Source organism: Mauremys reevesii, linkage group 5 (assembly GCF_016161935.1).
Source record: "Mauremys reevesii isolate NIE-2019 linkage group 5, ASM1616193v1, whole genome shotgun sequence".
Taxonomy (NCBI): domain Eukaryota; kingdom Metazoa; phylum Chordata; order Testudines; family Geoemydidae; genus Mauremys; species Mauremys reevesii.
In genome coordinates this window covers 29,464,185-29,608,363 of record NC_052627.1, presented here as the reverse complement: position 1 = coordinate 29,608,363, position 144,179 = coordinate 29,464,185, and the positions used below count along the sequence as shown (strand labels likewise).

General features: G+C 41.6%; 1 protein-coding gene, 1 long non-coding RNA gene and 1 other non-coding gene across 7 annotated transcripts; 2 read left to right on the top strand and 1 right to left on the bottom strand.

Annotated features, from left to right (window-relative positions):
• Window positions 1–24,359: 24,359 nt before the first annotated feature.
• On the top strand, window positions 24,360–24,458 carry LOC120407224. Its single transcript, XR_005599854.1, has one exon. It is a non-coding gene; the product is annotated as a U6atac minor spliceosomal RNA (small nuclear RNA).
• Window positions 24,459–66,141: 41,683 nt separating this feature from the next.
• Window positions 66,142–116,951, top strand: LOC120405578 (glutamyl aminopeptidase). The gene is made up of 20 exons (XM_039539216.1): window positions 66,142–66,896; window positions 75,553–75,694; window positions 78,453–78,584; window positions 83,845–83,965; window positions 86,449–86,603; window positions 87,250–87,363; window positions 89,757–89,891; window positions 96,067–96,132; window positions 98,979–99,044; window positions 101,199–101,350; window positions 105,158–105,237; window positions 106,964–107,094; window positions 107,221–107,276; window positions 111,426–111,576; window positions 112,352–112,431; window positions 112,529–112,630; window positions 112,736–112,906; window positions 114,411–114,551; window positions 116,457–116,535; window positions 116,814–116,951. The coding sequence occupies exons 1-20, from the start codon at window positions 66,280–66,282 to the stop codon at window positions 116,949–116,951; spliced, it is 2,829 nt and encodes a 942-aa protein (XP_039395150.1). The 5' UTR covers window positions 66,142–66,279.
• On the bottom strand, window positions 72,429–139,148 carry LOC120405580. 5 transcript variants are annotated; one of them, XR_005598695.1, is made up of 6 exons: window positions 138,798–138,911; window positions 135,521–135,612; window positions 129,564–129,741; window positions 126,458–126,640; window positions 103,604–103,690; window positions 72,429–74,144 (listed from the first exon to the last, which is right to left on the bottom strand). It is a non-coding gene; the product is annotated as an uncharacterized LOC120405580 (long non-coding RNA). The 5 variants fall into 5 exon arrangements; XR_005598698.1 differs by lacking the exons at window positions 135,521–135,612; window positions 138,798–138,911 and adding an exon at window positions 139,113–139,148; XR_005598697.1 differs by lacking the exon at window positions 135,521–135,612 and having other exon boundaries at window positions 138,798–138,927.
• Between the last annotated feature and the right edge of the window lie 5,031 nt (window positions 139,149–144,179).

The following is a 144,179-nucleotide window of genomic DNA, read 5'->3' as shown; positions in this document are numbered from 1 at the left end:
TGGTCAAAGAAGCAGTTATTAATGGCGTCTAGAAATTGTATCTCTGTATCCAGTCCTGTGGTGACATATGCTCAGTCAATATGGGGATTGTTGAAATCCCCTATTATTACTGGGTTTTCTTTTAGCCTCTCTAACCTCCCTGAGCATTTCAGTCACCATCCTGGTTGGGCGTCAGTAGTGTATCCCTACTGCTATATTCTTGTTATTCATTCATGGAATTTCTATCCATAGAGATTCTTTAGTACAATTTGATTCATTAAAGATTATTACTATATTTAACTACCATTCTTTCACAAAAAGTACCACTCCCTCACCAGTGCAACCTAGTCTGTCATTCCTATATATTTTGTACACTGGTATTACTGTATCCCATTGATGATCATCTTTCCATTACGTTTCTTTGATGCCTATCACATAAATATCCTCATTTAATACCAAGTACTCAGGTTCACCCATTTTAGTGGTTAAGCTTCTAGCGCTTGTATACAAGCACTTACAACATTTGTAAATATTTGGCTGTCTGCCTTCATGGACAATGACATTGACAATAATCAGTCATTGCATATTAGCCATTTCAAGCAACTGAAACATTCAGACCAAAGCAGAATCTGCTGGACAAATGAGCTGGTTTTAAATCCTGTCCTAGCACTGAGAGTGTAAAATGACATATGGCAGTGTGATAGTGGTAAGATGGAGGCTACTATATAGCTAGAAGGGTTTTTGGGGGGTAAACCACATAGTATCATTCAAAGAGGAAGAACTACACCAAAGTATATAATTAATATAACAACAGTGGAAGTAGTAGTTCAGAATACAAGCCTATTGCCTTCTTTACTGTAAACACAATTATATAATCCAATTATGCAGAAGTATTTTTCACAGCCTGCTTCTGTATCTGCCAACCTGGTATACAGATATCTAGCCCAGGATAAATAATCTGCAGGTGTTCTTCCTGATAGATTTGATTGCCTGGGGTTACTCATGTACCAGAAACTCAATGTTCAGGAAACTTTTAATAAATGGTCCAAGAAAAGGAAAGAAAAAATTATGCAGAGAGTTTTAAAGCAATAGAAGGTTGTTTCCCCCCAGCCCAGCCCCGTTACCACTGTGCAGGAGTTATGCATCAGTTGCAAACAGGAGTAAAATAAACTGGAAGTTTCCAGACTAAGGGGTGCTGATTACAGATGTAAATAGGGATAGATTAAGGCTACCTGGGAACTAGATACACTATTATGTGTCTCCCATCTGCTGCTCTTCTCCGCCACCAAGCAAACCCAGTGGCTGCCCTCCTCAGTTCCCCCAGCCCTATAATCTTTAATTCTTTACTTGGGACACTTAAAGGCATGAATTCCAACATTTGGACAATGAACAACAGGGACAATTTTGATGCATAATAAGTCTCTTTCCCAACAACCAGCCAGGGTTACTCCTGGCATTTGGTGGGCAGGGCAGGAGGGTTGAGTGACATAGAAGGATTTTGAGGGGTCCCACTGCCATTAGCCAAGCAGCAGGACTCTTCCCAGCAATGAATACTGGCCCAAGGATTCCAAGGAACCACTGATATGTCTGTCCCTGCGTAAATCACAGCAATTGCTGGATAACTATTGATACATGTCCCCGGCTTGGATACCTGTTTCATCTACCATAGGTAAAACCAGACAAAGGAGGGTCCACTCAAGCCCAGAAAAAGAATTTAGAGTCAGTTGGCCTGTTCTGTACCTTTAAATGCAGAAAATAATAGTAAATCAAGAGACGTGTAGATCCTCACACAATCTGAGATAAAGGCTCCAGGGCTGAGATTCTAGAAGTGTTCCCATCTAAGTGGACAATTGTAATCAGACTATTATGGAGATCATTGAGGGCTTATTTTCTAAAAGCCTTAAATAAATGACACAATTAAGTTTAGGTCCTGTGACTTTTGTGTGTCTATGGTGAGACGTCAAGCTTGTGTTATGGAAACTTGCCCTCAGTAAATGGATTCTGAGTGCCTGCACAAGCTCTGTAGTATTTGAAGGAGGAAGTATTGTGAACCAAGCTACAATGATTTCTCTAACAAAAAGCATTCAGTGCAGCACATGCGTAAGACAACGTTGTTAACATAAAGTCCTCCTCATTGAAGAGGTTAAAGAAGACTGAGAACAGGAAAGGAAGTGCTTCCCCAAAGGTGAGCTCCATGAAAATTGTGCTTGAAAAACAAATATCCAAGTTTTATCCAAAACTAGACCTTACTACCAAATCAAATGAGAGTTTCTAAAGCAAATGTATGAACAAGTCAGTAATCACCAACCTGCACCTGGTATTGAAGATTTCCCATAACAGAACTGGTGCCATCCTTATCAACAGCCCATGAACCAGATGATCATCTTCAGTATTATGGCTGAGCCTGATGCAGACCAAGCTACATCCTTGTCTAGGTGGAAAATACGAAATGTGGATCATGAAGTCAGTAAAAATAGTAAACAGAAATGGGAGGGATAACATATTCTTAAGAATAGCACTGCTCTACTGAGAGTACCGATCCAAGACATTAGTACATACAATGGTGATATTGTAGTCTTTAAGGGCATTGTTATAGTGGCTGTACTATTATTTGGGATATTTTAAATATCGTACAGTAGGCATTTCAAAGAATTGTATGGAGTAATAAAAAAGGAAGCAATGTATCCACTCTTCATCTTGTGGCATAATATATTTGAGATCATCAAATTTTTCCCCAAGAAGGGATTTTCAGCTTTCCAAAAAATTGTTTCTATTTATGAGCTATGTTTGGGAACCCTGGGCTATATTTATGCCTGGTATAACTTCACTGAAATTAGGACTAATAATATAGGCACAAATTGTGGCATTATTTTTACAAGAGCCCTTATTAAGTCCAGCTGTTGTAACTTTAATTAGACCAGTATTCTAATCCTGGACCTAATGCTCCCAAACACTTATGCAGTGAGTAGAATTAAGTATGTGTGTAAGTGATTGCAGGAGCAAGTCCTACCCAGTCTGTTAACAGTGTCATTGCAGGGCACCGAATAAAAGAGGAGCACAAAATTAAAACAAGGATAAAAGATGTTAGGCTTACGGAAATCAGAGGAGCAATGTAAACACTTCAAAACTATTGCTTGGAGTACTGGACACCAATTAATATTTTATGAGAGTAGAACATATTTACCTACAATTCTCTTGGCAGTTTTCAAGAAAGACTCCTCATCCCCTTGTCAAAGCTGCAGCATTAGAGAAGGATCACTGCACTGTGCCATGTGTACTTGGCTTGCCCTCAATTGATATACGTCGTAGGAAAATATATGCAAAAACCTCTGTGATATAAAACAAAAGAAAGGTCAGTGGTAAATGTGTCTCTCTTTCTCATATTTTTGATGTCCTGGTGTTGCCAAATACAAAGATACATTAGAACTCATTGCCAAAAGCCATGTAACTTTGAAGTGGAAATCCAAATCAACAACCATAAAAACCTGACCGCAGAAAATCTACAGACTTATTCTCCCACCCCACACCCACTCATTCACAAAACACACACCAAAGCCCCCTGCCTCCCACAATAAACACACAGAAGAATGTAAATCATGTAGACAATCCCCAAGCTTTGAACTCATATGGACATTTTTATATTATTTTATGGAAGAAAGGTAGGACTTCTGCACATAATCATCTTTGGGATCAGCACCAACACATAGAAGCACATTGTATATACAGCACAAATGTACATGTTATTTACAAAATAGTAAGAAAAAAGGCAAATTGAAATGACAACCAATTGTTTTCTATTTTTATTTGCACATTCAGTTTGGTTTCTCTTGTATTAGGACCTACTGAGTACATCTATTCTTAGGTTAATTAGACTTTAGATTATATTAATTGCGTGAGCCATATTGCCCATATACATCTTCTAAGGGGAGACAAACAGGTTATAAAAAAGATCTTTTTGGAAATAAGGAGAGATTAAAAAAAAACAGATACACCCATCTGATCTTAATGAGTCTTTCTGCTCTGTGAGTAGATAATACTCCTCTGGCTTTGAAATTCATTCCCCACCCAAAATCTATTATTTATATTTCTGTGCTTGTGAAAAGAAATATTTAACGTGATGGAAAATAAAAGGTTCAGCGGGCATCCAGGTAATCCTTCCTATTTCTTACTACTGCTAAATAGAGAAATCCAAACACTGATGATTACCCTATGAGTTTAAAAAGAACATATTGTTGGATCAAATACTGATTTCAGCACTTGATTCCATAGAGCCTTACCCTATCTTTAAAAGTCCCTTTTACGTTCTATAGTGATACTTCAGTCATTTATATTCGGTGAATTATTGAAATGCGTTCTATGTAAAAATTGCACTTGGCCCTTTGTACAGAGTTATAATTGTGGATGTACGTTCAAGAAGGTTCTAAATAGCCATTGCCCTCTAATTGAATACAGCCTTGATGTAATGAGCTAAAAGATGAGAATGAAACTATATAGTGGTATTTAAGCTTCTGATTTTAAAACTAAATTAATGCATTTTCCTTTAAAAAGAGATGTGGTCAGACAAAAAATTCTCATGAAACGATTCTTACAAATTGAAACGGAAAAGAACACTGTTGCACAGACCAAACAAATAGGGCTTTACAATAATGGCAGGAATCCAGTAAACATGGGAGAGTGTTACTGGGCCGATTAGATCAGCCAATACTGTAAAAATACGAAGATCAAGCCAATTATAGTGGCTGGTAGACCTGGGAGAATTAATTCTACCCTAAAAATGATTTTTCTGAAGAAGAAATAAAAAGGAAGAGAGAGAGGAAAACATTAAACCCAATAGACAAATTCAAATAAAGTGTTAAGGGGTCAGAAAAACAACAAATTAACACAGGCACGCAAATTAAATACAACACAGGAAGCATTTTTAGCAGTAGCCCTTGTAATGCACATTCAGCTTACAACAGAGAGAGTCACAATTTACTGCTGTGACTGATCAGTCTCATGCTTCCTGAGGATGTCGTCAAGCGTGTGAAGTACCGGTAAATCTTACACTAGGTGAAAACCTGGTTGTGTCAAAGCTGAGTGTGCTTGCTGGGTGAGCATTACAGCAGAGTTCCTTACCCCAAACAGAGTTTAGACCTTTAAAAAGAGAAAAGTACTAGACTCCATGAAGTCCATTATATGAAGGACTTTGCTATTTCTATTGATATTGCATGGAAATAGGATGACCAGATATCTCAATTTTATAAGGACAGTCCTGATATTCAGGGCTTTGTGTTATATTGGCACCTATTATCTCCCACCCCATCCCAACTTTTCACACTTGCTATCTGGTCACCCTATATGGAAGGCACTCAGAGACTACAGTAACAGATGGCAGAATAAAGTCCTAAAATAGACAGATAGGCTCTTATTTGCAATAAGCCTGACTTTTAGTTCTGAGTTGTTTTCAAAGTTCAGTATTAGGTTGATTAATTCTCTGTATTTATCTTTTTTAAATAAAATAGTAATGGGTTTTAATGTCACAGGTAATAATTAAAACCCTCTCTCATCCACTTGTACTTTTGAAGAAGGCAAAAAAATGCAGGGTAACATTTTCAAATGAGCCTAAGTGACTTAGGGTCATATGTCCCATTTTCAAAAGTCACTAAGAAGTTCCATGGGGTCTTAGGCTTCTAAGTGCTAAAATGACTTCTGAAAATGGGACTCAGGTGCTTCTGAAAAGTTTGCCCAGTGTCTTAAGATGTTAAGCTACTGGTTTTTGGAGCAGTTCGAGATGATAGGCCAAATTTTCTGCTGGCAAAATGACCCTGAAATCAACAGCATTATGCTTGCAGAGAATTTGACTCAATATTAGGAGGGATAAAAAAAATAGCAAGAAAGAAGAGGACAGAAAAGCAGAGCAGTCATAAAGGTCCTGATCTAACTCCCACTGACTTCAGTGGACATTGGATCAGGATCAAAACTTACTGGGAGAAGAGCACTAGGAGACAGGATCTGGAGTGAGGCAGGGAAGTAGGAGATTGAGTGTTATATTAAGAACTACTACTAATTATTAAACATAATTCTTAAACTTCCTAAGGATCTATTCAGAAGAAAATCTATTTATTGTTTATGTAACTGTAGACAAACTAGGTGTTCTATGCTGTCATACACTTGTAAGTTAGTCAAGCCCAAAATGGAACTCATAATGTTAATCAAAGAACTGAGTGATGCTATGGTTTTAAAGGTAAAGTAATTTTAGACTCCTGATGTATCATAAAAAACAGTTTTAAGGATTCCTAAACTAAAAGTATTTATTTGTTAGGTAGCATTATCTCTTAGCTTTACCATTAATGAAACCTCTTGAAAATAATAAAATAATAAATAACAACAACAATCACGTGAAATGGCAGTAGCCAGCTAGAAGAGCAGAAGAGTTCACTAGCAGAATATGCATCTCAGGTGCTGTCTCTAGCCTAGCTAATGCATGGTGTCCTTTTGCAAGCAAGCAATGGTGAACATAGATGCCAGAGGACAGCACTTCCTTTAGACAGTACATTTGCAGACAGTGATTGGCTACTGCACTATAATGTATTTGCTGGGAGCAAGATAGACTCACTTTCCTTTAACATGACCTACCATCTTGAGTTGTCAGGTCTCCATCTTCAACTACTAAGGCGCAGACCTGGTGGTGCCTATTTTTGAGTTCTTTACTATGTTAGGTGAAGGAAAACATGCTAATTTCTTATAGCAAAATGGCCAATTTTAAAGGACTCTATCAATTAGCAAGAGGAAAAACTTTCTGCTTGTACATTTCCAATTCTTCAGGCCACACTCTCCCACATCCTGGTTCCCCTTTCCTTCAAGTACCCATCCGAAAACCAAAGACATGAATTCACTAAATGTAATCCTCATTTTATCACTGGACACTACAGTCAGCCCTGGCATATATCCAGCACTGGTTGGTGATTAGCACATTATTGTTCTTTACCTTCTTGGCTTTCCCAAAAGAGAAGCTATAGATACTGCAGAAACTTGCCACACACAGAAGCTCATAAATATAAAAATATTCCCTGCAGTGATTCTGAAGGTTAGATATGAACATGTGAAATTTTAATTCTAACCATTCCACTTTGATCTAAACACATTTCTCACAATACATATCACTGTTATACAAAGAGACTTGTCATTACACATACAAATGATTAATGTTCAAAGTGTTCTCAACTTTCAAGGAATTTAAGAGTTGATTATCATTCTAAAAGTGTCCAAAAGAATTTATTTTGTACCCAGTTTATTCTTTATTCAATTCCAAATAATTATTAAGTTTCTGAATGTGTGAAAACAGATTTTTGCTCCAATAGGCTTTCCCTCCATAAAAGATGTTTAATCAAGCTGCCAAGTTTCTCTTTTTTTCCCCCTTTGATCAAGTGTTTATTCTCTATGTGTACAAAAAACATTCAGCTGAATTTAGAGCTATGGGACAACAAGAAAGCGAAAACATTTTAGCTTTTGAGAATGTAGACCACAGCTGCTTTCAGTGTGACATATAAACATGTATATTACTCTGGCATATCCTTCCATAAAATGGAATCATGTTGTATTTTATGAAGGTCACTTTAAATCTAAACTAATTCTTTGCATCTCCAAGAATCTAACATGTAGTCTTCCAAAACAACTGCATCATAAACTGTGGGCTCTCCAAATTGAAACGTATCTGTGGTTCTTGTTTCACTCTTGAAAGATAAGCTACAGAGATCCTTAACTTGTATTATTTGTAAGTGCTGGGAAATCCAGGTCGCTATTCATCTGGGAAAACTGACACAACCAGGGGCGGCTCTAGGAATTGTGCCGCCCCAAGCAGGGCGGCACGCCGCGGGGGGCGCTCTGGTGGTCGCTGGTTCCGCAGCTTTGGTGGACCTCCTGTAGACGTGCCTGCGGAGGGTCCGCTGATCCCGCGGCTCCGGTGGACTTTCTGCAGGCACGCCTGCGGATGCTCCACCGAAGCCGCGGGACCAGCGGACCCTCCACAGGCATGTCTGCGGGAGGTCCACTGGAGCCGCCTGCCGCCCTCCCGCGGCACGCCGCCCCAAGCCTTGGCGCGCTGGGGTCTGGAGCCGGCCCTGGACACAACTGTCAATAAGGTTGTTCCATGGTAGATTTATTCTAAAGAATGTACCGCCTATACAAATTTAGACAAAGATAATTTTTCATGTCAGTGTCCTTTTCAGTGTTGGGCAGATCAAAAATGAATCCACAACTATACTAAAACGTAGTCCTCCTGTACTTGCAAGGCCAGTACAGTACAGACTGTAATGCAGAAGCTAGAGCTACAGAAAAGAAAAAATTATTTCCCGCCATTCACAAGCCATCACTGCTGAGTCTATAGGCCCATGTGTGATTGAAGCTACTTTTGGAGCCAAGATCTTGTACATTTTATACATGATATGTAACCAAAATTCATGTCACAAATTGATTTGGAATTGGGCAGATAAAGCTTCGAGTCTATTTTCACAATAAGAAGACATGAAAGACAGTGGGACAAATAGTGTTTTCAATTATCCCTTTATATATCCAGAGTAATTCCATTTAAATCATTGAAGTTACTCTAGATTTGCATCAGAGGATGATAAATTAATTTATCACATAGTGCTGCTACTTATCAGAGGGATGTCACCTCCACATGTGTGGGGTGAAAGCTTGGCTCCATTTAGGTTAATGGTAGTTTTACTATGGACTTCAAAGGGGCCTGAAATTTCAATTTTGGGGTGTATGTACATACATTTATCCAGACAGAGAGAGACTTCAGTGGAAACTGAGTGCTCTGCACTCTTGAAAATCAGACTGCAGTGTTGGGTGCCTAAATATGGATTTAGGAGTCTAATTTTAGACACCTCTATTTTTTTTAAAATCTTGCCATAATGCCTAATCAGCATTTTGCAGCTGTAGTTGAGGACAGTATTTCTCTCCAAGTTAGGAGCAGCTTCTGGGGTTGCTGAAACTCATGAAAAGCGTGGACTTTCCAAGGCCTACCTGCCATGAAACTGCATTTGGGCTGGAGAGAGCTCTTAATAAATTAGCAGATTCATCAACACTCACTATCAAAAACAGTAAATGAAGAAATAGTCAGTAGTGACCGAACATCATTGCCATCTGTTGACTGCTTGGTAACGTAAGTGACATGAGATTGTTTAGTCCAGTTCCAAGTGGACAGATGCCCACATCACAAAACCTACCACAATTGGCACCACTGGCACCATTGTTGGCTGGCAATCTCTGCACAGAGTCAGAGAACTGAATCAAGCAAGAAGAAGAACTGTTGCCTTTCCCCTAGAAGTAGTCCCTTCAGGCCAGGTTGTATAGGAAAGCTACAGTGAGTGAGCTTGCAATGCTGCTGCTTGTATTATACTTACTATGTGAATAAACAGAAGACTCCAGTCTTCAGGGCTCACAATCTGACACCTTTCACTAGCACAAACACAGACAAAGAGAAAGATGTGGGACTAATATCACCTTTTCATACAATTAACATTCTGTAAGTGGCAGATCTCTACATGGTGACATTTATGAATTGCTGGAACTGACAAATCTTGTATTATCCAAAACATTTCCATGAGAAGTCAGTAATGGCAAATGAACCACTGAAGGGTTTTGTCCAAACTTGTACATTCACCCCCCACCCCCACCCCATCTGACTGGAGTGTAGAACTGTGCAAATAACTGGATTTGTGTCTCACTATCCATAACAAAAAGATAAAAAACAATTTGCTTCAGGTCAAAAGAAACATTTTGTTTGACTCATTCAGTTTGAGTTTTTGAATGTTTATTTTAATAAAATTTAATAAAACCACATTTTGATTAGAAAAATCCAAACTTGTGTTTCAAAAATGTCAAAATGAAACTTTTTTTTTTAAGGATTTTTTCCCACACCTGAAACAGTTCAGCAAATTCATCATGAATTTGCATAATGGTTTCGGTTGCCCTGAATTTGCACTTTTCAGTGAAAAAAAGTTTTGGTTATGGCTATGGCTACTGGCATGTCCCTCACATACACAGGACCTTACCACCATAAGAGCAGGAGTAATAGCCTAATAAGATCTCTACCAGCACCACTTACAATCAGTAGTGCCTTACTCTGTGAGTAGCTCCACTGGAATCAGTTAGGCTAACTGTAGAGTTAAGCACAACTCAAGAGAAGTAAGAGAGACAGACTCTGGCCTTAAATGTTGAAATGGCTTAGCTGCCAAACTCTATTTTTCTTTTATTTCATATTTTGAAGTGCTGTTTCAAATAAACAATAATATCTGTTCAGCAAATGCAAACAAAATCCTACACATCTGATATGATCACTGGTTGGTGATTAGCACATTATTGTTCTTTACCTTCCTGGCTTTCCCAAAAGAGAAGCTATAGATACTGCAGAAACTTGCCACACACAGAAGCTCATAAATATAAAAATATTCCCTGCAGTGATTCTGAAGGTTAGATATGAACATGTGAAATTTTAATTCTAACCATTCCACTTTGATCTAAACACATTTCTCACAATACATATCACTGTTATACAAAGAGACTTGTCATTACACATACAAATGATTAATGTTCAAAGTGTTCTCAACTTTCAAGGAATTTAAGAGTTGATTATCATTCTAAAAGTGTCCAAAAGAATTTATTTTGTACCCAGTTTATTCTTTATTCAATTCCAAATAATTACTAAGTTTCTGAATGTGTGAAAACAGATTTTTGCTCCAATAGGCTTTCCCTCCATAAAAGATGTTTAATCAAGCTGCCAAGCTTCTCTTTTTTTCCCCCTTTGATAAAATGTTTATTCTCTATGTGTACAAAAAACATTCAGCTGAATTTAGAGCTATGGGACAACAAGAAAGCGAAAACATTTTAGCTTTTGAGAATGTAGACCACAGCTGCTTTCAGTGTGACATATAAACATGTATATTACTCTGGCATATCCTTCCATAAAATGGAATCATGTTGTATTTTATGAAGGTCACTTTAAATCTAAACTAATTCTTTGCATCTCCAAGAATCTAACATGTAGTCTTCCAAAACAACTGCATCATAAACTGTGGGCTCTCCAAATTGAAACGTATCTGTGGTTCTTGTTTCACTCTTGAAAGATAAGCTACAGAGAGATCCTTAACTTGTATTATTTGTAACTGCTGGGAAATCCAGGTCGCTATTCATCTGGGAAAACTGACACAACCAGGGGCGGCTCTAGGAATTGTGCTGCCCCAAGCAGGGCGGCACGCCGTGGGGGGCGCTCTGGCAGTCGCTGGTCCCGCGGCTCAGGTGGACCTCCTGTAGACGTGCCTGCGGAGGGTCCGCTGGTCCCGCGGCTCCGGTGGACTTTCCGCAGGCACGCCTGCGGATGCTCCACCGAAGCCGCGGGACCAGCGGACCCTCCACAGGCATGTCTGCAGGAGGTCCACTGGAGCCGCCTGCCGCCCTCCCGCGACACGCCGCCCCAAGCCTTGGCGCGCTGGGGTCTGGAGCCGGCCCTGGACACAACAGTCAATAAGGTTGTTCCATGGTAGATTTATTCTAAAGAATGTACCGCCTATACAAATTTAGACAAAGATAATTTTTCATGTCAGTGTCCTTTTCAGTGTTGGGCAGATCAAAAATGAATCCACAATTATACTAAAACGTAGTCCTCCTGTACTTGCAAGGCCAGTACAGTACAGACTGTAATGCAGAAGCTAGAGCTACAGAAAAGAAAAAATCATTTCCCGCCATTCACAAGCCATCACTGCTGAGTCTATAGGCCCATGTGTGATTGAAGCTACTTTTGGAGCCAAGATCTTGTACATTTTATACATGATATGTAACCAAAATTCATGTCACAAATTGATTTGGAATTGGGCAGATAAAACTTCGAGTCTATTTTCACAATAAGAAGACATGAAAGACAGTGGGCCAAATAGTGTTTTCAATTATCCCTTTATATATCCAGAGTAATTCCATTTAAATCATTGAAGTTACTCTAGATTTGCATCAGAGGATGATAAATTAATTTATCACATAGTGCTGCTACTTATCAGAGGGATGTCACCTCCACATGTGTGGGGTGAAAGCTTGGCTCCATTTAGGTTAATGGTAGTTTTACTATGGACTTCAAAGGGGCCTGAAATTTCAATTTTGGGGTGTATGTACATACATTTATCCAGACAGAGAGAGACTTCAGTGGAAACTGAGTGCTCTGCACTCTTGAAAATCAGACTGCAGTGTTGGGTGCCTAAATATGGATTTAGGAGTCTAATTTTAGACACCTCTATTTTTTTTTAAATCTTGCCATAATGCCTAATCAGCATTTTGCAGCTGTAGTTGAGGACAGTATTTTTCTCCGAGTTAGGAGCAGCTTCTGGGGTTGCTGAAGCTCATGAAAAGCGTGGACTTTCCAAGGCCTACCTGCCATGAAACTGCATTTGGGCTGGAGAGAGCTCTTAATAAATTAGCAGATTCATCAACACTCACTATCAAAAACAGTAAATGAAGAAATAGTCAGTAGTGACTGAACATCATTGCCATCTGTTGGCTGCTTGGTAACGTAAGTGACATGAGATTGTTTAGTCCAGTTCCAAGTGGACAGATGCCCACATCACAAAACCTACCACAATTGGCACCACTGGCACCATTGTTGGCTGGCAATCTCTGCACAGAGTCAGAGAACTGAATCAAGCAAGAAGAAGAACTGTTGCCTTTCCCCTAGAAGTAGTCCCTTCAGGCCAGGTTCTATAGGAAAGCTACAGTGAGTGAGCTTGCAATGCTGCTGCTTGTATTATACTTACTATGTGAATAAACAGAAGACTCCAGTCTTCAGGGCTCACAATCTGACACCTTTCACTAGCACAAACACAGACAAAGAGAAAGATGTGGGACTAATCATATCACCTTTTCATACAATTAACATTCTGTAAGTGGCAGATCTGTACATGGTGACATTTATGAATTGCTGGAACTGACAAATCTTGTATTATCCAAAACATTTTCCATGAGAAGTCAGTAATGGCAAATGAACCACTGAAGGGTTTTGTCCAAACTTGTACATTCACCCCCCACCCCCACCCCCAACCCATCTGACTGGAGTGTAGAACTGTGCAAATAACTGGATTTGTGTCTCACTATCCATAACAAAAAGATAAAAAACAATTTGCTTCAGGTCAAAAGAAACATTTTGTTTGACTCATTCAGTTTGAGTTTTTGAATGTTTATTTTAATAAAATTTAATAAAACCACATTTTGATTAGAAAAATCCAAACTTGTGTTTCAAAAATGTCAAAATGAAACTTTTTTTTTTAAGGATTTTTTCCCACACCTGAAACAGTTCAGCAAATTCATCATGAATTTGCATAATGGTTTCGGTTGCCCTGAATTTGCACTTTTCAGTGAAAAAAAGTTTTGGTTATGGCTATGGCTACTGGCATGTCCCTCACATACACAGGACCTTACCACCATAAGAGCAGGAGTAATAGCCTAATAAGATCTCTACCAGCACCACTTACAATCAGTAGTGCCTTACTCTGTGAGTAGCTCCACTGGAATCAGTTAGGCTAACTGTAGAGTTAAGCACAACTCAAGAGAAGTAAGAGAGACAGACTCTGGCCTTAAATGTTGAAATGGCTTAGCTGCCAAACTCTATTTTTCTTTTATTTCATATTTTGAAGTGCTGTTTCAAATAAACAATAATATCTGTTCAGCAAATGCAAACAAAATCCTACACATCTGATATTCATAAATGTTATTGGGGCAGATCCTTGGTAGAAATTGTCATACTGCCACTGAAGTCAACTAAATAAGAATTAGAAACTTTTCAAGAAGTCCCCTTGCAATTTGAAGTCAATGGAGCTATGGCACTTTACACCAGCTGAGGACAGCGAATTTAACAGTGGTAAGGAAATATAAATGGATCCTTGATTTTGGAACTTGCTGCCCCTTCTTGGTCTGCCAGAGCCCAAAATATGTTCACATTCTAAGGACGATAGAGAACCCATCTTTTCTTTTTTCTCTTTGTTCAAAGCTGCACAAGATGGTATGGGTTGAAATGGATATATTTATGGGCAATCCTTTCTCTAAGTTTAAATTGTAATTTTTAAATATGTGGGATAGATGCCCAGAGCACTGGATGGGAATCTATAGAATATATTTTTAAAACTGGAGGGGAAAATAAATGAAATGTTAATATACATAAAATCAATACCCATCACACAAGTGCTGTACAGTGAGATCAGACTTCTTGGAATTCTCATTTAGTTACAAATGTATTTTTGTTATAGTTACCAGGTCTATTCAACTTGCAGTATTAAAAAGGGCTCCATTACATCACCTACTAACTTTGTTTGTTTCAATTGTCCCTCCATATATAAGACAAATAAGCTTTGCATTGTTCTGAAATGTGAGGTGCAACAATGGGAAATTCCCAGCTCCTCAGCTGAGTAACTCAGCCATGGGAGCTCAGAAGGCTGCAGATGAGAGTCCATCTTATGCATCCTTCTATTCTATCTGCTAGATCTGTTCTGCATAGGTGCTGGAACTGCGGGTGCTGCCACACCTTGAATTGGTCTCCATGATATACAGGGATTACAGTTTGGTTCAATGGCTCTCAGCACCCCCACTATACAGATCGTTCCAGCAGCCCTGCTGTTCTGGTGAGCTGGCAGGATTGGAAAGGATCCTACACTCTGGTCACTTTAGAGAGCAACGTGCTCTTCTTAGTTTCAATGCCTGTTAACAAGAAAAGGAATTGGCAGGGATGTCACTGTACACACGCAAGGGCCTGTGATCACAATAAACCCAGTGTGTGGGGTTCACCCTTTGCCCAGTTCAGAGGTTGAGATTTAGTAATAATAATACTTACTATTTACTGTGTGCTGTACGTTATGTCTTGAAAGTTCTGTGCAGACATTAACTAATGCTAATGTCCCAGCAGCACTATCAGACTGGCCAATACTTTTGGAGTTATTTTTTATTAGGTGGGCACCAGCCCTCTTGTTTCAGGCTCAGCCAGTGGTGCAAATAGAATTGATTTCTTACCAGCACGTTGCACCAGCCAAAGGGCGGGGGGCGGGAGGACGTGACCTCCCCATGTGACCATCCCCCCATCTGACTCCTCATGTGATCCTGCCCTGTCCCCAGCTTGGGGCCCTGCGCTCTCCACCTCCTCGCCCCATGATCCATCCCACATTACCTGGGTGGGGGGAGCGCTCCCAGTGGGTGGACACGGCACAGCTGCTGTGTGGCCTGCTAAGAAAAGAGGAGGGTTTGCTCTCCAGAACAATAGCCAGTCCACAGTCACACCTGCTTTGGGAATTGCCAGCCAAGTAGCTTCAAACCAGTGCCTTCTGACAGCAGAATTTTTTTTTTCAGACACGTTGGTAACCGTGCTCCATGCTGGGAGCTCCTCTGGCACAGCTGTACCGCCCCTAGCCCTGCGCCCTGCCCTTCCATGCAGCTGTGTCTCCTGAGTCCTGTCCAGGGTCTGTACAGTACTGCTGGGGGCGGTACAGCCAGGCTGGAGGAGCTGCCGGTGTGAGGCCGCCCGGCGGCTCCATGTTCTGCTCTTCCTATGTCTTTCCAGAACGCCATACCTGCTATAAATAGCGTACTGGTACGGCATACCGTACCATACTGTACCACCTACATGCACCACTGGGCTCAGCTTCCCATAACCAGGCTGGTTCTTCCCCTTCTTCCTAGACTGAGGTTACCCAGCTCTGGCCCAACCTCACTATCAAGTTTTTTTCATCTTTTGTTCTTCTCAATGGCTCCCTGAAAGAGCTCTCCTCTGCTGCTCCTGTTTCTCCCCAGGTCTCTCCTTTCTTCCTGAGGCAGTTCTCATCTTACCTCACCTGCACCTTTTCCTGATTGATTCCCCCAGCCTCCTTCCTTCTAGGGCCCCGGTGGCCTCTCTTAAGCCTAACTGGGGCCGGGGGGGGGGCACCCTGTGATAATTTCCTTCATTTAAAAAAATCTTTCTGTGTTTGGCTTCTGAATGAAAGTGCTATACCAAAATTCTAAAGCACCGAATTCTGGAAGTTCTAACAATGTTTAACTATTCCTAACAACAAAATAAAATGTTCCAGCTATAAAATTGCCAGGAACAGGGAACAACTAGCCTTAGTTTATTCACCTTCTGGAGGGCTGGGGAAAGAGTGCTTAGAACAACTGAGTCTTCTAAGATAGGAGTATCAGAAAATCCAAAAAGTCCTTATGACAGAAGTGGATGGGCCTGCTTGCCTTTCCAAGTTAGACATCCCAGGGCATTTCATCATTAACCCATAAACTTGCAAGCATAGCATACTAATAAATAATGCAGGTACGGGCAGTCTATTCTACTATATACACCAGCAGGCTGAACAGAATTCAAATATAAAAAAGGAAACCACCAAAGAAATGTAGAAATGTCTTTATAATGAATCTCTTTCTGGCCTTCACATTTTCTATTCTTTCTTTTCCTTTAAGTTTCTTCACTGTTTCCCTTTCCTTCTGTCTGCTTGTCTTTTCCCCTTGGGTTGTTAGTTTCCCTTGTGATTGCCTCTGTCATTTCTTCCATCATCTAAATCTCTCTCCTGTCCTCTCTACATTTCCCCCTTCTATCCCTTTCCATTCTCCTCTTTTCATCCTTTCCCCTCATTCCCATTTGGATCTGTATTCTCCCCCCTGCCTCTCTTAAATTTACTCTCCCTCTCCCAGCTACGGAGTTCCCAAAAGGGAGAGGGCACTGACGTTTTGTTGCCCCTGAGTCTTGTCTCCCTAGGAGTGGGGAGGTTCTCCTCTTCTATCCTCCTCCCCACATGGAGCTGACAGCAATGGGTCTCCTTATTCTCCTGTCCCCTTGGAAGGAAGGCAGAGCTGGTTAGATGGATTGGGGACATACTACTACTCCCATCAGGTATTGCTGCTTCTCCTACCACTGGTAGGAAGGCTGGAAACTCCCCAGCCACCAAATCCTCCTGCTGCTCCCACCATGGACTCCCCTGGCTCGTGAATCCTCACTTAATTACAGCAGTGAGGAGCAAAATTCTTCTGTTCACAGGGGCCAAAAAAAGAGGGATTAGAACTTTTGCTTCTGACACAGATCTGAAGAGTTGGTGCTGTAAGGAATCATGCACATAACCTCACAGCCACTGCTTTCCACTTTCACTTTCTACCTAGGCGCTGAGAACACCTGTAACTACTAAGAGCAGGGTTCCAGGTGGTTAATTCTCAAAGGAGAAGCAATCCTTTTATATACACACCTTCTGCCTCCTACACTGCAGGATAAGGCATATCATAAAACTAGATACATAGAGAAGCCAAACAGCCATCAAGTAGCTTTACTTATTTAATCCATTGCTAGTGAGAAGCAATATCAAAGTGCCTTCTGGCATTCCAACCTCCTTCTCTCTCTCTTTGCTACTAGAAAATATATGAAGGCCAACAACACTATTAGCAAAACAAATCAAATGTATGATAATGCAGATAATGTCGGACTAAACATGAAACACAACACCACATGCATGCCGGAGAGAAGAAGGGCTTGTGAAACCCACTGAAGGCCATCTACAGGAAGGGGTGTGAAGGAGCCATTTGGGGCCAAGGAGGAGTGCCTGTTGGAGGGCAGAGAAATGGAAATAAAAGGTTATAAGTGAGAGGAAGTTTCAGGGAATGGGCTGAAAATCACATTGATTCGTATTTTAGCCGAGCTATTTTGCCCATTCCCAGCATATGCATACAAGCACATATCACACATCATACGCTATCATGTGGCTACATTCTGATGTAGCTAAATTAATGATATATACCCACCGGCTTTCCCAGCCTATGTTATAATAATGTGAAAACAAGGTGATTATGCACACTCAGAGATAGCCAGATGTTATGGGACTACTAGCACTGTGGTATAGTAAATTGGGCACTAAACTAACCCTCAGAAAATCTGGGTTCTGTTCCTGCCTTTACCCCAATACCCTATGTGGCCTCAAGCAAATTATTGCACCGCTCTGGGTTTCTACTTCTTCTCCAACCCTTTGTCTATTTACACTGTAAACTTCTCGGGGCTGGGACTGTCTCTTACTATGTTTGTATAGCAGCTAGCACAAAGGGCCTTGATCTCACCTGGGACCTCTAGATATTACTGTAATAAAATTATTAAATAAACATAATAAACATTTGTAAATATAAAAACACAATGCACCCGGTTTGCCTGACCTTTGTTTCAGTTTATCACACCAAGAGTCAGCTAGACTTATAATGCACAAATGGAATCATCCGCATATTGATTGAAAAATGGCTCTTACATTGGCTCAGAAGCACAGGATGATAAAAATGACAGCAGATAGAGACCTAGGTTGTTAAAACAGGCTACACATGGATAGTGTGAAGTCCAGAGGTACTGACCAGTAACATAACAAAGCTTAAAAAAAATAAAGATTACTATTGCTCTCTGAATCTGTACTTCATATGGACTTCATGTAATTTATTTTTTAAATGTTTGTACCTCGTGAACATAACTGAATCCAAAGGTCACAGGTATGCTCAGAAACATAGCCATCATCTAAGTGATCTTGAATTGTCCAGTGAATTCCTGGTGGCGTGTTTGATATTTGCTGCTTTGGCTCATTTAATATAGCTATTTTTATTTTACGGAAAGTGTGGCTATTGTTCTTGAGGATTCTTTCCATGATAGATGCTAGGAATTATCTTGGAAAAGAGAATGGTCTTGTGATTCAAACAGTGGTCTAGGTCTCAGGAGAACAGCATTCTATTCCTGGCTCCACTACAGGTGACCTTGGGCAAATCACTTGATCTCCCTCTGACCTTTTTCTTGTCTCTAAAACAGGAAATAATATTTTCCTACTTCACTGAGGAGCGGTGAAGAAACATTAATTCATATTTATAAGGCACTTCAGTGATTGTGATGAGCACCATAGAAAAGCTGACATACATAAAAATCATGCTGTGTTCTGGTATTCAAGTACAGATGTTTTCTCTTTTTCTTAAAGCAAGGACTTTTTCTTGGGAGTAGTATTTTTTATCTGTGACATTTCTTGCTTTTACCTCTGGACAATATGTACATGTACATTGTAATTGCAGTGATTATATTTATGAACTGCATGCTATAAAATCTTCAATGCCCTCTATAGCATACTGAAAAATAGAACCAAATATTTTCTATTAAGATTTATTTTTTCAAACCCTTTAAAGGTACCAGACTTGGAGAGCACAAGGGCAGGGCCGGCTCCAGGCACCAGCTTAGCAAGCAGGTGCTTGGGGCGGCCACTCTGGAGTGGGGCGGCACATTCAGGTATTCGGCGGCAATTTGGCGGAAGGTCCCTCACTTCCGCTCAGAGAGAAGGACTTGCCACAGATAGCAATCGCGGCTTTTTTTTTTTTTTTTGGCTGCTTGGGGCGGTGAAGGGTGTCACTTTCTTACACAAAATCAGAGAAAGGACAGGAAGCCACAACGAAAGAGAAAGTCCCAACTCCACGTTCCTTCAGTCCCAGGAAGGATGTGGTTAAGATACTGGACTTAGACTTAGGAAATCTGGGTTTAATTCCATGCCTTGCTACATATTTCCTGTGTGACACTGGGCAAGTTGCTTAGAACCATATTTTCCAGAGAGCTCAGTGCCCATTTAGACATGTTAATATGAGCTAGATTTTTCAAAAGTCCACCCAGCAGCTCCCATTGTGACAATCTCTCTGTGCCTCATTTCCCCACCTGTAATATGGAGATACTTCCTGTTTTGTCTGTTTAGATTGTAGGTTCTTTGGAACAGGAACTGTCTCTTACCATTGCCTACAATGCCTAGCACAAGTTGGGGCCTCGAGGTGCTGCCATGGTAATGATAGTGTAACTCTTCTGCCAGGTGGTTAAAAGCAGCAAAAACTACTGGGTGAAATATATTTAGGGCCCATCTTGCCAAATAACTAAAATGGCTCCAGTCCCCACCCTCTTTGTGTGCCCTTAAGAGGGAGGACTCCCCCCACTTGCAAGCATTTGGAGACTATGCTCAAACAAGGAAATCTTTGGTAAGGGAACATGGTCATAAACTTGGGAAAACTCAGCAACAGAATATATGCAAATAAAGAGTAACATACTCCCACCTTCCAGTAACTTTGGCAGTAGTCCCTCTAACTCCCTTCCCACTCAACGATGAGAATGTCCCATAGATAAAATCCCCTGGACTGAATCACCTCAGCCACCCACAAAACTCCACTAATGGTTGAGCTCAGTCCAAGTGTCTGTCTCCAGTCCCAAGGGAACTGCTTCCCTGGTCCCTTCTGGAGGCACCCCCACCTAACCTAGCTTACCGATTCATCTTTATTAAAGTGCTGGGCAGGCAACGCCTCACTAGAGTCTACTTAAGCTCTGCTGCTATCTTCTGTGGTGGCTCTCACAGCAAAGTCCTCAATCTGCATAGTCTGTGGCTGGCCAGCCCTCTGCACTATTTTCAGGGAAGTCCTTTCTTTGTGCTGTCTCTTGTAGCAGAAACCCCACAGGAGCACTTAAGATCTCTGAGCAGCAGGCTAGCTGCTTGGAAATGAGCTCTTTGCTAGAGATAAGAGATCTTTCCCCTCCCGGGGAGCCCAAGTTAATATATAGGGATAGCTCAGTGGTTTGAGCTTTAGCCTGCTAAACCCAGGGTTGTGAGCTCAATCCTTGAGGGAGCCACTTAGGGATCTGGGGCAAAATCAGTACTTGGTCCTGCTCGTGAAGACAGGAGGCTGGACTCAATGACCTTTGAGGGTCCCTTCCAGTTCTATGAAAGAGGTATATCTCCATATATAAGAGTTATGATGACTCCCCAAGAGTCACAAAAGGAATTGTAGGTTCATAGCCTATGCAAATAAATCTCTCTTTGGCTGCTCTTTCTGCTTTTCACCAATAGAGCAGAGAATTCTTACCCCTCTAGAGCATCTGCCAATAGCGCTTACAATCATAACCGCCATCATCTCTGCTAACAAGATTAATATGATGTAAGATACAACATTGTTATTGTTAGACACACCAGCCAGATTAAAATGATAGAAAGAGAGGGATAACAATGGGTGCTGAAGTTTGAAGGAATCACTTGTATTGTGGGATAAATATTATGGTAATTGCTGCTGATTTAATCATTGTGGGGGTAAACTCTGGACATGATTAACAGTGTTTCAGGGTTTGCACTAGCTAATTCTCCAAATGGTGGTAGTGCAAAATATAATCTGAATATTTATAGTGTGCTCATCACTACAGCATCTGGGAACTTAACAAAATTATCACCACCACAGAGGTAGTTACTGCTGTTGCTATAATATTTACCGAGTATATTCCACTCTGAAAATACCAGAATCTTTTTACCACCAACTTTACAACATCAGAATGACATGCATAAGTTAAGTTTCTTCTATTGCTGTTGAACAATTCTTTTCCTAAATATATAGGAGAGTTGGATAACGTCTGAGAATAATATAGAAATTAGTCAAGCAATGTTATTTCAGAATGCCAGTCAGTAAACGAAAGACTCCAAAATATGCTGAGAGTGCATTAAATACAGCACTGGTTCTCAACCCGGGGTCTGGGGCCCCCCGGGGGGCCAAGAGCAGGTTTCAGGGGGTCCGCCACGCAGGGCTAGCATTAGACTTGTTGAGACCAAAGGCAGAAAGCTGAAGCCCCGCCACCAGGGGCTGAAGTAGGGTGACCAGATTACATGAACAAAATATCGGGACGCATGGGGGGGCAGGTCCGGAGTGCCACCGAAGCAAAAAAAAAAAAAAAAAGTACAGCCAGAGCACCGCCAAAGCAAAAAAAGCCCCGTCGGGATGCAGGACAAACGACTGAATATTGGGATGGTCCCGATTTTATCGGGATGTCTGGTCACCCGGGGCTGAAGCCAAAGCCTGAGCAACTTAGCTTTGCAGGGTCCCCTGTGACGTGGGGCCCTGGGCAACTGCCCTGCTTGCTACCCCCTAATGCCAGCCCTGGCTCTTATATGCAGAAAACCAGCAGCTGTGGGCCATGGAGTTTTTATAGCATGTTGGGGGGCCTCAGAAAGAAAACGGTTGAGAACCCCTGATATACAGCATCTTAAAAACAACTTGATAAAAGGTCATCTAAACAAAGAGATTCTAGATGTTTGGCTATATTTTCATATGCTTGACTAGTGTAAGGAACAGCAGGAAGGTCTGTCAGACTGTGCAAACAAATAGAAGATTATCTAGACAAGGTTCTATTCAATGGAATTCAGTAACCCCTGTGATTATCGTTTCCAGCTAATGTGATGGAGTTGGTTGAGAAACCACCACTGGAGAAGCATTTTTAAGCCATATACTGCCACTTGCAGGTCAAAGTAAATCTGCATTTGTTACATTAGGATACATGAAAACAAATGTATTTGTGCAGATGCTGGGCATGGCTTCAATAAGATATAGAGATAACACATTGGAAACATCAGAGCTGTAGACTATTACTCTAGCAGGAAAGGGTGTTAAATATGATCCCAATCTGAATACAACTTGCTTTACTGTCAGTGAGCAAATGTTGACTGGATGAGATTGTTACTCACGAAAGAATCCTGTTTAGGGAAACAATTTTAATGCCCAGGATTTTACTGAAGATGCCATTGGAACACTCCTCCTTGACAAATCAGTAATATGAGCATGCTCATTAGAATAGGCCCTTCCTTTAAAATTTGAATTATTCATTGCAAGTTCACCATAAGCATGTGAAGAACTAGGAAATTAACACTGAACACACAATCATAGTTGATTATATAGCTTAGGCTCAGCTGTGCCAAATTCAGACTTGGTGCAACTGAGCTGCGGGGAGGCATAACTGGATTTATATCTTTGACCCTCAAGCTGGCTTGGGGCCTAACTGGCGCCTAATGCAAATTAGAGCAGCCACAGGGCTGCTCTAAATTGTGCTGGTTGGAATAATTCACTAGTGGGCTGTTTTGCTGGCCCAGGATCATCTCTATCCATTCCCTACCTATTTTGAGGGTAAGTAGGAACACAGGGCTGGCTATGCCAGCTTTTCATTGCTGATGGATTCACCAAAATCATGGCAGCTGTTAGGGCAGCTTTAGGTTTCCTTTGTGCCAGTGTATCCTTGGCTGACAACCAGACTCCTTGTCCACAAGGAAAGGAAACACTCCAGTCCATTATAATAACCTTAATAGAATATTGTAGCGGGATCGCAACTGAGGACCATAAGGAAGAGAACAAGAAAGAGGAGAGCAAATAGAAAAAAGAAGATGAAGGCATGAAGATGAAGATGAAACATGCTGCTTTGGCAACACTTGTGATTTAGAAAATTTGACCTACCTGCTTAATCCTTTATTTTACATAGGGAAACAGAGGCCTGGAGAGCTTGTGATCTGCCCTAAAAGCCTTGAATGAGAGTTTGTGTGGCCTAGTGGATTAGACATGAGACTGCATCAGAAGACCTGCTTTCTTACCCTGAACTGACTCTTTATTTGTTGTGGTGCATAGGCAAGTCACTGGGGCTTGATTCTCGAATATGCAGATTTCTCTTAGGAGGTGCTGAGCTCTTTCAATCTAGTTGACTGCAATGGAAGTTGAGGGTACTTTTAACGCTCTGTACCTTTTTCTGAGCCTCATTTTTCCCATCTGGGGAAAAAAATGTGTTTTGCAAAGGAGACATTTTCCCATCTGGGAAAAATAGGTATAATGCCGCCTACACTCTGCACCTCACAGAGGCATAATTCGTGTTTGAAAAGTACTTTGAGACCTTTGACAGACATGAATAAGTTAAACTTCCAAGCTGAAAGACAAAAGGAAAAAAATCTTCTCTCTCATTTCAGCAAATACCCTCAGTACCTCCACAGCAAATGAGGAACTACTCTGGGTTTGCAGTGGAAGTGCTATATTACTGCATGATTTTATCACAATAACTCATGTTAATTTTTTGAGGAGCACAAACTATTCTTAAAACTTGCCTTCTTCCTCTTTTTGGGTACCACAGATTCACTCTAGCCATCTCCAGCTCTCCTTGAGACCCCAGAATGCACCTAACTGGCTGGCTCTGACACCAAAGGTACCCGAAAGCTGTAGTTGAGTTGTAGACAAGACATATTTAAAGCATGAGCCATTAGATTGTAACTTTGTTGTAACTTTCTCCTCTGTGGGTGGGTGAGCAATTTCAGTTTCCTAGAGCCTAGAATCACCAACACTGGTCAGCCAACCCAACTCAACCCTTAAGTTTCTCTTTCACCCAGCCTGGCCATAGCCTTCCTTATTTGTGGCTAAACTTTATATAAATAAATAATAAAATCTAATAAAAATAAATAAATAGTATTCATGTTCCATTCCCATATGAAAGGGAGCTGATGAGCATACTGAATGGCAAGAAGAAACCTCAGCGCCCTAGTTTTAAGCTGCAAGGCAAACTTAACTGCCTCATAGTGTTGTATGAAAGGAGAGAAGGCTAGCACTCCCCTTGAGCTTTACAACATGCATATGGTGAAGGCATTGCCACTTACTTTGTGGCATCTATCCGAGGTGGGGGGGGTTTTAAGAGCGAAAACACATCTCTACCATTTTCTAGTAAATGATTTTGCATAGCTAAGATGCTAGGAAGCATAAATAAGGGCAGTCACTGAATTAACAAGGGATGAAAAAACTGTTATGGAATTACACAGTAATGGTAACTAACTGCATTTGCTCCTTGATGTAGAACTTAATTGCTCTATTTTTATTAGTAGAAACTATATGCATTTCACCCATGGATGGTATAATTAAGTTAATGATTAGTGAGTGTAATGAATTTGTGATTAAGCCCAATTTTCTGAACCTTTCATTCTTGCACTTTCTGTAATTAGGCATCTTAAGTACCTTAAATGAATTGGAAAAATGTTTACTTTTCTTTAAAAACCTTCCTGGCAAAGAGAAAAAGAAATACAGAAAAAACTTGCTCATTTGTACTAATGACCAAGAGCCCCACTGAGAATTACTCAGCTTGGTGAGTTATCAAACGAACAAAAACAATTTTTAAAAAGTAAGGATAACACATCACCAAGCATTTATGTTGAGAATCATAGTTTAGTTTTAATTATCTATTAAACTACTTCACAGAGAATATATACTAGTTAAAATAGTGAAGTCTTAGTTATCCGAAACCTTCTCTTTGTGCCCTGCTCTTAACTCTTATGAAAAAGTGTATACTCAGTACCCAACTACCTTCAGTTTATTAGTTCACCTTGTCTCTCTAATATCCTGGGACCAACATGGCTACAACATAGTTGCATAGTTCAAATGGTGTCATTCTAAACTTATCATCGGATTCAGAATATTTATTCAAAAAAAATTAAAAACTGAACAGAATACTGCACATTTTAATTAAAAAAGCGTATGTAGTTGCAACACTATGCCACAGCTCTGTTTCTATGACCACTGCACTGCAAAGGTCTGAGTGATTCTGCACACGTTTTCAAATTTGTGTAACCAGTGAAAATTTAATAGTGATTTACAATTCTTCTTGGGCGAGGGAATGACTTAACCATACAATTGTGTGCAGAATACAACAAGTAGCAAAGCTAAGAAGAGCACAAACTATTCTGAAAACATCATCATCGACTAATTTCTTCATATCAGCCCAAGAAAGAAAGGAACATATTCTGGCAATGTTCCGCAGATAATAGAAAGAACATCCAAAAACAAGTTTAATCGGTTCCTGTATAGAGAACTCACAAACAAAGATGAAACCCAGACTATTAATGGTTTAAATGAAGTAATGCTGTAGTTATTAAGGGGAAGAGTCATGGAAAGAAAAGAACTCAGTAAGTGTTCGCAGTCAAAATGCAATTTCAGGCTTATTTGAATTTAACTTTTAAAAACAATTCTTGTTCATCCAGTTATTTGCTCAGATTCTTTGAATTCCTTTGTGGAGAATTGGGGCTGCGCCATTAGGAATGGGAGAAAAATAACGAAGAATAGTCAGCATGACAATGGTAAAGTAAAGTGAAAAGAGGGGGCTCACTGAGATCATGGTGATTGGTATGATGTGAGAACCTACACAGACAGCTAGAGGAAGCACATCGATGTTTAAAGTAGCTTTATACCAAAAAGGGAGCCAGTGAGAATGCCCTATTGAACCTCCACTGTTAGTAGGGCAGTTAGTTTGAGGTAGCTGTGACAAAACCTGTGACTTACTCATGTAAAACTCCTATAGGTAGATTGAAAGCAATGGGAGCTTTGTCAGAGCAAGGACTTCAGGACTGGGACCTCTGTGATTGAACAGGATATTCAGGAGGTCTTCAGAAGGCTGATGGGGTTCTTTCCTGGGACCTCACTGTCGCCACTCATGATTTTATTTCAAGTCTCATGACATTTGATATTTTACTTAACGCCTCAACTCCTGGAGACAAGAATCTCACCTTTCATTTTAAAAAAAGGTACGTTTCTAACCTGCGTGGTTGCAGAGAAAAGTTTGAAAATATGACCCACGTGCACCTTAAATACTCAGAACTCAAAAGCAAATAAAAAGAACCCAGTGTTTATTGTTTTGAAAACTTGCATGATTTTTAAGCCAATCATAATTTTGGGGAGGCCTGACTCATGATCTTTCAGCATTTGGGGTCGGCAGTACTGCTGCTTCTTATTACAAGTCACAAAACTAGGACAGGATGTGCCTTCTTAACCCTGCAGTCTGTTAATAAAAGAGGACCCATTTATTTTACTGCCAGCTCTTGCAAGGTGCTGAGTCCCTTCAGTCCCTTCATCACTCATAGATTTCATTGGGAAGCTGAGGATACTCGTACCTCCCAGGAAGCTCAAGCATTTGATCCTTTAAAGAACGCGGGGGGTGGGGGGGAATGTTTCATTTGTTTTGTTGTTTTAATCTTAAGCCTTAGGCCACTGCCATGTTTGTTACTTTGTCAACCAAATGACTCTGTAACTATGGTAAGTGGATGGCTCAGCGGCCTAGGGTTTTCTTTAATAATTCATATAAATTCTGGCATTTCTCAACAATTTCCTAGACAACAAGATCTTACACTTGACTGAAATTCCTGGGGGAAAACAAGTGTGTCCCTATATTATATACTAATAGGACGTGGGAAGGCCAATTCTGACATTTTCATAACCAGACGTATAATTTTTATCATTAGCAAACTGAAGCAACATACATTTTCTTGTTACAGATGCAAATGTAACATTTGTATGGCTCAATAAATACTTTTCCACTGCAGTGTAAACAGACTTGACAGTTTAAATCTGTCAAAAATTGCAGTGATAATTATGCAAATCCCATACAATACCAAAGGAGGCTGATTTCTTAAGTATTCTCACATGAATATTTATGTTGTAATTATAATAGCAAGGTACATAAGATTAGAGATGCGCTGACCATAAAATATCCACAATGACCTTATTCTGCCTGAGTAGTGAGGAAAAAAATGAGACCCTTCAATGGTAATTGTGACTGCTGGTACAGTAGGCAAGAAACTTTGTCATTTTAAAGATTATCTGCTTCCTGGGCCATGGCTGCACAGCCACTGCCTCACAGAGTACCAATATATGCCTGTGCCAGGATCAGGGGCGGCTCCAGACCCCAGCACGCCAAGCGCGTGCTTGGGGTGGTATGCCACGGGGGGCGCTCTGCCGGTCACTGGGAGGGCGGCAAGCGGCTCCGGTGGACCTTCCGCAGGTGTCCCTGCAGAGGATCCACTGGTCCCACGCCTGCGGGAGGTCCACCGGAGCCGCGGGACCAGCGACTGGCAGAGCGCCCCCCGCGGCATGCCGCCCTGCTTGGGGCGGCGAAATGTCTAGAGCTGCCCCTGGCCCAGGATATACTACATAGAGCACCAGTTTATGCCAGTGCTAGTATATGCTATGTTGAATGCCTTTTTAGAATATACATGCAATTTGCAATTTCTTGGGGACATTTCTAATAGTACTAGCAGGCTCTGCAAGTGCACGTACTGTGTTAGTAATCACATTCAGACAGATTCTGATCCATCTTACACTGATGTAAATTAAGAGTCTTTCCATTAACTTCAAGAGATTTACTTTCATATGTAACGGTGAGTCTTCAGTGAAAGGTTATGGGTATACTGCAGCCTGAGCGTGGGAGGGATGCAACAGATTTATTAGTGCGTATACCAATTTGAGATGGTTAGCTCTTCTGAACTATTTAGGACTTGATACTCTGTCGTCTGTAGATTTATTGTGATTGTAGCAGCAGTCACATCATTAATGACTAATATGTCATAATTATTGGGAAAGCTGCCCCTCCATCCAGACTTACATCAGATTAGTGACTGGTGAACCAGTTTGACGGACATAAAAACTGAGCAGAAACATTGCTCAACCCCTCAACCAAACTGAATATTAGACAAGTGAAGTGCTGCCAAAATTTTAACAAAGGGCTCTCTCAAAAATTTGCCATCTCAACTGTTGACATTTTCATTTTTTCAGGCAACTTTTTGCCCTTCTCCTATTACCCACCTATGTTTTGAGGCAATGTCCCAAGTACATGTAGTTTACAGGGTCTACAGGGTACATCACCTAGAAGCATGTGTGGTTGTAGACAGCAGTTGCCATAGCCACAGCATCAGTGGGGGCACTCAAAGAGCGGAACAATTACATAAGCACTGTCATCTTCTGTATTTTGGGGTGTGTTACAAGACAATTTTTGGAACCTTTCCCACAATTATAACCAATTTCTGGCCAGGTTTATCACTCACAGTATACAGAGTCAGACTAAAGGTTTAGGGAAAGGTCAGGGAGATGATTTTGAGAGACACTGCAAGGTTGACTAATATCAAGAGCTGGTGAGAAATTTTTCATCAAAACATTTTTTGTTGGAAAATGCTGATTCATTGTAACCGAAACTGGTCTGGGAAATGGTTGGTTTTGATTAATTTCCTATTTTGAAAAATGCTGAGACAGAGGTTCAAAATTGTTGAAACATCCCATTTTGAAATTTTTAAAAGACAAAGTTCCAGATTTTGGGTCAAACAACTTTTCATTTAGAAATTAAAGTTAATTTATAGTAAAATGTGTAAAAATGTAACAAGGAAAGAGTCAAAAAAATCAAAATTATTGAAACGAAACGTTTAGATTGACGTGATCTGAATTTTGGGGGGAATTTTTTTGCTTGCAAAACTTTTAGACAAGAAAAATTTTTGGACTCTTGAAAATTCATGTGGGAGGGACCATTGGTTCCCACCCAACTCTACTTATGTCACATAAAGAGTGTAGTGAGGAATGTGTATAGGTGGGATGAAATTTAGTTTCCCCCACATGCTTCCTGCTGCAGATGTGGAGCCCAGAGGAGTATGACTTTCAGTCTTAGTAATAGATTTATATAAGTTTGCATTTTTAAGGCAATTACCATGACAGCAAAGGCTAACGACTCTGTTTTTAAAATGAAAGCTGAGATTCTCCCCCTCACAGGGTTGCTGGCCCCTTTAAGGGGAGTCTAGGCCCAGACTACCTGTGATAAGCTAATTTAAGGGGAATGAGTCTGTCTAGGCAGTTAATTGGATAACAACCACCTACATTTGATAAAAGGCCCTCAGGGCTCCTAACTGAGAGGGACTTTGGAGACCACAGGCCTCAAGGAGGAGGCTGTACAACCCCTGTAAGCCAAGGGGAGACTTTAGTTCTAGATTGTTTTGGGAACCCTAGCAGAGGAATTTTGTCTTCCATTCTTTTGAGCTGTGTAGAGTTCTTCAGGGGCTCTGAGAGAAGGGAAACTGAGGATGGGAGTGCCTGCAGCACTAGGTCAGCAGGGGGCACTACAGGCCAGGCACTCCTTTATAGGACCCAAAGCCCAGACTTGGAAACAAGGGGCTCATGTGAGCCTCCTCCAGATAAAATACCTTAATTATTTTTCAAGTTGGACCTCTTTGAACAAGGACTCCTTTCTCTCACATGAGACCAACATGGTTGTGGCGCCATCCCTCTCCCATGATTGCCCAGTTGCCGGTCTCTCAGTGATAGTAGGCTATTAGTCCCTAGTTCCTCAACACTTCAGAGGGCTCATCTGTCTCCTTCAGAGGGCTCAAGTACCCACCACAACACTGATGACCCCACTGTGAGGCCCACAAGACTGTTCACTGGGTCCCAATTCACTCTGTGGGGACACAGTCCACAAAGCACCTGAAACTGGAGATGACTGAAAGCAAAAGCCCGGAAGCAGAAAGGCTGCTAGAGTTAGTAACCTCCGTGCTGAGATCTTTAAAGGTGAAGAGGAGGCCCAGCCTGAAAGATACGAATTTGGGAAGGTGTCACAGCCTTCTGCAAGACACCACTGGAAATGTAGACAACAGCGTCTGTTAAAGGGCCCCAAGAACGCAAAACATATTCTCAGACCCTTTAACACACCTGAGGCCAGTTCTGAGAGGCCAAAGAGAGAGCAGGAAGAGGAAGTGGGTTAAACAATAAAGGAAGAAGATTACAGAGAAAATGTTCTTAGGCAAGGTTCTATTCAACTGTGAACTATCTTTCACCATGGAAAATTGGTTAAAGATCCTCTTATTAGAGGGGAGAAGAGCTATATCAAGAAGATAGGATAATCTTTACAGCAGTGCTCCTGTTAATTATTATTTCCATGCCAGCTGACTTCATCACTCCTATAATTTGCTGCTGACATTTCAAATCTCTATCTCATCCTGCCCTATCATTCTCTATATAGTGTCACTGTTGCAGCTAGGGATGTAATGACCAATTCTTTTTTGAATTGTCTGGAACACTAAACAGCCATTAAAAATGGCTACCAATTTTCAGATGCTTATATAAGAAAATAACTTGCACTGTCAGCAATTCTGTTGATCTTTAGTACAAATGTAGCAATTAAAATGGTCAGACAGTTTATTAAGACACACAATTTGAACAGGATAATGACATTCTTTTTTCTGAAGCACTAATATGAAAGCTATCCCTGCACAAGAGAAGTGTGAGAAATATTGCACACATTACAATTTTCCAATGTAAATTGCACTATAAAATACTAATTAGTTTTATGAGTGGAAGCAATTCATTTAAAATAGCAATAGGTAATATTTAATATGCAAGATGTACATAAAGTCTTTCTATATGGTTGCTATTTGTATTGCAATAGCAACCAAAGAACCTAATCAAGATCAGGGACCCATTTCACTAGGTGCTGTACAAACACATAACAAAAGACAGTCCCAACCTGCAAGGGTTTACTATGGAATTAAGAGACAAGAGGGTTTAAAAAACAATGGGATGCAATGTAGGAGGGAGGGCAATGTTTAATAGGGACATATAGTTACAGACACTAGTGCAGGGGGACTCCCTTCTTGTGTAGCATGTTCCAAGGTTCCTTGCCTTGGGGTGGAGGCTCCTCCTGCAGCCTTTTAGGGAGGCAGGGATTCACCAGAAATCATTGCAAGACCATTATTAGTAACAATCAATCAGTTTTATCAGAAGCAGTCACTTTCATCAGTGAAAAAAAGCCCAGGCGCCCCCCAACATCAGTCACTGATCATAGTATCAGAGGGGTAGCCGTGTTAGTCTGGATCTGTAAAAAGCAACAAAGAGTCCTGTGACACCTTAAAGACTTATTGGAGCATAAATCGAAGTGGGTATTCACCCACGAAAGCTAATGGTCCAATACATCTGTTAGTCTTTAAGGTGCCACAGGACTCTCTGTTGCTTTTCACTGATCATAGTATCGTCTTCCTTTTGGGTTCTGGCAGATTCTTGCATGCCATTTGATGTAAGCCTTCTACTGGCCATGCAGAAAGGCCCCGGCCTGTCCCCCAGCCCTGAGCTCAAAAAACTCTCAGCCTGCTCTAGCCTTGCAGCCTCTATGTAGTCCCTTCTTAAACCAAGTCCTCCTCCTCCAATCAGAAGACAGATGGCAGCAGGGGTGGGATTTCCTGCCAGCTAGGGTTCTGGGGCCAGAGCAGAACGCTGGCCCTTTCACCCTGTCGATAGTAGATTTGGTGATCCACACTAGCTATGTGCACAATGAAATGATTTTTCTAAATAATAAAATATAAAAATGTAAGTAAAACAGAACTTAAAAATCACTGTCTGTGGAGCACCGCAGTATCTTTGAGGCCAACTAAAGTTCAGGAGTTACATAAATATAGGGGAATTATGTTCAGAGTCTGAATCAGTAAAACATCATTGTGCTAGCATTCACATTCATTTGGATGCATTTGGGCCATCCCCTTTAAAATCCTCTTTCCTCAGCATAGTTCTGATAATATGGATAGTTGGTTTTGGTGACTCATTTATAACCTTTTACATTAAGTGCATCATGAAGAGAGGGAGCTAGCAAGTAAATTAGCCCAGCAGCTTAAGAAAACATAAATGGTCTTTGCACACAAAGGCTAACAAGTGCCTAAGTGAAACAAAAATATTTTTTACTGCCCATGAGAGCTTGCATATATCACGTGTTTGGCTGCATGCATTTGTTACAAAAAGTGGCACGAGTTACATGATCATGAGCCAGTGACCATATCAATTTGGCAAACAAGCTGTAACATGGCAAAGCATCAAATTACCCATTCACACGTGTATGAGGCCCAATCTAACTCATAATAAAGTCAATGGACAGACTCTCATGGGAATTGGATGAAGCCACAATACCTTCTCTCTGAGATTTTTCACAGCACTGAGCAGAATTATGAGATTGAGGCAAAGAGAAGTTAAATTATTTATCAAAGATCACGCAGGAAATCTCTGGCAGAGTTGAGACTAGAATTCAGACCTGCCAAATTTCAGCCCATTGCTTTAGCCACAAGATTGGACAGTACTTTGCAACTGCATAGTTTTCCCAAATTCAACTGTAAATAATATCTGTAAAGGATCAAGTGCAAATGACTTTATAGTCTTGCCGTTGAGGTCATTAAGACAGAACTTTGCCAATAGTTAGTATGTGAGTTAGCATAGCTATTTCCCTATACTTGAATAGAGAATTAACTGTGATATCTCAGACATACTACTGTGCAGTATATGTGGCAAATATAGACTATTTAAAATGGTCCCCACTGAATATGGAGACTTATATCTTAAAATAAACATTTAGCTAGAAATCAGGGTGGCTACCATTACAAACAGGCTTTCAAACACAAAGGGCCAGATCCTCAGGTTTATCTGAGCAGCTCTCGCTAAATCAAAGGAGGGGAGATTACATAGGGGGTTTCCTGTGATTTCCCCCAACCCCCATCCTGGAAGTAGCAGGAGGCCACTTTGGACCCTACCACAAGTGAGCCTAGCCACAGGGCACAGTTATTTCTGGACACACCCTCTGATTGCCCCCTGCATTAGCCAGGCTGGAAGCAGGTGGCAAAGAGCTGATTATGCTGGCTTTACACCACCCCGTGATTCCCCTCTGCATACAGAACCTCAGACTGGCCGTTTCACCCTGTCTGCCATTCCTTTTGTGCCGCTGGAGTGTCATAAAGAAGACGGGGCAGGGAGCAGGGTCTGCCCCACTGTATTTACTACAAAGGTAAAACTATCCAGCCATTTGCATCTGAGCATTTCCAGATGCCGGCGCTGGAGTCAAACGTTTGGTTTTTAACCATAATCAAATCGATGCAATGTAGGTGCCTATTTGATCAAATCAGGGCTCTGTTGGGTTTTTTTATGGCCATTGTGATTTACATAGATTGGAAGTGCAAAAATAGCTTACGCTGCTTTGGAGGATGGCAGTTAATCCTGGGAAAGGGAGTTAACACCTCATAATTAAAAAGCTGGCAGCTGGGGGAAATTCCATTTAAAAATAAAAATGAACAGTGTATGTGTAAAGAGTCGGTGCCCTCTACTTCCCAACAGAAAAGCATTAAAAACTACCAGCACAATTGGCACTAACTGGCAATCTGGTAGGCAGTTTCAGCACAGATGCCAAGTATTAAGGGTTAAATCCACTCTGTGTAGAATATCAACACATGGCCCACAGCACAACAGAAGCCCAAGACATTGATGGTACCAGAGACCTTAGGTGGGCTTTTGCAATGGGACAGATTTCACACTTTGGGCCAGATTGGGCCAACAAGTCACAGATTTGAGTGGAGCCAGGATGATCCAATGGGTATTGTAGGCAATGCCTTCTGGGACTTCGAGAGTGCAGCTCCTGAGCTCCCCTTTGTGGTTATCCTGTTCCACTGATGGTCCTTCCCACCCTTCCTCTTTCTTCTGGAGAGGCTAGCAAATGTGAGGAAATGAGCCCTGAATAACCTTTGTTCTCAGAAAGACGTGAGGACTGCAATTTTGTCTGGCTCCTACTGAGGGAATATAAAAAGGGTAAGGCCTATTTTTGCACTTTCCACTCTTGTGTACTGAAGCCAACCACAATCTCACCTTAAGTGAGCAGGGAAACTAAACTACTCTCTCTCACCCCTAGACATGCCCTCTAGGTCAGGGATGAGACATACTGGTGTAAAAGCAGGGAGGAGCTTTTAATATCATTGCTTAGACTGTACCTCATAGAGAGAAACAGAGCACTTTGTCCTTGTAGCGGGCCGGTGTGGCTCCCCTCCTCCCCGGAGAGGGTTGAGCCCCGGACACAGGAAGAGGCGGGGTTACAGAGTGGTAAGGCCGCCCCTCAAAGGGTCAGGCAGCGACCCAGAAGGATAAAAGCCAGCCCATCCAGCTCAGTCAGGCCCCAGCCACCACGGGGAGCAGACCTGCCTGAGGGAGCTCCTAATGGGGGAGCCGCTGGAGCCCAGAGCCCTTGCCCGGACTGGCCGGAGATACCCCTGACCCGCTACTGGGAAGACCTGCCGGAGCTTAACAGGGTAACAGCCACCTATGACGAGGAGCCGCTAGGAACCTCCCCACCCCCGTGCTGTTACCCTGAGGAACCCCTGGAGCAGAGTTGGCCGGACTTCCCCGAGGACCTACCAGACCTACCCCCCAGTCCGGGGGTTGAGGAACCCATGCAGTGGGACTTCCCGGGACCAGACGCCGTGGACCAGGTAGGACCAGAGGGGGATATTGGAAGTGGCCCGGGGGCAGCCGACCTCAGTCAGGCTGCTGACCAGACCGAGCCCATGTCAGTGTGTTGCGGTCAGGATCCCCACTGACCGTCAGTGGTAACGACCGCTGCCTAGGGCCCCGGGATGGGACACAGTGGAGTGGGTGGGCCTGTGTCCCCCCTGCCACCCCACTCACGGGTGGCAGTTATCCCTCTCTCATTATTGCTCAGCCCTGCTACAAAAGGCCTGAGCTTCTCCCTTAGACTGTTTACTGCTCAGCCCTGCTACAAGAGGCCTGAGCCTTCCTTATCCTGTTTATTGCTCAGCCCTGCCACCAGGGCTTGAGCCCTCCTTCTGCGGCTTACGGCCCCGCCTTGTGGCCCAAGGCCGGAGCCCCGGAGACTCTAACTCTGTTCCCTAGCCTTACAGGGACAGGACAGAACACCCGTGAGACCAGCGGGCCAGTGTGGCTCCCCTCCTCCCCTCAGAGGGTTGAGCCCCGGACCCACCTGTTACAGTCCTCTAGGGCTGTAAAGCAGGCACCTTTGCCAAATCCTTGCTCAGGCAAAAGCTCCCATTGGTGTTACTGTGACCAAGTAACATCCTGAACCAAAGTCTCCCAAAGTCAATGGAAAATCTCCCAGTGACTTCAATAGGCTTTGCATCAGGCGCAAACTAAGGGCTTCAGAATTTAGCCTCCAATACTTTTTCCTTTAGTTATAGAAGTGTACAGATATTGAAATTTAAATGACTAATAAGTTGTTTGACAATTTCCATAGGACATTCCAGAAAGTGATTATTCCAGTTATATATATAAAAAAAAAAAAGGTCGGCCAAGAAAAGAAGCAGCATCAGAAGAGAGAAGCGTAAACAACTTTAATGGAAAGGTTTGTGTAAACCTTGGCCACACAGACTCAAGGCGTAACCCAAAACACAAAGGAAGTGGAAAGCCTGAAATAGGGAGAAAGGGAGATTTAACTATTCATTTGGATTGCTGAAATGGGAAGCGGGAGAGTCTGGAGAATTAAGGACGTCTAAAGTTGCTGGAAATGTTACATTTTATTTAGGGGATCTCCAATGGTAAGAGAAACAAATAATCTGAGAAATTAAGACCTTTTGTAGGAGCTATACTGCAGTGGCAAACACATTCATTCTTTTCATTATACATGAATGAAACTGGCTATTAACTTGTTTTCCCACTTACAATGGTGACTAATTACAGCTCTGCTTTACACAAAATAAATACCAGATAATTTAATTAATCAAAGGCCAGATTCTATTCAGCTGCTGTGGGAGGCGGCAGAGGCTTAGGGTGTAAAAAAGACACCCTCCTCACAGCCCTTGTGTAGCAGCCAAGTACAACCACAGTCCTCGTACTCCCCAGAGCACTGTGACTGCTCCCTCCTACAACTCATAGCGAAGAGAGCAGGCAGTAGGGGAGTTCATGGCTCACCTTGTGCCCTGGCCAGGCCAGATCTAGATGTAGGAGGGAGCATGCTGCACGCCTTCAAATGTGGCGGAGTGGGTACGCTCCCCTCTATACCCAGAAGCTCTGGAAGAGATCATGTTCCTAGTTAGTAGAGTAGGGTAGGGCAGCTTTATGCTGCCCCCAGTGCTCGTCAGGGACAATCTGGCCTCAGGAGATTCTCTTCCCCTGCTTTACACATCTAGGACCACTGAGGTGAGTGAAGGTTGCAGGTGCTTAGTGGACCGCTTGCCCTCACCCTATAGCAACTTGCATGTTGGATTTAATGAAAGTAACCCCTGCCCAGGCAGGAGGATGCAGTTCTACTATGTAAAGTCCACAAGTGTGTTCATCAGAAACTCAGCTGGGCAGCATAAGTGTATTTCCTCCCCGGTCCCTTGCAAATCTAGGTCTCTAAATGTCCTAGGAAGACTGGGGAGCACACAGGAAGCTCAATCTTCCCCATGAAACATTTTTTTAAATCACCACTGATCGGATGGTCAGTAAAAAGCACTATTGTGCTTGTGAAGGTGTGGTAAGGGTATAATGCACTCTGGGGTATTGTGCCTGAGGGAGGTCAATGCCTCTCGGAATGCAGCCACTGCTAGATCCTTTGATAGCAGGCAGCTTGTGTTCCCAGACAATCCATCTCAGCTCCACCGTCAGCAGCCCTTCTTTTTTAGTCCTTGTACTCATGCAACTCCTCCCTCCTTTCCATTTTATTTTCTAGCGATGGCAGTAGACACGTTGTACATATCCCTTGGGTCTTCAAACAGCATAAAGGTGGCACAGGGCGATGAGGTAGGAACTCCTGAATTCTTATCCCAGATCTGATAAGTATGGCCTTGGGCATGTCATAGCATCAGTTTCTTCATCTTTAAAATGGGGATAACATGTCCATATTTCACAGTGGTGTTGTGGGGATTAATTATGTTATGTATTACAGTGCTTTGAGAATATGCAGTCCTATAAATCCTGACTATTTTATATATGTATAGGATCAGTGTCTATCCTATACATCACACAGGCCCTGTTCCTTCAGTAGCCATTCTAGATCCCAGTCACTTTTCCTTACAGTTGGTGCTTTCCTCTCCTCTTATTTAACACCTCTCAAGTAAGGATTTGTGTAGGGTACTATTAACATTCCCTCTATGAACTGCCTAAGGAATTTACCTCTTAACTAACTTCGTGCTTGCTGCTAACTAAGGCCTGGTCTACACTAGGACCTTAAATCGAATTTAGCAGCGTTAATTCGAACTAATTGCTCAACCGTCCACACCAGGAAGCCATTTAATTCGAACTAGGGGGCTCCTTAGTTCGAATTTGGTACTCCACCCCGACAGGTGGAGTAACGCTAAATTCGCACTTGCTAGCTCGAATTAGGCTAGGTGTGGATGCAAATCGAACTTAGTAGCTCCGGGAGCTATCCCACACTGCACCACTCTGTTGATGCTCTGGACAGCAGTCCGAGCTTGGATTTTCTGAGCAGCCACACAGGAAATGACCCGGGAAAATTTGAATTCCTTTTCCTGTCTGGACAGTTAGAATCTCATTTCTTGCTTTGACATCGGGGCGAGCTCCGCGGCACCTGCAACGATGCAGAGCTCTCCAGCAGAGGAGTCAGCCCAATGGAAGAATAGAAAGAGATCCCCAGCATGGACAGACCGGGAAGTCCAGGATCTGATCGCTGTGTGGGGCGAGGAGTCTGTGCTGTCGGAGCTGCGCTCCAACAAGCGTAATGCAAAGACCTTCGAGAAGGTCTCCCAAGCCATGACACAGAAAGGATACAGCCGGGATGCAATGCAGTGCCGCGTGAAAGTCAAGGACCTGAGGCAAGGCTATCAAAAAGTCAGAGCGGCAAACGGACGCTCCGGAGCACAGCCCCAGACATGCCGCTTCTACGAGGCACTGCATGCCATTCTCGGTGGGTCTGCCACCACTGTCCCACCAGTGACCGTGGACTCAGTGGATGGCATAGTGAACCAGGACAGTTCCGACTCGATGTTCGCCGATGGGGAAGACGACGAAGGGTCCGTGGAGGAAGGCGCAGGCGACAGCGAACACAATGCCGCTTTCCCTGACAGCCAGGATCTCTTCCTCACCCTCACAGAGATCCCCTACCAACCCTCCCCGGCCGTGAACCCGGACTCAGAGTCAGGGGAAGGATCAGGCGGTAAGTCGTATAAACAAGAAAACATTTATTTGTACGAAAACATGTATACAAAAAATAGAAATTCTATATCTAAATACTATATCTAAAAGTTTTTAACGGGAAACTATACGAACAGTAGGTCCACACAGATTGGGATGGAACAATAGTCCTCCATGGACAATTCCACAAATGCGTCAAAAAGTTCCTCAAATACCCTCCGCAGGAGGTTTCTAGGAAGAGGTGCCTTATTTGGTCCTCCGGTGAAGCACACTCTTCCACGCCACGACATCCGTAGATACAGGGGAACCATCGCCTCAACCAGCATGGCCGCGTAGGGTCCCGGTCGGTGAAGTGCTTCCCTTAACATCCTGTCTTTCTGTACTTGAGAGACCCGCCTCAGGGTAATCTCGTTCATGAAGTGCTGCATCTAATTAGGGCAATTAGCGAATAGTTACTGTTCTTAATGGTTTACTTATACTTTGCCTAACAAAGCCCCTCGCTTAGCAGCCACGTGCTGTAGGCCACAGAGGAAAAGCATACATTGATCTTTCCCCTGCAGTGTCGGGAGTGGCTGGAAAAGGGTCATAGTATCTGATTTCCAGATTGCCTTTAGCAGGAGGGCACAGCTATCCATTAACTGATAAGCATAATGTACTGTAAAGCTTACCAGGACTGTCTGCTAGACGGATTCAGCTATCTCTCCCGACTTCTCCGCTCTCCTGTGCAATGCCGCAGCCAATCAGAGCGTAGCCCAAAATGTCGTGCTTCTCTTGAGACCACGTGAGACTTGTTGCCCGGTACGGTCTTGTTCATAGAAATTGACTAGACGGTGTTCACTGTTCGCAAAAATGTATCTGTTCAAGGAAATCACTAACTTTCCCCATCACACAGCTTCGGCTCTTTCCCGGACTGCCCCGGCATCCCCCTCGCAGAGACTGGCAATGATTAGACGGCGAAAGAAGAAGACTAGGGACGAGATGTTCGCTGAACTGATGGCCTGCTCCCGAGCAGAGGCTGCAGAGCAGAAACACTGGAGGGAGACCCTATGTGAGCAGCATCACACACTCATGGAACGTGAGGATAGGTGGCAGCAGGAAGACCAGCAGACCACCCAAACGCTGCTTGGTCTCATGAAGGAACAAACGGACACGCTTCGTCGCCTTGTTGATGTCCTGCAGGACCGCAGGCTGGAGGACAGGGCCCCCCTGCAGTGTCTCTGCAATCGCCCTCCCCCGCCAAGAAGTCCTGGCCCCCCCTCACCCAAAAGTACAAGACGGAGGGGCGGTAGGGGCCGTGAGAACTGTCACTGAACCAGAACAGAGTGACTGTGTACCCCGCACTTCTCACGTTAGAAATTTGTAGAAGTGTTTCCCTTATAGGCTCAGCCAGTCCCAAATCCAAGGTTCATCCCCCCACTGTTTATTAGATTAATAAAAGATGTTTGCTGTTAATCACTGTTTCGGTCATGTCTTTCCTGTCAGAGGATTTTTCGGTGTATGGGGTGGACAGGGGTTTCATACTTGCACGGTATAGCCTACAGTACCAGGGTACAGACTTGGGGAAAGGATCAACTGCGGGGCACACACACACTGCAGTCAGTAGGCACCAGGGTCATTCTGTGTTGTGTATGCTGCCCCTGGTCATTCCGTAATGTGTATGCTTGTCCAGGGTCCTAGCGCCTGCCAAGCCATTAATGTAAAGGCAGGCTGCCCTTACCATGCACTTCCAACGGATCAACGAGCCTATCCGCTGCCCTGAGCCCCAACAAGAGCCCTCATCCATGGACAGATACTCACCCTTCTCCCACACCCATCACCCCTTCCTACGCACAAACCCGCAGCCCACTGCCGTCATCCAAACCCCTATGCAAAGAAGGCACCACTCGCCCCTTCCTGCAAACCCTCCCCTTCATGCAGAACCACTTTCAGCCATCCCCCACCCCAGAGACCTATGTAGGAGCAGGAGGATGTCAGTCCTCTATGGAGGAAGCGGTCTGTACATCAGTGCACACCGTGCCCAGCACAGTATGCGTCCATGTTTCAACACCAGAACAGAAATGCAAAGTAAAACAAAGATTTATTAATAATGAGTGTAACAATTACTTTGCTTTAAAACGTGCTTTGGAAGTGGGGGAAACTTGGAGAACGCGGCATGTAGCCGCAGATCGAAATCGACACAAACAGACACAGGCCCAGGGTCAGTTTCTCTTGAAAGCAAGTGGAGAGTCATAGTTACCCTGATCTCCGAGGAAACTTGCTTTCAAAGCCTCCTGGATACACAGCGCTTCCCGCTGGGATATTCTCTCGGCACGGGTGTCTGGCTGAGCGTAAACTGCAGCCAGGCGATTTGCCTCAACATCCCATCCAGACAAAAAGGCCTCGCCCTTGCTCTCACACAGATTGTGCAGCACACAGCAAGCAGCAATAACTACGGGGATATTCTTTTCGCTGATGTCCGAGCGAGTCAGTAAGGTCCGCCATCTCCCCTTGAAACGTCCGAAAGCACACTCCACCACCATTCTGCACTTGCTCAGCCGGTAGTTGAAGAGTTCCTTCTCTCTGTCCAGGGCGCCTGTATAGGGCTTCATGAGCCAGGGCATTAGCGGGTAGGCTGGGTCCCCGAGGATCACTGTAGGCATCTGCACATCCCCAACCGTTATTTTGTGGTCCGGGAAGAAAGTACCTGCCTGGAGGAGTCTAAAGAGACCAGAGCTCCTGAACACACGCGCGTCATGAACCTTGCCCGCCCACCCGACGTTGATGTTGGTAAAACGTCCCCTATGGTCCACCAGTCCTTGCAGCACCATGGAAAAGTAGCCCTTTCGGTTAATGTACTCGCTGGCCTGGTGGGCTGGTGCCAGGATAGGGATGTGAGTCCCATCTATAGCCCCACCGCAGTTTGGGAATCCCATCGCGGCGAAGCCGTCTATGATGACCTGAACGTTTCCCAGATTCACTACCTTTGAGAGCAGTTGGTCAACGATTGCGTGGGCTACTTGAATCACAGCAACCCCCACGGTAGATTTGCCCACGCCAAAGTGGTTCGCTACTGACCGGTAGCTGTCTGGCGTGGCAAGTTTCCAGAGGGCTATGGCCACTCGCTTCTGCACACTCAGGGCTGCTCGCATCTGGGTGTCCTGGCGCTTCAGGGCAGGGGCCAGCAAGTCACAGAGTTCAAGGAAAGTGCCCTTACGCATCCTGAAGTTTCGCAGCCACTCTGTTTCATCCCAGACCTGCAGCACTATGCGGTCCCACCAGTCCGTGCTTGTTTCCCGGGCCCAGAATCTCCGTTCCACACCATGAACTTGACCCATTACCACCATGATCTCCACTGCCCGGCGTACCCTGCTTTCTGAGAGGTCTGCGCCACTCTCCTCACCGCGCTGCCGGAGCCTCCTCGCCCGATTTCTCAGCAGCTGACCGTGGAAGAGGTGGACGATAAGGTGCGAGGAGTTGACAACGGCCATAAGTGCAGCGATGATCGCAGTGGGCTCCATGATCGCAGTGCTGTGGCGTCCGCGCTGTAACCGACCAGAAAAGTGCGCGAACAGATTTCCCGCCGGCGCTTTCAGGGAGGGAGGGAGGGCGGTTGTGAGTGACGGTTGAATGATGACAGTTACCCAAAACCACCCTCGACACATTTTTCCCCCAGCAGGCATTGCGAGCTCTACCCAGCATTCCAATGGGCAGCGGGGACTGCGGGAACTGTGGGATAGCTTCCCACAGTGCACCGCTTCCAAAGTCGACGCTGGCCCCGTTAATGTGGACTCAGAAATTCGAATTAGTGTATTTAGTATGGATACACAAATTCGACTTCATAAGGTTGAATCCACAAATTCGAACTAAGTTGATTCGAAATAGTCTTGTAGTGTAGACAAGGCCTAAGCAAACTTTTTGCTTATTGATCATCTTGTTTTTAACCATCACCTCCATTCACCCACTCAGCACTTTCCAGATTACCGTCTATTCTTTTTTCCTCATTTAAGAACTGAAGATTCAAAAACTGCTTGACACTATTATAATCGGAGACTATGCACTTCCAACCCCTGTTTCAAGGCTCTTTGTAATTTTGCAGGAAACTAAAAAATGCCATTTCTGCAACTCATTTAGAACATTTACTTTTAAGAGAAGAATTTTGATAAACTGATTTGGAGTCAGGAAACATATGGCTCCCTTAACCTTGGAAAAAACTCAGCTGCTTTTCCTGACATCAGAATTAACCTATTTCTTATTCCAAACTGAAACATGCCATATATTTATTCTGTTGCCATACAAAAATCCTAGTAGCTTTCTCTAGGGGGTCAAATTTTGAATCCAAGATAGCTTCCAACATTGAAGGAATATTTTCAATAATTCCCTCCAATCAGAAGCAGTACTCTAAGGCTACCCTTAAGTAGTTTCTTAAAAGTTCATGCTTGGATATGAATCCAAACTTTTACTAAGAACATAAGAATAGCCATACTGGGTCAGACCAATGGTCCATCTAGCCCAGTATCCTGTCTTCTGACAGTGGCCAATACCAGGTGCTTCACAGGGAATGAGTAGAACAGGGCAATTACTGAGTGATCCATCCCGTCATTCACTCCCAGCTTCTGGCAATCAGAGGGTAGTGATACCCAGAGCATGGGGTTGCATCCCTGACCATGTTGGCAAATACCCATTGATGGATCTATCCTCCATTAATTTATCTAATTCTTTTTTGAAGCTTTTGGCCTTCACAGCATCCCCTGGCAATGAGTTCCACAGGTTGACCGTGTGTTATTTGAAGAAACACTTCCTTTTGTTTGTTTTAAATCTGCTGCTTATTAATTTCATTGGGCGACCCCTGGTTCTTGTCTTATGTGAAGGTGTACATAACTCTTCCTCATTCACTTTCTCCACACCATTCATGATTGTATCAAATCCCCCATTTTCCAAAGGTTGGTGGTGTTTGGATCTGAAGGTTTAGTTTGGGCATTTCTGGGTCCATTTCTTATTCATTAAAAGGTTAATCGCCCACGCCCAATACATCAGAGACATACCATTCCCACAACTTGTGCAATGGTAATAAAATCTATTTCATCCTCCTTATCAGAATTTATATAGTTATTCTAGTTGCAGCATATGTGCAAGTCCAATGTTGATGATATTTTTCTGTAATCTTTTGGTCAACAATTAAAATAACAGCTGATGAAAGAGTAAAGTCCACTAACATGTAAGAGTCCAGATAGTGAAGAAAGCAACTCCTGTAATTTGTTTTGAAATGTTACTGGTGAATCATGTGTAAACAATTAACTTGTTAAGGATACAAGAGACTCTTTAATTTTAGTATTGTACCAAAAATAAAACTTATTGAATTAATTATTAATACCCAATAGCAAACTAAGTATAAAATTGTTGCCACATACATTTAATATGCTTTTCTCTCTACAAATATACAGGAAGATGATGGCTAGCTATTAGGCAAGTGCACAAGGTAGGATGACGTACGGATTCCTGACCCTCACCTTTCCTTTGGGTGGCCCTTTTCAGGTGCACGCATTACAACTTGGGGAGCTCAAGGGAACAAAGGGGCAGCACACCAGACAATTTATCTGGGTGAGAATTGGGTAGGGAATAGACAGCTCACCGCCTACCAAACTCTAGTCAGCAGAGCTGGCTGGCTGCTCAGGCTTGTGTACACTACACCCCATAAAGGGGTATTGTGTAAAGTCACTAGGAAATAATTTCAGTTTGCACACCTGTTCCTGTTATGTAGATAAGGGGAACTGTGATGGAAACACCACAGAGTATGACAGCTGGAGCATATTCTCATGAGAACAGAGACTGTAACACTTGAACACAGCCATATATAAAATGGATGGGGTGAAATCCTGTCCTCGTTGAAATCAATGGGGTTTTCCCACTGAGTTCAGTGAGGTCAGGTTTCCACCCAGGGGATGGTCTACTTTTGCAGTAGCAGTCAAGATAATGGAAGTTTGCTAGAGATAAATGATATTCCAGGTGGCGTTGGTGTCCTAAGAGACACTGAACCAAACTCTGCTCTCATCTAAACTGATGTAAGTCTGGAGTAACTTAATTGTTTCAGGTGTCATTAATCTTTACAAAATATTCCTGCCAAGCCTTCTGTTGCCATTTAAAATAAATTTGTTTTTTAGAAATAAAAGGCCCTTGGAGGGTTTTCTAGGATTTTGCTTTGACTGTCAGGGCACAATGTGCAGGTGTTGCCACTGATGGCAGTCGGTCTCCTGACCATCTCTCAGTATCAGACTAGACATTTGGCTGATTTAGATAGGAAGTGTTATTACTAACTCTTCACCTGATTGCCTTATACTCCTCACCCACCTGCTATTCCTCCCCCTTTCTTGAGAAGAAATGGGGCCCTTTCTCAGCCTCCTTCCCCTCCCATAGACTCTATAGCGGAGCTCTAGCTCATGCCACTGCCCTACTGCTGTTTTCCTCCCTATTCCCACCTGCCTCGCTCACCACTGCTGCCCACTTCATATCTTTGCCAGTCTCCTCTCCAATTCTATAACCACGAGCTCTCTGCTCTGCCCTGCCAAGGACAGCGAGTCTGGGGAAATCAGTGAGGGTTTCCATTAGCAGGGATATGGAAAGGATAGAATTCATTCCAAGAAAGAGTTCTGACCCATCTTTCTACCTCCCTTATCCCTGGACCCAATCCCTCAAAGCTGCCAGTCATTCACCAAGAAACTAGATGCTTTAGGGGTTAGAAACAATCATGCAGAAATATATACATATGTTTGGCCAGCTACAGCTCCTATTTATATGTCAATGGAAGTTTTGCCATTTAATTTAGTGGGAGTAGCTCAGACCGCCACATATTCATCAGAAGGGTTTGTTTTTCTTTTGACTGTTCCATTGGTCATCTTTGTCAGATTGTAATTAATCATAAATGTTCATAAATGTATGAACAATAGACTTTTTTGCTAAAAATACATCAATTTTCCAAAAAGACATCAAATTTCTGTTGCTGTTATAAAATAAACATTTTTAGACGCACAAGGCATTAGCAGGTTGAATTAGAAAAATGCATCAAATTCTCCATATTTCTGTGTCTATTGTCATTGTTTCCAAGGCCGGTACACGTTTATTTGAGTCCCTTTCTCCAGAGCCCTCTGTGTCTTCCTAGCCACTGTCTAAGTAATAACTACTGCAGGTAAACAGACATTGAATGAAAACCATGGATAATGATTGGCAGCCCAGGGAGGTGAAAGGCAAGTGTTATTTATAATTTGGGTGTATACACAAAAAAGACCTAGTTTTCCCCTTATGGAATGGAAGAAAACAAATCTTTCTGAAGAGTGTATTTTTATCCATACTGTGTCACAACCATAACTGATTCTAATATTCCACTGGAATGAAACTGAATGGTCAGAAAAATCACTTCCTATTTTTGTAATTTCTAGGCATCAGAGTCCTCACACCTGTACCACAGGTTGTCAGGTGCAGTCATTGTTAGCAGCATCAGCAAGGAGATAGCCTGACCTGCACAACTTGCAACTGCTCCATTCCCAAAAAGGCATTTATCTGTTTGGTTGTTTTGTTTAGCTGTTCGTTTTAAGTGAACAGTAGGTTTGAAGATAAGAGACTGATCTGGTCGATTTAACGGGTTGAAATTAAGGAAAAGGAAAAATAATGTTGACAGCAGGAAAAAAACAACCTGACAGTGAATTCTGTTAGATTGCTGATTAGACAAGCAAGGCAAGTGAGGAAAAAGCCCATCGCTGAGACATTGAAAATTAGTGCGAGATTTATGGTGTATTTACTAGTCTACGTCCCTAGGGTGAAATGGCTTATTTGACCTTATCATAATAAAAGTATTTTCCAACCCTAATTTCAATGATTTTGTAATACCACCAAGGCTGAACATTTATACAGTAAAATACCGTGAAGAGGATTTGTAAAAGGATTCCACTTCCCTCTCTCCAAAGCTGGGAATTTCTTTAGGTGGATATTTGCTCTTTACTTCTGATTGCGTCACAGAAAGTGATGGAAGATCTTTGAGGCGACTGCAGTCATATTTAGAATGATAGGAAAGGCACTGAATACAGTAGACACGATAAGCTAACAGAATAAAGCTACTTTCCAGGTGGTAGATGAGTCTAGCTGGTAACAGGGATGCAGAATGTCCCACTCAGCTCCTCACAAGCAGCAGAAATATAAGGCTGAACCTGCTCTAATGGCACCACTAAAAAAGTCACACTCATCTTTCTTATGGCTGGTGATCTGCTCTGTGCTGGGACTCATGGTTTCTGCTATTTGCAGTACATTGCTGAATTTCATTTCCTTGTGGAATGACAGTGCTAGATATATCAGCCCCTCCTACTGAGCCTTGCACTTAAAGTTATCTGATAAAAGTGATTAATGGAACACAGAGGGGAATCTACTTCTGTACTGCAGTGGCTTATGTGCGTGACCTATGGCAACATCCTTTCCCCTCTGCAGCACTTTATCAGTGTACTCCAGGAGAGAGTTTGCAGTCTGATCCAGAGCGAAAGCTTCCTAAGTCTAACTGCCATAATGCAGAGTCAGAGTTGGCACAGTGCAGAACACAGACATACAGCTGAAGGTGGCAGTGGCAGTAATCCAAACATCAGCCAAGCAGAGAAAGAACTGATTTGTTGGTTAAAATGTCACTGCAGTTCTGCCTGAAATCTTGATCAAATCTAGATCCAGTCTGAGATAGAACATTGCATTATTGGTCGGCTACCAAGGGCACAAGACACTGCCGCCTAATAAATATAAGATTTGCCAGATAATCTTGCAGGGAGGTTATACAACCAAATCCACATTTAGGCACTTTGAAAGTCATTTATTTGCATGCCTAAATATGCATCTAGGGGCTTATCTTCAGGGACCTAAATTTGAAATGTTTGAAGTAACATTTGTCACAGGACAATGGGGGAGAAGCTTGCACAAACACCCTTTTCTGTACTATGCCTGATTGCAACGATTGTGCCTAATTGTGCAAAGACCCAACACCACCCCTCTCCCCCAAACCCTGTCTTTTCTGCCCCTTACAAATGGTAGCCACACTAAAGGGGTGGGGGTGAGTGGTTGCTTGTGTGGGGGTTTATGATGTTGGGGTGTGGCTTCATGAGCCACATTAAAGAGTGGGTATGCTGGGTTTTCCCAAAAAACTGTGAGGACAGTACTGTACAGAACCTTGTTGTTTCTAGAAAACAGAGTCCTTTCTCCCTCCCCCCCCCGCATGTAATCCCACTCTCCTGAGCACCCTAGCATCCCAGATCTTTCCAGTGTGTTCAACATTGTGTTCAAGAACTGAGCCCTGTGGTCCACTAAAGCCTCAGCGAATGAGCGAATAGTAACCTTTTCGGTTCACATATTCACTGGCCCCTTTTGGTGGGCAAAATACTGGGATGGGTGCTGCGTCGGTGACCCATCCACACTTCAGAAACCCTATCCTCAGAAATCCTGCTATAGTTTCAAGGACTTTGGTTATGGCAACCACCAGATTACAATATTGATGGCCTGGCAAATGTATACCACCACCGCTCTGACAGTTGACTTCCCAAACCCTCACTGATTAGCAACTGACCAGTACTGTCAGGTGTTGCCAGTCACCCATTTCGATACTGGGTACAGACGTGTATCCAGAAGCCTCCTACTGCAAGACAAACCCAAGAAAGAAACCAACAGAACTCCACTGGCCATCACATACAGTCCCCAGCTAAAACCCCTCCAACGCATCATCAGGGATCTACAACCCATCCTGGACAATGATCCCTCACTTTCACAGACCTTGGGTGGCAGGCCAGTCCTCGCCCACAGACAACCTGCCAACCTGAAGCATATTCTCACCAGTAACTGCACACCACACCATAATAACTCTAACTCAGGAACCAATCCATGCAACAAACCTCGATGCCTACTCTGCCCACATATCTACACCAGTGACACCATCACAGGACCTAACCAGATCAGCCACACCAACACCGGTTCATTCACCTGCACGTCCACCAATGTAATATACGCTATCATATGCCAGCAATGCCCCTCTGCTATGTACATCGGCCAAACTGGACAGTCCCTATAGAAAAGGATAAATGGACACAAATCAGATATTAGGAATGGCAATATACAAAAACCTGTAGGAGAACACTTCAATCTCTTTGGACACACAATAGCAGATTTAAAGGTAGCCATCCTGCAGCAAAAAAACTTCAGGACCAGACTTCAAAGAGAAACTGCTGAGCTTCAGTTCATCTGCAAATTTGACACCATCAGCTCAGGATTAAACAAAGACTGTGAATGGCTTGCCAACTACAAAAGCAGTTTCTCCTCCCTTGGTTTTCACACCTCAACTGCTAGAAGAGGTCCTCATCCTCCCTGATTGAACTAACCTCGTTATCTCTAGCCTGCTTCTTGCTTGCATATATATACCTGCCCCTTGAAATTTCCACTACATGCATCCGACGAAGTGGGTATTCACCCACGAAAGCTCATGCTCCAATACGTCTGTTAGTCTATAAGGTGCCATAGGACTCTTTGCTGCTTTTACAGATCCAGACTAACACGGCTACCCATCTGATATATTTCTATACTGGTATGGGTTTCAACTAGCCTTTTGAACTTTGTGTTTGCTTGTTTCAGGACAGCATGTTAGCTAACCTTATCCATTAACTACCGGTGTTCAAGCCCCTATGGAGAGAACAAAGGCAGTGATCCTGGAAAATTAAAAGTAATTGGTGCATAAAATCCTCTCTCTCATTTGGGAATCTACATCCGTGGAGAAGCTATTGGGCAAAATAAGCGGACATACTTCCACAAAGGATTCAGACTTCAAATTGGGTCTAGATCAAGACACTATTTGACTTATTTTCGAAGTCCAAGGATCTTCAGTTACATTTGATGTTGGACATTATGGATGTAACTTTCCTCCAAAGCTTTTTCAAAAGATAAAAGGTTACTTTGATTGTCCTTAAGATTTGCATCTTTTAACTTTTGCTTTATGTTTATTTTTCCATAGTCTTGTCTTTAGCAAATACTGTATTTTATTTCAGTTTGTTCCTTTGTATTCAGGAAAATGGCAACCTAAAGTGCTGCATATAAGCTAAAAATATGAAGCTGTGTGCATGCTTCACACAGCATCTTCTATTCTATTAGGCACTTCTAAGGCTCCTGTCATCCAGGAGAAATCTATGTATAGTATCCCCACTGACTCTCCTCCCGTTTCTATTGCCAGGTTTAAGATTTTGGTCTCAATATTCAAAGCAATTAATGGCTCAGATCCAAGCTACATTGGAGATTACATTTTAACCTATAAATCACCAAGATAGTGGCACTTCTCTGGAACAATGGAGACCAGAAAAAATGAATGAAGCATGAGAGTCCAGGGATAAAATATTATCAGTCAAGGAAGTCTACCTACGGAAAGAACTTCCAGAGGAGAGATTAATTCAGTTTGACTACCTTTAAAAAATGCTTGAAACCCTTCCATTGATAAAGTTGTTCCACCATAACTGGAATGACAGTCATATCAACATGTCACAAAAGTCCTTCCTTCAACAGAGCTTTTGATAAGCCCAAAAATAGAGACGAGCCAGAGAGTCCACAAAATCCACCAGGAACTTCACTATTGCCAATTCCTTTTGGGAGGAAGGCTTTCAGAGACTACATCCTAAGATACACAAATATGATATATTAGCAACCAAGGATGTTGGTGAAGGGCGGGTACTCTTGGAGTTGCTTTGCTACAACCTCCTCAATAACCTCAACTAAGGAATATAGATTGAAGTAGTTTGCAGGTTCATTCATGTTGAGTGGTGGCTTTCTGAGCACCTTCCAGACTACTGAGAGTGGCCAACAGTTTGCATTCTTTGGCGGTGTTGCTAATCTTATTCAACACTGGTGTCATGTGTTCCTCAAATTCCAATTAAAGGCATGTGATCACACAAATTGCCCTCATTGTAATAGGACATTCTGAAAACATGAATGGGCCAGGTATTATCAAGAACGATGCTGGGGTAGCATCACCTCTCTGTCTATGCTACTAGCAAGAGCACCATAATTTAGTGTGTTTATTCTGGCTTAAAAGGATGAGAGCTCCTGAGTTGACTAACATGGTTAGCTGTTTTGGTCTCCAGGAATTGTAAATAATGGTGCTTTTACAGTATTTGGATAAACATGGTCTCTTCCTTATGTGGAATATTTTTACTCCATAAAACCACTTCCGCTTATACTAAATATTCATTAGGATTTGATGGAATTATAGGTTGCTATTCACACTACGGGTCATTTTTTGTGTGTGTGTGCGTGCATTTTGCCCCGAAGGACCAGATGCCCAAGTAACACAGAACTAAAAATACTAGCATATCCAGCTTCCAGCAGCTCCCTCCCTCTTCCACTCTGACATCACATTCTGGCCATTTTTCTTAACTGATACTCAAAAGCAGAAGCCCAAATACTTTAATTCTTTAACTACATACAAAGCCTCATGGTTCTGAAATTTATTACCATTGTGCCTTGGGCAAATCACTTAACCTCTCTGGCTCCAGCTTCCCAGTCTCTGAAATGGGATAATACCAAGCTCATGGTGTGACGTTGCACTCCACATGCTTTATAAAAATATGTTTCTGAGTGTAAATATGATGTAACTGGAATATGCTTTATGCAAAAGGTCTCTTATAAGGTATCATTACAAAGCTTATGATCTACTGAGTGTGTTCATCCCATTTGTTTGCATGCATTATTTCTATGTCTGGAGTTAGGAGAATAAGATATAGGCTTGTATTACTGATGCAAACGTATTAAGTGGAAGCCATAAAGAGTGCTTCAGAATCAACGAACTGTGAATGGGTTTGTTTACCTGCAAGCCTGCCTGTGTACCTGTGGGCCAGCCTGTGGGTAATGAAGAATGAGGCCTTGCAATGATATGTGATCATGTCACCTGAAGTGGAATCCATCTTAAACCTGGTGCTTTTCCATTTAGAAGGAAGGGGGGGAACCCAGAGAGACAAAGGATTCCCGTCTTGTGCCAAAACTATAAATGGGGGTGGAACAGAACAAAGGGTTTACAGTCATGAGAAAACCCCTAGTTTCCACCTAATATGTCTGCTGGAACTAACAAGGACTGTACCAGGGGAAAGGATTGGACCCAGACTAGGAAGGAGTCTAGTCTGTGAAAGAAGCTTATTAGAACATCTCTAAGGGTGAGATATTATCTGTAATCAGTTTCTTAATGCATTAGGCTTAGATTTGCGTTTTTGGTTTATTTTGCTTAGTAACTTACTTTGCTCTGTCTGTTATTACTTGAAACCACTTAAATCCTACTTTTTATACTTAATAAAATCACTTTTGTTTATTGATAAACCCAGAGTAAATGAGTAATGCCTGGGGGAGCAAACAGCTGTGCATCTCTATCAGTGTTCTAGAGGGCAGACAATTTGAGTTTACCCTGTATAAGCTTTATTCAGAGTAAAAAGGATTTATTTGGGGTTTGGATCCCATTGGGAATTGGGTGTCTGGGTGCTGGAGATAGGTGACCTGCTGAGCAGTTTTTGGTTAAAGCCTGCAGGTCTGGGTGCATGGACCAGAGAGTATGTGCTGCAGCAGGCTAGCATGTCTGGGTCAACAAGACAGGGTTCTGGAGTCCCAAGCTGGCAGGGAAAAGAGGTAATTTCAGCATATCAGGTGACAGTCCCAAGGGGTCCCTGTGACCAAACCCGTCACACATGGTATTGAGGTTTACTAAAGGTTTGGAAGCATTCTGATGATAAAAGTAATATTACAATGTAGCCAGGCAGTATATACAAGCATGTGACTGCATAAACACATCACTACCAAATTATATCTTTTAGCTTCTTTTTAGAGTGCTTCTTGCCTTTCAGTAGCAGAGAAGGGGAAACTGACATTCCTCTGCCCAGAACTCTGGCAACACATGACATTTTTACACCTTGACCTGCCACTGTTCTGGCTGATTAAACCCTGGCAGGTCCAAGGAAGACGAGGGATTAACAAGTGTACACAGGACAAAACTGTATTATGAGATTAGAAGAGCTTAAATTTTCTAAAGCACATGGAACAAACACCACACAAAGTTCTTAGTGGGCCACTTCCACGTTCTCATTACAGTAGAACCTCAGAGTTATGAACACCTTGGGAATGGAGGTTGTAACTCTCCAAAGATGTAACTGTGAAGAAAACATTATGGTTGTTCTTTCAAAAGTTTACAGCTGAGCATTGACTTAATAAAGCTTTGAAACTTTACTATGCAGAAGAAAATTGCTGGCTTTAACTATCTTAATTTAAACAAAACAAGCACAGAAACAGTTTCCTTATCTTGTCAATTTTTTAAAAACTTTCTTTATATTTTTAGTAGTTTACTTTTAACACAGTATTTGGGTTTTTTTTTTGGTCTCTGCTGCTGCCTGATTGCATGCTTTCAGTTCCAAATGAGCTGTGTCATTGACCAGTCAGTTCGGAATGCTGGTGTTTGTAATTATGAGGTTCTACTGTATATAAAGAGGGTTGCTGTGGAATTCCATCTATTTAAATAACGACAAGATGGAGTCTTTGCTGTTCGTGTTGAAAGATTGTGGAGTAATTCTGCCTACAGTATTGTGGAGCCTAAATTGTTGAGGGAATTGGTGGAGAAGCATGGCAAAAAGTAGATTGGCTCATTTACTAACTCATTTAAAAAATACCCACCACATTCCTGAGGTTCGGAAAAATGTAATGTCATTAAATGACCCAGAGGCATGCTAGAAAGCTACTGTGTGCTTAATATTAGTTTGGAACACTGGTAAAATTCAGTCAAACCTTAGATTAGTCTGTCCTGATTGGGCCAACTCTACTATCAAGTGGAAGGCTTGCTTTTGTTGCTCATTCAAATCTCCTACATATTCTTTCCCCTAGTGAAAGGCTGCTTTGGGTTTCAACTAAGGTTTGTAGTAACGTGGGGAGATCAGTAAACCTTTGCTCATTTTCCCAGACCTTAGAAGGTTGATGCTAACCAGGTTGCCACCAGTGTTGCCAAGCTGATTTCTGGTTTTAGCCTCCCTTAGCAAAAATTCCTGAGTCTTTATGCTGGAACCCCAAGTCTTATCCCAAAAGGACCTGTAACCTCTCTTCACAGGACCAGCAGCAATTCTTCTCCCCATTTATTTTCAAACTACCCAAGAGAGCTGTCTTCACCTAGTAGTAAGACCAGGCCATCTGTCTGACTGTGCCACTACAAGCAGCTTGCTCTTCATTGGATAAGACCAGTGCCAGCCAAGTAGCCCACTGGCATAATGGTTACATGTTTCAACATTTCCAGGAAGATCTTTGGGCCATCCTTTGGTTCCATCTTGGTTTAAAAGGGGCCTAGGAGTAAATATTTCACTGGTAGTTTTCAGCCTCTGCTGGTGAATTAGGTTCAGTCCTATGGCCTGGGTTAGCTTTTCCAGTTGTTGTTGGGGGTGATTACCAGGTTAATCAGTTTGTGCTCTTGCTATGCTGCTGTCTGCATCTTCTGCTCTTTGGCTGGGCCTGCAACATCTGGAGCATAATGCTGTGTGTCTGTTTCTGCTGGTCCTCACAGCACACTTTTCTTGTGCTGCTACCTGCTGTTGCACCAAGAGTTGCAAAATCTCCTCCCTTTTTCTACAGGATGTTCTATTAGAACACAAACACTAGTCCTCTTCTAGTACGGCAGCTGGCCATCTAAACCAGCAGTCATGTCCCTTCAGATAACACACTTCAGCCTTTCTGGATAAGGATGACCAGTGTGGGTTTATTTCTTTTTATCTTCTGTTGTGTATACCAACCTCTTCCAGCCTAGATGGTCACAAATAGATCAGCATTTCCCTCAAGGACAGCTTGCTTCACCACAAGCATCACATTGTCTTTTTCAAAAACATCTCCAACTAATCTGCTTCACTTCCTGCCTCTCCTTGTGTCTGTATTAGCCCCTTTTTTGCTTTCATCGTGCTGGGTTCTATATATTCCATTATACCATTAGATGGCAGTTTGGCCTACATGAAAGAAGTTGGTTGCCTCAGCCCATTTCCTACTGAAAAGGTGTCCACATTACAAAATGCAATCACCGTGGCTGGCATGCTCACTTGTAGTCTCAATGGAGTGGACAAGGATGGAAGATGCATAAAACTTGTTCTCTCCTATCAGCCCTTAGGGGCAGTCTACCCTAAATACAGCTAACACTTGGAAAGATTAGATTTTTATCAGTAAATGTCAGTAAACATAGAATTTGCCATACACACACAAACCAATGAAAAAATATTTCCATCAATAACAACAGAAATTTATAGCTAGGCAAAGCAAGAAAAATGCTGCTTGAGAACAAATAGAGTTTGATTTAAGGATGTTTTATATATCTTGACATGTGATAATGACAGTTTGTGTTTTGATGGTTATAAAGCTTTAATTTTTTTAATCTCATTGTTTACTGTCGTTAAGTAATCATTGTCTAATCCCCACTATAGTCTGAACCCCCTGAAAATTGTTTTAATATTGTGAAATCTTAAAATCAATAAAAAACCAAATTCTTAAAAATTAAACATTCATATTATCTGTTTAAATTATAAAAAAAATAAAAATTGAATTCTGCCAAGCCAGTCATACTGATGGGGCAGTGTGGGGAAACTTTAAAATACACAGCTCATCCTGTCTCCATATTGTATTGTGAATTCTACAACTTTTTCCTCCCCCAACCTCTAAACTCATTGTTAAATGCCTTAAAATAATGACGATTCAGTTTATATAATATCACTGATTTGCTGTATAATAGTCAAGTGGCATTGTTTCTGCCTCTGAATTTTTTTTTGTGTGCTTTGTTTCTTATTTTTTCAGCTTTACAATTCTGACCAATAAAGGAAAACAAAGGCCAGTGCAGGAGATAACAGACTTGGAAATGAGCTGAAATATGTTTCAGAGTAGCAGCCATGTTAGTCTGTATCTGAAAAAAAAAAACAGGAATACTTGTGGCACCTTAGAGACTAACAAATTTATTTCAGCATAAGCTTTCGTGGGCTACAGCTCACTTCTTCAGATGCATAGAATGGAACACACAGACATGAGATATTTATACATACAGAGAACATGAAAAGGTGGAAGTATGCATACTGGAAGAGTCCAATCAATTGAGATGAGCTATGGTCAGCAGGAGAAAAATAACCTTTGAAGTGATAATTGAGATGACCCATAGAAGGTGTGAGGAGAACTTAACATAGGGAAATAGATTCAATTAGTGTAATGACCCAACCATTTCCAGTCTCTGTTTAAACCTAAGTTAATTGTATCTAATTTGCATATTAATTCAACAATCCATCGGTGATCTTCCAGAAAACACCATCCTGGACACTATGGATGTAGAAGCCCTCTACACCAACATTCCACACAAAGATGGACTACAAGCCATCAGGAATAGTATCCCCGATAATATCATGGCAAACCTGCTGGCTGAACTTTGTGACTTTGTCCTCACCCACAACTATGTCACATTTGGGGACAATATATACCTTCAAGTCAGCGGCACTGCTATGGGTACCCGCATGGCCCCACAGTATGCCAACATTTTTATGGCTGACTTGGAACAACGCTTCCTTAGCTCTCGTCCCCTAACACCCCTACTCTATTTGCGCTACATTGATGACATCTTCATCATCTGGACCCATGGAAAAGAAGCCCTCGAGGAATTCCACCATGATTTTAACAATTTCCATTCCACCATCAACCTCAGCCTAAACCAATCCACACAAGCGGTCCATTTCCTAGACACTACTGTGCTAATATGCGATGGTCATATAAACACCACCCTATACCGGAAACCCACTGACCGCTATACTTACCTACATGCCTCCAGCTTCCATCCAGGACACACCACACGAGCCATTGTCTACAGCCAAGCTCTAAGATACAACCGTATTTGCTCCAATCCCTCAGATATAAACACCTACAAGATCTCTATCAAGCATTCTTAAAACTACAATACCCACCTGCTGAAGTGAAAAAACAGATTGACAGAGCCAGAAGAGTACCCAGAAGCCACCTACTACAGGACAGGCCCAACAAAGAAAATAACAGAACGCCACTAGCCATCACCTACAGCCCCCAACTAAAACCTCTCCAGCGCATCATCAGAGATCTACAACCTATCCTGAAAGATGATCCCTCACTCTCACAGATCTTGGGAGACAGGCCAGTCCTCGCTTACAGACAGCCTCCCAACCTGAAGCAAATACTCACCAGCAACCACACACCATACAACATAAACACTAACCCAGGAACCTATCCTTGCAACAAAGCCCGATGCCAGCTCTGTCCACATATCTATTCAAGTGACACCATCATAGGACCTAATCACATCAGCCACGCCATCAGGGGCTCGTTCACCTGCACATCTACCAATGTGATATATGTCATCATGTGCCAGCAATGCCCCTCTGCCATGTACATTGGCCAAACCGGACAGTCTCTGCGCAAAAGAATAAATGGCCACAAATCTGACATCAGGAATCATAACATTAAAAAACCAGTGGGAGAACACTTCAACCTCTCTAACCACTCAGTGACAGGCTTGAAGGTGGCAATTTTGCAAAAAAAAAAACTTCAAAAACAGACTCCAAAGAGAGACTGCTGAACTCGAATTAATATGCAAATTAGATACAATTAACTTAGGTTTAAACAGAGACTGGGAATGGTTGGGTCATTACACTAACTGAATCTATTTCCCTATGTTAAGTTCTCCTCACACCTTATATGGGTCATCTCAATTATCACTTCAAAGTTTTTTTTTCTCCTGCTGACCATAGCTCATCTCAATTGATTGGACTCTTCCAGTTGGTATGCATACTTCCACCTTTTCATGTTCTCTGTATGTATAAATATCGCCTGTCTGTGTGTTCCATTCTATGCATCCGAAGAAGTGAGCTGCAGCCCACGAAAGCTTATGCTGAAATAAATTTGTTAGTCTCTAAGGTGCCACAAGTACTCCTGGTTTTTTTTCCACTGAAATATGTTGACAGAGAAGGCTCTGTGATTTAATATCTAACTGCTCAAAAAAGTGTAATGGACTTCTCTTTCTTCTTATGTTTGAGCAGGATTATCTATGGGGCTTTTTATAGTACCAAAAATCATATATAAATGCAATAATTTTTCTGTAACTCTGCTTGATTTCTGGTGCACCTAATAACATTGGAATATAAGAATAAATGTATTAGAAGAGATCAATGGCCCATCTAGTTCATTACTCTGTTTTCAACAGTGACTAGATGCTTCAGGGAAAGATGCAAAATCCTCTCCACCAGCCATCTTACTCTGAGTGCCACAGGTGAATTATATGTTGCATGAGAGTGTTTCCTTTACTCTGTTACAAATGTATTGTCTTTTTAATTGGTATGTCTCCTTGTTCTTGTATCATGGGAAAGGAAAACTGAATTTACTAAGCCAACCAATATTTTTAATAGTATTATTATATACTCTTGTTCTTCTTTCCAAATTAAAAGCACTTTCATGGAGTCACTCCAGATGCACACCAATGTAAGTGAGCAGAATATGGCTCAGTGTTTTTAATCTTAATATGGATTACTTTTACTTTTCTGCACCCATGTCTCCAATTATTCCTCTATCTTCCTTCACTTCTGTGTTGTCTTTTTTTTAAATAAGATGAGGGGCTCACAGCTGAATACAGCATTCAAGGATAAGAACATACCATCAAGTGATTATAATGGTCTTCATATTAATCTCTATTCCCTGCTCAATAAAGCCTAGTATTTTACTTGGCTTTGCACTGCTGCTGCACGTTGAGCAGATGACATTACTGGGCTGCCAAGCAATTTCTTTTTATGTACTTATTCATCCATTCACACTCCAAGCTCCCCCACTCTTCCAAACGTGAAAGCCGCATGAATAGACAAGCCTTACTCCATGCAAAGATCAGTGGGCTCAGGTTATGACTGATCAATATGGGGAGTGACTTCTAGACCGCCCCTACATAGAGAACGCCTTGCCTATGATACCCAGATAGTTAGATCTAGGGACTGTCAGCATAAATGCCTATTAGATGTCACAGAGGTGCACAAGGATGGAGGCGGTCTCTCAGGTAATCAAGGGTGCAAACTATATTGATCAAAATCAATGCCTTCAATTGCAATGGGAGTAAACAGGAAGTTAATGTAACCTCTGGAGAGCAAACACTGTATATCCCCTCTGGCTAACTTCCCGAACAAATAAGTGCAAAGCCACATTCTGCACTAGCTGAAGGGTCTGAGAGATCCTCATCTGTAGCATCTTACATAGCACATTGCAGTTATCCAGTTTGCATGCCACATGGCCATGGATAACTATAGAAAGATCTACCTGGAGAGAAAGTTTACTATATTCTAGTTCAACACAGATGGAAAAGGGAGCTTAATTCCCAAGGACTCCAGGAGCAGCTGCAAACCAAGAAGCACTCCCAGCGGCATAGGATGGTCCTAGAGCTCTGGCTCCAGCCTAAACCCAAATGGCTACACTGCAATTAAACAGCCCCTTAGCCCAAGCCGAAATCAGTGGGCATGTGCCAGTCGTGGGTGTCTAGTTGCAGTGTAAACATGCCCCGAGTATACATCTTTGTATGCCTTCCAGAAAGTAATTCCTTTTTATGCGAGGTAAGCTGGTGGAGGGAAAGCATTGGATGAAGGGTTGATAGGGATGAGGAAGAGGGTTGTGTCATTGTGGTGAGGAAGGAAAGCTGTGTTGTGCAGGGATACATCTAGCTGAGGAAGTTTGGTTATTTTGTTGCCCCCTTTTAAAGAATTGATCTCAGTGGTAGAGTTTGAGGGTTCAGTTCCTTTCTAGCTCAGTGGAGGAGAGAGATCTGGTGGGCTGTGCAGGAGAAAGTGTTTTGCTTTAATTCCATGAGGGTGAAGGGCCTTTAGGAGTTTTAGTTTTTCCTGTTGTCCCTTTCTAAGGCTTGAAGCCTGTGGCAGGGAGTTTGAGATGTATCCAACCCAGTGGAAGTGATAATCCACAGTTGAGTTATACTCATTGGGATGTTAAGGAGGGGATTAGAAGAGGGTGCTGTCTCCATGTAGGGAGAGAGGTCTTCCTAAGACACTGACCCACCACTCTAGCCTCAAGGACATGGTGAGTTGGAGTGTAGGGGAAGTATCTCACATGACCCCTAGAGGCCTATACAAGTTGAATTGGGCACTTTCACTCAAGGCTTCACAACTCAGGAACCTGCTTCTCCTATTGGCCCAACAGAGTCCAAATTTGTTGACCTTTAGTCATTCTGCAAAGCTCATAATTTCTCCCAGACTTCTGCCTTGGAAAGTGGGCTGAACAAGTTGTATTGAATGGTGGGAAAATCCCAGCGTGGATGGGTTTCAGAAAAAAAAATTGCATATGTTTTATTTACATTTTGTAGATGCACCAGAGTCCTTTTGGGCACATTTTTAAAAACTGAAGTAATTAAAGTTCCATATCTGAAGTAAGTGTCCAAAGTGTGGAGTTGTTAACTATAAAAACAGTTGATTTACTGTAGTGACCATTTTTGAAGAGACAGGAAATAAAATGTAACTACCGTATATACTCGTTCATAAACCAAATTTTTTTTAGTAAAAAAGGGAAGCACCAGAGAAGGGGGTCGGCTTATGAATGGGTACAGAGAGGGAGAGGTGGGACACAGCCCCTCCCCCCAACAGAGGGAGCAAGAAGAGGCAGCAGAGCCAGAAGGGAAGAGGCAGGGCCAGAGTCTCTCCGCTTCTGGCCATGCTGCTCTCCCCTCAGCCTCCGAAGCAGCTGCAGCTCCAGGGCTGGCAGGCTGCAGCCATGCCACTCGGCCCCACCCCCAGAGCAGGCTGTGACTGCACTGCCTGGATGCTGGAGCACGCTGCGGCCGTGCCACCCGGCCCAGCCTGCTGGAACATGCTGCAGCCGCGCCGCCTGGTCTGGCCTTCCAGAGCAGGCTGTGGCCACGCTGCCCAGCCTCCTGGAGCAGCTCCAGCCAGGCCAGAGACATCCTCCCCTGGCCCTCCCCAGATAATGTGGGAAGGGATGGGATGAGGAGTGTGTGGAGGTCCCAGGCTAGGGGTTGGGTCATGTGGGGGATGGTCACAGGGGTTACTCCCCTGACTCCCAGCTTCTCCCCCACCAAAAATTTCCCCACCAGTTGCTGTCCTGGCCCGTCAGGGTAAGCAGCTGGCGTGCCGGGACACTTTGTTTACTTAGGTTTACCTCCATGCCTGCGGACACTCGAGGTAAACAAACCATCTCAGCCCCCCAGCGGCTTATCCTGATGGCCCGGGAGCCAAAGTTTACTGACCCCTGAATTTTAGAGTCAGCTTATGAACAGGTCATTAAAAAATTTCCATTTTAACTTATCCATCTTTGGGGGGGCGGCTTATAAACGAACTGGCTTATGATCACGTATATATGGTATATATAAATGGAACCTCTTAAAGCTGGAAAAGAATGGGTTTTGAACCCAGCTTTGTATTATTCATTAATGAATTGAATGAAAGAACTCTAAGCAAGATCTTCAAGTCAAAAGTTAATATGTAAAACATAAACAATGGAAATTAGTACTGTGGAAGTAGAGCAAGAACTGACAGGGATTTCAATGCAAACAGTCACCTCTGTGAGCAAGAGTCAGGCTAGCTGTAACCCTAATAACGCGAGATTTGTAGAAGTGAGGATTGTGTGAGGCGAGTGGGAAAGAACTGTGTGAGAAGTTGTTGCGACCTTGTGTCGATAATGAGGAATGTAGACTAGCGTCTAAATAGAAGTGAGAAAAATAAGATATCAAGATGACCTATATACAAACAAAATGCAGCTGTTGCTTATTATTGTCTGTAACAAAAAGTATAAATGCTTGCTGTAATTGTTTACCTGTAGAGAGACCTGCCTAGGAGGGGGAAACCCTGTGTCCTAGCACACTCTCTCCCTCTATGCAATTGCTTGAGAAATAAAGTATCTGACTTTGCTGCACCCAACCAAAAAGTGAGAACTAAGTTTTTCTCCGACAGTACAACAGGACTTGCATCGTTTACATAAATAAGCTAATAGATGGCATTCACTTCATTGTGCATAAAAGTTTAAGCAAGGAGTCTGAAGCAAGGAATCAAATGAAGAAATCCTCTACCAAAGGGTAAAGCAATATATTTCCTAGTGCAGAAATTCCCTCAAGGCTTTACCTCAGTGTACATCTTCAGTGAAGAATAAAATCAAAATTCATCACTGACTTGGCAGATAAACACAAAACTGAATTCAGAAAAGAGGTGGTATTATTGCTGCAGAAGGAAGGGATAATATTTTATCTCATCTAGTGCACTCTTATCTAGAACTGGTCAATCTACTTTAGAAAATAGCAGAATGCTCCTGAGGCAGTGCAGTAAAAAAACAAAAACAAACTACAGATAGATGAAGTCAACTTTCAAAGATTTTACTCAGGAAACACAAGTACAGTTGATGAAATCCTGAATGTCTTTAATTAAATCAATTCACTCCAAAGGCTTTGCACTTCCAAAGCACACAAATTCAAGAGGGCATAATTCATAAACTAAAAATTATAATAGAAAAGATCTCAAATGAAACAGGGCTAACTGTATAACAATAACTTTTAAGGCCTACAGCATTTCTAGGTGATTAGCGATCACGTGAGAGTGTTCAAAGCCTGAGATGAAGACAAGGTCAATCACTAATTCCATAAGAAATATGGGGGTGACAGGAATTATTTCCAGTATAATTCATTTGGGTCTCCAGTGATCACTACAATCAGTTTCACATTTTTCAAGTTAAGGAGTCTTTCCTGCAGAGTGCCACAGGTACAAACATGTAGAAGAATCTTGCAACTGAAAGTCTACCAAAAAGTACTCACTACAACAGCTACTTAGGATCTTCCTCTTGTAACCAAAGCTCTCTAATAGTGATTCAGAGACTAGGGACCAAACTCAACCTGATAGATGTTCAAGGATTTACCGGTAATTCACTGTGAGAAAGCCCCAAATCTCATTATAGAGACACCACAGAGAACATACAGGAATCTGAGGAATAACAAAAGAGTAAAAATGTTGGGCTCCTTGATTCTGCTGCTTCTATGATTCCTTGGTGCTCTTACATTTTAGGAACAGAAAGCCAAATAGATCACTGGCATGACTCCAGTGAGTTCAGTGGAGTTATGCCAGATATGAATTTGGCTCACTAGGTTTGTGTCTGTTATGGTTAGCCATACACTTTTCTTTTTTTACACTTTATTTCTGTGTCTTTGACGTTTCCCAGAACAGCTCTTGCTTATAATCAGCTTCAATTAAGGATTTTATGAAAGTACTTCTTTTCATATTGAATAAGCTCAGCAGGCCTCTCCAGCCAGATTTGACCAGCATTATAGCTCAGCTACTCATCACAATTCGTTTCTTTTTGAATTTTTAAATATAATTAGAAGCGGTGGGCAAAATGTGATCAACAGTTCTGAAACCCTTGGACATCAATAAACATTTGCAAGTGTTTATATTCATTGTAGTATCATGAGAGCAGCACTGAATACAGATGGAACAGCCCTACCACCCATACACAGAAAGTAGCCCTTAGCAGTAGCATGATGACTGTATGCAGCACAAGGCAGGCCCTCACCTATGTATGTCACCCAATACCAACACTAGAGCATTGTGACATTCCGCCCTGCCACAGTGGGGCAGTTGGAGGGGCGGGGTGGCTTACTAGTGCTGGGGCTATTGCACTGCTTCTCAGTGTAGATTAAATCCCAATGTAGATTAAATCCCAAATTAAGGTGAAATAAAAAATAAATCTTAGAACATACGAATGGCCATATTGGGTCAGACCAACAGTCTATCCCAGCATTCTCTCCTCCGACAGCGGCCAGTACCATATGCTTCAGAGGGAATGAACAGAACAAGTCAATTCTGAGTGATCCATCCCTGTCTTCTAGTCCCAGCATTTGGCAGTCAGAGGTTTTGGGACATTCAGATCATGGGGTTGCATCCCTGACTATCTTGGCCAATAGCCTTTGATGGACCTATCCTCGAATTTATCTCATTCCTCTTTTAACTCAGTTATACCTTGGGCTTTTACAACATCCCCTGGGATTTGGGAATGAGTTGCATAGGTTGTCTGTGCAATGTGTGAAGCAGCACACTACTTCATTCACAGCAGCCAGAGGTCACCCTGTAGTACCCCTCTCTGCCTCAGATGGATGGAGAGGCATCTGGTTATTTGTCGCTGGCTAGCTCAGCAGTCTAGCTGCCTCCTGGTGCCATCTTCTGCTATTTCTAGCATAGATTTTTTCCCCTCAGATGTCAACAAGGCACAAAGCTTATTTTTGGTATGGGAGGGATAGGCCTGCCCAGATGCCCTAAATCCTACCATCAAAACAATTTACACCCATATTGGGCCATAACACCACCTGACACTCACTTTTCAGTAAAGAGATGATCAGTGACATAGCAGTGATCAAGCATAATTGAGTGTAACAGCTTTACCGTATTTGCTTTATAGAAAATAATGATCTATGCTATGTGCCATGTTAATAAATATGCCATTGCTCATTTGTTTGTTTTTTACGGTGTTTGCTGCTGCTGTTGTTTTCAAGACTTAGCACAAATATCAATTTTTGGAACCACCTCACCCAGATATGCTTTCCCCTCACCCTTCCCTGTAAAGGTACAAATACTCATACTTTCACTTCCCATAGAGAAATCTGCAAATCTTCTCATAATTACAGTAACTAATCCTCTCTGCCACATCTTCAATAAGTTCTACTAATAGCACTTTTTACCTTGAAATAAAAAAAAAACCACTCAAAGTAGGCTGAAATCATAACACCTCTTTTTGGCTAAAGAAGCAAAGAAAAAGTGAAACACATTTAACCTCTCACTTTATAAGTGTTTAACAAGCCACTCTGTTTCAAGGCATCTTACTTTATATCTGCTCTCTCTCCATGTATCTTTAAACCAGAACAAAAAGAAAGTAAATTGCAAATGTTAAGACCACGATGATCTGCAATGTTGGCCCCTATAATGAGAGCTTATTCTCTGACCAAGTTCATTCAAAGGCACTGTTTTCCCAAATCGTGTCTAATTTTGATCAAGAGACAAAAAAGAAAAGGAAAAAAAAAGAGAGAACGAGACATAATGCGAAACAGATTCCAGTTGTACACTTGATTATTACATTGGTTTCATTCCTTTAGAGCCATCTGAAAACATCTGAGTAAGAGATAACTTGGAGCTCTCCAACACACAAACCTTCTCTTTCTTTGGCTTCTATTTGAAATCTTAGATTTGGACACAAGATATTAAGTTACTTCAACACCAGCCGGTTTTGTTGATCTTGTGGCTAGGAATCTCACACAAGCTTGAGTCTAAGGTTGGTGACATTTGAAAGCAAGTAGACAAAAGTGACTTGTAAAGTTGTGGTCAGAGCCATCTCTAAATAGGGTGAGGAAAGATTACCCCAGAAGAACCCCTTGCACAGCACTGTGTGTATATCTTTCGGAGCACGTAACAACTGCATTTAGGCCCAAGGGCTAGGCATCCAGGTGAAATTGTATCCAATTCTCTTAAAAAACACTAAAGTGTATCCAATGTAACAAGCAAGAGTTAAGCCATACAACTCCTCATCCATTTAAAGAGGAGTCATGAAGCCAAACTGCTGCACCTTATTCTGAATACAGATGCTGTCATACTGAAATAAGTAAACACAGGGGACACAAGTTCTGCCTCTGGACCAAGTGAAAAACAGGAGAGTCACAGCAGCTGAAAACGGAATGCTTCTCTTCCACCCTTTAAATTCCTCCACTATGAACATAAAACAAATTGGAGATTTCAGTGTTCAATTCTAATCTACTTTGATAGATTATACATTGAACCTGAAACTGGAATCCTTACTCACAGAAGCAGACCTTACTCTCAAAAATTGCCCTTGCAGGATCAGGTTCTATTTGATTCATGTTACCTGATATTTGGTTATGGAAATGAAGGTTGTCTAGTGTCTAAATCATATTGTGAACCACATTTTTAGAAGTGTCTCAAAAGGCTCATACAACACAAAACACTAATTGCATTGGCTAAGGAAGTAAATACATCCCTGGCTACCTGTTCGTATGTGCAATTCTAAAAGATCTCTTGGAAAATTGGTCCTGTATGTGTGAAAAGAGCAAAGTTTTAAGGCTTGAAACAAAAGTGAAGATATATAATTTTATTGCCAATTCTTCTGCCTATAACCACACAGTAAAACAATGACTCTATAACTGAGGGGGAAAAACTGACAAATTACAAAGATTTTTTTTAAAACCTTGGAAATTTTATTGCACAGAAACTGTGGTGGAAGTTCAAGGAAATCATTGGTTGTCAAAACAAAACAACAACAACAACAGTATTAAAAATTAGAGGTAGTGGCAAAAGTTGAGGCTTCCTAGAAGTTACACCACTATCTGTGAACTTTCTGAAAGCTGCTGACAGCGCTTTGGCATATAATCTCCTAACTGCTGATTAACATAGTGCTGTTTTATATTTAACTCAGAGCAGAGCAGGAGGAGTAGGGGGTGGGGTTGAACTGCTTATAAGGAGAGTAGAGTAGTAACAGTGTTCTGTGCCAGTTTCCTCTGTCTTTCTTCACAGCTGCACTCCTCTAGATCAGCCACTTTTCCTCTGGTTCAGATGAGTGCTACCTTTAATTAATTGAGTGCATAGTGGAAGGAGAGGTGGGAGAGACAAAAAGGCTATAACTACACCATTAAAATACAAACTGAATCTGCTGGGCTTACTAAAAACAAGCAGCGCGGAGGTGCTTAATAAGCCTTTTTAAGGTTAATGTTTAGCTCTGAAAGAAGACAGGGGAGCAAAGATGCAGAGAATGGATTTTGAGGATAAGAAGTCCAAGAGGTATTGCATGAAGAAAAAGCATGTGGCCATCATCTGTGCAGCAGTGGCTGCGGTAGGTTTAGCTGTGGGACTTGGCGTGGGATTAAGCAGACCTGAGCCTTGCCAACCTTCCGGAGGCACAGAACAGCCAGCAACCACTACTCCTGGGACAGTGGAGGCAAGCCACTGCCCTCCCAAAAATGATGCAACGGGAGAATGGACAGATTTCAGGCTACCCACTTACATTAACCCAGAACACTATGAGTTGGAAATGAAGCCTATGATGGATGAAGATATCTACACAGGGACAGTCAATATCTCCATCAAGTTGAGTAAACCTACCAAGTACTTGTGGCTTCACCTCCGAGAGACCAAGATCACAGAGATGCCCATGCTCCAGAAATCCTCGGGGGAGCAGATTGCACTGATCGAGTGTTTTGAATATGAACAACATGAATATGTGGTGATGGAGGCAAAAGAGATGCTCTCTGCCACTACTGCAAATGACAACTATCTACTAACCCTGAAGTTCCAAGGCTGGCTGAATGGCTCCCTCGTTGGATTTTATAGAACCACCTACACAGAGAATGGAGTGACCAAGTAAACCTATTTTTTTTAAACTTTGACTCTACTTCTACTTGCTCAGACCTGCTCTCTCCCTCTCTCGCCTTCTCTCTGTCACCAAATTACATACATTTCTGGGCTCTCTTTTAATTTTCCTGCTTCCCTCAGAAAGGTACAGTATTAAGAAGCCAAAGCAGTCTCTGGGTGGCAGCTTATAAGGAAATGTGGGTTTGAGTTTTTATTCTGAAAAACATTTTGGAACTCTATTGGCCATAGTCTATCCCTGATCTTTGCAAACTCACATCTGGGAGTTGTATGCAGGGACTGAGTCCTATTTGTTGCTTTATGTGTGTAGTCTGGTACATAACATGCAGCTCTGTATGTTGTTTTCTATCACTCCCCAAAGTAAGAACCGTTCAGTGAAATGCCAACTAACTAGCATTGTGGCAGCTTTCTTGACATAACCGCTTTGATGTTGTAAGCAAAAGGAATGTCAGAATCAGAGCTCCACTTTTCCTTCCCCAGCTGGTTTAAATTACACATGGGCAGGTTTGAAATTTGGAGGATATCTATGATTTGATATATTTTAGCTCCTTGTAATCAGATCAATGATTATTAAAATGTTGCAAAGGTTTAGCCTCAATTAAAGAACCCAAATGTATGTGCTTTTGATGGTTCTATTAACGCTTTCCCTGCCTCAGATCTCCACTACTTCAAAGGCAGGGTTTGAAAAATCTGCTAGCCAGTGCTAAGTGGCAAACTTTCCCTGGTGAGTATGTGTTAGGAGACGGGCACTATAACCATCACTTTTTGCTACATTTATGATTTAAAAGTGACATTTCCAGTCCTGAGTCTTAGACAGTAACCTGGAATCAGCAGACAGGCTATTGGAATACCTCTAGCTTTCCTGAATAGCAGCAGAGTGAAATTAACAATTCTAATCAGTTTTCATTGTTGCTACAGGTCTGTCTCATCTTATGCTGGGGTTACATTCCGCAGTTAGCGCGTAAAGCAAAAATTGCGTATAGTCAGGGGCGGCTCCAGGTACCAGCACGCCAAGCGCGTCCTTGGGGCGGCAAGCCACTGGGGGCGCTCTGCTGGTTGCCGCGAAGGCGGCAGGCAGGCTGCCTTCGGCGGCTTGCCTGCGGAGGGGCCCACTGATCCCGCGGCTTCGGCGGACCTCTCGCAGGCAAGCCGCCAAAGGCAGCCTGCCTGCTGTATTTGGGGCGGCAAAATGCCTAGAGCCACCCCTGCGTATAGTCAAAATTACATTGAGTGTAATGGCGGGCAGAATCGCCCGCACTATAGAAACAATATTTAAATTGTTATTTTTCTCTTTTTTTTCTTCTCATTTTTGCCGACCGCGTAAAGCTGAAATTGCGCATGTTAAATGCGCCTAAGATGCGACAGACCTGTATGTAGAACCCGGTGCTGCAACAGGCAAGAGTTATGTCAGCTTCACTCTGCTGCTGACTGGCAATACCATGAGCAAAAGCAGAGGCAGGCACTGGCAAGGGAGGATGCAAGAGCAGAGAGAAAAGCAAAGGGCAACTGGGTCCCCTCCCCATATGTATACAAATGGGATGCAGCAGCAATTTGATCTAAGAGGAAGCCATATGGGGAGCATCTGAGCCCCCAGTTGGCTCTTCAGCTCTATTCCCTCACTACCATCCCTATGCAGCTCCTCTGTTATCAATCTAGATAAGGTACTTATGGCCCTAGCATCTAACAGCCTCATAATCATTAACACATTTGGTCTCACAACACCCCTGTAAAGTAGGAAGTTGTTATTTCTAGTTTATTGAAGGGGAGAGAGAGAGATGACTTGCCCAAGGTAACACAAAGAAATCTGTCTGCGAATCAGGGACAGAACCCCAATTTCCTAAAGCCCAGTTCAGGGTCTTAACCACAAGCTCATCTTTCATCCCACCTCTCTCTCAACCACCAGGCCTCAGTTTCAGAAGTAAGAGGGAAAGGTGGAACAGCAGCTCAAAGGTGGAAGCAGGAGGCATCCTGTCTTCATAGCAAGTGTGTGTAGCAAACGGTGGGAAGGGGATGTGTGTGTGTGTGTATGGATATTAGAGACTCTGTTAAAAGGACATTATTAAGGTTGCGAAGTCAAACACTATCATGTTAGGAAATGCCTAAACTAAAGATGCCTGTGTAACCTTAATTCTGGCCCTTGTTTGTATACACTATGATACAGTCTTTAATTACAGCATTGTGTACTAGTTTTCCACAGGACCACTGCCTCATTCAGTAGACGGTGGGGATGGTGCTCAATTAATGAGCAGTTATTCATTATTTTGTTATCTTCTCATCATTCCAGGTGTTATTTACTGGACACTATTCAAACCCTGCTCTAGAGATGGAATTATTAAATTTCCTCCTGGGTGTTTCTATGGTACTTATTATTGTATCCATGTGCTTCACAAACATTAATGAGTTTACCTTCACAACACCTCTGTAAACGAAGGGATGTTGCTATTCCCATTTTACAGATGAGGAACTGAGGCACATAGAAATAAAGGTCAAAAGTACCCACTAATTTGAGATGATACCAGTATCTTATTTTTTTTGTAGAATATGTAGCATTACATAGCATTTTATATATTTAAGCAGAGCTCCCAGTGACCTCAGCTGCAGCTGGGAGTTCTTAGCACTTCTGCAAATTAGATACCAGGGTTTCAAGTGAAGCCCCATTATTGACCACCTGTGAAAAGTTTGCTTTAACTGATTTTCCCAGCATGACCAGGAACTCTATGGAAGAGGAAGGGATACATTCCAGTTCTCTAGGACAGCATGCCCTAACCACGAGACCATCAAAGCAACAAAGAATCCTGTGGCACCTTATAGACTAACAGACGTTTTGCAGCATGAGCTTTCGTGGGTGAATACCCACTTCTTCGGATGCAAGTGGTGGAAATTTCCAGGGGCAGGTTTATATATGCAAGCAAGAAGCAAGCTAGAGATAACGAGGTTAGTTCAATCAGGGAGGATGAGGCCCTGTTCTAGCAGTTGAGTGAAAACCAAGAGAGGAGAAACTGGTTCTGTAGTTGGCAAGCCATTCACAGTCTTTGTTTAATCCTGAGCTGATGGTGTCAAATTTGCAGATGAACTGGAGCTCAGCAGTTTCTCTTTGAAGTCTGGTCCTGAAGTTTTTTTGCTGCAGGATGGCCACCTTACGGTCTGCTATTGTGTGGCCAGGGAGGTTGAAGTGTTCTCCTACAGGTTTTTGTATATTGCCATTCCTAATATCTGATTTGTGTCCATTTATCCTTTTCCTTAGAGACTGTCCAGTTTGGCCGATGTACATAGCAGAGGGGCATTGCTGGCATATGATGGCATATATTACATTGGTGGACGTGCAGGTGAATGAACCGGTGATGGTGTGGCTGATCTGGTTAGGTCCTGTGATGGTGTCGCTGGTGTAGATATGTGGGCAGAGTTGGCATCGAGGTTTGTTGCATGGATTGGTTCCTGAGCTAGAGTTACTATGGTGCGGTGTGCAGTTACTGGTGAGAATATGCTTCAGGTTGGCAGGTTGTCTGTGGGCGAGGACTGGCCTGCCACCCAAGGCCTGTGAAAGTGTGGGATCATTCTCCAGGATGGGTTGTAGATCCCTGATGATGCGCTGGAGGGGTTTTAGCTGGGGACTGTATGTGATGGCCAGTGGAGTCCTGTTGGATGGAGACCATCCATTCTCTTCTTACAATCTCCCTGCCTCAATCATTACACACCTTCCAACATCAGCAATAAATCAGGCAGGGATCCTACGGACAAATCTGCTTCATTACACAACCCTGGTTCATTCCCCAAACGGATCTGTGTTCTGAATGAGGCAAAGGTCCTCTGGAAAAAATAGTATCTGAGTTTGTAATTTATGACGATCATAATGCAAATAAACAAGACATCTGAATTAAGGTTGCACAGACAATCTTAATTCTGGCATTTCCTAACTTTTGAGTACTTGACTTTGCAACCTTAATAATATTTCTTTAATGTAGCTTTGTGTGTTTAATCTCCTAACTTTTCAAAAAAGCAAACTGAAAAGCAAGTGAACAGAAATTCCAACATGTGGAATCATATTGGCATTCACATGTTTCATCAGCAGGGTTGGAAGCTTTAGATCCACCACACAGATGTCTGCCACTTAGGCTAACAGAATAACTGATAGAAGTAGTAGATTGTCCTCCTTTATGTGGACCAGCACTAGAAGGGGATGATATACATTTTACCACTGGCTTTCACAGATATTTGCTGATGGCAGAGGAATGGTGAGGCTCACGGATCTTGAGTTTCATTCCAGGCTCTGGAGGGAAGCATGCTCAAGTGGGCAAACCGTCTTTTGTTTATCTCTCCTAGCTAGATTTCTTCTGTCCTGTCCTCTTCAATTTGTCCCTGTCCCAGTGCTGTCTCTCCCCCTCTCCATGGCCCCTTGTACCAATCTCATTCTCCTCACCTATTCAGTCCCAGTCGCCTTGCCAAGCCAGTCCTAGTTTCTCTTTGCACTCCTCGTCCCAGTCTCTCCACCTCCACTCCCAGTCTTCCTCACAGCATGCACAGTCCCAGTCTCCTCACCCAACAATTCCCCATTTCCCCCTTCTGGTTCCCCATCTAATCTGTTTTTCTCCCTCCACTTTCTCCATCCCCATTAGCTCTCAGTCACAGTCTCCCTTCCTGGGCTCCTAGTTCAAGCTCCATGTCCCTCCACTCATATCTCCCTTTCTCCTTGACCCAGTCATCGTCCCTCCCCTCCCCCGCAATCTTGGTTTCTAGTCAGATCTGCCTTCCCTCACCCTGACTTTCTCCCATCAGCTTCACTGCTTGCCAGTTCCAATCCTCCCCAGCTCTCCATCTGATATCAGTTTTCCTCCCCCTCCACACACACACACTTCCTTCCTTGGCTCCTAGTACGATTCTTCTTGCCCAGCCAGTCCCTGTCTACCCACCCAACTCCCAGTTTCTTTCTCCTCTCCCCTCGCCATCAGCCTACAGTCCCAGTCTCCCCACAAAAGATTCCTTGGCCCAATATAATCCCCAGATTTCCCCTCAGGTCCAGCTCTTGTTCCCTCTGCATTCAAATCAGGCTGCTTCCTCTTCCATGTCAACTGTGCCCAGGGGTGGGTGGGGTCAAGGGTTTGGGTGGGCATTGAGAGCACATGAAAAACAGGCTTCCTACTCTAAGTTCAGGTACCCAGCCTCCACGTGGGCCTCAGTAGCCCAGAGCTGTAATTACAGGGAAAGTTCTACTCAGCCCTAGGCTACAGCATGCCCAATGCAAATGAAATCTTCAGTGAATTTAGAGGCCAAACTCTAACAAGCCACTATGGAACATATGCAAACTGTGATATTTCAAAGGCTTATAAACTTGACCAAATTTGGGCAGATTTTCATGGGCATAGCACAGTCCTGACACAAGGGTCACCCACCCCCTACCAAAATTTCAAATGCCTCCTCCAGGGCATGCGGGCACTAGAGATTCACGAAGGAAAAAGCACCAGAATTGTTTAACATGGGCAGACAACTTATTTTCCCCTCGCCTTGTTCTCAGAAGCAAGCAACTAAACTATTTTGTCTGAAATTTTTCAGTAAACTTCAGCCTGAGGTAGATGCCTGGTGTGGGAGATTTTAGCCCAAATGATAAAAGTTTGGCAATGTTAGAAGCATGTGAAAACAGTCTTATCATGGGAAGAATTGGGTGTCATTAACAATAGGCAGTGCTACCAGCCCAGCCTATATTCTGAAGGGGGGGGGAACCTGGGAGGGGACTGAGCCAGCTGGCAATTAGCTTTCTTCTTGAACAGCCTCAGAAGCTGTGGGACCTGGCTGCTGATGGAGAAGAGGAAGAATGGCAGGGAGGAGGAGGTGGAGTGGAAAAAGCCCACTGGACAGCTGCTTCTGCCCGGGCAAAGGATTGCTTAAGCATTGCTGCAGCCCCTTTTCTTTATACACTGGGCATGGGTCCAGACTTCACTGTCCCTTGGATCCACCTCTGGTTTTATACATTCACCAGAGAACAATGTTAGGTCCCAGAGGAAGGATGAGTCAGTGGTTTGGGGACTAGCCTGGGACTTGGGAAACTGGGGTTTAATGCTCTTCTTTGTCACAGAGTTCCACTATGACACTGGACAATCAGCTTCTCTGCGCTTCATCTGTGAAATGGGGATAATAGTGCTTCCCTACCTCACAGGGTCGTGGTGAGGATCAATACAACAAACAGAATGTGAGGTGCTCAGATGTGAGGATAACGAGACCTATAAACATGCCAAATAAGCATCAGCCTAGAGCATGACAGATTTTTTTTGTCCTCAGCTGCCATCAAGAGATGTGAAATAACTCCAGTTTCTTTTCTTCTGGTATTACTGAGGATACAGATGGGCAAGGCAGCTATGTCTTGGCTTTGCAGAACTAAAATCTGGTTCAGATCTGAGTTCCCCTTTATTCAAACCACTGGAGTGAAGCACTGTGTGGGTGTGGAGGGGGGCTCAAATGGTGCTAGTTTGAGCATATCTCCAGCTGATAAGGAAGCTGGTATTACCGGTTTTGTTGGTTGCACAGATGTGAAATCGTTTTCCATTCTCTGCTTGAATTTTCTCTATTTAAAAGGAAGCCAAGGCAGTTGTGGCAGGCAGAAAAGATATTTTGCCAGGACTATGTATCCTTATTAAAGTGCCAAAATTTCCCTGAGAAAGTGATGAATCTATGTTTGCAAAAAGAGTATGAAAATCCATTACTTAACTCTCTCTATTGAAAATCTGTATATGCTTGGCAAAAAATGGTAATTTATCATCTCTCTAAATGTAGCAATGTTTTATTTTGGGAACAACAGCTGCATGTGGTAACAGACAGATCTCCTCTTAATATTCCTGGTATATTTACAACTTTGTCACTTCTGGTTCATGTTTTAAAAACCTAGAGATCAACAGAAATTGCAGGGGCAGAATCCACCTTATAAAAAAGAGAGGGTTTTATCTTAAAACCAAGTTATACAATATTTCATTTTTTCTTTAATTACCACTTGTCTGCACAAGAGCATGGCCTAGTCTAGAGGTCTCTGAATCAACCCCCATGAATTGTGGCATTGAGACATTGCATCACTGGTGTTTCTGCCCACCACAAATGCATGAGGATATATAGTTTATCACCTTATAAATCAGTGAAAAGGTTCTTGAGGAACATGGATAGAAGAGTGTCCAAATATATACAGTTTTTTAAAGCAACAGCTGTAAAACATTGTCCAGGGGATTGAAGTTAACTTGGCTGTGAAATATCTTCCAAACCCTAAAAAAAGGAGAACGGGACAACTTACAAAGCAGAAGAAACTCCATTAAGTCTAAGCTATTTTGAGAGGTTTAAATACGGTGATGTTCATTACACTTCTTCCTCCAAGACCATGAATTCAAGGCATTTGAGTGAGTGTCCAAATGAATATGAATATTAAAAAAATTGAGATGTATTACCTCCTCAGACTTCTGCATGAACCTTGCTGCTACTCCAGGTTCTTAATGACCAGTTTAGTATTTAACCATCACAGGGGAAAGCCAAGGCAACAGAAACATTGAAAAATTGGTTGTCAAGTAAACTTGTGATGGTGGTAAAGATCTATAATTTATTATGAGTATTTTTAATTACTTTTTTTGGAAAGAACAAAAAATCCACACCTTACCCTACAGCTTGAGCAGCTGTAGAAATGCTGTCCGAAAATGCACCACATTCCAAATTAATTGAAGAGATATCGGAGATTCGTTCCCCCATCAATCAGAACAGAGAGCATGTTCCATCCCTGAACAGCATGCTGATAGGGGAAAACTTGATTTCATGTAGGAGGATGTTTCATAAAAACCTTGGCAACATTTTCTAAATGATCCCATTTTGCAACAATTCCCTTAGTTATTTCTAAGTGAGCCCACTTCACTTCCAGGCTAAAACCCGCAAATACACTTGCACTGATTTGTCATTAGGTGTTCCACCCTATTTCAAACATTTCATGTCAATGCACAATTCATTGCTGGAGTCATTAAAGTTTAGCAGCACTGGCAGGCAGATGTACAGGGTAACCTCTAAGTGATAAATGCCTAGAACAAGAAAGTACTGTGCAGGCAGCTTCAGTATTTTGTGGGGGTGGAGTTAAACCATCACTCAGAAACTTTTGAAGATGTCTTTCCAAGAGAAGCTCAGGTCCCGATCCTGTAACGAGCTCCAGGAAGACCCAATCAGTGGTGCTTCCTATGGGCAGAGCAGTCCGTTCATTCAGAGCTCATCGCTAGATCAGGGCCTCAGTTTCCTTTTAGTTGAGGACATTACTAATGTTTACTAATATGAAGTCAATGGGATTACTCACATTGGTAGGATGAGCAGGATTTTCCCCTTACTAGGGGAGGAACCGCTTGTGTTTTACTTTTCCTGCGCTTAAAAAATATTTAAGCACATCCTCCATTTGTGATTAGCAGTTTTACCTGTTTATTGTTCAAATACCTACTGGTCGTGACTTCTAGAAGCCGAAGTATATTTGGGGGGTTATAAATATTTAAGTTGTATCTTTATAAAAAGACCACTGACAATAAAACTTTTGCTGGTTCTACTACAGTTTGCAGTACTAACAAACAATTATGTTCACACATGGAAATAACAAAGAATGGCTATCGTGAAGGCGTAGGACAATGCAACAATCTTTTTGTTTATTTTAAAGGAGCATAGCAGCTACCGATCATGAGCCAACAGATGCACGGAAGTCGTTTCCTTGCTTTGATGAGCCCAACAAAAAGGCAACTTACAACATATCAATCATCCATAAAGAACCATTCAAAGCACTCGCAAACATGCCCGTAGAGGTATGTATTTCACAAATGTACTACATAAGTAGAATGATTCTGTAAACCAAATGTAAGAGTAATTCAAATCAAAACACCCTTGAGTGTTAACAGATCATTTGTTTTCTCAGAAGCTATACAGCTTAAGGTTAAATAAGATTTATATAAAATAGGACTGGTTGTTTAGTTATCATTCCTAGTTGTGTATTGCTGGCCACCAAGGCTCAACAGTAGAACACAACACAGCAATGCCAAACCCAATGCAGGAGAGAATCACATTTTCTCGTTAGCTGCCTATCCCGGGGTTTCCACATGCACAGGTATTGTAGACTTGCCTCCCTTACTGGATATATATAAATGATACACAGTGGTGTTGTAGCCGTGTTGGTACCAGGATATTCAAGACACAAAGTTGGAAGAATAATATCTTTTATTGGACCAACTGCTGTTGGTGCGACAGAAAGCTTTCGAGCTTACACAGAGCTGACAAAGAGCTACAGAGGGATTTCCCAGAAATGGTGACTGGGCAACAAAATTGCAGATGAAATTAATAGAATATCAGGGTTGGAAGGTACCTCAGGAGGTCATCTAGTTCAATCCCCCGCTCAAAGCAGGACCAAATTCAGTGTTGATAAGTGCAAAGTAATACACATATTTAATGATGGGTTCTAAATTAGCTATTATCACTCAAGAAAAATCTTGGAATCACCATGGATAGTTCTCAGAAAACTTCTACTCAGTGTGCAGCAGCAGTCAAAAAGGCTAACAGAACGTTAAGAACTAAGGGATAGAAATTAAGGCAGAAAATATCATAATGCCACTATATAAATCCATGGTGCACCCACACTTTGAATACTGTGTCCAGTTCTGGTAGCCCTATCTCAAAAAGGATATAGTGGAACTGGAAAAGGTTCAGAGAAGGGCAACAAAGATGAGCAAGGGTTTGGACTACTTATTTGTGAGGAGAGACTAAAACGATTAGGAATGTTCATCTGAGAAAAGAGACAACTAAGTGGGGATATGACAGCAGTCTATAAAATCATGAATGATGTGAAAAAAGTGAATAGAGACTGTTATTTACTCTTTCCTACAATACAAAAACCAGGGGTCACCTGATAAAATTAATAGGTGGCAGATTTTATACAAACAAGAGGAAGTATTTTTTCATACATACACAACTTAACCTGTGGAATTCTGTTGCCATAGGATGTTTTGATGGCCAAAAGTATAACTGGGTTCAGAAAAGAACTAGATAAGTTCACGGAGGATAGGTCCAACAATGGCTATTAACCAGAATGGACAGGGACACAACTGCATGCTTTGGGGTGACCCTAAACTTCTGACTACCAGAAGCCAGGAGTGGAAGATATGGAGTGATCCACCCCTAACTGCCCTGTTCTGTACACTCTCCCTGAAACTCTGGTATGGTCTACTGTCAGACACAGGCAACTGGGAAAAGTGGACCATGGTCTGACCCAGTATGGTCTCTCTTGTGTTTTTATATGCTAAAAATACACCTTTTTTTCCTGAGTGTAGACATAGCTTAGAAACTTACTGATGTTTTTCATAGACGACTTCATTTTTGTAGGAAATGCTGATGGAGTTTCTAGGAGCAATTGGAGTAAGTTGAAAGTAGAAGCACAGTTAACATATTTTGGAAAGATGTTCAAAGCATAAAATACTGAAGCAAGGGTCTACAAAAGGATTTGATTGATCAATTATTTTGCACTGAAATTGTGTGAAATTTACTTTTGAAAGAACAGGGGAGATGCTGATTTCATTTGAATGTTTCTTTGAGATTAGGGGGTATTCGCCCCTCCACAGTCTTAAAAACTCAAAGGGATATTGGGGACAAGAGATATCAGAACAGAGCTGCTCGAATAATGGGAAAAAACAGATTTGTGACTATATAAATAATTTACTTTAATTTGTTTCACTCTTGCTTGTGGTATCAAAACATCTGTTATTCATGTAAAGGAAGTTTATTGTATTTCTACTATAGGTATAGTATCTATTATTTGCCATTTGCTTTTTTTACTTTTATAGACAGTCATCCAACCAGGGATATATATACACACCACATGACAAGTAACAAATAATGAACAGTTGAAGTAATTTGTCCAAACGATTCAGCAAATATTTAAGAATACCAAGTACATTTGCTAAATATCAGGACTGGCTTGCAATGGATTAACAAACCAAAAATCTGGCCAGCTCTAAGAACAGAAGGGTGTCTGAACAACCCCTTGCAAAGCAAACCCACCAAGGTTTATAGCACTAATTACTACTGACTCTGGATTGGATTCAGTGGGCTAAATTCTGCCCTCAGTTACATCTGTACTACCTCACTAGCTTCAGGAAAGTTGTGCAGGTTTAAAGGAGGGCATAATTTGCTCCCATCTTTAATTTCTTCAACATTTTGGTTTTATGGAGCCATTTCAAGAAGGCTAGCTAGAAAATACATTAAATGGGACTCAAGCTTATTGAAAAGCTCATCTTAACAAGAGTATATAAGCACAGACATGCACGGTTTGATTTCTTAATGCAAACATCTAGAAATAAGAAAACTCATTATTAGTGCATAAAAACAAAGCCCCATCATATGCATTCCACCTTTAAGAAAAAAATCACTTTGCATGTTCCCATCCCATGAGCTGTGTAAAGCCAGAGAGACAATTCGTCATTCCTATAGCTCTATGTTCCTATAGCTGAATGTTTTACTCTTTTATGCACATGTTTGCAGTTTCACAAGGTAAGAATTATTTTTCTCCTTCTTCAGCAAACAGTTCAAGTGGGTGATGGCTGGAACAGGACAACTTTTCAGAAATCTGTCCCAATGAGCACATATTTGGTGTGCTTTGCTGTGCACCAGTTTGAATGGGTAGAAAGAACGTCTGCCAGTGGAATTCCTGTAAGTCCAATTTTCATTCTGAACACATTCCAGATGCGAGTTTTAAAAAACATAAATCAGCTTTTCATATTGTATTGCTTAATCTTCTCATTCTTATGGCCTGTGTTCTGCAGGAAGTCAAACTAGATGATCAAAATAGTCCCTTCTGGCCTTAAACGCTATGAATCTATGTGGACCTCATGTCTCTCTTGCTTATTAATCAACAACATTGAAAAACTTGAGTCATAGCAATGCATTGTTATATAAAAATGTATTGTGTACAGTTATTAATTATATTACAATAGTGCCTATATGCCCCAGTCAGAGTAGGAGTGATGCAGACACATGTTAAAAAGAGAGAGTCCCTGCCCTGTCTCTAGAACAGTAATAAAATAACCCGAGCAAATGGTTAAAACATCCTTACTGCAAAAGTGTGTTGTCTGATTCTTAGAAGAGTAAGAAGGGAACTAGCAACAGCACCACACTGGAAGGGCTGAAACCTCAGGTCTTCTGAACTGAGTATGTTTGGATTTGAATCCACAAATCTGAACGGGCTCCTATAATTTTGGTTCCAGATTGTATCCAAAAGAGTAAGGAGTCTGTTTTCCAATTCTGGTTTGGATTCAGCCAAAAATCTTATAAGAATGGCTCTACTCATGAGATTTTTACTATTCAAAATCTTGTGGGATGAGTTCACAAGGTTTTACTAGAGTTGTTGAATCTGACGTGAAACCCCACCCATGATTTAGCCTTTCACTCAACCTCTTATTGAGCCTGAACATAATCTGGAATGTTCAACCCCTGTTAACTAGTTATTTGTCCAAGATTTTCAATGAGAGACAGAAAAATTCTTCCAGTGTGGTGCTGTTGCTAGTTCCCTTCTTACTCTTCTAAGAATCAGACAACACACTTTTGCAGTAAGGATGTTTTAACCATTTGCTCGGGCTATTTTATTACTGTTCTAGAGACAATACTGTCTAATGACTGGGAATCCAGATTTCTGGATTATATTCTCAATACTGCCATTGACTCACTATGTCAGTACTTTGCCTCAAGTGTCCCAATCTGCACTCAATCCCTTCCTAAATTATAGGGTTTTCACAAAAATCCCAGAATCTCACCCCACTTCTTAGCAAAGATCTAATAGCACAGCGCTGTGCTGAGGTCTCCTTACTCTAAAACTTTACGTATTTGTACATCTTTGCGCATTTGTCTAAATATGTGACCAGAATATATTTTGCGATGTGATGCAGTATCCTTGATTTTTTAAAAAAAATTGTGTTTGTTTGTTTAGTTGCAAATCTAAGTCATAAACTGTGACTCCAAGCCTTTAGAGCAAGGTGCTACTGTAGTTCTCAGATAGGCTGCTCCACTTGTTTTCAGTGTCAGGACTATGTTTATCTAGCCTAGACACACTCTCTCTAGAGCTTAATCATCTACATGATCAGAATTTGCATGGGTCTTTTGCAAAATGTATTCAGGGAAAAAAGTGGAGTGCTGCAACCGTACACAAAGTCATTGTTTAGTATATACAAAAGCCCTCCCATTCTACGTTCAGCTACCACACTCTAGGTTGTGAGTTAGGGACTGACCTTTGTTGTTTCAAAAGGGAATATTAAAGCAAAGTTATGGTATGACTATAGCTTTTGTGAATAAAAGTGAATATCTACAAGTTACAAATACATACATACCTCACTCTTATATAGCGCTTTAAAGTGTGTGTATGGGGGGGGAAGGATGTTAATACCAGAACAGAGTTTGCATGAAGAATCCCCATCTAGTTTGGGCTATAGTTCTTACACGTTTTATTTACATTAGTCAATAAAAATGCCTAAAGGTTTGGCTACACTAGAAAGTTTTGCTGCTTAGATGTAGCTAAAGCAGCAGCGCCCCCTTAATGTGGAAGCAATTATACTGGTAAAAAAAAAGTGCTAATACCAGTATAGCTTATTTCAGTTCTGGAGGCAGAATAAATTATACAAATGTAATGCACCTTTTTACCAATATCATTTTGCCCACCCTAGGCCTTTCACCAGTATAACTATTTCAGTTAGGAACACCCTTAACCAAAATAGTTATGCTGGAAAAACTTTGAAATGTAGACCAAGCTTTACTATAATGATCAGCACTGCTAGTTAAACAATGAGACAAATCGACTGACAAATAATTTATTCAAAAGAAAATGCCAGTGCTCACTGGATTAATTATTGGCAATAAATCATTTGACCAGCTCTACAAACTCCATAGCAGCATAAGTTAGTGATATATTGCTTTATATATTGATATATAGACAATATATTGCTTTTTATCAAAACAAAACAATGCAATTACACAGAAGTCTCACAATATACAATAAAAGCTCTTAAAACTCTTTTGGGATCCCTTCTGAGTTGTTGATCTGGCAGAGATAAGGGTGGAGAGAATGAATAAAATGCCTGCAGCTTTAAATGATCATAAGGAATCGATTACTACTTCACATCAGATGTTAAATCTATGTTTTGAGTTTCATAAAGGGAGATTACACAAATCAAACATAAAAGTAGGTTCTGACAGGTGCAAGAGATTTTCGAGTATGGATCAGCTAGGGGAATAAAGCACCCTAAACTGAGTAAAGAGATTACTGAAGGGAAAGTTGCAGACAGTAATTGCAAACCAACCCTCGTGGAAATCCCATGGTCCTGATGAAAGCCCAATTAAATTTTAGAAGCTGTTTTTTTTTTCCTTTCAGTTATCTTCCTCACCACTTTTCCTTGAAGAAAGGCTTCAGTACAAAGCAATTAAGCTATCAACTGCCAACCATGGCTCCTCACCACAGGCCAACTCCTTTGTCCAGTTCAAAGCCTAGACTCGGTCAAGATTTTTTTCAAGGGAACATTTTTTCCATCAGAAGGTTCGGATTCATTAAAGTGAACGTTTTTGTGGACACCTATCATTTTTGACTAAACTTTCATCTGGAAGGTTTCTTGGATCCAGGAATTTATGGTATGTGTATGAGAGTGCAAAAGAGTGAGGGGAAGACACCAGAATAACCAATAAACCCAATGGTCAGGGCACTCCCTTGGGATATGGAAGACCCAGGTTCAAATCCCTGCCTGATTCAGAGCAGGAATTTGAAGCTAGATTTTCCACATCCCAGGTGAGTGTCCTCACCCCTGGATTACGGCCTATTCTGGATTCTCTCTCTTTTCCTTTTGAACATAAATTCCATCCTGGACCCGAGAAACCTTCCAGATGAAAGCTTTGTCAGCACAAATACTTCTCAGAAAAGTTTTGATTTTGACAAATTGGCATTTTCTGAAAAAAACTGTTTCGCCAAAAAATGCCATCCAGCTCTAATTGTACATTTTTGAAGGAAAAGGTCCTTGGTCTCTTAAGCCTGGGGGATATTCCATTGCTAAATAGTAATACAAAATGAATTACCATGCGGCAGCGGCAGTTCCTGATCACAGATAGTGGAAGCATGAAAAATCAGCACTTGGCATATCACTTTTCTCCTCTTCATTATAAAATGTAATTATGGATTTAAAATGTGCATGCATACACCTTCATAGCCAAACATACTACACAGGTAATTGACTAGTCTGTAGTTTGCAGGTTAGAATAAACAAATCCAAGTAAGAAATATCACAGAACATGCATATTACCTCATAAAAGCAAGAGCCTATCCTCCTCATACCAGCTTTGGAATTTTCTATTAAAATATCACTCTCGCAAGCCAAGCTCTAAGCATGATACTTTGCAGATGGCTTAGCAGCTATCATACAGGCCTATTCCTATCTTACTCCACTGCCAGTCTATTTTTATAATATTAATGTTAATCGTCAGACATAGTTTAGTCTGCAACCCTTCTATTAAAGGCAATTTCCTACACTTACCTGAACCATGAAAAGTTGAGAAACTGCCCTGCCAGTGCAGAACTGGAATGCTAAGGGTAACCAGATCTGGGGAGGAAAGTGAAGGAAACATACAGCAGAGCACACTTTACTATTGCTTCAAAAAGGAACAATATCTATCCACTAAATGAAACATAGAGAGAGACCAATGACTGTGTGAACTTTAAAAGTTCTGGGGACTCTGTACTCTCCTCCCTCCCACCCTCTCCATCCCCAAGTGCAAAGCTTTTGCTGCCAGAACAATAAAGCGACCACAGCAGCGAGTATATGTCTGTCAGTTCCCTCTGCATCTGTCAGTCTGTCTCCGTCATCTTCTCTGTTGGCTCCAGAAGTATAACCATTTGACTATACCCTCCTGGGCCCAGGATGTGCCAGCTCCTTGATTCAATGCCCTGAAATGCTAGGTTGCAATCCTGCACTGGTAGGTCTGTGAGGGGAAGGTGTTCCCTACCTCCTCTTCCCTGTATGGTGCACTTCTATAGCAGAGAATTGTGGAATACAATTGTGTACCTACTCAATTACAGTTACAAGGAAACTCTAAGATACCAGACGACTAGAGGGAAAAAAAACACCCTTTTTTCCAGCTGGTTTTCTTTGTATGTTTATATGGTCAGTTGAGCTGTTTTGCTGATAGCGGGTTGCAGCCCTTCTTGTCTCATGCACTAGTCTTAGGAGAGCATGCATGACTATTGTTTCTTAGAAGGAGTCTATCAGTAACAGTGGCAAAGCTTAAGAGTGTTAATTTGGGGAAGCTATCCCTTCAAAACACTGAAAAGCATAGCTGGTCTTCCAACAAATAAGTTTCCTAAATCTATTCAAATTTGATGTGGTGGCTTCCACTAATTATTGGGAAATGAGGTCAAAGGTCAAATCCTAATTAACAAAAATCCAGATAGAATTTGTTGAAAGCAGAGGATCAGGCAGAAATGTGGGTTAGCAAAATATAGCCTAGGTTTGTCCCTTAGTGTTATTTTTTACTTATACAGTATAACACCGTAGATGCGAATGGTACCTTACAAAACAAGTAAAGACAGAATTCCCACCCAAAGAGCTCGTAATCTAAGACTGGACAAAAAACGGAAATGATGGAGTGAGAGTGGCTGGGAGGAATGAAGAAAATAAGCTCATAATGTTTCATGGATGAATCGTGCACAGATCTGGGGTGGTTACACATGGATTTAATCTATATATAAAATTGACATTTCATAAGCCTCATCATATAAATGGTTTAGACAAGGGTCTCAGTGTTAGGTTTAATCTTCCAGAGAAGAAAAGTCAGCCATATTATCCTTCTCTTTGCTAAATGATGCCTCAATACTAAATATAATTTGATTTGTTTTGTTCAACTGGGATCTGCTCTAATTGTATTTCTCCACTTTGTTTTACAGCTCAGGATATATGCACAGCCACTGCAAATACACACAGCAGAATATGCAGCAAATGTTACTAAAGTTGTATTTGACTACTTTGAACAGTATTTTGATATGAACTACTCTCTTCCAAAATTAGGTGATTACTACCATTTATATTCTTCATTCTCTTAATTTACTATCAGAGTTTTGTTTTCTGCTCCGAGTCATTGTTATTTCATGGGAGAGTGAGAATATAGAAATTTTGCTGCTAGCTATGCAGAAATCTGCTGAGATTAAGACTTTATAGTTCAAGACTCTCTTGTATGTCAAGATGGGAGGCTCAGACCCAATTAGGACATTCTCCTCCCTTCATTCTGGCAGCTTGAATCCAAAACACTGGCACTAAACACTGCTATTTTAGAGTGTCCAATTTTAAATAACGAGAAATGTTGGTGACATCAACAGAGAAACAATATGGGCTAAATACAGCCAGATGCAGCTTGAGATAAACTGGTTCAGCTCCCAAGGAAACTTCTCAACCAGAGTTACCGGTGACATAAATTATGTAAGTCATGTGACTTGCTCCAATTTCTGTGCATCCATTTCCACCAAGGTGGAGTTTGGATCCACGACTATAAGTTATTTTCTATAGATGGGTTGAATAAAGAGCCCAGATTCAAACAAAACCAACCTTGATACTGAACCAGTTTTTGCCTGTAGCCCTTATATTTTAAGGTTCCAGAGCAAAACATTGGAACTGAGCATCCCTAAATTTGGATGTTTGAAATCTGGATCTGAATTGTGAAATTTGAACTAATTGCGGATACAATTAGAGCTGTGAAAAAGCTATAGAAGTATCCTCTGCTATAAAATCCAAAAGGTATAGTTTATTAAGGTTTATAAACTTAACATGTCCATTCTTTTGAGTTAAAAAAATGTTAAGGTAGCCAGAGGAATTTTTTTTTTAAAAAAAAATCATGCTATGCATTGTCTAATGGATTACCCATGTAAAGCAATTAACATGCTAAATTCTCTGAAAGTTTTGACCTTCCTCTTGTCCTCACCCCTAAATATCAACTGAGTTGCTATAAATGTCCATCTACACTAAAATTACAAGTAAGTCAGGAGACCTAGCTACAACACAGTTGTCCCTTTACCTGGCTACAAGCTGGCTCCAATTGTGGATTCATTTAAACTGGATCTTAACTATCTATAACCAAGTGCATGTTTCTGTAAGGTATCTGATGCTCAGTTAAAGAACGTTGATAAGGTCCCATCTACCTTGCAAAGTGGAACTCTGTCCCCTGAATTAATAATATTTGTAATGTAGACCAGCTTATAGATTTTATATTGTGCTCCTCAAAGTGCCAAGTTGTAGGAGACAAACAGCTCAATTCTCCAGTTCAAAACCAAAAGTCCATCTTTCCTTCATATCTTTATGACATTGTCCCTTCATTATTATAAATTGATTAAATCAGAAATAATGAATCAAAGAGGGTTTTAACAAGATTATTATTTTAAATAAATTAATTTACTATCGCATCAAAGCTTCTGGCATCACTATTTTTCTTGTGTTCCTCATTTTGGATCTTTTGACAGATTGTATAATGTGTCCCGCAGACCTTGCCAAGTTGACAGCTATGACCAGTCACCAAGCTGGCTAGAATAAACACTTGCAATTAGAGATGTGTGTAAGGCTTTCTGTCCAATTTTGAATTGATTTTTATTTTACCCTTACCCTTATCCTCACAGAACAGAATGCATGGCCAATCATAGAAGATTAGGGTTGGAAGGGACCTCAGGAGGTCATCTAGTCCAACCCCCTGCTCAAAGCAGAACCAACCCCAACTAAATCATCTCAGCCAGGGCTTTGTCAAGCCAGGCCTTAAAAACTTATAAGGATGGAGATTCCACCACCTCCCTAGGTAACCCATTCCAGTGCTTCACCACTCTCCTAGTGAAATAGTTTTTCCTAATATCCAACCTAGACCTCCCCTACTGCAACTGGAGACCATTGCTTCTTGTTCTGTCATCTGCGAATCCATAATTCTCATTTTAACTTGTACTGATTATGGAACATGAAGAAGTGACTCCACAGTTTGAATGAGAAGCAAATGTTGTTCACCATATGGGGGATTAGCTTCAGTTAATAAGTCAATAAATATTTGTTATTCAAGAGGGTGACAAACAATGACATGCCTCATTATGCTACAGACAGTTTCAGATGCTTTATTGCCTACAGCATATCCCTAGAAAATACTAATAATTTCTGGAGCCAAATTTAAGTGTTGGATCACATGTGTATTTCCATAGTTTGAACAGCACTTTATCTGGGGACAGTCTTTGACTAGTGTAAACTGTCAGAGCTACATTAAAGTCAATGCAGCTATGACAATCTACAGTCAGTTGAGGGTCTACCCCATGTATCACTGAGCATCCTACACATAGGAACAGAGATCCTGGGGTTCACTCTGTAATCGCAGTAAGTAATATAGAAGACTGTCAAATGGTGAGCAACAAAACAAGTTATTATCTTATGTTGTGAATAAGCAAATGCATATCTTCCTACCTAAAAAGGAAATATCACAAAAGAATCTTAGAGAACACAGTGTTTACCCAGCTATCTTTCTTTCCATATAGATAAAATAGCTATTCCAGATTTTGGTACTGGTGCTATGGAAAACTGGGGTCTGATCACTTACAGAGAAACAAACCTACTTTACGATCCCAAAGAATCTGCTTCATCCAACAAACAGAGAGTGGCAGCTGTGATTGCCCATGAGCTCGTTCACCAGGTAGATTTTATTAAATGTTTAATGTTTTTAAAGCACTAGTAGCGCACAGTATCCGTACCTCATTTATGAAAATAATCAGCCATACATTTGGTTCCAGGTCTTCTAAGTAAGTTTAAACCTTACTTTAAAATAAGTGCACAAAGGCAATTCTGCTGTTAGAGTTTTACAGTACTGGAATTATTGCAAATGGTCTCTTCTCAGAAAATTAGATGCTTAGGACCAGGTTTTCAGCCAGCCTCTGAAAAATCTGCCTGCAACATCATCTCTCTCACATCCACCCACCCACATCATTCACATGTGCAGATATGTGATTTAAGCTTGCAAACGGATGCAACTAAACTCTGGAAGCTGCTTGAGAATTTAGTCTATATAAAGGTAAATCAAATCAAGAGGAAGAAACTAAAAATACTTCCAGTGGTATATGAATCAGTACCAAATCACCGCTGTTATATATAATTTCATAATACAAATGATTAATGTGAGTCATCATCTGAATTCCCATTAAAAACCTAGCTTTATGACAAATTCTTCTTCCTGGCAACAGGAAGAATGTAAACAAATGGAGGTATTGCATGAAGATTTGCAAAACTATAATATACACTTATCATGGTGGCTAACACTTCATATTTAATGCTTACAATTATAGTGGTTTGGAAACATTGTGACCATGGACTGGTGGGACGACTTGTGGCTAAATGAAGGATTTGCCAGTTACTTTGAGTTCCTGGGAGTAAATGCTGCAGAAACTAGTTGGCAAATGGTAATTATTTCTACACTATGTTTTCTATTTTGGATGCACGTACACTTAATTATTGTGGCACACAGATATACAGATAAAGGAGATACCTGAACAAATTGACTTGTGCGATTGTATACCACAGATCTCTATTGGTTGGACTGTGAAAGGACTAGCTGGGTTTCTAAATTGTCCTGCTAACTAGGTTTTGGTCTGAAACTAGTCTATAAAACTTGCAAAGTTCTGCTCACCTGAGGAGAGTAATGTTTTGATGAGTAAAATATTAGTTTATCATCATCGTAAAGAATCATAAGTGGATTCTGTGCCTGGTCATGGAGATTTTGCAAAGTGGCTATAATTCCTCCTCCTGAAAAATGGAGATGGAGAGTCTCCATTTATTGATTCAGAAGAGGTGACTAGTGTGTGTGTGTGTTTGGAACTGGGGAGGGGTTACAGAAACACCATCCAACCTGGAATGTGAATCCCTTTGAAGTCTGGTGGATTGGTAAATGCGGGTTTAGGGTGAATTTATTCAGATACAAACATTTCTCTACAGCTTTGGTTCAGTTGGGGGAAATAAGTTCTCTAGATCCAGCTCCTGCAAGCGTTTTAAGCACTGTGACTTAGAACCATGCTCAGAGCAGGTCTAATCAAAATAATGCTTAAAACAGCAGTGACTGCAGGTGGCCTGACTATCCTAAAGCTCCCAACATTGCTAACAGTGAAGCTGAACTAATTAGTTCGCTTTATGATTCTGCAAGTGAAACCCACACACCTCCTGGGTGTGGTATTCTTCCCATCTAGTGGCACTGAGACCACAAAAGAGACAGAGAGATATTAATGAGTTTGCTCTACAGCCTTAACTAGCAGCCAGTTGACTTTTAACTCATGCGGTAGAGGCTCATGCACTAGTGCTCCAGAGGTCCCAGGTTCGATCTCGCACCACGATGACTGGGGTCTGTCGGAGTTACAAGTATATAACCCGCACACCTCCTGGGTGTGGTGTTCTGTCCCATCTAGTGGCACTGAGACCACTTAGAGAGAGATTAATGAGTTTGCTCTGCAGCCTTAACTATCAGACAGTTGGCTTTTGGCTCACGCACTAAGCTCCAGGGATCCCAGGTTCGATCCTACCCGCCAATGACCAGGGTCTGTCAGTGTTACACAAAAAAAGGAAAGCAGGTGCTTATTTTACACACTGTGGATTAATAACTGCTTCTCTGAATTAGGTGCTTTTGTTGTCTGCCAAAAACAGATGCGGTGGCCCATATCTCCCAAATTAATATGAGACTTTACCTACCATATACATTCCTACTTTTATTTGTATATAGAGGGGGGACTTTAGTTTGTTACATTTTTATTACATTAAATCCTTTATAGCAAAATACTGATCACTGGCACATTTACTTTAGCAGTGACCAGAGCATATCTGATACTTCAAAGCAAAGCCAAAAACCAATATTCATTTGTGCAATGCTGTGCTGTACGTGGGGGCGGGATATTTCTTACCCTGGATTAATCTCTTTACAACCTGAAGTATGAAATTCCATTATTCTTACTTTAACATACATAACTACGTGTTATTATTGATCATGAAGTTATGTAGCCCCTTTTTAAATCTAGACACAGTATATAACTAAGACATAGAGCTGTATACCAGTGAATGATATAACAGAAAGTTATGTAAAACTTTAGTCTCACTCATCTATTAATCACGAATTAAGCGAATATGGATCACAGGTTACTGGATCTGACAAAGGAAAACGGGGGAGGGGGGAAAACAAACAAACAGGGACAGTTCCTGAAGAAATCCTATGTACTCCTCAACCTGACCTCTATATAGAGGGGCGGCTCCAGGCACCAGCACGCCAAGCGCGTGCCTGGGGCGGCAAGTCACAGGGGGCGCTCTGCCGGTCGCCGCGAGGGCGGCAGGCAGGTTGCCTTCGGCGGCATGCCTGCGGAGGGTCCACTGGTCCCGCGGCTTTGTGGGACCTCCTGCAGGCATGTCGCGGAATCCCCGGGACTGGGGACCTCCCGCAGGTAAGCTGCCGAAGGCAGCCTGCCTGCTGTGCTTGGGGTGGCAAAATACCTAGAGCCACCTCTGTCTATATAGCCATCTGTGCTATGTCTCAAAGCTGAAATTGGTAATAGTCAGAGCTTTTTGTGTTGTGAGACGCACATGTTCAAACAGGATTCTGTAAGAGGTAATTTATCATAACAGAGGGGAAAAGTCCCCATCTTAGAAATATAATGCTATTGCACAAGTCGTTCTATAGAAGAGGTGAAATTTCATTCTTCATGCCTCCTCCATCCACATCCCCATGTACCAAAGACAGATCTGAAGCTTCTATTTAAAGTTATAAACTATTTGTTCTTTGAGTAAGAATTACAGTCCTGGTTTTGTTTCTGTTTACCAGCTTGATCAGGTGTTAATTGACGACGTGCTGCCTGTGATGAAGGACGACTCCTTGTTGTCTTCTCACCCTATTGTGGTCAATGTGTCATCTCCAGCTGAAATAACATCCGTATTTGATGGCATATCATACAGCAAGGTAGGAGAGGCCTCACATTATAATCTTAACTATGACAAAGAGGGTTTAAGAAGACCACAGACAGACAATCAGCCTGTGTCTGCACTAGCCTTTTTCTGAAAAGTCCCCCACTCTTACTAATACTGTGACAGGTTTCGGAGGGGCAGCCATGTTAGTCTACATCAGCAAAAACAATGAGGAGTCCTTGTGGCACCTTATAGACTAACAAATTTATTTGGGCATAAACTTTTGTCAGCTAAAACCCACTTCATCAGATGCATGGAGTGAAAAATACAGTAAGCAGGTATAAATATACAGCACATGAAAAGATGAGAGTTGCCTTACCAAGTGGGGGGGTCAGTGCTAACAAGGCCAATTCAATCATGGTGGATGTGGCCCATTCCCAATAGTTGACAAGAAAGTGTGAGTATCAACAGAGGGGAAATTATTTTTTGTGGTGACCCACCCACTCCCAGTCTTTATTCAGGCCTAATTTGATGGTGCCAAGTTTGCAAATTAATTCCGGTTCTGCAGTTTCTCGTTGGAGTCTGTTTTTGAAGGTTTTTTTGTTGAAGAATGGCCACTTTTCAGTCTATAATTGAGTGTCCAGGGAGATTGAAGTGCTCTCCTACTGGTTTTCGAATGTTACAATTCTTGATGTCTGATTTGTTTCCATTTATTCTTTTGCATAGACTGTCTGGTTTGGCCAATGTACATGGCAGAAGGGCATTAATGGCACATGATGGCATATATCACATTGGTAGATGTGCAGGTGAACAAGCCCCTGATGGTGTGGCTGTTGTGGTTAGGTCCTATGATGGTGTCCCTTGAATAGATATGCGGACAGAGTTGGCAATGGGCTTTGTTGCAGGGATGGGTTCCTGGGTTAGTGTTTCTGTTGTGTGGTGTGTAGTTGTTGGTGAGTATTTGCTTCAGGTTTGGGGGCTGTCTGTAAGCAAGGACTGCCTGTCTCCCAAGGTCTGTAGGAGAGCACTTCAATCTCCCTGGAGACTCAATAACTGACTTAAAAGTGGCCATTCTCCAACCAAAAAAAAAATAGTCAAAAACAAATTTCAACGAGAAACTGCAGAACTGGAATTAATTTGCAAACTTGACACCATCAAATTAGGCCTGAATAAAGACTGGGAGTGGGTGGGTCACCACAAAAAATAATTATCCCTCTGTTGATACTCACACCTTCTTGTCAACTGTTGGGAATGGGCCACATCCACCCTGATTGAATTGGCCTCATTAGCACTGACACCGCCCCCCATTGGTAAGGCAACTCCCATCTTTTCATGGGCCGTATATTTATACCTGCTTACTGTATTTTTCACTCCATGCATCTGATGAAGTGGGTTATAGCCCATGAAAGCTTATGCCCAAATAAATTTGTTAGTCTCTAAGGTGTCACAAGAACTTCTCATTGTTCTTACTAACACTGTTTCAGGTTACAGCAACTGCGAGAACAATAATTTAGCCAGGCCTCCAGGCAGACATCAGTGTTCTGACCACTGTGCCATCTAAATCTGCTCACACCACGTGTAGAAATGTGGGGATTAAAATGTTAGCAGCCTCTGGCACCTTGTCCACCCTACAGTTCCCATTGTCAGTGATGGAATTACCCTAGCGTGAGCAGCTAATCGACCTAGTGGTGGTAAGAATGGCAGCAGCCAGCCGCCCATCTAAGCTAGGGTACCTAATGTTGCTGAAACAGTGTTAATGACAGTAGGGAACTTTTTAGATAAGACCACTGCTTTTAGTGGGAGTACTTGTAGGAGGAAGTCAAGGATTTGACCCAGTGGCTTGTTACTGCAAATTATTCCTGCCATTTACTGTTTTTAGTATACTTAAACTGTTTAAGTTAACAACTTCTTGTACAACTCTACAGCTCTTTCCTATTTGATGGTATAGATAAGGTTTCCTCTAATCATTCAAATTCTCCATTGCACACTACACTCCAAGAGAGCAGTTAAAGAATTCAGAGATTCCCAATGGTTAATCACATTCAAAAATCTGATTTCACAAAAAATTTAGTAGGCTTAAGATTTTGAGTTGAATTCCTTAAATCCTTAGTGAACAAACTAGATTGTGCTTTTGTATCTTTCCTTCAGAACCCTGTATGTAGAAATTCTAACGTTAAGATTACATCCAGCCCAGGGCCGGCTCTAACATTTTTGCCGCCCCAAGCAAAAAAAAAAAAAAAAGAGTGCCGCCCTGCCCCCGTGAGCACTGCCCGACCCCTCCCTGAGCGTCGCGTCATGCCGCCCAAGTCCCCACCCCCCCCAAGCGTTGCGCCGCCCAAGTCCCCGCGCCGCATCGTGCCGCCCACGTCCCCCCCCTCTCCCCAGCGCCGCCTGGCCAAACCAAAAACAAACCCTGATCGCCGCCCCCTCCCAAGGTGCCGCCCCAAGCATGTGCTTGGTAGGCTGGTGCCTGGAGCTGGCTCTGATCCAGCCTATTCTTTCTCTCAAGGCTTCCATTATTATGCTAAGCAAAAATTTATCTTTCACTGATTTTAGCCTTAGCTATGTCTAGAACAAAATCCTCTTGAGTGTTAGGTCTCTCTTTTTATTAGGTTTCAGAGTAGCAGCCATGTTAGTCTGTAGCCTCAAAAAGAACAGGAGTACTTGTGGCACCTTAGAGACTAACAAATTTATTTGAGCATAAGCTTTCATGGGCTACAGCCCACTTCTTCGGACGCATAGAATGGAACATATAGTGAGGACATATATATACATATATATTTTACACACACACACACACACACACACACAGCATGAAAAGGTGGGAGTTGTCTTACCAACTCTGAGAGACCAATTAAGTTATTAGCTAGCCCTACACCTGAGTAGGCTATTTCTTTTACAGTCTCCCCCCTCCCCAATTGTTAGCACCTGTACCCAACAATATACAGGTCTGTCGCATCTTACTCGCATTTAACATGCGCGATTTCAGCTTTACGCGGTCAGCAAACAAAAAAAACCAATTTTAATACTGTACCTGTAGTACGGGCGATTTCGCCCACCATTGTACTCAATGTAATTTTGACTATACGCGGTTTTCGCTTTACGCGCTAACCGTGGAACAGAACCCCCGCATAAGATGAGACAGACCTGTAAGTCAGTATTTATTGCATTATAAATGTCCAGTAGCCAAACCATAAACCATTAGGTAAATTGCCATTCTAGCAGCCCTGGTCAAACCAATAATAGCCAAGATATGTAGAGTAAAATCAGACACTCTGGACCTAAAGCTGATTTAAGTTTCACCAATGCAGTAAGAGACACCTTCTTGTTTTCTACAACTTTTAAAAGGTACCCAGATGGTACTATACTGCATAAGAAACTGGACAGAAAATTCCCATCTTTAATTTACCCTCCCCGTGTGCTTACACAGTTGCCACAAAACTGAATATTTTAAGATAAACCACTATTCTGGAGACACCTGCAATGTTTGGGGATATATTTTAAATATTAAAACTAAGAAGACCTCTTATGAAATTCTATGACAATTGACAATGAACACGCAATTTGGAACTCAACGTCAACTTAATCAGAACGTGTAAATGTTTATACAGTCTAAAGATGCAATGAATTTTTTAGGGTCTATGGATCCATCACAGCACATTATGTAATTACATACCTGGTCAGGATCTGATTGATAGGGTACAACATAGGTAGAAAAGTCAAGTTAGGTAACATGCAGTGTTGTTGTAGCCATGTCAGTTCCAGGGTATCAGAGAGACAAGGTGGGTGAGGTAATATCTTTTACTGGACCAACTCCTGTTGGTGAGAGACATAGGCTCTGACTCTGTGGGTGCACTGGGGCTCAAGCATCCCCCCCCAAAAAATAGGGAGTGCTCAGCACCTGCAGATTAATCTTTCGTGTGCCCTAGTGCCAGGACCATAGCCCCGCCGCCTGCTCCGTCCCAAGGCCCCATCCCCACTCGCATGCAGGAGAGGGTGCGGAGAGGAGCACCCACTGGCAAAACCAAAAAGTCAGCGACTGTGGTGAGACACAAAAGCTTTTGAGCTTCCACAAAGCTCTTCTTCAGGTCATATTTATGTGTTCTGATTAAATGGACATTGAGTTCCAAATGATGAGTTGTCAACTGTCACACACTTTCATAAGAGGCTTTCTTCATTATTTTGAGTGTTACCTGAAAGGAAGCAAACTAATCTTATCAGAGATTTACCTACAGACAATAAGAATAGTCCAAGTTAAATCCACAAAGTGGGGGTACTCAGATTCAAGATAAATTATATCCCCAGCTCCTGAAGAAGAGCTCTGTGGAAGCTCAAAAGCTTGTCTCTCACCAACAGAAGTTGGTCCAATAAAAGATATTACCTCACCCACTTGTCTCTCCGTTAGGTAAAAGACAGTTTGACCATATAATAGAGCTGGTATTAGTGACTCCACAGTTAAAGTTGTTTTGAGATTTGCACTTGAATTATTACACTCCATCTCTCTCACACAGTTTAATTTAACAGTTTAATGCATTGTCTTCAGATAACAATTGAATTTTCCATAATATTTTTAGCTCTAATATTGATCATTTTTTTCCAGAGGAAATATTTTAAATAAGCTCTTTTTGAAGTAGTCTTGAGAGTCTCAGCATTTTGGAACCCTGTGATAACGAACTATAGGCATCAAAACTTCCAAATTTATACACATGTAACCTCACAATATCTCTGGCACAGGAAAGCACTTATAAGAATATGCTGGTAGCAAGTATGTTTACAAAAAATAAAATAGGGCAAGCTACTCAGCTGGTATAAATCAGTGTCAATTTATTGACTTCAGCTGAGCTATTCCAATTTACACCAAATTAAGATCTGGCCCAAATAAGAGAAGTTGTGCAAACAACTGGGTTTATATAACTGGTGTTCTTCTTCTCCATCATCACAACCTCAAGGGGATAACAAAAGGCAATCAGGAGTGTTGTGAGGATCAGAAACAGAGTTCTACATTGTTTATAAAAGTGACCTTATAGTCTGTATAATTAATCAGTTCTGAAGCTTGTCAACCGCTCCAATTTTTATAACAAAGCTGTTTTTGCATTGGAAAAGAGACACCTGCTGGCCAGTTTGAGAACTGCGATAATAAATTGGAAAAGAAAGTCTCCAAATTAAGGGTTTGTCTATTGCTGTTTGAAACCACTGCTCTACATCAAAGCATGCTATGGAACTTTTAGTGTATGGTAGCACATCCATGCGGCCAGTCAACGTGCAGCAGGCTAGTGCACTGTATATTCATATCCCGGCTTGCTGCACACCAAGTCTTAGTGTAGACAAGTCCTAACTACTGCATAAGTCTACTCAATGTTAACAACCACTCCAGTGACACACTGATGTGTCCAAATTGTCATCCCTAGTAATATAAAGAATGGAGTCAAGGTTTACTGAGGACTGACATAAGTGCCTAATCTCATGGGACAGTGAGTTTTGTTTTGTTTTTTTAAACAGTTCAAAACATTTTTTCAACTATCCTTTTTTTCTGCCAGGAAAATAAAATGTACTAACCTTGAAGTTGTAGGTTGGGTTTTGCTTATTTTCCTTTCCTTCTTTTTGTGGCAATCCCATTTTCTCTCTTCCACCTAGGGTGACCAGACGTCCCATTTTTAAAGGGACAGTCCCATTTTTGGGGTCTTTTTCTTTTATAGGTGCCTATTACTCCCCACCGCGTCCCGTTTCTTCACAGTTGCTATCTGGTCACCTTACTTCCACCTGTCTATTATTTCCTCTGTCCATCTTTATTTCTCTTCTTCTACCTTGGTGTCTTCCCCCACCCTCTTCCTTTCCCAAGGCCCCTATCACACTTTGTCTCCTCCTGGCCCCCCAGGAGTAAGTGTCACAGAGCTTGTCAACTTGCTTCAGATGCTGGTATTTTTATGCCAAGTCAGCATCCCAGCATAATTTAAGCCTTGAGTAGAGTCATTGTACAATCTAAAACTGCAGATTTACAGCATTTTAAAAGCTCCTAATTTCTTAGTCGAAGTCTCACAACAGGATCTGAAATCATGGCAGGAGTGAGTGAGAGAATGCTCTGCAGAAATAAGGAGCTAATTTTTTATCCATATAGATTACTTCTGTTTTTGCTAGATGGAATATTCACTCTAGTAAAGTCTTTTAAAGTAATGAGAATCTAGTTTTAAAAAGGTGTGAAATGACCTTATTCCCTTTCTTTTTGTATGTAGGGAGCATCAATTCTCAGAATGCTTCAAGATTGGATTACACCAGCACATTTTCAAAGAGGATGTCAGGTCTGTACTACAGTAAAACATGCCAGAAACAAAAATAAACCACACGTGTGGGAAAGGGAAAGATTTTACTCAGAAGAGTGAATGTGATACATTCGCTTTCTGTGTTCTCATTACAATTTCAGATAACTATTTATGTACTAAAACATTCATTCCTAACAACATTTCTATACTAACATTTAGTCCAATTAATCTAAATTTCATTTTTTGCAGGATGTAGATACACTATCTCCTTCAACCACATCTGAAAAAGCTGTATAGACAATAAAAGCTAGGTTACATGAATTCCCAGCATAATGGTACAGTTTGGTAATGATACAGAAGTTATGGAACCTTTTGCAATGGGAATGGGTAGCAATGTTAAATGGAAATTAATTCTCACAATGAGTTGGAATTTGAACTGCAGGGTTGTATGTGTGTTTGAAGGCCAGCTAGTGATGACCCTAGGCACATGATATCTAACAATACCCTCCTGATTCCTCCTTAATACTCTATCCCCATGCTCTTATCTGTGTTAACTAGATCCTAGTCACCCAGCTACCAAAGCACTCCTGCATCTTAACATCAAGTACCTCCAGACCATTCAGTTGTGCTATGCTGTTTACAGAAATCTACCTGAAAGCTTTACAAATCTTGATTCACTTGGCACCTGCAAAAACTTGAAGCTAGTCCTGAGGCCACTACAGACAAACTCCTCTTTCAGAGCAATTAGGGAAGCCAGAGCCTGAAACCAGAGTTACTCCACATCTGTCAATCCAGATGCATCGGTGCTAATTTGCCCCAGGGGGGAGGGGACTTTAACCCTACCAAGAGGCTAGGATACATGCCAAATACCATACACACAAAAGAGAAAATTGCAGAACTTGGAGTCTTCTCCAAAAATAGAGGACATAACTGCTGTGCTCTGAAATCTTTAAATAATTAACCATGATTCCTTTGTTTCCTGGATTATTAAATATATTCTTATCCCCACCCACCCATGCCAAACTCTCCCCCACCCACAAAACAACCACGTCCTTCCCCTCCCCTTCCCCCCCCCCCCCCCAAGATCTCTTAGTAGCTACACTGGCATTTTTCAAGAAATCTCTCACTATTGAGCTAGTCCTCAAAGTGAATCTTCAGAATATGGTGATTGAGATGCCTGAGCCCGGTTTATACTAGTGCTCTCATCACTGCTCCCAAGCTAGATACGGAGGGGCTGGGAGAACATCCTAGCTGGCCAGCTGACTGATTATATTGAAACCACAGCAAAAACATTTCCATACAATCAGCAAGGTCAGTCCTACAAGACAGGAATATTCAGTCACGCTTCACATTATAGGCACAAGCTGCCATGATAAATACTTCCTGCTTACCCACATCCCTATAAAAGCACAGAACTAGCTGTGGCTGAGATTGAAACAAACAGCACCACCTACCTAACATTCTGTAGGCAGGCTAGGAAAGAAAATATCACGTACTACTTGATGTGTCATAGTCTCAGTAGCACTGAACTGGGGGATAGCATGTTCTAGCATTCAATATTTAAGCATAACAGGAAATCATTAAATAGCTAAATTATTAGTTATCAGTTAAGCCTTTAAGAAGATTTTGATCACAGAATGCAGTTATCCAAATTATCATAGTTCAACTTTGATTTCCGCTTTTAGACACCCCTAATATAACTCTTTTTGTGACCTATTTAATAAGACAGAAATGTACAATACAACTACATTTTGTCCACTCAAGTAAACAAAGAAAAGTCTAGGGCCCTCTCCAAGGATTAATACATTGCACATTAATGTATCACGTTGGAAAATACCGACTCCCTGTTTTAAGAATAGGCCTGTCCTTTGGGAAGTACTGAAACATTTTTGGATTAATATGGTTCCATTTGATTTATTGAAGGCACACACAACTGGGATGATGGGGAAACTTTATTCTACCCTTTCAAATGTCTCATCAATGAGCAACTGTGTTTTTGGTGATTCAGTTTGTTTTTAAATTGAGACATATAAATTAATAAAACTTTTATAAAAACAATGGACCCAACTTAGCTTCCAGAAGGAAGAAGAAGCTGGTTCTCTTATGGACAGTGTATAAATTAAAATCACACTTCATCCTGGCTGACATTAAGCTCTTTCATGTCCCCCAAATTTTTACTAGGAAATGGTGTTTGTAAGTCATATGGGACTAATATTTTGATACTTATAATTCAGTGTGCAATAATTTCTCAATGTTTCTGGCTTTCCCAAAGGCAGAAGAGTGGGAGCAACGGCTCCCACCCTGCACATATACAGGGAGGAGTTGGGATATCTCTGGTCTACATTGGTGGGGGGTGGGGGTGGAATCTATATAAGTTACGCAACTGCAGCTATGTGAATAACATAGCTGAAGTCAAAGTACTTAGATCGACTTACCGTGGTCTCTTCACTGTGGTGAGTCAACTGCTGCCACTTCCCCATTGGCTCTGCCTGCACCTCTCATGGCGGTGGAGTACAGGAGTCAACAGGAGAGGGCTCGGGGGTCGATTTATCACATCTACACTAGACGCAATCAAATCGATCTTCGCTAGATCGATTGCTGCCCGCTGATCCAGCGGGAAGTATAGACATACTCTGAGATCTCCTTTTTAGAACAACCTGTGGACCCTGCATTTGGAAAGTGTTTCTACTTTTCTTCTGTGCAGAAAGCAGTGAAATAAACAAATGTACATATCTCTCTAAGCCTTTGTGCGTTAAGGATAACACCACTCTTAGGAAGGTATTCCGCATATTAGTACTACAGATAACATTACAATATGTGCATTGTTTTGATAGGTGAGGAAGAACATGCAAATATTTAAAACATTTTCTTCTCTTTTTTCCTAGGCGTACCTAAAGAAATACCAGTTCCAGAACGCAAAGACAGATGATTTCTGGGAATCCCTGGCAAATGTATGGCCTGTAACAATTAACACCCTTGCTATTAAAGGTTTCTGTACGCGTCCTACAGAGCAGGGTTTCCCAAACTTTTTCATATTGTGAACCTTGTTAGTAGAGAGATCATATCCCAGGCAGCCTCCCCCAGCCCAGCAAACACCAAATCTCATCCCTCTGATAAATACAATACTCATTTTTTGCATGGGAAAATTGCTTAGGTGTGGGTTGGAACTGGAAGCAAGTGAGGGGGAACTGACAAAGCAAAGCAATCCACATACACAAGAAATTTCAATCCTTCCAGCCTATCCATCTGCCCACATCAGTCTCACTTAAATGTACGTATACACACACACACACACACACACACACACACACACACACACACACATTCCCCTAACATGATTCTTTCTATAGTAGGGTTTTCTACAGCACTCATCACAACAGTATCTAAGCCAGTGGCTCTCAACCTTTCCAGACTGCTGTACCCTTTTCTGATGTGTCTTTCATCTCACTTAAAAACTGCTTGCTTACAAAAATCAGACCTAAAAATACAAAAGTATCACAGGAGACTATTATTGAAAAACTGCTTACCTTCTCATTTTTACCATACAATTATAAATCAATTGGAATATAAATATTGTACTTTTCAATGTATAGAGCAGTAAAAACAAGTCATTGTTTGTATGAAATTTTAGTTTGTACTGATTTCACTAGTGCTTTTTATGTAGCCTGTTGTAAAAGTAGGCAAATATGAATTGATGTTCCCCCTGGAAGACCTCTGCATGCTCCCAAGGGCACGTATACCCCTGCTTAAGAACCACTGATCTAAGCACTTAGTCTGACTGACAGTTTAACGACCCTGGATCCCTACTGCTCCTTCATTTCCCACCAGACCTTGGTTCCTTCCTTCTCCCCAGGTTCTGGCTCTTTCCTCCCACCCTGCTCCCCAGTTGCCTCCTGAGGCCCAACTGTCTTCTGCTTCTCCAAATTCCCAGCTCCTTACTTGGACACCCTATGCCTTCCTCTCCCCCTCCCCCACCAGGTTCCTGACAGCCATTTTGCCCAAGTTCTGTATTAGTGTCTCATCCTGCCCTTCCCCTAGTCCCAGGCTCTTGCTTGCCCAGCCTGGCTCTCTCCTTGTTCTCTTCTCCCTCTCTGCTGCTCACAGTACCTTCTGGCCCTGGAGAACAGCTTAAACCTGGCTCCTTTCCATCCAGCACATGGTGGGTTGGAGGGGCACTGGTTAAGTCCCATGGCCTCAGTCTGAGAGGCAGCTGCACTTGAGTTTGTGGCAGGGGCGGCTCTAGGAATTTGGCTGCCCCAAGCACGGTGGCACGCCGCAGGGGGCGCGCTGCCCGTCGCTGGTCCCGCGGCTCCGGGGGACCTCTTGCAGACGTGCCTGCGGAAGGTCCGCTGGTCCCGCGGCTCTGGTGGAGCATCCGCAGGCATGACTGCGGAAGGTCTGCCGGAGCTGCCTGCCGCCCTCCCGGTAAAAGGCCGCCCCAAGCGCGCGCTTGGCGCGCTGGGGTCTGGAGCCGGCCCTGGTTTGTGGTTAAAGAGGAAAGGAGGGGGCAGCTCCACCAGCAGTCCCTAGTGCTGGCTGCTCCTCCTTCCTTCCACCAGCACCTACCTGAAGTTGTCTGGAGGACGGAGCCAACAGCTCAGCTCTCTTCAGAGCACCTGGAAGGACTGGCTTGCAGACCATAGTTTGGGAATTCTGCAACAGATGAGATTCGCCAATAGTGCTAGAATCTCATCTAGTCCTTCCTGTGTTCTACTCCCTCCTCAGAAGGCAGCAGAAGAGGAAAATTGTTTGAGCTTGAAGTGTGCAGAGAGGAGCAAGCCACAAGGGCAGGGAATATTCTTTGCCCCTCCTACTGCCTGAACCCTGACCTAGTTTAACCCTGTTTGCTTTAAGAGTATTTAAAATATCTCTGTTGACAGCTCATTACTTTTCTTCTGTTACATGCACCTTGAAAGGGTTTAACAAATAAAATATTTCTGAGCCAGTCTTGCTCTCTTATTTGCTGAATTGTTAGGAACAAAGCCCTAACATTAATGAGGGAAACCTGTTCCCTTTCTGGTCTCCCAGCCACTCAGCATGAGAGTTTTATTCCCTCTTCAGTCTGATTTAGCTTTCTCAGTGTGACCATCTGCTGTTATTCTTAGGCAAGTAGTAAGCCAGTGAAGGAAGTGATGGACACCTGGACCAGGCAGATGGGATACCCTGTATTGAATGTGGAAGCTAATTCGAAGGTCATACAGAGACGCTTTCTGTTGGACCCCTCAGCAAATTCTTCTGAACCGACCTCTGCACTAGGGTAAGGTTTTACTGTATATGCCTGTCCTGTAGACAAACAGCAGAGAGATGCTGTAGATAGATATGCTCATATGGATTCATTTTCTCACTCACACACTTCTCCCTACCTTGAATTTACAGTTACCTCCCAAAACATGTAATGCAATGTACAGTAAATGTAATGTCTAAAGGAAGAGGTAGGTGGTGTAAGTTTGGATGTGTGGTACACTCCACCCACCCCAATGCTTGAGTCTAATCAACTCTGCATAACTTTATCTTATGCCAAATAAATTAACCTGAGTAACAGACAAGACTGGAAGTGAACTGAGTTCTTGGGAGACCAAGTGGAAGAGGTCTCAGGGGAAACCCAACAACCAGTAAATTACAAAAAAAATGTAACAGGATGCTGTATAATAACTCCCCACACCCAGGACAACTACTGCATCAGCTCTGTGTGTCTCAGGGTAGAACACCAAATGTCTAAATCCAAAAGGAAGAAGAGGAAGGGAGGACAAATGGTATGGAGGACTGGGCATAACGGAGATCACAGCAATTTCAGTTATATATGGATATTTTTTCAATATTTCTGAGTGAATTTCATGATGGTGAAAGATGCCCTATTTACAGCCCTGGAGACTTTAGCCACCAAAACAGGTACAACCATGGACAGAACAATGCAGCCTTCCCCATGCTGCCCAGCAAGTGTGTCTCAACAATAACACCCAGAGCACCATCAGTAAAGGCAAAAGAGTAGTTTTGTCCCCATGTCCATACAATTCTTGCCTTTTCTGCTTGAGACTGCCAATAAGGCTGCCAAACAGTGTCAACTGTGGTGGTGGTTTTGTGAAGTAGGCACCACTGGGGCTTGGACATTGGCCACCAACTAATTTCACACAGATCAAAGAGCCATCAGCCAGAAAAACCACTTCTGGTCACTAGAGACCTGGTCTGGATTTAAACTGAAAAAAAAATAAAAAAATTTGCAGACTTGAACCAAGAAAAAAAAATTATTTTTGCAAATTCTACCTCTGTGCCATATGGAAGATGGTATTCAATTAACAGCTCCTTACCGTTCACAAAGTTGGCTCGTTGCATTATGCTCAGAAGGGAATGAATCCAGCAGCCCGGCTTTCCTTAGATAATCAAAGGAATTAGAGCACCAGGTTCTTGGTGTTCATCATGCTTTTAATGTAAATCCTAAAGCAAGTCCTGCCCTAATCAGCCATGTACATTGTGAACTGTTTCAAGAATGACTGGAGCAGTTGCATCTCAGTGGTGGGGGAAATTAGTTCTAGGGTACGTCAACACTACCCGCCGGATCGATCCCCGAACGCGCTCCCCGTCGACTCCAGAACTCCACCAGGGTGAGAGGCGGAAGCGGAGTCGACGGGGGAGCCACGGCCGTCGATCCCGCGCTGTGAGGACGGGAGGTAAGTTGAAATAAGATACGTCAACTTCAGCTACGCTATTCTCGTAGCTGGAGTTGCGTATCTTACATCGACACCCACCCCCGCTCCAGTGTAGACCAGGCCCTAGATAAGTACAGTTTTGTCAAGTGCTTAGGGATAACATGCACTTATAATAATTATTATAAAATAAAACCCTGATATTATCTTCATTGGAATAGGTTTTATCCCTTGCAAAGGATCCAAGTGCATGGAAAACTGTACTCCCTTCCCCAGCCAGCACTGATGTGAGAGAGGAGACTACTGGGGCCTTGCGCCCCCCGGTGGAATTGTGACAGCTCAGCTCCGGGTCTGGGGTTGTGACTAAGCTGTGAAACAGAGAGTCTAATAAAAGTTTTGTTCTCTGAAGCCTGCAGGGATGGTCTCCCTAGATGGCTACAGTGCCCCTGTCCTGACAAAGTCCTGTCCTGGATATTAACACTCAAAAGAGAAATACAACTTCAAGAACTCCTGTTTTTTAAATAGTGCTGCTAGGCAAGTATGTGGCTGCAATATAGCATGTCAGGAACACATCCTCAATAGGATATGGACGTTGTACTTAATGCCCAAGAGAAGTGTTTATGTACATGATCTCAGGAACATCTAAAAACACTAAAGGAAAAATCACTCCACTAAGTGCATTTACAAAACAAATATTAAAAATTCTTTTATCGGCTTTCTCCTGGAGAAATGCAACAGCCAGGCTTTTGGCCAAGCAATAACCCTTTTAAACTCCATGGCAATAATTCCCCAAAAGACAGCTAATAAAAGTTAGAAATGTACAAACCTGTTAAAATGTTTTTATTTAAAAATATAAAACAAGAACTGACCTTTCTCCCGGTAGGTAGCAAAGAGATACGACTTCCTTCATTTTCTTACTTGCTCGAATGAAGCTGTCGTTCCTTTGATTCTGGGTTCTAATGCAGTAAAGTCAGAAGAATGACAAGTTTTTGTATAGTGTTTGTTGCCATGGTATCTAAGATGATAGAAAAACATCTCTGGGCTGGATATTGATACCCTTGCTTTATACAGCACCTTACTTCCCAACTGCTCACATTGATTTCAATGAGACTTATCAAGGAGTAAGATACTACTCAATGTGGGTAAAGGTATATCACAATCTGGCACTCAGTGAGGGAGGGAGAAATCAATATGGTCTAAGAGAAGAAACACAGGATTGGAACAATCAAGACATCCTGAATTCTAATTCTGCCTCTGACACAGATTTGTTGTATAGCCCTCAAAGAATCACTTTCTATTTCAGTTTTCCTTATTTGTAGAACAGGCATAGTAATCCTTAGCAATTTACCACAATGGGGTGTTGTGAAGGTTAATTAGTTAATGTCTGTACAAAACTTTGAACGTGTAAACCTCTACATTAATGCTAAGGTCACCCGCCCACATATAATCAATTAAATGCCTTACGATCTACTAGATTAGCACGATATGATACAGAAATACTACTTGACAAGACTATATTTCCATACTGTGTATAATTACAATAAACATATTTACATATATAATGGTACAGAACTTAGCTAGTCCACACGACACACCTCTGATATTAGGTAAATATCATTCCCATTTTATAGATGGGGAAACCGAGGCACAGAGACATTAAGGCCCTCATTCAGAAAGGTATTTACGCACATACTAACTTCAAGCATGTGACTCCTTCCATGGATTTCCAAAAAATGGCTTGGTCAATGGAACTACTCATCTGGCTAAAGTTTGGCATGTGACTAAATACCTTACTAAATCAAGACATAAGTTACTTGCTTAATACCACACACAGTCAATGCCAGAGTTTGGACAAAAACTCAGTAGTTCATAGCTCCCAGTCCTGTGCTCAGTCTGCCAGAGTCGTGGCAGAAATTATATATATTTCATAGTTTTAGGGACTAACTACTGCTATTCTCCATATCGAAAAAAGGAATGCTATCAGGTACTTCAAACCTTTTATTTTAACTTAGAAATAGAATATTGTCATAATTATGCAGCGTTTGTCCAGTAAAAATATCCAAGTATCTATTTTACCTTGCCTGTATCCAAGATTTTTATAAACTACTTTTGCCATGAAGATATACTAAAACGTTATTATATTTAAATAATCAAGCTGTTGGTAAAAGACCAAAATTTGTTATCTGTGGTATTTAGTCATATATTAGTGGATATCTAGATATAGATACACAAGTACGTACATATTCATAAATTGACTATGAAGAAGTAAGTTTACGCAGTGCCTAGCACAATAAGCTGGAGTCCACAGGTGCCACAGTACATGTATTTATTAATCATAATAATAATTGATAAAATGTTTTAAATGTGTTATTTTAGGTTCTCTTTCAAAAGTTGTTTATTTTTTTCATTTAAAATCATTTCAGTTACACATGGAATATCCCAGTGAAATGGCGTGCTGGGGCCGAAACAGATGTTACATTCTACAATAAGTCAGAATCTGCAGGTAAACTTCAGTAATGTTTCATTTAAGAATAACAGTAGGCTCAATGTGACAATCATGCAAAGCTTTAAAAATATCCTTAGTAAGAACTGAAAAGTAATGAACTTTTATGCTCTTCAGTGCTCGAAACACACTGCTTGAGAATAAAGGAGTTAAGGTCCTTCCCTGGAATGAGAATAAGCCCCTCCCATAAGCAGGATTATGCTAATTAAGCCCCATAATTAAAATCTATTCTTATTTATTCACACAATATGACACTCGGCCTATTATAAAATTGGTCATTTGGTTTAGAGGAATTTTGGGCACATTAAAACAAAGATTTCCATTTAATTTTAATGATAGCGTGTGTATGTGCGAGGCCTGCATATTCAGACATTTAAGATATGCTTAAATCCATCCCTACTCATAGCTAAGCACATGTGTAGGTGCTTTTCTAAGCATGCTGTCCCACTGATAGCAATAGGACTTAAGTATGTGCTTTCCTGAATCTCAACCTAAGGAAGAAGCTGGATCGGGATGCTGATAAATACATCTCTTGCAGTGATAGGTGGCAGTCTGGACTCGCTTAGTTTAGGTGGAGGGAGCTGCAATACCCTGTTATTTTGGAGTTGGCTGAAGCTATTTTCTGCTCAAAAAAACCCAAGGAGAAGATGTTCATGACAGTTTTGGTTTTTTTCCCCAAAATTCAAAAAAAATTCTACTGCTCAACAAAATTTCAACATTCAAAAGTATATCACTAGCTCTTCTATTCTCTTTTTGTATTTAGCAAAATAGTTTAGTTTAGGTTTTTTTTTTTTTATTACTTTAAAGTTTGTGTTTAATTTACTTGCATTCAGAGTCTAGGATGAAAATTAAACCTACCCATTATGTTATGATGCATAACAGAAAATTGCATGAATGAATTTTCTCTCACCACTCCCCCCATCGCAACACAGGAGGCTGAGAGTTGTCCCAATGAATTAGAACAGTCTTTTGAAATACCTTGCACGGTTCATCCATAGTCAGAAATACTATTTACTAAAGGCCGAGTGAATACGCATTGAAGTAAAAGGCTTCTGCTTCAGACACTGGAACAGGCACTAAGTGAACTTTCAAAACTGCTGACCACAGTGGGAGAAATTTAACTTTTGAGAATGGATCCTCCTCCTCAAGGGTTAGGCTTCATTCTGAGTTTCCACGAACCTCAAGATTTGAGTAAGGGCTTGGTTTATTTTGTGATTTAATTAATCTGTAGTTATAGGAACTGAGTCAAAGAAAGAGGAAGGGAAAAGAGATACATGGACAAAAAATGAAAAAACATGCAGAGGATAAATGGTAAAATATAAAATCAGATTAATACAAAACCATAACACTGAGAACTGATAGAAGCTTTTGGAATAAATATTAAATAGGAATATTTTTGTGATTAAGTGTTTACTGCAAAAAGAATAATTTCCTTTATGCTTATTCTAAGTACAGTCGTCTCCATTTAATAATTAACATTTGCCTACAGGTTTCACACTGTTACCACAGTTATTTCCTATTCTAAGCTAACAGCTGCATCAATATCTTTACTCTCTGCCATTTTAGAGCAACCAACCTAGAATTAAGCTTTGGGTCCTTTGTGGGTATGGGTTAAAAATCAAACATGACTTTTGGAGTGAATGCATTTCCCATGAGCACGCTGCCCCCCCCAGTCATGTATTTATATGCACATACATTTTTCATTAGTATTTGTTTACAACCACAGGAATTACTATAACACCCAGCAACCCTGATTCTTTACTGAAAATAAATCCAGACCACATTGGATTTTATCGTGTAAATTATGAAACACAAACTTGGAACAACATAAGCAGCTTATTGGTCATCAACCATACGGTGAGTCTGATGAAATTAATTGGATTTGGTTGTAAACTGGTTGGTTTCTGGGATCTACTGACAATTGTTTCTTCTACAAAATATAAAACATCTTTTTGTTCTCTTTTTCTTCCTCCCATCGTGCAGTCTTTTTCTTCTGCTGATCGTGCCGGGCTTCTGGATGATGTGTTTTCTTTGGCAAGGTAGGTTTTATAATGAAACTAGCACATAATAGACCAGGGGTGGGCAAACTACGGCCCGCAGGCCACATCCTGCCCACCAAACGATTTAATCCGGCCCTTGAGCTCCTGCTGGGGAGCAGGGTCTGGGGTTTGCCCTGCTCCCACACTCCAGCCGGGGAGTGGGGTTAGGGGCTGCTCCGCATGGCTCACGGAAGCCGTGGCATGTCCCCTCTCCGGCTCCTACGTTTAGAGGCAGCCGGGGGCTCCGTGTACTGCCGCTGCCCCAGCAGCTTCTGTTGGCCATGCCTCCACATAGGAGCCAGAGGGTAGACATGCTGCTGCATCCGGGAGCTGCTTGAGTTAACTGCTGCCCAGAGCCTGCATCCCTGAGCCCCTCCTGTGCCCCAATCCCCTGCCCCAGCCCTGATCCCCCCCGAACCCCTTGATCCCAGCCCAGAGCACACCCCCCGCACCTCAACCCCTTGCCCCAACCTGAAGCTCCTTCCCACACCCTGAACTCCTCATTTCTGGCTCCTCCCCAGAGCCCACCACCCCAGCCAGAGCCCTCACCGTCACCCCCAGGCCCCAACCCCAGCCCTGATCCCTCTCTGGCCCTCCGAACCCCTTGGTCCCAGCCTGGAGCACCCTCCTACACCCCAAATCCCACATCCCCAGCCCCACCCCAAAGACCGCACCCACAGCCAGAGCCCTCACCCCCTCCTATACCCCAACCCCAATTTCATGAGCATTCATGGCCCACCATACAATTTCCATACCCAGATGTGGCCCTCGGGCCAAAAAGTTTGCCCACCCCTCTGACAGACATTTCAAAATAGCTTTCATGTCTTCACACTGGTTATTATATTGGCACTCTCTTGGTTTGGATGGTAAGAATGAGAATTTTTAAACTATTATTTTATTATAACTACAGACAGAATTAGGCCTTGGTTTGTCTTTGGTAGCCTTTTCTTCTCTTACATTTTCCTCCATAAGGAGCAAATTCAAATGTGTGTACAGCTCTTATTGATATCAGTTAGAGTTGGCCTTACCTGTCCAGTATTAGGGTCTGATCCTGAATCACTGTAGTTAATGGGAGTTTTGCCATTCGCTTCAATGGGAGAAGGATTTATCTCCTATCTCTGCCTGCAGAACTCTTGGTGTTTTGAGCCTGGTGTGGATGGCAAGGCAATGACAGAAGTGTTCCAGATGAAGCCATGTCCCCAGAAGAGACCAAGTGTCTAAGGAGAGTCACAGAGGGTGTCCCCCTCTGTGTATATGTCTCCACAGATATCCCAAAATCCACCAGATTTCTTTCTGAATCTTGAATTAGGACAGTTAACGAGGCGTAACTTCTTTTTCGGTCACACAACTATATGTACCTTTTCCAGGTTTATTTGGTGAATAAAAGCAAGTAACTACACAATGTTGATTGCCCTAGAATGGTAATGAGAGCTCCTTCAGAGCTGCTCTGCTCTTGTACGTGACATCTAATCATAATAAGCCTTCAGAACTTTCTTTGGGAAGTGCCTCCTGTGTATGTTCCATAACTTTTTCCCAAGTATATTATCTGAGCCCTTTTAAAGAGCACGGTGCTATAATAATCTCTTTAGCACTTTAATTGCCGCTATCACACAATACAGACAATTCCTGTTGCCTTGGGATGAAGTGAAGGGCTCTTGTGGGAGTGCAGTTGAGTAGCTGTGTATAAAAAGAGATAAACGCTGTGAGAACTAGAAGGACTGTTGATAACAGAGTTCCATAAAAAGTCAGGAAAATAAAGATGGTTTGGGCCTGGTTACTAAACCCATTAAGAATGCAATTGCATAAGCAAAATATATGCACAATTTTGCATTCAATTTACTTGTAGTTATTGCAATTGTGCATGCAAGGGATTATTTATGATCATTTGTTCCCATGTGACTGAATTGCACACACAGTCACAGCAAGTGTGTGCACAAATTGTACACCTAATTTGTTTAAAAATCAAACCCTTCACATTCAATACCATGTACAATACAAAAAAGAAACGCCACAACATGTATGTTTAATAATCATGAAATCTTATAAGTTAGATATTTAGAGCTAGTTTGTCCCTTCTGTGAGACTCACATTACCAAATATTCTATGTCACTAATATTCTGCATTACAAATACTAGCTAATCTTCACAACAACCCTTTAAAGTGGGTAAGGATTAACATCCCCATTTTGCAGATAAGGAAACTGAGATTCACAAGTGTTAAGGGATTTGCCAAAGACCAAACAGTGAATTGGTGGTATTAGAATTTATGGCTTTCTGGCTTTCAGTCATGCGATCAGACCACTAGATACCCATTGCTTGTGCAAATACAAATTTACAGCCAGAGTATGAATCCCTTACTCCCACTGGTGAACAGTTACAAAAGCAGTCCCACTGAACTCATTGGATTTTTCCCCCCCAATATTAAAATTATTTCCCGATGTTTAGATCTTCAGTGTTTATTTCTGTGTCATAAAAAGATTTGCAAGCCAGTCAGTATTCCTGGCTCTGCCACTAGGCTTCTGATTAACCTTGGGCAAGTGATTTTAACCACTCTATGCCTCAGTTTCTCCAGCTGCAATATGTAGATAATGCTACTGACTTTTTTTAAAGTATGTTGAGATTTACTGATGAAAAGCACTGTTATCCCTAGGTATTATTGCAATTACTTTCTGATTTGAAACAACCTCCTCTAGTAACACATACTCGGAATATATTCAGCAGATTTTCTGCATTTTACTGTAAATTGATAAACCTGTAGCCAAATACTTTTAGCAGAGAAAACTAATCCTTAGATGAGCTATGTATCCATTGTGCCGCTAGGACATATGCCCCACAGCATTGTGGATAAAATTTACAACACTTCCATGACTGCAACACGATTAAAAAAGTGTGTGATTTTCAGCTGTCCCATCATAACATAAAATCTCCAATACACGCAAGTGCAGGAGTGGGGAAAAAAATTGAGAGTCTACATTAAAAGCAGGTGTACAGAAGCAAACTTTTATACAGGCCTGGACAGTTTCACCATGTAATAGGGAGGGAGAGACGGTTCTCCAGAATAGGCTATGAAGTCAATCAGGTTATCACTAAAGCTGAGTGAAATTATTTTTTCACAGAAACTTTTTCCGGGGTGGGGTGGGGTGGGGGGGGGAGGGAATAGATTCAACCTGAATTCACAAAATGTTTCAGTTCACCTGAATTTGCCAAATTGTTTTGATTGAAAAAAAAAATCTGAAGCATCAATCTGGTCAACCGGAAATGAATTTGTCTGATTGTTTCCCCCCCTCATGAACTGAACAATCGCTGCTCTCCCAAGATCTCCATGCTGAATGTGCTTGCTCTGCCTAGTCTATTTTTAGACCAGACAGCGAGTTGAATCCTCACGAGTGCCTATTCCATAATATAGCACATTCCCAGGGAGGAAAGGAATAAGAAAGCCACAGCATCCCCCACCTCCTACTGTTTGGGGAGGAGAGAGGAAATGTTGCCCCTGTTCCTTCCTAGAGAAGATCAGTTGGTTGGCTCTCCAGAACCCCTAATCAGCCCTATCCCATGTCAGCATGGCAGTGGGGAGAAGAGGGAGACAAGAAAACTTCTCCCAACCATGTTCACAGAAACTGGAAAAGAGGACACTGTTTGGGGGCCCACTCCGTCCTTCTCTCTTCCTATCAGAGAAGAGGTAGACTGGGTGTAGTACACGATTGAGGAAGAAATGATAAGTGATTTAGAGGACAGAGGGAGAGAAGGGAAAGTGATTGATGGAGAGGGAAGAAGAAATTAAACTAAGGCAAACAGACTGAAAAAAGTAGAAGGCTGATGTCTAATTTGACTCTTCTGAAATTTGGATTTGAACAGATTGCTTCTAGAGAGGCACATGCTCCTGAGGAAAGTCCCTCTGCTTCCTACAGATTGTACAATGGGACCAATACATCATTGTCCTCAAAAAAACTAGACCATTTCCAAAATATACAAGCAAGTTTTAAAATTGCATACAATGAATTCCTTCTGAAAAGGAGCTTCTCACAAGAATGACGCAGCCATGGAACATGGTTACAATTAACACTCAGGACATTAGACTTCTCTGTGTGTTCTAGTTACAAATGAGGCAGGATGTGTAAGGTTGTGTCAATTGTCTCTCTTCCTTCTTTAGGGCTGAACTTTTGAATTATGGTGTTCCACTGAATCTAACAAAATATCTACAAGATGAAGAAGACTATTTACCTTGGCATAGAGTTATATCAGCTGTATCTTACCTCAGAGACATGCTTGGAGATGATATAGAACTCTACCCCAGGTTTAAGGTGATGCAACCAATGAAAGTCTTGCTTATAATCTATTAATCCTACACTTCAGGGCTATAACAATGATAGTATTGAAGGCTGAGTGACTTTCAAAGTTGCTGAAGCTGTTTTAGTATAATTTCAACATTAAAAGATGTATATTATTTATTATACTCAACATATATTTTGCGAGCTGATTTATATAGGCCCATGAATTATACAGATCCACAGTCTGGGACTATATACTGGAAATAAAATTGGAGTATTCCCAGTTACGGTTGCCACCTATTTTGATTGTTCACTGTACAGTTGTTTTTGTGCCAGGGCTGTCTTGTGTATTACAAGCAGGATTGTTCAAGATAGCAAAACTTCTGATGCCTTACCTACACCGTGAAAGGTAACCGTGTCTCAGTGAGGTTGTCAGCAATCATGATATCTGACCGGGGGTTGAACATACTTCAGTGGTCAGCACAGATAAGCACAAACTGTAGTCAGCATTATGTCAGGGAACCAAGTTGAGCAGAGTGTGTCCTAATTTACACTGGTGGTTATGTTATCATAGTGTAGACAAGGCTAGAGGCTGATGGGACATCTTCATGTGTGTCAGTGCATCATAACAGTGCAAAGCAAAGGTGCAGTATGATGTTTACATCCTTTCATGACAAGGTGATTTTGCTGAAAGTTTTTTTTTGGGGGCATGTTGTTACTGGAATTTTTAAAAAGGCAAACTATGAAGATGAAAACCTTGTTACATTGTGAAACCCATAAGGGTAATCAGAAAACCTCTTTATTTCAGGCATACTTTCGCAGTCTGGTTAAACCCATTGCAAGTAAGCTGGGTTGGAACGATGATGAAACTGGAAGCCATGTGATGAGGTTAAGAATTTATTGTGTACATTAATATTATATATAGACTCAGATTGTAGAACACTAGGAAAATCTCCCTCTCTCTCTCTCTTTTTTTTTTTAAAAGGCTTCTTCGTGCAGATGTTTTAGGATTTGCATGCAGCATGGATGACCAGGATGCTTTGAACAATGCATCTAGCTTATTTTATTCCTGGTTAAATGGAGCAAGGTGAATATTAACTGAATGCAAAACCCATGAAAAGTACTGTGTATGGTATTATAATGCAACTCAAAAAAAGGTGGCAACCATAATATATTTCTTTATGTTTCTTAGTCCACCTGTAAATCTCCGGCTCTTGGTATATCGCTATGGGATGCAGAACTCCGGCAATGAGACATCATGGAACTATATGTTTCAGAAATACCAAAGTACTTCATTAGCTCAAGAAAAAGAAAAGTTGCTCTATGGTCTGGCATCAGTGAAGAACATCACCCTTTTGGACAGGTTGCTGAAAATATGCTGAAAGAGTTATTTTCCTTCCCCCATACACGCGGCCACATTACCATTTCTGGCATATATAAAGTATGATATAGGACACAGAAGATTGTCAAATGCTGTCACTCTTGAGTAGTCCTCCCTGAGATTATACTGCCAGTAACTAGGCAAAGTGATTGTTCCCTTGCTTGAAAGAATATGCTCAGGTGATGGTTTTTATAGCTCTTCATCTCTTGCAAGCATAGAACTACCCTAATGATTACTACTTCTGTCAGGGCAGTATCCTCCAAGGTCCCAGTTGGGATCTGGGCACTATTGTCCTAGCACATAAAATGACAGTCCCTGCCCCAAGGAGTTTACAATTGGGGACAAGATTAAACAAATGAGCATACTTAACAGTAGGAAGAACTGGAAGAGTGGGGATGAAGGTAACAGTAATATGGATACTTGGTGACTGAGGTTAGCATTGTGTATAACGTCACAGGTGCACATCATTTAAGGTCATTTCGTAACTAACCCTACACAGTCATCGCTTCTATGACTAATACATGGATTAGTCAGACAAATCCAAATCTACAGAGCAAAAAAACCAACAACAAGAAATCTGCACTGTAGGTGCACTCACAGGTGGAATTTGGCCCTTCTCAGAACCAACTTTTTTAGTGAAATAAAGGGGGGAAAAAAGCACACACACCACTGAGAAAGCTGGCTGTGCACTCAGCCACTTGTTTATGGAGCTGAAGAACAGAACCCTCAGCCCCAAGTTACAGTAGCTGCTCCTGTACATTGCAGCTAGGAATAGCTTCCTAATATTGTCCTTAAACGTGTCTATGTGACAGTGAGTCCACCCATTTTATGGACCTATTGGTCACACCCCTGACCTACCGCATTATAGACCTTCTATAGTTCACAAGATTTCATCCTATTACACAAAGGAACTTTGACCTCACTCACTGGGATAGAAAACAGACAGATTTAGGGTAAAATTTTCAAGTGAACTAGGAAATCAATGGGAAGTAGATGCCTCAATATCGTCAAGGATCTGGGTAGTAAACCCTGCTAATTTTCAGTGAGATGCCCGGGACTTACTTTATGCTGGGGCTCAGCTCCAGCATCTCTTCTGGTAGGCATGTGTGCCAGGCATGACCTTGCAAATATGGTGCATACAAGGTCATGATATGTGGAAGATGCCATTGTTATTACTTGAGCCCAGGCACCTTTTAAAAAAAAGAAAGGAAACACTGGCGATGTCTATATGCCTGTTGCTTTTGAAAAAAAATCTTATCCTTAATAGGTAATCACATTTTAGACCAGCCTATTTCATCCTTAAAATGATCTAGAAAAAAAATAAGCCTCTAGTGTTAGATTTTCCATAGTAAAATACAAATATTTCTGCAGATGGTTTAGGTTGGTCTCAGCAACTTGAATAGTTTCTTTACAACTCACTTTTCACAGTCTTTAATGAAAGATTTTAAAAAGTCTGTTTAATTGTTTCCTATCTGGTTTCTCCTAGCTATCTAAAATATATTTACAACACCAGTCTTATTAAAAGTCAGGATGTGTTCACTGTCCTGAGATACATCTCCTATAACAGCTATGGCAAAACCATGGCTTGGGACTGGATACGGCTCAACTGGGAATACTTAGTCAGCAGGTATGTTAACATCCTTTGAACGTTTTACACTTAATTCCAAGTCTCCTGCTCTTTATTTTCTTATCTCACCTCACTTTAGTCTCTCCACACAGTCACCATTAGGTGCAGAAACACATCAATCCGTTTCTCTTAATGTGAAGCAAAACTTGCAAATATCTTTGGGTTTACCTATTTCCGTGGAAGCAAATGGCTAAGAAGCAACTCCTTTGGACAGAGAGAGCTGAAAATGTTTTTATTATTGCAGCCTGTGGTGAAAAAACAATGAGTTTCTGCCAACTTGAAAATCCTATACTAAAGTTCCAGTCTGAATCAAAACTTTCTGAGAGCTAAGTAGCACAATGCAGTTTGATTGTTAGTTACCTGCCTCTCTTTTGGACAAAGTATCTAGCTGTCAGATCTTTGAAACACTGCATAACATAGGAAGCACATTTAAGGCCTTAGTTCAGCAAGTTACTTTAAAGTCAGGCAGGTTTTTAGCATGTGAATAATCCCATTGGTTTATGGGAGACCAGCTTTTCTGAGACTCCAGTCATTAACATTTGATCCTGAGAGATACTGAGCACCCTAATCTGCCACAGCTTTCACAACACTCGGCTCCTTGCAGACTAAAGGCTGTATAAGGCCCTCCACACCACTTAAGCTCCTGGTGGACTAACTAAACAAACTTCAGAGGGAGCCGGCACACCAGCTCATCAGAAACTGTTGCAGAGGCTAGCAATAATTCCATGGATTCAGTGATTAACACCCATGCAAGTGGTGTGAAAGGGCTGCACTTGCTGGGACAACCAATAGGCTTGAACAACAGCTACAGAGAAAATGCATTGTAGCCCAATGCCCTAGGTAGATTTTGCATCCCCCCCCTGTCCCTCCAAAAAAGAATTTCCAGTCATTTCACCCACATAGACACTGCCCACTCTGGTTTTCTGCAGGCATATTGATTGTCACCCTTAGTGAATTGTGATCTCTCCCACACTAAGTTGTGACAGCACCAGAAGAATCAGTCAGGAAGCTTTTTGCTTTAATATTTACTCATAAAAAGGCAAGTATTTTTCTAGGAAAAGGAGAGAGAAAATACAGGACAGTTTCCTAGAGGTGTGCTATATTATATGGTTCATAAAGCCCAAACCATATCTGTGTGGTAAAGAATTGTAATATGAATTTGAGGAATAAAAAGATGTAGATAAAGCAGTTAAGACTTATTCTACAAGGTATATTTCTATCCCTAAATGATCATTAGCAGCCAACGCCAAGAGAGAACTGTAGCAAGTTCCACAGAGTTATGGGAATGTTCTTCTATATAGACTCTGCAGCAGTCAATTCCCAATCTGGCCTAATACAGAATATTATCTTTATTCACAACAATCTACAATGAGGGGTCTTGTAATTTTCTTATACCCTCTTGTAGTAACAATGAAATCAGCTTCCAGCTTTGCTCCTGTCTATTCACACTGATTCCTGAGGTGCTCTTTCACTCCTACTACTAGAGTAGGACATTAGAAAGGGAATCTAATTGAAACTCACATGAGGGCATAGAATCACAATAAGGCTGCCAATTTACAGAGGTCCTCTGGCCGTACACAATTTTAGCTCCACAGAGGAACAGAGACATGAGAGGGCGTTGTAATGGAAATTTCTCTCAAGGGTTGGCTTGATTCCAGGCAGAAGACACTATTATTTGAATATGTTTACATCAGAGATCTCGCCAGGTATAGCTAAACTACAGACTAGTACAAAAAATCATACAATATGCTTTTTCAAATATTTCTGGTAACATCTCAAAATCTGGGGCAACATCTATTTCGTGATGCTAAAAGATTAAGAACTAAAATAGTTTAACAATAAAGGAACAAACACTCCAATAAAAGCAATATTATTTTTATATCAACTACTATTTGTTTTTTTCAGATACACTATCAATGATAGAAATCTTGGTCGAATAGTATCAATAACCCAAACATTCAACACTGACCTTCAGCTTTGGCAGGTATGGAGATGATGCCTAGAGTCATTTTAAGCCACTAAGTTATAAAAGATCTTTCTTGGCTGGAAACTTGCCCTTTTATTCTCTAAGATGCCTGACACAATTTTGAATGCTATAAAATAATTATTCAAGTACTACCAGTCCAATCCTGAAGTCCTTTCTCAAGTAAAACTTTCCCTGATTTCAAGAACATACAATCGGGCTTTATAAAAATTACTTGATGTTAAATACAACAGAAATACTTGCTGCCTGTGAATTCATTTTCATTTTCTCTTTTCAAGATGGAAAATTTCTTTGAAAAATACCCTAATGCTGGAGCAGGAGAAGCACCCAGGAAACAGGCTCTTGAAACAGTAAAGAACAATATTGAATGGCTAAAACAAAACAAGGGAGAGATAGAAGCATGGCTAACAACCTAATGTTTTACTTCAAAGTTGCAAAGAATTAAAAAAAATATTGTCTTAATTTTATGCACTTACTGTTTCTTCCATGAAGATTTGGGAATCCATTTACAAATGCTGTCTCTGAATCCTACAAACACTTATGCACTTGAATAACTTTACTCATGTAAGATAAACAAGACTACCTGTAAGAGTAAAGTTCCTCATGTTATAAGCAATTGCAGGATTGGGCTCTGTTTGTACCTCCCACCTTCTGGTTTGAAAAATGTACCCCTTTGTTTATGTAGAAAGAAACCCATTTAAGAGTATTTAAAACACTCAGGGATACCCTTCCAACTGTATTTTACAGGTGGTCTATTTCAAGGGAATTAAATAGTAATCTGAACTTGTTTTAAAATCATTTTAGATATTTATACTTGTAAAAGACATCGTGGGATTTAGCTTTGCGTACTAAAGTACTAGTACTAAAGAAATGTCAGTTAATTTTGTTTCTTGATTGATTCTTTAAAAGTGTAACAATTGGTATTCAAGGGATCAATAGTACCAACCTACTGTTTAAGTTTATTATTTGGGATTCTGTAATTTTTATATTTTGTTTTTCTCTCTAAATCCTGTCAAAGCAGTGGCTCCCAAACTTTAACAACCTGTGAACCCCTTTCACTAAAATGTCAAGTCATGTGAACCCCCTCTTAAAAATGAATATTTCCAGGGATTTTCTCCTTCACCTGAGTATAAATTATTAAAGCAGTGATCTTGGAAATATAACATTTGTTTTTGTGACATGCTTATTACACACTATTTAGTATTAATTATTACAGTATTTTTATTATGTTATGAAAATGGCAACACTCTTCCAAGATCTCACTTTCGTAGCTTGTATCACTTTGAATAAGCCTGTTATAAGACAAGGCTCCTATGTTTCATCAAGGAGTATCAGATGTGAAACAGCATGAAGGTATTTAAGAAGCCAACTCAAAGAGTTCCTCCTACTCAAGCATTCAGGTCTTGAGCAGTCCAGGCAAACAACGCACGTTACAACAAAGCTTAAACTTGTTCTTCAGAATAATTTTAAAACCAATACTAGCTGCCTATTTAATTTTAAAAACACCAAAAAATATCCACCTCCCTTTCCATTTCTTATAAGGACTCTTGAAGTTTAAATTTCCTCAGTGTGACAGATATGCTTGCTTTGATCTGCTTAGCTCTTGGAAGTCTAGGGGCTCCGGGCTGCTGGCCCCATGCTGCCCAGGGTTCCTAGGGACAGCTCTGTCTGCCATTAGGGATTTTTCCCCCCCAAGAACTCCCTGTAACATTTCACAAACCCCCAGGGGTTCATGAACCTCAGTTTGGGAACCACTGTGTAACCAGCACCAGGGATAGAAGTCACTGTATATTTTAGACAAGGAAATGGGTACCTGTTACCTCTCTTTCCATAAGAAGAGCAAAAACAAACAAGAACTACGAAACGCTCACTCTTAACTAGGAAATAAAAGACTGGCCACCTCTGCCTTTTTGAAAAAACATCAACCACTGCTTCTTAAGAATTTCAGATAGGACAATCACTTTGAGACCTCCAGCCCTAGGAGGGGCAAATTCATCCCTGTGCTGGAGCTAGGGCTGGCCCAGGAACATGGAGAAAACAGATTGTGCATCCTCTATCCAGGAACAACTGGGGGCCAGTTTGCCTCCCAGTGCAGGCTACTGAGTAGAACTAAGAGTTGGCCACATCAGATCCATTAGATCACATGCCTATTTCAATGGGCCACTGCAGGAATGCAGAATCAATGGGAGTAAAAGCACACCTCCTTTTGCCCTGGAATGTCCCTCAGCAGGCGGGAGGGTGTGTGAGGCTGCTGAAGAGATGGCACAGAGTTGGCTGTGCACCAGGAATAGAGAAATATCCTAGGAACACGGGGCTCCTGTGCGGCTACTCCTGCCTTATTGCCACCCCTCCAGCCTATTTGTTCTACCTTAGCGGGTGCAAAAAAGGGATGCAGAACAACTGTGAATCTGGATCCAGCTGTGAAAGAATAAGAAGTTTCTTCACTTTCAGAGATTTGAGAATCAGAACTGATGCTTCCTCATGCTCTATTGACCTCTTACACATGTTTCAGGCCAAATTCACCCTAGGATGTGCAGGTAGCTTCTATTGAGGTCAGAGAATTCTAATGATCGCTAGTCAATTGCTACGTGAAAGGAAAGTGTCCGCCAGCATTCTGGAAATAAACATTTAAGGATTTTATCCTACAATGGTTACAACCCACTGCTGTTATATGCTTCCAATTGTGATGGGAACATGGCAAAGAGCCAAGCGACTTCTTCAGTGCTCTCGCCTTTGCCCAGCAATGAAAGTGAGGCAATTGTACAGAACCAAAATATGCACAGACCCTGAAGAAAATCTTTCACTTTCCCCCCAATATGAAGAACTATTTCATATTGTGGTGGAATCTCCATCCTTAGAGGTTTTTAAGGCCCGGCTTGACAAAGCCTTGGCTGGGGTGATTTAGTTGGTGTCGGTCCTGCTTTGAGCAGGGGTTTGGACTAGATGACCTCCTGAGATTTCTTCCAACCCTAATATTCTATGATTCTATATTTCTAATGAGCCCTTGTCTGGACAAGTACATATCACATGCCTCTTAGACCCCATCATCTTTTGTTTGTACCTTTAAAGATTTGTATGATTGAATAAAGCAAATCAATATGGTGAATAAAGCAAATCAATATGGTGGCTCTTCTCCTGTGGGCTGATTTTATGTTCGCACCCTGCAATATAGAATACATAGTAATACTCACTGGCACAGGCTGTTTTCCCCCCTCAGAGTCACACTACCTATTTTTAGCCAAATGTTTTTGATTCTATCTGGCCAATACATACTATGTATTCCGCTCTGTACCTGAGCCAAAAGAGATAGAGATCTATTACAGCTCTCACCTTAAGAGCTGAGCATTTTAGCTCCACTTTGTTCTTTTAGCTTTGGAGGTACTCAGTTCAATCCCTTGTGTATCAGCTATCACATAAGTGAGGTCTCATCTGGGACTGAACCAGAGACCTCTACCGTGAAAAGCATGAGTGAAAGGGACAACCTCTCAAGCTGAGAATTGCAATAGATCCATATCCTCTGTGGATCAGCCATAGAGTGATACCCATTTCATATACTGAGCAATGGGTTACATTCACACCTATCAAAAAGAGAAGAGAAGTATTTTTACAAGATGGTTCAGCTCTATTAGCTTCAAGACAGGCTTTCTAGTTAGTTTGTGAAATCGGTCTGAAAAAAATACAGATTTTTATGTTTTAATTAATAAAACAATAATGAGAAAATGTGAAATTCCTCATCTAGTAGGAAGAGAGGGGAGAAGATGAGTTTCTAAAGTTCTAACTAGATTTGAGCCAGTGCACTAGTGGACACTGTTACCAGCAGCAGCAGAAAGGTTTGACAAGTGTTTCTGGTTGAATTTATTCCCTCAATCAACCAAAATAAAGAGTTTTATTGCATTAGTAAATACACCAAGATAGACACGGAGAAGCACGTTTTTCAAGCTAGTACCTCACTGACTCTCATTTTCTGACAGAGAAGAGTTTTACAGACGAGTAATGAAATGTCAGGAAAAGATCATTGAACCTCTAGCATCAGCCATACTTTCTGGTTGGGAAAAAGGATGATTGATACCAGATTTTGTGTGGATGATAGAAAATTAAATGGTCACTGGGAGCCCCCCCATGGCAGCCCAGCAAGTGGTCCTTTGCCTTAGTTTCCTTCTCGATTCCTCAGATAAACTCACTGCACCCTTCAGAGTATTTAAATAGCCCTTTTTGTGGTTTTAATTTATTACCCAAAATCCCCCATTTCCAGAGCAGTCCAATTAGTACATTCGTCCCCAACCGTCCAATCCCAAGTACGGCTCCAGCGTCTCTCACCAGGCTCCAGCTCAGCTCCTTCTGGCCTCTCTCACCCTGCCTAAGCCAGCTCCTCTCACTAGAGTGTTTCTCTGCCTTATTTCCTTCCCAAGTATGGTTCCAGTTATTGCCTGGAGACATCAGAGGGCTCAGCCCTATCCATTCCCCAGCTTTCAGCCTTCTCTTGCCCACCAGCTCAGAGAGCCAGCAGGTATCTCCCTCTGCTGCTCTGAGCCTTCAGACCTCTCCAGTTATCTCTGGTCATGCTTAGCTCTCCTGCCTGGAGAAGTTTGCAGGGGATTCTCTGACTGCCTTCCTAGCTTCTGCTTTCACCAACTTGTTGTGGCTCCACTGCTCAACCAGGGACTTCTCACCACCCTGCCCTTCAGTGGGACCCCTCCCTGAAGCTCCGAGTTCAGCTCTGCCCTTCCTCTGAGCTCTCTTTATTATCAGTGCCGGGTGGGGGGGTCGCCCTTTCTAAGCTCGCCCTCTAAGCTCTCTTCAATGACTCTCTTCAATGCCCCTTCTGAACTCCCATTTATAATGCTCAAGGGCAGACCAGCTCTGCTCATTACACCAAACTAGGGCACACCTGGACTGGAAAAGGAGCGCTGAGCCCAATTTCATTTTCAAGGGCCAAATGCTCTGTTACAGTCACAGAGGATTTCTGTCCTTGGTCAGAAACAGATACATTTAGTGCTGTAACAGGGTACGTTTGGTTTCCATGTTGATCTTAATTGGCTCTACAAAGGTGGAAATGGATCCAAAAACCCAGGAAGAAGGCTGCTTTTACAGCAGGATAAAGGCTCTGGCAATTTCAAGTAATGTCCTTTAGCTTATGCAATGCTCTTGGAACCTTTAAACAGCTCATGGAGAATGTACTCTGTGGCATGCACCTCTTTCAGACTGTTTGTCATGCATGGATAACAAATCTGGTACATGCTAAATCTTTTGGTCAGGAACTAGTGCATTTATAAATAGCCTGTGATAAGGTTAAGAATGACAATTTGAAAACCAAATCCAAAGAAATGTGAGCTGTTTTAAAAAGAGATAATTTTCCCTTGACCATTTGATCAGCAAGGAAGGAATTTCCACTGATAAAGTGAAGGAGTGCAGAACTGGCTGGCTTTTTAGCTCTATGAAGCTTTTTAGGACTCTGCTGTTCCTATTACGCCAGGTTCGTTTCTGGGTTGCCAACAGAGGAAAAGCTATTGCATGCAGTGAGTAAGAGAAATGCCTAGAGTAATCACCACAGTGTATTTTGGCATTTGCGGAGTTAAAACAGGCACTTGGGACTGTTTCAATGTTGCCTTATTCTTGCCTGAGAAATTTTCATATTAAACACAGATGCGAGTGCTCAGAGAATGAGAACACTTCAGGCACTTCAGAAGGCTGCAGAAATTATAGGCATATGAAGATGCTTTCTCTTGCTGCTGAAGGGCCAATTGGAAATATTACTCTGAAGAAGAGAACAAGAAATGAATAGCACCTCTGCACCACTTTTGATGTTGCAGCTGTGTAAGTGTTCTTGAGTCAGATGCTGAAACAACAGAAGCAGCACTGGAGAAGTGGACTGCAAAGCAGTTAAAAACCGCACCAGTGGAGGACCCCAATGTTAAAATAGGTCATGAATGAAAACTTAACTGGCAATTGCCACTATCCTAGAATATTGTGTCTTCTAACGGTACAGTAACAGCTCATTGGCCTCAGGGTGAAATGGGAGAAGCTAACCAGTGATTGGTAAAAATATCAACAGGTTGTACTAGATATATTGGAAAGAGGTACTAACGATTAAATCTGCCCCTATTGAAATCAATGGCAAAATTCCTGTTAAGTATACAGGGACCAAGCTCTCACCCTCAGTTTATGTCTTGGCTTTAAAGCCATTGTATATTTTGGGTTATGAAAACATTAACCAAGCTAAGGTTATATTTTAATCGGGAAACAGTGTAACAGGGCCCCACTTTACATTCCCCACTGGAGTTACTCCAGATTTACATCCACACACATAAGATAAGAAACTGTCCCAAGAGGTTAAAAAAAAATGGTATAAAAAATATGATACAAGTGTAAAAACATTTCCCCCCCCCAAAAAAAAAGCACTGAAGCAGCCACAGGAGCACACTGCTGTTGATGTGTCTGAGACTTAGTGGGAAGTGGTCTGGAGATAAGTCTCCCTGGGTTACTGCAGTCTAATTTATTTAAAAAAATTTAAAAAAAGTATCTGAAATGTACCTAATTTTAAAAACAAAGTTAAAAAAACCCACACAAGAGGCTGTAACCATCACTGAAGTTCTAGTTTCTAGCCCCAAAGTTGCAGGGGAGATGGGGGTGGCTTGCAAAATACGCCCACCATGAAATATCAAAAGGGCAGAACTGTTGTGTACAGGTAACACCTACAAACTGCTGCCGATAATGCCTCGCCCCCCAGAAAACTGTCCTACATCACCTTTCCCTGCTTAACTGACCACACATTTCTTCACAGATGGATGCCAGAGACAGAGATTCCCCTGACAGCAGTTTATGGCTAGTTGGTATTGCAACGGGTCTACATAACACCGGGGACCATCTCAGGCTCAGGACAGACAAGAAAAGGTCCACTGGTCTCAGGGCTGTGAAAAAAGTGATCACATCCCCACAACAGGATTTACAGGGCACAGCAGAATTCTCCTTAACACAAATAAGGAGAGCTGGGTAAATAACAATTTTTCTGTTTGCTGGCAATTGCCCCCCACCCCCACCCCAAAAAAGCAAAATTTCAGCTCAAACTGAAAACAATTTTAAAAAAATATTTAGTGAATCAAAAAGTCAAAAATAGTTGTTCAGGGTCAAACAAAACATTGCATTTTAATGTTGAGCATTTTTACTTTTTGAAAGTATTTTCAAATAAAAGTAAAGGAAATTTCTGAACAAAAAGCCATTCAGCATAAAAAAAAGTGAAACTTTTGCAAGTGTCTTGAAATGAAATGTTTTGATTTTTTCTGAATTTTAAAGTGCTTTGACTGAAATCATTTGGCAAAAATCAAAACATTTTGTGAATTTGTGTTTGTGTTGCTGAATCTTCTTCCCCGCCCCCTCCAAAAGGGGGCTGTTTGGAAAAAAAATTTACACCGCTCTACTTGTGAGGAGTTGTAAGTCAATGTGGAAGGCATGCTACACCTATGTATATTACAGTCACCTGCAGCCAGGGAACCCCCCCATGGACTAGAAGCCACTCTACCACTTGCACAGAGGAGTTTGATGGTCATTGGCTGGAGGGCTAGTCATCCAAATAGTTTCCTCCAGGATGGGCATCACGCAAAGCAAGGCGAGAGGTCAGTGTGTCTGCAGAGTTCCTCTCCTGTATTTCATGCTGGCAGCTGCTCTCACACTTTACTCAGGGAACCGTAGATCCCAGTGAACCAGCCTCCCAGGATAGAAGGAGGTTATGTTCTGTCAATGGGCAGGTCTGACCCCAACTGTAGTGCCCCAGGACTCTGGAACATGTGAGTTATATGTTCTCAGTAGGCTTGGATGGGCTGGGGAGCACAAGACCCAGAAGCTGCAGGTGGCTGCATATTGTGTGAGTGTCCTTTTCTTAAAGACACTAAGATTAGTCATTTGTTCTGGTGTAAATTGTAAGAGGTGCAGATCTGTGCTTAAAATTATTAACTCATTTTAAGTCAAATGAGTGATGGTGACAGTATGCTGGAGAGGGGGGGATGCGTGATGGGGGGAGGATCAGCTGTGGGAAACTGAAGAAAACTTCTGGCTTCACACAAGAGAAGGCAGCAGAGGAGGTCCCTCTGCAGGCTGCAGGCACAGGGTCCCACAGGGGAAAGCCAGGCTTAATGCAGGGAGCTGAGGCTATGCCTTTGTGCATCCCCATAGACACAGGGGTGAAACACAGAGACAACAACATGACTTTGCAGTGGGGATTGAAGTAAAATAAAAGTGAAACATCTAACATAACCTGACACTATAACTAGAGGAAAGGCTAGTTAACTCAAAAATCAGATCACCAGGGGGAAGAGATACACAGCAACCACCTCAAATAGTCACAGTTGAAAAATAAACACACCCTTTTTTTGTCAACAATGCTACAGAAGTGATCCTCTGGCGTTCCTTGCAAAATGTTAAGAGTGGAGGACTGAATAGATTTTGGAAAGGATTCCAGGAACAGGGGGTGACATGGAAGAAGGAGATGGCAAAAAATGACTGGTATATTTAAGTTTTCAGTAACAGAAATGCAGTGCATTGTTACAGATTGTAGATATGCGTTGCCCACCGTAAATTAGAGGAAATATCACCCAGCTACTGATAAAACAGAGAAGCCACCACTTACACAGCATTTTGAACATTAGGATCCATTTTATTTTGAGCCTTATAGAAAAGTGTGCATGTTAGTCTGGAAAATGGGATCACTTCCTATGATACTGATAGTCCCATCGGAGTTAAGAGTTACAACAGAGACTGAATGGATCTGATTTGAGGAATGGAAATAAGTAGAGATAACCGCATAAGTGCATCTTGGAAATACAAATAAGCTTTGCTAACTTCTTATCAGAATATGTTCAGTAAATTGTAAGTAATCTATTTTTGTGGTGAAAAAAGCAGAATGAACTGTCGCCTATTAATGTTTCATCATTGTGTATTAAGAGCAGCCTCTAGTGACAGGTAGAAGTCATTACAGTTAATTATATTTGGCTTTGCTAGCACTGCCTGTGTTTATGTATTAATATTTCTTCAAATGTTTAGGATAAAAAAATGTCCTAGACGTATCTGCTTTGTGGGTTTTATAAACAGCATCTAAGGCTCATATCCTCAAAGGTACTTAGGCACTTCAGTCCCAGTTTTAGGCTTCACTGTGAGCCACAAAACTCCTGCTTGGCTGCCGCCAAACCCTGTAGGTGCCTAACCACACTCAAACAACTAAATGTTCATGATAAAAGCTCCCTAGAGGCCTATGTTTCTGCCTCTGGGCATACATACTGCTGCCTTACTGCAGGTGTCCTCACCTAACCCCCCGTGTGATCCAAAACCAAGGAGAAGATAGGCAGAGGAGTGTCTACTTTGCCTGCAGTGCCCAATCAGGTAGGAAGGCAATTCAGCCCATTGCTAACCATGGCCTCTATCCTGCAAACACACACATGATTTGCTTAAAAGGACTACTCACATAACCAACGTTAAGCACATGCATAAGCCGATATGGGATCCAGGCATAACTTAAACTCTAATGATACCATTGTAATTTTATAATTAGTGTTTAAATGGAGCTTTGAGGTACACTAGCAGACCACAAGTATCAGAAGCTCATGCTCCAAAACGTCTGTTAGTCTATAAGGTGCCACAGGACTCTTTGCTGCTTTTAGCAGACCACAGTCCATTTGGGGAAACCCCTTTATGTTGCACTATCCTACTCCTGACATCCATGGATCTGACTGGTAATAACTCGGGGGAGGGAAGGAGCAACAGTTTCTGGTGTCAGTTTTAGCCCAGTTGCAGTAAGGTTGACATAAGATGATCATTGAATCATGCATATATTGTGTAAGACGTTAAAGGGTGAGCAGAGCTTGTTCAGCACTCTCATCTGAAGCTAGGATTTTAACACGTGTGCAGAAAGACAGTTACAATGATGCTCACTAACCTTAAATGGTACTCAGATAAAATACAGGGTGGTAGTTTTGATTTTCAGCTCTTCACATATTGTCTTTGGAGGTGCGGCTTCACAACTGTCATCACATCTGTGTCATCTGGTGTGGAGAGTGACGCAGGAGGGAGACCTTGCCCCAGTGAAATCATTCGAGTTGCTCTTGATGAGCCATTCAACCTACAAAAAGAGGGAAAAAAACAGGTTTATCCAGCCAGAAACACATGTAAATAGAATTTTCTCTTGTTCCAAATGTCCCCTTTTGTCTTCCCCACCCCCTGGATCCATCTCCCTCTAACTCCCTTCTTCTCCTGGCTCCTCTCTGCCTTCCCCCTCTCCTTTCCCAGTATCTACCTTAGGTCCACTTCCCTTATTGGGCTCTTTATTGCTGCCTCTGCACATCCACAAATCCCCTTCTTAGTTCCCCTTTTCCTGGTCCTCTCTTCCTCAGAGGAGCAGACTCCCTTTTCCACAGTCCACACTTGAGGCTTGGGTCACTTTTGGAAAAATGGGATTCAGGCCTTACAGTGCTAAGCAGAACACCACTTAAATACCTTCACAAAGACATGCCCTCCTCCTCCTCCTGAATGCTGAGAATGGTCAGTGCTGGCTGGCTGGAGCAGCAGAAAGGAGATGAAATCAAGGAGAAAAATGCCAGCTTTAGCCAGGGAGAAGTCTAAGGGTCTGATTCTGCTCAATATTCACTTAAATGGTGCACATTCAAGCCCTAAATTAGAAAGCAAGGAGAGCCTTCAGAATCCAGAGTCATGGAGCAGCTGATCTATTAAGAAGGAGTGGGAGGTGTTATCACTGCCAGTGAGTTTGTAATTATTGTCCTTCCCTGGTGAAGTCCTGCACCTTACAGTCTGGAGCTCTGGGAGTTATCTGCATGTTCTCTTAGCAAAGAGACACCCATTCAGGGGGCTCTCTCTAGGTAGCCTCTTATGTTAGGGTTGCATGAGAAAGGGATTATATATCATCCATAACTGACTGTATGCCCAACAATACTGCTAATTATTCATTTACAAGAATTGGCTGACAAAAGGCCTAGCACCCTCATCCTTGCATTTAAGATCTGCTGCTGAGAATTTCCAGATTAGTGCTGCCTAATCAAAAGGGCAACACGCTATTAAAATTATAATAGATATTAGTTGCCTTGTTAAGTGTCCTAATTCTGAAGACACTCTTATATCACTATGGTGAGTATGGAATAAGAACCTAAACCGAATTGATTTTGTAGTTGTTGTAGTTCTGGTTAATTTAATGTCTTGCATGGGCATTTTTTAAATAATTATTCTAGATTAGTTTTCTATTTTAAAAAAAATTAAGGGCAGCGAAAGGAATGGGAAGTATAGACCATATGTTTTGTTAAATTTGACCAGATTCTAACTAAAAAATTGTTTTAACTTTTCTCTGCGATAAAAGAAATAAAGTGGATATTAATGACGGTGCTGTTTGTATCTACTGTGAAGTTTATCCATAGCAAAGCCTTTAGCACTGTGTGAGCTATTATGGTTCTTCAAAAGGTCTGCTAATTAATTGACATGTTATTTAAGGGAAGGTTTTAGTGGTGTTTCAAACAAGCCCTAATGTATTGAGATGAGGTGAGAGGAATAAGCCTTTGTAAATAGCATGATCTTAAATGTATAAAAACACTTCTTGCTTGAGCAAAACTCTTATTGAAATCATGGTGAGTTTTGTCTGAATAAGGTGTGCAGGATTGTGTCCATAACAAGTAAAATATGTAATCAGCTCATATAGCAAAACACAAGCAATTTAGTCATGGCTGCCGGACATCAGTACTGTTGTAATCTCACTAGAGGGAGCAATTTATTTTGAAATATTAATCAGTTTTAGCTCAACACTTAGCAAGGGGACTGATGAGACAAACATCAGAAGACCTTTCTAAGGCAAACATGCATCTTAGGGGAAGACAAACAGCACACAGGGAATCTCTCAGTGAATGCAGCATTAGTCTGAAAGATTTCAGAACTTTTAAAACAATTGCTTATAAATAGAAAAGGAACTCACAAAATATAAGAAAATTATTGTGTGTGTTCCTGGCCTGTTAAGAACACATCTATGAACTGCATAAGTCTTATTTCCATTAGAAACTCCTAAACTGCTGCAAAAAGTCACTCTGCTGAAACTTGACAGGAAGTTTTATCTTTGTTTAAAACAGATTTATGTGCACAAGTGCACACATGTGCATACACACACCCACACATTATTTGTTTTTTTTTCCATTTAGGCTGTAAATGGAAATAAATTCCAAGATGTATCAGGCAGGATGCTTAGAAGTGATACCAGAGCTCAGGGTCTGTCAATATTTTCATTATAAACTCTCTATTTAATGGTAAGAGTTTATGACTCAACAGTAAACATTCATTTGGGGCTGCCCCTTGATACTTAAGGTCCCAGCTCAAAAGAAGGGTTGCTTATTTACTTTTCAAAATTTTTAAAAAAAGTGTCTTTTAAAACTATTATGAGTCAAAACAGTACATGGAAACTTTTATTCAAAGAGACATTCAATGCTATTTTGTTCTGCATTTGTACAGCACCTGGCACAGTGGGGTTCTGATCCAGTCCGAGGCCTCTAGGTGCTAATGCCTTACAAATATTATTATTGTGTACCAGGCCCTTTAAAGAACTGAAATTGTCAGGTTATCTGCTCATTAAAGGCCTGAGCCAAAGCCCACTGAAGTCAAAGGGAGTCTTTCCATTTACTTCAATGGGGTCTAAATAAGGCTGAAGGCCCCAGCCCAGCAATCTAACCAATACAGGCAGACCCTTACATTCGCACAGAGCCCCACTGATGTCAGTGGGATTCCATGTGGCCCCACCCATGTGCAACAGCTTGCAGGATCAGGATCAGAGCCCAGAAAAGTTAGTGTTTTATACACATATTAACATCATAATCTCTTCAGAGCATGTGGTATTTTAGAAGAGCTAACTTATAATTGTTGGTAGTAGTCATAGCAGATGTTGGTTTTGTTGTTGCCTGCATACTCTGTATGAACAGAAATCAGAGCTTTTTAATGTTGTTATTGAACTTTTTGATATTACATCTCCACAGAATGGGCTGGTACAAAATGCCTATTACCCCTCAGAAGGTATTACACTGATTGTATGAATGGCTATAATGTTTCTTGTTTCTGGGCTTCTTCAATATACGGTGTCAGATCCAGGATATTGTACTTCACAGATACATAGCTGTGGTGTCAGTGTCTTGGGACTTGGTGCCATTAATCACGGGTGGACGTAGACTGAAATATAATCATCTGAAAGGAAAGAAGAAGAGCACAGCAGGGCAATGGTTAATGCTGTTACCGATTGGAGTGAAGGTCTTTTCTTTGCTACTATGGAAGAATTTTAAATGTGCGGCAAACCCAAGGGCATGCAGATTTAAGGCATCCACTCTGTTCTTAAAGGTAACCTGCAAAGGGGGAGAGAATGGATTTGTGCTCTCTGCTGCCTGTTGTATACAAAGAAGGCCTGAGATTGTTTGTATTTTATATATGAAGTTGAGGTATTGGCTACCCAATTTTTCCTGGATGACTCTATGGAGGCTGGACAATTACTAGGTTTGTGACAACAGAGACCAAGGAACTGAAACCTAGTAAATTGAGAGGGGATGTAATTTTTATTCAGACCACATCAGACTTTTTGTAAACACCTGCGTAATTCATTTGCTGAACAAATAGTTGGAAGAAAAGCCCTTTGGAGCCCCCATTTGAGCAAGATAATCAAGCACAAGCGTAACTTAAAATACACGAGTCGTGCTATTGATTTCAATGGAATTATTTGTGTGCTTATAGTTAAGCACATAACTAAGTACCTTGCCGAATCAGGGTCTGGTTACAAATTCAAAACATTTCCTCCTTCAGTTAAGTGCTGAGAGAGCTCCCGATCCATATCACTGGGTTGCTCCAAGAAATACAGCCAGCAAGAAGGAGAACACTAAATAGTAAGGGAGATTTTTTTTTAAAATATAAAAACCCTCTCAGGCGCTCTCTGTGCATCATTAAGAATCAAAAAAAGGGAACAAACCCAATCTTTCCTCTTCAGGTCACTTTCAACTGCCCGTGCTGTACCAGCCTGTCTTATGTACATCTTTCTATCTATTTTAGGGATTTTTGTGGCATCAACTCTTGTATTATCTATGGGCTTGACCCAAAGCACATGGAAGTCAATGGAAAGAATCCCCTTGACTTGAATGAGATTTGGAACAGGCCCTAAATGCTAGCACATAGAACAGCATGCATGGTACGTTAGCTGCTTCAGTATTGTGGCAGAACAAGGGAAACTGAGAGAACAGAAACAGCCCGATTCAAATTTTTGTCAGTTCAAATCCAACTGGGAAACTTGATCTGATCTAGTTTTGTATTTAGTATAAGATACAGCATTGGCAAAGTAATGTTAGCATTTCAATTGTGGTTATTATTGAAGTAATGACTAGGATCCCCTATCATATACCTGGGTGCCATCATGCTAGGTGCTGTACAACAGACCAAGAAGACAGTCCCCGGCCCAAAGAGCTTACAGTACAGCTTTACCTCCCCTCCCCCATCCTGTTAAAACCTGTCAGCTAGAGCTTTTAGAAGTGCCTCCCTGCATCCTAGAGATTATACAAAAGCTAATAGAATCCTCCTTTCAGTTGCTTTAAGATGTTCAGTATATCCAGATAATGTATTTATAAAATCATAGGCCATAAAGAAAAGTGGCTATATCTCATCCCTTCAAAAGTATACATAAAAAATATCTTTCACATTCACCACATAAAAATGCATCTAGTTTGCACAACCAGCTTGTATTTATAGGAAGCCTATAGTGCAGGTCTGAAGGATTCAGACTGTGTGTGAGCAGAGGGCTGTTTAGAGAGCCCTTTGTCCTTGGCCGAATGTATTCGCAGTTTGCACGCATTAATCCCACTGGATTAAAAAAAGGACAAAGACCCATAGACCAGTTCAGCTTGGGCTGCACGCAGTTTTTGTAAGTGTATAACGAGGTATAATACTTTTCCTGAAATAGTTATACTAGCACAACCCCCAGTGTGGATGCAGTGATCCCTGTATAAAGACACTTATAACAATACAAGTTATTCCTCTTCCAGTAGATAAATTAGCTATCCTAATACGACTGCATCCACATTAGAGAGGTTGTACCACTTTCACGGTGTAGTTAAAGCAGTACTACTGTTGTGTGTAGGCAAGGCCTAATGAAAATGTTTCGCAAGAAAGACAGACATTTTGCAGTTTTAAAGTACAGGGCTTAAGAATTTTGTCTGAGCTCATGTCTGAAAACTCAGCAGGCTGACTAGATAAGTGTTTAAAAATAAGTCAAGTGCCCAAGCTAACACACTTGTGCCTTCTTAAATGTATTCATTTGAAACATGTTATACTATAAAACCCCCATGTATCTGGAAGTCCATCTCATCTGAATCTTAGTTACATTTGCTGTGCAGCACTTATTCAACATCTCTCCTGCTCACCTGGATATTTTGGATATCCAGAAACAGTTCAACTAAAGTGGGGTTGTACTTTATTTATCATGTCCCTTCTCATGGATCAAGCAAGCTACCTCTGCTCCTTCAATCACACTACCTCTACAAAGCCTTTTTTTTTTTTTCAAATAACCATTGCTATATTTTTGCGTGACTTACAGCTCTGTTTGGTACAGCTTGTAGTACTCACGTCTGAAGCTGAACAAGAGCTGGTCAAAAATTTGTTTGAAAGTCTTTTATATTAAAAAGTGGCTTTTTAATAAATTTGAAAAGTGTTTTTCAACATTTTCAGGAATTTTTTGAAGAAATGAGAAAAAAAATCAATTTTTCCCAAGATTTTTTGCGTTTTCTCCTCCTCTTTTCAGTGGCAAAATTGGTGGGTAAATGAATGAATAAGGAGAAATGGGGAAAGCACCGGGGGGGGGGGGGGCGGGAAGGATAAGAAGGGAGAAAACATAAGAACTGGAAAATTTTGGTTTAGGATTTTTTTAATCACATAAAAATGCTGAATAAACAAATCCTTTGTTTCCAAAACCTGTGGAATGAAAATTTCATTACAAAAATTGAAGAAAAATGAAATTTATTTTGACCAGTTCTAATTTGAACTTAAATATCAACTCTTTTGATCAGCAACTATATTTTCTTATGAGATGCCGACCACACTGTTGGCACTTCATAAATCAACAGGGCTCTCAAAGCCCATATATATTACATTAAAACAACTATGTTAAAAGAACATTGTTACAAAGTCAAACACTCACAAAGTTAGAAAATTCCAGAATTAAAGTTGCCTGTTCAATCTTAATTCAGCCCCCTTATGCATATGCATTAAGATATAGTCTTTAATTACTACTTTTTTCCTACAGGACCCCTGCCTCATTCAGTGCCAACAATGGATGGAGCTCACTTAAAGCAAAATATTGAATAATTGCTCATTATCCTCACTATTCAGTGCATGGCCTTAGACCTCCTTTACTGCACACTGCAGTGCTCATCACTACCATATCAGAGTATTTCACAAAGATGAAATTGATTTATTTTCTCAACACCCTTGTCAATGGAGGGAGTAGTAGTCTCATTACAAGATGGAGAACTGAGGCAGAAAGAGATTAAGGTCAAAGTTTCCACTAATTTTGCGTGTGTAATTCAAGACACCTAGGAACTTATTTGTACAGAGTACCTGGGGAGCCATGATCAGGAGAGGCCCCGGGAGTGCAGTTCCAATCGAGCTGTGCTGTTAAGGAAGGGCAAGAGCCTTGCAGGGACCACACAACTGTGGAGGCACAGGTCCCCAGGTAGATGGCACTGTGTTTTTTATGGATCCCTTGGCATTCTCCAGGTTTGTAGGAATGCCCCAGAGTCTAATTCTGCATCATAGATGGGGAAAAGCCCCACAGTGGAACCACATAGTAAGGTCATCTTAAAGAGATTCCTTCCCATGAGCCCCTCCCAATGTGATTTCTATGGCAGTTGGGGGGGGCAGGGAAATCCATTCCTCTGAGAGTTAAGAATTATAGCCATTTTACACATGGGTAAGCTGAGGCCCAGAGCTGTTAAACCTCATGCCTAAGATCATAAAGGAAATAAGTGGCAGAGCAAGAATAGAATTCAGATATCCTGACTCCTTTTCTCCTCTGATTTACACCCTCTTCCACTACTACTTTCAACTGTTTGGTAAATGTTGCCATAAAAACATTTTAAAAATGAATGAAAAATAAACATTGTTCTTATGGGTAATAAAGATGAATGATTTTCCACTGTTGTAAAATTGTTATGTATGAAGGATTCTTTATTTTATAATAGCTATTAGAGTGTTTGTCTGTAGGATTTGCTTGGGATGGAAATGCAAGAATAGGCATTGCTTTGAGCTAATCATTTAGCAGAGGACAAAGATATCTCAGATTGCTGATGTGCCATAGAGTTAATGGTTCTCTCAGGTTTTTCCTCTTTCAAAATGTAGCAGCTGTGACAAAATGTTACTCTATATACACACAAACTTTCAAAAAGTGAGTTCTTTATTCCCTGTTATACCAAGATTATGTTCATGAACCATCCCTTTCCAAATGCAAAAACATGGACTTCATAATAGTTATGCTTTATTTAAACAAATATTTTTAAAACGAGGGCCCAGTCCAGCAAACTTTCATCACAGAAGTAGTCCCATTCAAATCAGTAGTTCTGCAAAATTGGCCCCTAATATCAGAATGTTCATTCTATTAGTTGAATCAGGGTATTACATGTAGTTTGTCATTTTTATAATTGTATTGCCGCTAGTAGCATACACATTTCTAAAGACCAGATCCTAGAGCCCTTTACAAAGGCCTCATAGGGCAGCAGCTAGGAGAACTGAGGGCTAGTCCTAGTTCTGCCACTAACCTTCTGTGTCACCTTGGGCAAGTCACTTTCTCTCTATGACTCTGCTTCCCCTCCAACAATCAGTCTTGCCTGGTTAGACTATGCACTATTCCAGGTAGGGCTCTCTGAGCTTGTGTTTGTAGATTGCTTAGCACAATGGGGAACCAGCTTCTATCAGGCCCTTTAGGCACAATTACCACACTAATAATAATAAAAAATAAACAGGACTTGAATAGAGGTTTTCTGTAGTGGTCAAGCTCCCACCATGGAGCACCACTGCAGCTCCTCCAGACCTGCTATTACAGCTTAGAAGTTGTAAAAACAATTCTGGTGCTGCATCACCAGCACCATCCCTGATGATGAAGGTTTTGAACAGAGGATTTCTGAAGGTAAGTCTCATAAAAGGACTCCAAATTTGCAGTTTGAAAGTGAGGCACATTCTCCATATACAAACCCGAAGGCCACAGGGCAAAGAGCATAAGTTATTGCAAACAGAGTCTGCAATTACTCATTCACCTCCTTCCTCAGCAATATAGACACCCTGCCCAGAGAGCATTGTGCAGGCAGCCAGCATTTGGGGGATTCTCTTTCAAGGAGGTAAGACCAGATGGCTCTGTTTTCTAGCAGCTCCCTAAATTCTATAGGCTTGAGGGGCTGAATCCCCAGGCCATTCTGTGAGGAGAACTACTGAGGAATTCAACACAGACTGGACGTTTCTGTTCTGAAGCAGAGATCTACAGCTTTCCATAGTTTTTCCAACATAGAAGAGCATAGATAATTGACTGGCTAACTATGATAATTAGGTATGCACATGAATAAGTCAGATGTACATAGATCTGCCGTGCACAACCCCATAATTCTGCTTAGCAGCATACCTCCCCAGAATTTATCTGCAAACAGAGCTTAGAACATGTATTTGCTGTGTGACTTAGATGTTTGGCACGCCTTTCTTTCCATAGGTCTCTGAAGGTTACATAAAAAGAAAAAAAACACACACCAAAAGGAACACATTTTTCATGGTACACCAACATGTGCAACTGATATGTAGGTCATTATTTCTGTCTGAACTCCCATTGATATTGATCAGGAACCTGTATACACAGAATAAGCAGAATAGAACCCTTAGTATTTGTAATACTGTGTTTAAAGTTAACCTAGGACCTGATTCTGCCATCCTTACTCATGTTGAGTAGTATTAGTACCTTTGCTATGCAAGTAGTCCAAAAGAAATCAATGGCACTGATCATGGAGATAGGTTCTGTTCATTGTGAATAATGATGGCAAAGTCTGGCCTCTGGCAATTTCCACATAAAAGAAAAACAAATGAGAGGAGAAGAGATTGGAATCCAAGGAGACTCTGCTATGTGGCAGTAGGATCAAGGAGGGGAGGGCGGGATTATGTGGTTGTTGAATATGGAATGTGCTGATTGCCTCTTAAGATTTTTTTGATGGAAAAAACTCCCCAAACTGTGAAAGTTAAATATGAACCTATATTTCTTGGAAACATCTTAGATTACATATAAAAATATTTGAAACCCTTCAATTTAAAGGGATGCCCAAACCAGTTCTGGAGCTTTAGCCTTTGGGGAATTTTGCAGCAGACCACCCACTGGGAAAGTGAAAAGTTGGCACCTCTGCCACTATGGCAGTTGCTTAAAAAGGTCCTCTAAATTACTGTGATGGTTTCCCTGTGGAAACTAAAATGTTAATGAAAATTTCTAACCTAGCCAACATCATTTGACAAACGGATGAAGTATAAGTCACACATGGCGTTACTTTCTTTAAACTATGAGTTACCCTATTTACATTTATTTGGGCCAACTGGCCTGCTTCACTCTGCTACTTACATGTAATGCAATCAGCACACACTTGTCCAAATAAATCTAGCATTTCAAGGAGAGTTATGCTATACTCAATGTTTTAGATAATGAGTGAGATGAATTAATTAACATAAATCTGTCTCTATGTATTAGTGTGTCTCAATAATAATGCTGTAGTTGTGGTTGAGATAGGCATTTAGAATGAAGTGACCATCTACAGTTACTTAGCAGTTTCGTTATTCTCTTGGCAGAGATATTTCATGGTTGTTGGGTAGTTAGTTAAAATTTTCTGGACATCAAACAAGTTTTCAGCTGCTAAGGAAATTTTCAGCTGCTTTTACCCCCATATTTAAAAGCTGGCTTTGATATGTCATGTTTATAATGCTCAGTGAGGACTGTAGGCTTAGCCTTGGTGAAGAAATTTGGGTTTGAAACAGCAAAATTTATGCATGCTGAAAAAGCAAACATTCTGAACGTGTGCACTATGGCAATGTTTTCAAACTTGGTGCCTAAAGACAGGGGGGGAAAAAGGATGCAGATGTTTTTGTCTCTCCAGATACTGAAATACTACAGTGGTGAAGATCACATGACTACCTCACCATCATTATCTCCCAATACCTCTCTGAGGAAATAAAGTATTATCTGAATTCTACAGAGGGGGAACAGAGAGTAGATTAGTTGACTTGCCCTACTTCATGCAGGACATCTGTGGCTGATCTAGGATCATGAACTCAGGACTTCTGCATCCTGGTCTAGAGTCCCTGTACACTCAACTATCTTGGCACCTAAGTTAGTAGCCGATTTCAGAAGTACGGAAGATGAACCATTCCAATCTTGCTACCAAATTAATCAGACTCCAACCCCAGGTCCCTTGGGAATGATGCATTCACACTCTCTCTCTCCTTATTTCAGAGGGGAAAGGACTCTGTGGAAGACTGACTGTTTGGCAAGTCCAAAAGAGACAACACACACTAAGATAGAGCTCCTCATCAATGACTCCATGTCACAGAAATGATGGGCCCATCAAAAGTAGATCTCCTCAGAGCAATCAGAAGGGGGAAGAGAAAATACATTTTCTCTAGCCCCTGCCAGCTCTTCCAAAAGTCCAGGGGGTGGAATCTAAGACGCCCAGCAGCTACAAAAATGCCTCTGGATAGATAGGATAGATAGATGGCTAGTAATCCATAGGCACCAATGGTTTGCTCCAACAGGCTTCCAGAGCCAGGATTAGACAGCTGATTTCATCATCTCATCTCATTTTAAAGCCAAGAAGAGTTAGGCTTGATTAGTAAAGTCCTTAGATGGCTACTCATCTGAAAGTGCCTGATGCTGCAATCTTGTTTTCCCATTATATCAATTACTGCTGTTAGTGATTTTATACAATTTTCACTTATTTGGTTGCAGTCTATGTTTACAATAGTCAAAGAGGTTGTCTCCTGATAGATAAAGCAGACTTATCTCTTTAGAAAGCCACTGCATTGGTGATGATCGGGATTCATTCAAACAAGCAAGCATATTATCAGACTTGCTTCATTTGATATTTACTGTCTTGTTGGCAAATTCTACCCCCCCCCCCATATGATTTATGCACAATTCTCATTGGCTTCCATGGGAGTTGTGCATGCACAGATGAGGGCAGAATTTATTCCAGGGTTATCTTCCTGTCTCCTGCAACAGGCCTTACAATGTTATGTACAATAGCCTTACCAGAATGCACTTAGGTCCTAATCCTGCACCCATTGAAGTCAATGGTAAAACTCAGTGGACAGAGTCTCTGTCCCCATACCAGAGCCATTTCTGTGTGTGCACATTTATAAGTGTGTAGGTAGTAAGATGAATAGTAATAATAAAGGATAAAGCTAGTTGGATACCAGGATGGATACAAATGTATAACTGTTGATAATACAATTCCTCCATGGCAATGATGCACTTTCCATTGTAGTTCTCTCTACAATTGTCTGTTAGAATTTTGCATATTTACTTAACTTGGAACTTTTTTAAAGAAAAGGAACGTTTAGCCCTATGATAAACTATGCTTTATTGATAGTGGTCATATGGTTAAATACTAAAAATGGTATTTGCACCAAAACAATGGACTTCAGAGTTATGCTTCCTACAACAACTTAAGTTCTGTCCCAGCTACGCACTACATCAAATGGGTCTTTCATTACAGGATCACACTTTGGGCAAGGCATCATACTATTCAGCAAGTGTTCCTCCACACAACAAGCTGAAATAGCTACGCTTGATGTAAAGGATCCTACAGGACTTAGAAGTAAGTACTCCTCTCCCTGCCAAATCACAGAGTAGAAGAGCCACTCCACAGCTATTGGTGCAGTCACCTATGCTCAAGTTGTTCTCCTACAGCCCTGTAAGCAAGTCATCACCCTCACTGCTCCCCCTCCAGATGGATCATTACAAAACTTCAATCCTCTTCCAGGGTAGCAAAGTCTAAAGTCACAGCCCAAACAAATACAAAAGAAAGGATTCTTTGTCACAGCTGGACTTAGTTCTTATTTTATTAATCCATCCACCCTCTAGGCTCAGCTCTCTGTCACTCTCCTGACCCTTCAGGTGAGAAACCCCACTGCTAGGGCCTGGGGTAAGAATCTTCAGTAGGTCCCCAGTTACTTCCAAGTAGTTCCATGTTGAGGCCTACCTTATCTGTCAGGGAGAATCAGTCAGGACACTGCTAAGCCCCAGCCCAACATCTCTCATCACATAATGGTTACTGGTCTTTATTTCTCTCCAAGCAGAAGCCTAGTGAGTAGCATCTTCCCATTTAGACACTCACTTTTGGCCTGCCACCCACTCCAGGAGCAGCAGGCAAGGCTGATTGGGGTCACAGCAGCACAGTAACCCTCCCAGGTGGGGACAGGGTTTGTAAACCTCATCACAAGCCCCTTATGCAGATGTACATGATCAGTGAATCAGCATAATCATGGATCTACTCTCCAGACCCATCCCTTCTCACCTCTGAGCTCCGTCTGCAGCTGTGCACAAAGAGTCCTAACAAAGCTGAGCTGAATGGCACAGGCTCCTCAAATCCTACTTGCTCCATCCCCCAGCCAATAGAAACACACTGGTCACAATGCAGCTGAGGGCCCGCAGTGAGAGTAGATAACAGATAGCATTGTCTGAGGTGGGGCTGTCTTTGCAAATATGGCAGGGGTTCACATCTCTTGTGAGCCATTCTCCTTCCCTACCCAACCAGGCTCCCCCCCCTACAAACTGTGGAGTTCTGTACTCACAACGATCACACCTATGAGCTGCTGTGAAACTGAGGGTGGGAGATGAACCTTTTTAGCTAGGCCCCTCCTTCCTTCCAGAATTTTAGCCAAAGCCCTGATTCAGAAAAGTAATTGAGTATGTGCTTAAAATGCATTGACTTCAAGTTGAAGTTAAATATGCTCATGTGTTTTGCTGAATCAGGGCACAAATGAACATGTTTCTGCTCTTTTCACCCCATCTACAGAAAAAAACACAGGGGATAAACTGGTCCTGTAATAATGTAGGTGTAGGGTATCAAATACACATTTGGGGCTTAGGCTGCATTATTGACATGCTCAAAACTGCCACTGACATCAGCAGGAGTCTGAGAGAGCAAAGAATGCAGGATCTGGCCCATATTATGTGACCTATGATGTGACCATTAACAGTGTTGCTAAAACTAAGCTTCATCTTTATATTAGAAGCCTTTTATTATGCAAAGGGAAGAAACAGAATATGAAGATTCCGCACATCTTGATACAACTAAAAGGAGACAGCTGAATCTGTGCTATTAGTGATGTGCCCAGGCCTATGAGATGCTGAGTGCCCTCAGCTGCCACTGAGTCAATGTGACAGATAAGAAGGGCTTAGGAGAGAAACACTATTTTCTCTTTTATTTAAAAGATCATTTATTCGTTCATTGACAGTGTTGCTAACAGCATAGCCAATTGATTGGCTACACTTGTGGTTTGTTATAAAACATGTTTAAGAGACCAAATAATTTTATTGTCTAAGACAATGTAGGATAGTATGAACACAATCTTTTCCAGGAAGCAATTCCTATCTTGCAGCATGTTCACTTTACACAGAAAGTGTTCTTGGAACTACTTATATGTATAGCACAGTTGCTTATAAATTAGAAAGCACTTTATTCATCACTTAAGATTCAACTCACCAGTTCTTACCAGTTCCTTAAATTGTTCTGTACCTTTCCTTATCTCTGTTTGGGATAATACATTTCAAACCAGTTGCCTGGGAAGGTACCTGTACTAGGATCTAGAACAGATATATATTTCTTTAAACAGGTTTTATATTCATTAATGCCAAAAAGTACATTTAGCTTTGCAGAGTTTTGTGGGATATCTCTCTCTCGACATAAAGGAGAAAAGTGGGCAAAATTGTGGGAAAGACGACATAATTTGGTTAATGTAACTTACCATGGGCTGGGAATAATACAATATTAATATGGTATGCCCTATGCCTAACATATAGGTATTAGCTAACAACAGTCATTTTCAGTTATCACTGTTTCTGTAAATAGGTTGAAGGGAAAGGTGAGTCTGCCCCTCAGCTGCATGGTCTGTGTGAATTTAAAAAGGCCTCCTGCTATGAAAACTCTCTCTTACGTTCTCTTGCCTCTACTTATTGGGTTATAGCTACTGACATGCACGAATGGTTCTATCATCCCTAATTGCATCACATTAAGAATACTTGTCAGATTTGTTGCCAGTAACTCCATGCTAAAATCTCTGACCTCTTGGCCCAATCACAAGTACATGAGTAGAATGGGGGTGCCTGGTAACATCAAAATAGAGCAAAAAGAATAAAGCTTGACTGAATTTTGGCATGAGTAAAATCCATAGTGTGTGTTTTATCTCTGTATAACCTTTTCCTATTTGTAATACAGTACATTAACTGAATAGTTGGAATCAGATTAATTGTAACTCATATTAGAGCACTATTGTTTCATGTGCCTTATTTTTAACTTTCTAGTGTGATTATTAAAGTTGTCTCTTAGATGAATGAGGCTTGTTGCAGGAATTTCTGTCAGAGGAGCGAATACCAAAGTTACATATTGGGTGTGATTTTTGTGCCAACTGGATGTAAGCTATGAAGCAAATGTATCCAAGGTAATTAGGGCCGGAGATTTGTCATGTAAATGATATGAAAAGTCCCATTCTGGTCAGGAGATGGGGGAAGGCTAAAGTCATGAATGTATAACAGATATTGCCAAAAGCCAGAGGCCATGTTATTTTAATCAAAATATATTCTAATTTGCAGTAAAACAAGTTAAACTACTATTCAGGTACCAGAGAGTCCAGCCCACAGAAACAGCAGTGCAGGAAGATGGGCAGAAGAGGTACAATTCTGCCTTCAGACTCAGCAGAGGCAGTGGGAGGAATGCTACTTTATGATTGTCTCCCACCCCTCACACCCCCGAAAACAGACCCATGGAAGAGAGACTACTAGACCTAATGGTGAGAGTTCCTGCGCTCCTAGGCTCTGATCTTGCAATCAGATCTGCTAGTACAAACCCTTGCATCCTTGCAGGGCTTCATTGACTTCAGTAGGTCTCCAAACAAACATCCAGTGCAAGGATCCAAGTCACAGCCTTCAATGTGGCATAGGTTTTGTATCGGTAGCTCTCAGTATTGGCAAAGAAACTGGTTCCTTTCTTAACATTGGATCCTCCTAACTACATGCAAAAATCCTAAAATGTCAAAGATCCGGCAGGGAATTAAAAACAAAGTCAAGTCATGGAAACCTTGTCTTCTGTGATAAGACTGCAGCCTTAAAAGAGTCCTTCAAAGAACTTTAGAAAGAACGGGTGTGTGCACTTATGTCTTTACTTGCTTTGTTATGTTATATGAAGAAGCCCTGAATCATTTAAAAAATAAAGCGGAGCAGTCTGCTTATTTTTTACCTTAGAAATGCCAAGACGGGCTTTCTGGAAAACTCCTTGGGGATCTTCAGAGATGTGTGTTGTGAGCTCTCACAGATTAATTAAAGGGACAACAGCATTGTATCTGTGAGACCTACTGTCTCTGAAGTGTTCATTAGACATTGGAGTTAAAAAGACGTTAATAAAAACAAAACTCCAAACCCGTTATCTAAAAGTTCCTTCTCTTCAAAAAGCATGTCAGTACTGGGGGGCGGAGGAAGGTTGCATAGGTGTAGTTGGCTGCACTAGTGTAAACAACTCTAGTGTAGACAAACCCTATATGATCATCTTTTAGTCCTTTTGGAGGTCATGATGTCATAATTCTGCTAGCTCTCCAGTGTCCATAAAGTCTTCCAGCAACCTGTTGCTGTATTACCTTTCATGTCCCACCTCTTCTGCCCCTATGCTGGGGAGCGCCCATTAAAAGAAGTCCAGGAGAAAGCCACCAGGTGCCCTGCTAGAGGGTTGCCAATGATGTCTCAATATCAGGTAGTAGTGGAGAGCTGCTGGGAATGCAACTTTGATATAATGGCTCAGAGCATCTGCATGGATCACCCTGTGCCCCTGGTGGAGCTCCAACATTTGCTGGATTTGAGGATCAGACCCTTGCTTTCTTCCACGGGGGACAGGAGGGAGCACCCTACTCTGATTGAAAAACAGAAGAAACTCTACAAGGGACTCTTTATGGTATTTCCTGGCTTCCACATGAGTATTGCCCTGTAGAGATGAAACTGGGCCCTTAATGGGGGTAGGAAGATATGTTTATATAATAACCATACACACACATAAAACACAGGACTGCTAACGGGTTTGAAATATACATTGTAATTATTTTCTTATAAACATATGTGAATATACATAGCATACGAATATATCTGTTTGCATATATGTGACCTTTTATATTAACTTGCTTTATATATGGCCCCAGTCCAGTGAAGCACTCAAGTGTATATGTAACTTTAAGCATTCTAGTAGTGACATTTAAGTCAATGTGACTACTCATGTACTTAAAGTTATGCTCATGACAAGAACTTTGCTCAGTCAGGACCTATTTGTAAATAGTTTTATTTCTTTGCATTTACACACAAGTCCATGGACTTGTTCATTTGATCCTGGATTTAAAATATTCACACTATTGATTCTTATATATATATATATACACTGAGGATGTCACATAGTGCAATTGTTTGAATAGGATTTTTTAAATCTGTATAAAATAATACATATATTCATATGCATGAGACATGCTGAGTTCTGTATGACTGAGCATATGTAAATATTTCTTCAGGTATCCATTAAAACTGAAAACAAAAAAGAGGCAAGCCCCCAAAACACAGCTACACTGCTCCTGGAGTCAAAAGCCTGGTCTACGCAGGCACCTTTTGCAATGCTTTCCCTTAACTAACACTGATCTAGCTCCATCAGCCTTAGCAAGATTGGGAGTTCAAGCACAGAGGGAGCCACCAAATTTTTTGGTCCCTTGTTGATTCCAATCAGTGCTTAAAACAGTGGCCGGTGTACACTAGGGATCCCAAAAGTGATGCAACCAGTAGTGCTGGACTTTAGCAAGGGTGAGTAGACAAGTCTTGGGAGAATAAGGTCATTGTGGAATTCCTAGAGAGGAACAACTGAAACACACGGAGGCAAAAACTGCTAGGAGTCCTTTTTTTAAAGGACAGAACTCTTGAAAATGTTGGACACGATGAGTAAAATCTTCACCTCACTGAAATCAATGGGAGTATTGTCATGGCCTGTAATGGAGACAGTATTACACCCCTCTGATTTACTCCTGTTGATGTCATGTGTCTATGTTATGGCAGCATGGGATATAAGAAGCTTGAAAGGATCTGGTTGCTTTTTTAAAACAAAAACAAGGGAGAGAGTCAAAATAAAATCTTATAACAGGAGCCTTGCTTCTTTCTTAGCTATAGAGAGACGCTGCCTCTCGACAAAGAGTGTGGATCACACGGGAGCCTGTTTTGCTTCTGATGATGTAACTCGGGTGTCTGCTAATGACTTATGTGTGGTTATCAGCCTGCGGCCTGGCTTATTGACCCGCCTAATAACCAACCGCGGGTGCAGCAAATGGGCCATACCTAGGTGTTGTGT

Excerpts from the sequence above, each read along its gene's own strand:
- LOC120405578 (XM_039539216.1), top strand. The coding sequence starts at position 66,280 with ATGCAGAGAATGGATTTTGAGGATAAGAAGTCCAAGAGGTATTGCATG. Across the intron at positions 114,552-116,456 it reads TGGGAATACTTAGTCAGCAG|ATACACTATCAATGATAGAA; the intron begins GTATGTTAACAT and ends TGTTTTTTTCAG. Across the intron at positions 116,536-116,813 it reads CTGACCTTCAGCTTTGGCAG|ATGGAAAATTTCTTTGAAAA; the intron begins GTATGGAGATGA and ends TCTCTTTTCAAG.